Raw genomic sequence first — 102,180 nt, 5'->3', positions numbered from 1 at the left:
TGAAACTGGGGCATGTCCTGGATTCTGGAACGACTGATTGGAACTACCACTCACAAGGCTCACACAGCTTGGTGAGTTCAAGCAAATCAACCAGCTCAAGCAGTTCTAGCAGCTCAAGCAACTCAACCATCTCAAGCAGGAGCAGTCAGAGTTCCTTCAGGCACTTAGGCCCTTCCAGGATTCACAGAGATACGGTAGTTCTTCAGTGTATGACTATGAGCACCACTTCCAACTACATTAGGTAAAGGTAATGTAGATTTAGTTGACATTCTTCATTCCATATTTGCAATAAAAGGAGAAAACATCCAACGAATGAATATTGTGTTGCTCTTGAGGCATTTATTTAGCACAATATTAAAATAATAACTATATAAGAATTTTTAGACAAGGCAATTTTATTTATAGAGCACCTTTCATACAGTAGCAATTCAAAGTGATTTACAGAAAAAAGAAATAATTTTTTTTATTAAAAAGATTTTACAGAATAAAATCATAAAAGTCCAATAAAACAATTACATAAAAAGAGTAACATTTTTAAATAATTAAAAATTATTAAAACAATTTGAAAAGATACAATAAAAGAAAAGAAATAAATGCTGTTACACAAAAGTGCAGAATATTTTAAACTGAGCTGTAAGCCTGCTCAAACAGGAATGTTTTAAGCCTTGATTTAAAAGTGTCTAAAGTCAGGGATCTTCTAATATTCTCAGTCAGCTGGTTCCATTTATGAGCGGCATAGTAGCTAAACGCTGCCTCTCCATGTTTAGTTTTGACCTGAGGCAGGACTAACTGACTAGTTCCTAAAGATCAGAGAGCTCTTGCTCGGCTCATATCTCTGTAGCAGATCTGATAAATACGCTGGTCCTACCCTATTTAGACATTTATAGACCAGTAATAACACCTTAAAGTCTATTCTGTAACAGACTGGTATCCAGTGTATTGATTTGAGGATGGGGGTGCTTCTTTTGCTCCTAGTGAGAACTCTGGCAGCTGCATTTTGAATCAGCTGAAGCTGTTTAATGGTCTTTTTTGGAAGTCCAGCTAAGAGACCATCACAGTAATCAATCCTGCTAGAAATAAAGGCATGGATAAGTTTCTCCAGGTCTGGTTTAGTCAGAAAATCTCTAATCTTACTGATGTTCTTAAGATGGTAAAATGTTGATCTAGTAACCGCTTTAATATGACTACTAAAACTGAGATCTGAGCCCATTAATACACCAAGATTGCTAGCCAGTTCTTTAGATTTGAGGGCTCTCGAGTCCAGATACGTAGCCAATCTTTGTCTCTCACTGCTGTTCCCAAATAGTATAATCTCAGTTTTATCTTTATTCAGCTGCAGAAAGTTGTGTCCCATCCAGTTAGTGATGTGTTCAAGGCACTTGCTTAATAAGTCAAATGGACCAGAGTTGTTTGGGGACAGGGCCATGTAAATCTGTGTATCATCTGCATAGCTGTGATAGGACAGCACATAGTCTTGTAGAATCTGGCCAAGGAGAAGCATATCTAAATTAAATAAAAGTGGACCAAGAATAGAGCCCTGGGGACACCACAGGTCACTGGGATGTTCTCTGAAATATTATTTTGTATTTCTACAAAGTAGTTCCTGCCTTCCAGGTAAGAAACAAACCACTTCAGGACTGTTCCTGAGTGTCCAACCCAGTTTGTGAGTCTATCTATAAGAATCTTATGGTCAGTGGTATCAAAGGCAGCACTAAGATCAAGAAGTAATAGAAGAGATATCTTTCCAGCTGTCACGCCCTCGTCTCGTCATGTCTGCTTTCCCCGGCCTTGTGCTCTGTTAGCACATGGCTATGTTTGTTTATGTTCTTGTCCCGCCTCCTCGTCTGTGTCATTTGTTAACCTGCCCCCTCGTTAGCTGTCCAGGTGTATCGTGTCTGTGTTCAGTATTTAAGTCCCCTTCCTGCACTTCCTGTTTGTTGGTCATTTGTTCTTTTGTTCTTTGTACTTTGTCATGTCAAATTGGTTATAGTTTCAAGTCTGTCTGTCTCTGCAAGTCGTTCTTTGTATTGTATCAAGTCTGTCGTGTTCTCAAGTCTGTCGTGTTCTCGATTCTGTCGTGTTCTCGATTCTGTCTGTCTCTGCAAGTTTGTCCATTATTGTTTTCCACGTCATTGTTTCATTTCCTCTGTCGTTTGGTTCTTTAGTCTGTGTGTCCCGTTTACCCTGTTTAGCTTCCCGTGTCCCATTTAGCCTGCTTGTCTCCCTGTTTCTGTTCTTTCTGTTAAAATCTCTTTGTTTTGTTATTATTGTAAAATAAAGTTTATCGGTGCTTTAGCGTGTGCGTCTGCTCCGTCAGTCCGCCCCTCGCTCCTGACACCAGCCTCCATATTTAAGGGAATGGCATTAATTACCTTGATTAGAGCAGTCTCAGTGCTGTGATTAGACCGGAACCCGGACTGGAATTTGTCTAGCCTACTGTTTATGGACAAGAAACAAGTGATTTGCCTGAAAACTATTTTCTCAAACATTTTGCCACTGAACGATAAATTAGAAATTGGTCTGTAGTTTCTTATCTGAGATGATTCTAAATTTTTCTTTTTTAGAAGAGGCTTTACAACTGCAGTTTTTAGTGAGCTCGGAAAGTCCCCCGACATGAGTAAGGTGTTTACAATGTGGAATATGCCTCGTGCTAAAGTGTGAAACACACTCTTTAAAAATTTGGTTGGTAGTGTGTCAAGACTGCAAGTGGATGTTTTGAGATGATTAACTGTGTCAATTAAAATTTCATTACTAACAGTACTGAACATTTTAACTAAGGAGTTATTATGAGGTGATGGAGAGGATACATACTCAAATGTTGTGAAGTCACCAAATGATAACTGCTTGCACTGAAAAGAACCATGGAACAGAACAGCTAGACCTCCACCTTTTCTACTGGCACGAGTTACATTTAAAAAAATGAAAATCTGGAGGAGCCAACGCCAATAAAACAGTTGCAGCACTACATTCATTTAGCCAAGTCTCAGTTAAAAGTATAAAATCATGTGCATGTGCTGTAATGAAATTATTAATTAAGTGTGATTTGTTTGTGAGAGATCTGATATTTAGAAGAGCTAACTTAGTAACTTGTGCACTTTGCCACAGAATCAGTGTCTCACATTTTATATGTTGTAGATTGGCTTCATTCACAGAATCTGACCTGAACTCCCTGTTCTTTCACCCTCTGATAAGTACTGGAATGGGACAGATTACAGGCACCAAAGGTCCAAGCTTGTTTTGAAAACATGTACCGCTGACATCATCACTGCAGCAGCCAGAACCCAAAAAACATCACTTTTCCTCACCTTTATCAGCTGACCAAGTTGTGTGAAGCTCCTGCTGGTGATGGGGCCGTGAGTGAAGCTGCCTTTCCAGGGGTCGAGGAGCTTGTCTCTTCCGTTGAGGGGCTCTAGGTGGTGATGGAGCGTGATTTTTCATAGGGGACAGTCTGGGGGACTGCAGTGGGGAAGTGGCAGTAGATGAGGGTGCAGTACAAGCTGGGGTGGTTCTTCTTTGCACCTTTCATACAGAAGCAATTCAAAGTGCTTTACAGAAAAAAGAAACAGTTAAATTAAAAGCCAGAATAAAATCATAAAAGTCCAATAAAACAATTACATAAAAAAAGTAAAATGATTAAATGATTAAAACAATTTGAAAAGATACAATAAAAGAAAAGAAATAAATGCTGTTACAGAGAAGTGCAGAACATTTTAAACTGAGCTGTAAGCCTGCTCAAACAGGAATGTTTTAAGCCTTGATTTAAAAGTGTCTAAAGTCAGGGATCTTCTAATATTCTCAGTCAGCTGGTTCCATTTATGAGCGGCATAGTAGCTAAATGCTGCCTCTCCATGTTTAGTTTTGACCTGAGGCAGGACTAACTGACTAGTTCCTAAAGATCAGAGAGCTCTTGCTCGGCTCATATCTCTGTAGCAGATCTGATAAATACGCTGGTCCTACCCCATTTAGACATTTATAGACCAGTAATAACACCTTAAAGTCTATTCTGTAACAGACTGGTATCCAGTGTATTGATTTGAGGATGGGGGTGATATGATCTCTTCTTTTGCTCCTAGTGAGAACTCTGGCAGCTGCATTTTGAATCAGCTGAAGCTGTTTAATGGTCTTTTTTGGAAGTCCAGCTAAGAGACCATCACATTAATCAATCCTGCTAGAAATAAAGGCATGGATAAGTTTCTCCAGGTCTGGTTTAGTAAGAAAATCTCTAATCTTACTGATGTTCTTAAGATGGTAAAATGCTGATCTAGTAACCACTTTAATGTGACTAGTAAAACTACTGTTCCCAAATAGTATACACTCAGTTTTATCTTTATTCAGCTGCAGAAAGTTGTGTCCCATCCAGTTAGTGATGTGTTCAAGGCACTTGCTTAATAAGTCAAATGGACCAGTGTCGTTTGGGGACAGGGCCATGTAAATCTGAGCGTCATCTGCATAGCTGTGATAGGACAGCCCATAGTCTTGTAGAATCTGGCCAAGAATCTGGCTTGTCTCGCCGCGAGAGTGAATGCTGGCGCGTGTAGCTGCCGCTGCTCTCCGGTTATTTATTTATTTATTTATTTTCCTGCTGTCTCCTATCTCTACTTTTTCGCCATGTGGATTAATGTCTTGTCTGTAAGGTTTGTCTTCGCTTGGGCTGTATTGTCCACAGTAATTCATCCATCTGCAACCTTACACCAGTATTCAGCTGCTGAACTTCTCAAGCTGCGGTTCCACCTGCCCCTTGTGCCGCCAGTACTTCACATTCACCCGGACATCGCCCGGCCTCCTCGACGCAGATACATCCACCGCGGATCCCAACGGAACTTCCACATTGACGACTCCTTGGCCATAAGTACCATCTGGTCTAAATCTCGTCGCCCTTGGAGAAACCCTGACAGGAAAGTGGACCGTGCTGTCTTAGTCAGGATAGCTAGGTCGGCTAACACCATTGAATCCACGGACCATTGTGAAGCTAACATCGGGCTTCTCAACACTCGGTCCCTCACGGGTAAAAGCCTTCTCCTCCGGGACATCCTCCTCGACCGTAAGTTCGACATTCTCTGTCTTACTGAGACGTGGCAACAACCAGGGGACTTTTCCCAGCTGAATGAGCTAACGCCGGCTGGGTTTGTTTACATCTCTCAGCCGCGTGTTACTGGTCGAGGAGGAGGTATCGCGATACTTTACCGTGAGCAATTGAAAGCCACCACACTCATTTTACCTGTTTACATCACATTTGAAGTAGTAGCCATACAGCTGCATGGTCCAAAACCAACTGTTCTGGCTACTATCTATCGTCCTCCCAAGCCTAATAAGGATTTCATAAATGACTTTTCAGCATTTCTCACTTTCCTCTGTTCACATTTTTCCAATATTATTCTGCTTGGTGATTTCAACATACATATGGACAATGTAAACCACACCACTACTAAGGATTTTACATCTTGCCTGGACAGTTTCGGATTACAACAGCATGTCAACTTCCCAACTCACTCTAAAGGACATACCTTGGACCTGGTCTGCTGTTCTGGTGTAACTCCTCACAACTGTACTGCCAACGAACTCCCTGTCTCTGATCATTCTGTTATTTCTTTCAAAATCAATATGGCTTTATCTAAAAATAGACCACCACGTACCATTACATATCGTAATATCAAAAATGTTAATCTAACCTCACTTTTATCAGGTATTGACAGTCTTCCAAATCCGAGTAATTCAGCCACTACTGATGATTTGGTTCAACTCTATAACACTGGACTTCACTCTCTACTGGACTCACTCGCTCCTTTAAAAACCCGGACTGTCTTTTTCACCCATTCCGCTCCTTGGTTCACAACTTACCTACGTCAGCTCAAAGCTACTGGACGCAAGCTGGAGCGCCTCTTCAAGAAAACTGGACTCACAATCCATAAGGATCTGTATCATAACCATCTCCTTCTATACAAAGACAACCTTCGCACAGCAAAATCCCAGTACTTCTCCCAACTAATTAGAGCTGGTGATGGAAACACACGGGCCCTGTTTTCTTTGGTCACCTCCACTCTCCGCCCACCAGACTCTTTACCTTCTCATTTCTACTCTGCCGACCATTGCAACTTACTAATGTCATTCTTCAATACCAAAATAGATCTGATACACCAACAATTGCTTCCTGACACTTTCTGTACATTATTTTCTCCAGTTCCAGCCCCTTATATTCACCCATTTACTACATTTCAACTTCCAACTATCTCCAATATCTCTGATCTCATCCATAAATCTAAACCTTCCACTTCTCAACTTGACCCTCTCCCAACACCCCTGGTTAAAACATGTTTATCTTCACTATTGCCTCTGATAACTGCCATTATTCACTCCTCCCTCACTTCTGGATTTGTCCCTTCGTCTTTAAAGTCTGCTGCAGTCACCCCTATTCTTAAGAAACCCGGTCTAGATCCTAACAACTTCAATAACCTTCGTCCCATCTCTAACCTACCTTTTCTTTCAAAAATCCTAGAGAAGACAGTTGCCTCTCAGATTCATTCCCATCTCTCTAATAACCACCTCTATGAACAGTTTCAATCTGGGTTTCGTCCTCATCACAGTACAGAAACAGCTCTCCTCAAAATAACAAATGACCTTCTGACTGCAGCAGACTCGGGTGTTTTATCTATACTCATTCTCCTTGACCTGAGTGCAGCATTTGACACCATCTCCCATTCTATCCTCCTCCATAGACTATCAGCCATCGGTTTTTCCAACACACCACTGGACTGGTTCACCTCATATCTTTCTGACCGCACTCAGTTTATTCAGTTAAAGACATTCACATCCCAGCCATCTCCTCTCACTTCCGGTGTTCCTCAAGGCTCTGTCCTTGGTCCAATTCTCTTCATAATCTATCTTCTCCCCCTTGGTCATATCTTCCGTAAACACAACATCCAGTTTCATTGCTATGCTGACGACACCCAGCTCTACCTTTCTAGCAAACCCACTTCCTCTCTCCCTCCCACCTCCCTATGCAATTGCTTAAAGGAAGCCAAGTCTTGGTTCTCCTCCAATTTTCTCAAACTCAACAGTGATAAAACAGAGGTTCTCCTCATCGGTTCAAAATCCACTCTTGCAAAAGTAAACAGTTTCTCCATCCCCATTGACAATACTTTTGTTTCCCCCTCCCCTCAGGTAAGGAGTCTGGGTGTCGTCCTTGATAGCACTCTGTCTTTCCAAACCCATATAAATAACATCACTCCCTCTGCATACTTCCATCTTCGTCATATCAACCGCCTCCGTCCTTCCCTCACTCCTGACAATACTGCCATCCTGGTCCACTCCCTGGTCACATCCCGTTTGGACTATTGCAATTCTCTTTTATCTGGTCTCCCCTTCAAGACCCTTCATAAGTTGCAATTGGTTCAGAATGCTGCAGCCCGTATTATCTCTAGAACTCCATCCATTGATCACATCACCCCTGTTCTTCAACAGCTCCACTGGCTCCCTGTTAAATCTCGCATTGACTTTAAACTCATATTGCTTACTTTTAAGGCCATCCATCACCTTGCCCCACCATACCTCACAGAGCTCCTCCACATAAACAGACCCTGCCGGACTCTTAGATCCTCCTCATCCATCAGTCTCACTGTCCCTCCAGCCCGTCTGACCACCATGGGGTCTAGAGCTTTTAGCCGCACCGCCCCCCGTCTTTGGAATTCCTTCCCACCGGACATTTTCCCATATTGTGACAGGTAATCACAATATTGATTACCTGGACATTTTTAAATCACGCCTCAAGACCCACCTGTTCAGGACAGCATACAGTCTTTAGCCTAGTCCTTTGATTTTTGATTTTATGTACCTCTTTAATTAGCCAGTTTAGCTAACTAGCTTTGTTTATATACCTGTTGTTTTGCTTTGATTTTATTATGTACGGTGACCTTGAGAGTCTTGAAAGGCGCCAAAAATAAAATGTATTATTATTATTATTATTAAGAGGAAGGATATTTAAATTAAATAAAAGTGGACCAAGAATAGAGCCCTGGGGGACACCACAGGTCACTGGCATGTTCTCTGAAATATTATTTTGTATTTCTACAAAGTAGTTCCTGCCTTCCAGGTAAGAAACAAACCACTTCAGGATTGTTCCTGAGAGTCCAACCCAGTTTGTGAGTCTATCTATAAGAATCTTATGGTCAATGGTATCAAAGGCAGCACTAAGATCAAGAAGTAATAGAGGAGATATCTTTCCAGCCCCCGTATTTAAGCGAATGGCATGAATTACCCTGATTAGAGCAGTCTCAGTGCTGTGATTAGACTGGAACTGTCATATCTTGGCACTTTCTTGTTTGTTTTCCCCTTCCATGTGCCTATGTCTGTCTGTCATTGTTCATATCTCCGCCCTAGCTCCACCTTGTTTCCGCTTCCTTGTCATTTTCCCTCATTATCTGTGTCAGGTGTCTCTTGTTTGTTCACATATATAAGTTCCGGTGTTGTCACTTCCCGATATCGGTCATTTTTTTTATTGTGTTGTGTTATGTCATTTGTAGTTTTGCTCTGTTCAAATCAAGTCGTTTCGTTCTGTTTTCCCAGTTGTTATATTAGTGTTTGTTTCTCGTTTCTCGTTTCTCGTTTCGCCTTCGGTCTCTTGCTTGTCTCTTGCTTTATTCCTATGTTTCTAAGTAGTGTTATTTCGTGTTTCTCGCTTAGTTCGTTTGTTGTGTTATCTATCTATTAAAACTATCTGTGTTGTAGCGAGTGTGTCCGCCTCCGTAAATCCACTCATCACGCCCCGCGTGACAGAATGACCGATCCGCAGAAGGACGCAGCCAACACAGCTCTATCCCTGGGTAAAACCATAAAGACTGCGGAGGATTTGCTAGCCGTAAGGACTGATGATCAGCCTACCGTTTTACAATCGGTCATGGGAGTACCCAGCGAGTTTGAGAATGGACTCAACTGCAAGGGATTTTTATTACAGTGCTGACTGTACTTTCAATTTTTGACCTGTCCTGCTCCACCTGAAATTGTCCAGGTCCTCTTTGTTAAATCACTACTAAGAGGAGAGGCGTTGCAGTGGGCAGAACAGTTAATAAATGTGAAGGCCCTTGAACTCACTGTTGAGACATTTTTAAATCTGATAGAGGAGAGATACTCACAACCTGCTCCCGAGGACGTCTCTGCAGTTACCCCTGCTTCCGAGGATAACCCCCTCAGGTCCGGGGAGATTTTTTGGGGGGGGTTATGGGTAGGGGCTGTTAGCCTCAAATCACAGGACATGGGAGATGAGGCTAACAGGGGCGCATCTCCGGGGGAACTATGGTCAAAGAAGTCCCTCGAGAGTGCGCCCATCAGTGCCCCTAAACCCGCTAAATCCACAACTCGTGCTCGGCGAGCAGCACGAGCACCTGCCTTGCTGGAAGTCTCAGCTCCTGTCCTCGTGAGCGCGGCGCCAACGGCCGCTCCTATCTCCATGAGAGCGGCGTCTCCGGCCGCTTCTGTTCCCGTGAGAGCGGCGTCTCCGGCCGCTTCTGTTTCCGTGAGAGCGCCGTTTCCGGCCGCTTCTGTTCCCGTGAGAGCGGCGTCTCCGGCCGCTTCTGTTCCCATGAGAGCGGCGCTTCCGGCCGCTTCTGTTTCCGTGAGAGCGGTGTCTCCGGCCGCTTCTGTCTCCGAGAGCGCGGCGCCAACGGCCGCTCCTGTCTCCGTGAGCGCGGCACTTCCGGCCGCGCCTGTCTTTGTGAGCGCGGCGCCTCCGGCCGCGCCTGTCTTCATGAGCGCGGCGCCTCCGGCCGCGCCTGTCTTCGTGAGCGCGGCGCCTCCGGCCGCGCCTGTCTACGTGAACGCGGCGCCTCCAGCCACGCCTGTCTTCGTGAACGTGGCGCCTCCAGCCGCGCCTGTCCTCGTGAACGCGGCGCCTCCAGCCGTCGCAGATTCCTCTGCCTCCGTGGACGTCGTCGCAGTTTCTCCTGCCTCCGTGGACGACGTCGCAGATTCCTCTGCTTCCGTGGACGTCATCGCAGCTTCCTCTGCCTCCGTGGATGATGTCGCAGCTTCCTCTGCCTCCGTGGACGTCGTCGCAGATCCTTCTGCCTCCGTGGACGTCGTCGCAGGTTCCCCTGCCTCCGTGGACGTCGTTGCAGGTTCCCCTGCCTCCGTGGACATCGTCGCAGGTTCCCCTGTCTCCGTGGACGTCGTCGCAGGTTCCCCTGTCTCCGTGGACGTCCTCGCAGGTTCCCCTGTCTCCGTGGACGTCCTCGCAGGTTCCCCTGTCTCCATGGACGTCCTCGCAGGTTCCCCTGTCTCCGTGGACGTCCTCGCAGGTTCCCCTGTCTCCGTGGACGTCCTCGCAGGTTCCCCTGTCTCCGTGGACGTCGTCGCAGGTTCCCCTGTCTCCGTGAGTACGGCTGCTTCAGCCGCTCCTGTCTCCGTGAGCGCGGCTCCCTTAGCCGCTCCTATCTCCGTGACAGTGGCTTCGGCCGTTTCTGCGCCTGTGAAGGTGGCTTCGGCAGTTTCTACTCCCGTGACTTTGGCTTCGGCCGTTTCTGCCCCTGTGAAGGTGGCTTCGGCCGTTTCTACTCCCGTGACTTTGGCTTCGGCCGTTTCAGCCCCTGAGACTGTGGCTACGGCCATTTCTGCCCCTGAGACTGTGACTACGGGCGCTCTTGGATGTACCCGTAGGACGGCCCCAAGGACTTCGGGGTCGATTCCCAGAACTGTACCCAGGCTGGTTCATCAGACTTCTCCACAGACACATGCCAGTCCTGGGTACCACCCAGTTATTTTTGTTCCTGTATCTGTTCCTGTCCTGATTCCTGTTTCTGTTCTCATACCTGTACCTGTGTCTGCTTTTCTTTCAGTTCCGGTCCCTGTCACTGTGTTAATGTCTGTCCCAGTAAATGTCATGGTTCCTGTACCCCTGCCAAGCCCAGTCCAGTTCCCTGTTAGTCCTTTCCAGTTCCCAGTTAGACCCTCTGTCCAGTCACCAGTTAAACCCTCTGTCCAGTCCCATGTCCAGTTTCCTAACTATTCCCAGTATCGACCCTCAGCATCAGCACCTGTCCAGTCTATGTTCCAGTCCAGTGTCTGTCCCCCTATTTCCAGAATAGTCCCCTGTTAGTCCTGTCCGGTCTCAGGTTCAGTCACCATTTAAACCCTCTGTCCAGCCTAAGTTACAGCACCCTGTCTTGTCACGAGTCCCGTCTCCTGTTTCTAATTTTGTCCATTATCCGTTACATTCTAGTCCATTGTTCCCATCTCCATTTCCTGTCTTGTACTGAGTATTGTGGTTTCACTCTTTGTTTTGTTTCTTCTGGCCCCTCCTGCGCCAGCTCCTGGGGAGTCTAGTTTTTCGCGCTCCGGGAGTTGCGCGTCTTGGGGGGGGCATCTGTCATATCTTGGCACTTTCTTGTTTGTTTTCCCCTTCCATGTGGCTATGTCTGTCTGTCATTGTTCATATCTCCGCCCTAGCTCCACCTTGTTTCCGCTTCCTCGTCATTTTCCCTCATTATCTGTGTCAGGTGTCTCTTGTTTGTTCACATATATAAGTTCCGGTGTTGTCACTTCCCGTTATCGGTCATTTGTTTTGTTGTGTTGTGTTATGTCATTTGTAGTTTTGCTCTGTTCAAATCAAGTCGTTTCGTTCTGTTTTCCCAGTTGTTATATTAGTGTTTGTTTCTCGTTTCTCGTTTCTCGTTTCACCTTCGGTCTCTTGCTTGTCTCTTGCTTTATTCCTATGTTTCTAAGTAGTGTTATTTCGTGTTTCTTGCCTAGTTCGTTTGTTGTGTTATCTATCTATTAAAACTATCTGTGTTGTAGCGAGTGTGTCCGCCTCCGTAAATCCACTCTTCACGCCCCGCGTGACAGGAACCCAGACGGGAATTTGTCTAGCCTACTGTTTATGGACAAGAAACCAGTGATTTGCCTGAAAACTATTTTCTCAAACATTTTGCCACTGAACGATTATTAGTTTCTTATCTGAGATGATTCTAAATTTTTTTTAGAAGAGGCTTTACAACTGCAGTTTTTAGTGAGCTCGGAAAGACCCCCGACATGAGTGAGGTGTTTACAATGTGGAGTATGTCTGGTGCTAAAGTGTGAAACACACTCTTTAAAAATTTGGTTGGTAGTGTGTGTGCACAAAACTCTGTGTTCCCAGAGGGTTAATGGCCATGGAAACCTTCCCTGTGTTAATTTGTATGCCTTTCCTGTGTTATAAATGAGGCAAATGTTACAGTTAGCTAGGAAATCAGACACTAATGCTTGCATAAATGGATGCCTCCACTGTTTAAGATTTTCCATCATTTGTCTCCTTCCTACATGTGCCATGGTGTGTGCTTCTTCCAACACATTTCTAGCTAAGGACATGGGTAGTACGTACTGATTGTCCTTGTTCATCCATAGTCCTTCCACTCTACGTGCTCCCTGTTTTACCCACATTGATTTTTCTTCTGGACTAGCCTGATCCTGTATTTGCCTGATCCTGTATTCCCATGGGACGCTAGAGTCTAGTACCATCATAGTATTGGGTTCTGTATACCCTGCTGCTTTTTTCGCTGTCTTGTCTGCTGCTTCATTTCCCCTACTCACCAATGTGTCCCCCTTCAGGTGACCTCTGCACTTTACAATGGCAACTCGCTTTGGCTTATGTATGGCTGCTTCTAGCCGTCTCAGTTCCTCTAAGTGTCTTACTGGCTTTCCTCCACTTGTGAGAAATCCCGTCTGTCTCCATTGCGGGAGTTCTACGTGTGCTGCTCCCACTGCATATGCCGTGTCGCTAAAAACTTCCCTGACTTGTGCCAATTCTAAGGCTGCTATTAATGCCATCAATTCTGCCTTCTGTGCTGATGGGTGTTGTTTTATCTCTTTTGACACTACTGTCCAAAATTCATCCACCTCACCTCTACTCTCCTGCACTACTGCATATCCTGCCCTTACCTCTCCTGTGGGTGCTCTGTAGCCACATCCATCCGTCCACAGGTTCCATGAGCCTGGAATGGGTGTGGCTAATAGGTCTGGTCTTATCTTACTTTGCCTGACCACATTCTCTGCACATTCATGTGGTGTGCCTTCCAACATCCCATCTGCCATGTTTATGCCCTCATGTGTGTATAGGATATTAGGAGCTGTAAGAACCTTGTGTATGCGTCTCTGTCTCAGTGGGGTGAGTGTAAACATTTCTGAATTTATAAATGCTACCACTCCATGTGTTGTGAGTATGTGTAATGGATGTCCTGTGACTGTATGTGCTGTTTTCTGAACTAGCTTGGCCAATCCTGCTACGTGTCTAGAGCAGTGTGGTTGTCGTTTCTCAGTCAAATCTAAAGGAATACTTAGGTACATCAAAACTGCTCTGCCTCCATCCCCCTTTTTCTGAAACAGAACCCCATTAATAATTGTTTCTGTTTCAGAAACATCCAAGTAGAATTGTCTTGTATAATCTGGTCTAGCAAGGTCAGCCGCATGTGATAGGGCCTGTTTCAAGGAGATGAACGCCTGTTCGGTGTCAGTAGTCCATGTCAATTTCCCAGTCAAATTTCTCATACCTAATACTTTTACCATGTCTCTGAGAGGTTGTGTTTTTCCCGCGTAGTCAGGAATATATTGCCTACTATATCCCGCTAGCCCTAAGAAGGATAACATGTCTTTGACTGTCAGTGGTCGTGTATGTGACAAAATGGATGACCTATGTGTAGCTGATATACCTGTCGATCCTTGTGTGACAATCCGGCCTAGAAAAGTAACTCTGGATCTACAACACTGTAATTTTGACCTAGAGACCTTATACCCAGTGGCTGCCAAACATTCAAGGACCACACGGGTGGCTGTTAAACAGGTCTCTGTGGTGTCTGCGGCAAACAGTAAATCATCTACAAATTGGATAAGAATAGAACCCGTAGGTAACTGGCAATTCTCAAGACTTCTTCTTAAAGCCTGATTGAAAAGTCCCGGGGATAACGCAAACCCCTGTGGAAGTCTAGTATACCTGTACTGCTGGCCCCTGTGTGTGAAAGCACATATGTCTCTGCAGGCCGGGTCTAAAGGTACACAAAAGAATGCATTTGCCAGATCAATGCATGTAAACCATTTCATATCTGGGCTTAAATCCGAAAGTGCCATGTATGGATTGGGGACAGGAATAGTCTGTGTAGCTAATGCTGAATTTATTGCTCTGAGATCATGCGCCATGCTATACTGACCCGGTTCATTTTTAGGAACCGGTAATATGGGAGTGTTCCATTGGGAACAGCATGGTTCCAGCACACCTGCAGTCACCTGTGCTTTTACTGTCTTATCTAATGATGATATGGCTTCTGGCTTATGTCTTTACTGTGGAATCCATATGGGATCAGGTGTTGACATTTGAAACACAACTGGTGTCTGTTTAACATGTCCTACGTCATCTGATCCTGCTGACCACAGTGTGTTAGGTAGACTACTCAGAACCTTTCCCGTGTCGGGGTGATCAACATCTTCCTTCCCATGGTGTCTAGCTAAGATGTCATGAGTCAATGTTACGGTGTCAGAGCAGCAGCCCTTAATATGATAAATTTGAGTAGACGGCGAGTAGATCACGTTAGGCAGTTGAGTCTGAACCCAGTCCATAGTTTCCGCAGCTCTCTTAATCATGGGGCCCAATTGCTTAGCTGTATATCTGGGGTGTAATGCTAATGAGATGTGTGGTACAGATGTCTCAGACATTTTAAACCACTTATACTGATCAGGTGTGAGTGTAACCAGTGATCCCACCCCCTCAGGCCCCACATAAATACCATTGGACTCAATGGTCCATTCAGTATTCATTAGTTCTGATTCAAACAAGTCAAAGTATGCTAAATCCCCTCCTGTGTCATAGAACAAGGTGACATGGGGCGGATCAGGGGGTGGTGCATAGGGCTCCAGTACCATGATCCAGGGCTTCCAAAGGTTGAAAAGAGTCAATAACTGGCTACTGGATTCCTGAATTAGTCCCCAGTAGATGTCCACCGATTCAGGAGTAAAAGTTTTCATCAGATACATCCCCTCTCCATGACGTCCTATAGAACATTGGTTGGACCCGTCTGGCCATGTAATAGTTAATCCCTCTGGGGAGCACATAATACATGCCCCCATTTTCACTAATACTCTGCCACACAAGTTGAGTGGTGCTTGTGGTGCAATCAGGAAAGAGTGTAAAACAGTCTGTATACCATTGTTTACACTTAAGGGTTTTGTTTTTGGCAGTGAAATGATTGATCCCGAGAAACCCCTGACCGGCACTGAAATGTCACTCATCATACTCGATGGTAGACTGCTTGTCAATGCAGAGTGAGTGGCCCCTGTGTCAATCAAAAATGGAATCTTCAGGGTCCCGACGGTCAGTGACAGCATGGGTTCTACCAGTGCCATACTGTCTTGATGGTCCTCTGGGCATCGTCACTGTCCCCCCCAGGGACAGTAGGCTTGTGGCTGGTGTAACTGTGAAGGGTATTGTTGGGGATGTGACTCGTTCTGCCTGTAACAGTCCCTGGCCCAGTGATCAATCGCTCCACACTGGAAGCATCCTTGTGGCCTGGAAGGCCCACCGCGACCACACCCCCACCCTCGTCCACGCCCCCTGAATCTAAAAGGTTGGGGTGCATACTGCATTGGACCATAATTATACTGAGGTGTGGGCCATTGCTGGGGTGGCATGTACGGCATGGGTGTCTGTCCCGGAACCGCTGGAGCTGGAAGAGGTGGTGACGGATTTGGAACTAATACTGGGGCTGATGCTTGTGGCTGTGTAAGAGACATTATTGTTTCTGACTTAATTTTAGGCTCCTTAAACTCCTTCTTATTTATATTAGTGTTCTTACGGATCTTGTCCAGTTGGGCTTCTAACAGCTCCAATTCCATTTTATCCTTTTCTTTACCCTTGCTATCTACTCTATCTTTGTGCTTGTTCATATGAAACAAAATATGTCTCAACCAGTCCTCATGAGGCTTATCTGGTCCCATATCTGGATTGTCTTCTACCTTGTCCTTAATAGGAGTAGGTAGGCCCTTAAGAATTGCAGTCCTAAACCACACCTGTTGACCCCGAGCTGTGTGAGTGCCAGTAGTCATAGTCCAGTGCTCAACCGCCTGACTCAAATGTTCTGCCGGGTTAGTTTTCTCATCCCAGGGATAACTAGGGACAGTTGTTGACGCTCTGACTGACCACATACGCCTCATGATATCTGCTAGGTTCTGTGAGTATGCTGCAAATGGAGTATTATCTGCCTGCCTATATGTGTTATCTGCCAATTCAGCCACCTACATAGCAGTTGTGGATCTGTTGATAATGTTCCTGAAATCTCCCAGAGCTAAGGTAACTCCCCCCGTTAATTTATTTAATTTATTTAATTTATTTAAATAAGTCCAGCTCCCCCAGAGAGGGGAGGTAATTGATCAGCAATAATTTGAGCACCTGTTACAGTGAATGGAATATATTTTCTATCCCCTGAGGTGGTCTCTAAAAGTGGCATCACATGTGCAGGGCCCCTGTCAGTAGCCCCTGTACGTGACCTAGTGCTCATGTACGGCCCCTGTTGTGGACCCTGTTGTTCCATTATACTTAGCTGTTCTGTCAGGGGGTGTATCTCCTCATCTACCATTTGCATAAGCTCTCTCCTAGTTATACCACCTTCCCTTCATTCAGCCTCAATCAATCCACCCTCATTAACAGTATCTACCTCTTCCTTAATTACCTGCCCTGTAAATGCAGCCTTAATTCTAACACCTTGTCCCTCAGTCAAGTCAATCAAGTCCATGTCACACGGATTCCTTATTCTTTGATCAGCATATGAAGTGTTCTTAGTCAGGGGTGGGTGACGGTCACGTGTCCATGGCCCGAGAGCTGTGACTCATTTTCCCTCACCATTCTATCATGGAATGGATTATTCCCCGATGAGGGTGATTGATATTGATCCCCAGTAGGAACGCTTCGCCTTAGTGTTTCCAGGTCATCCTGTGGATATATAGAACGTGATGTGGAATGCTGATATGGTGTGTTCATGGATTCCAGATTAATTGTTCCTGTCTTAATACTGATCATGGGCATCATATTACCGACTGGTATGGGAGACATAGGTGGGGGCAATGTGTTCAAATAACTCACATTGTAGGGCGGAGGTATCTCTAGTTCTAGTGTAGGATCACATTTCCTGTCTGGAATGTGTGTGGGGGGACTCCCTACCTCCAAGCTGTTTTGAGTGCTCTGCCCCTTCTGGGTCTGGTCACATACATCAATGTCAGCAGCTGGTGAATCTGTATTAGGTGTGGTATGTGTAATCATAACAAACAAATTGCCATTATAAGCACATTTCAATCTTTTTAACTTAATCCACGCCACTTCTGCCTGATCACTTTTACATTTAGCCTTTTTACGTCTTAATAATCCTGAGTTTTCCAACTTCTCTTTGGCCTCCTGCACTGCCTTATTTCTGATTATGGTCATTTCATTTAGCATTCTTCCTAGGGATATCTTCTCCTCCCATTTACCCACAATAAATTATTTGACTGCCTCATTCAAATCCCTGTTCACCTCATTTTCTAAATCCTCCCTTTTCTTAATATTGGGTTCCAATTCTTTCACTAATTTAGCAAGTAGTTCACATTGTTCTTTTAGAGATTTCCATTGCCATTTCCCTTCCCCAAATCTGAAATTTAATTCCTTTTGTAAATACCTCTTATTTGAGTCTGCCATATTGATCAAAGACTGGACTTACCCTCAAATTCTTCCAGTGGGATCTTCACTCCTAGTCACTCAACTCCCGTGCTTTGTTGTAACCGTTAGGTCTCCACACGGGAGGAGTTATTTTCAGAGAACACGGTTTCCTTTACTGCAGTCCCTGACGTGCAGACCTCGGTCCCTGACTCGAGGCTTTTCCTTTCTCGGTCCCAGACACGAGCCCCACTCCCTGACTCGGGGTTTAGGGAAGGCCACTCCCAAGGAGATCCAGTCTCCTAGTCTTTAATCTGAGTGCTCGTCAGCGGCTCAGAGGGGTCCACCACCACCCAGCCAAAACACAATTAGTACACATAGATTCACTCGAAACTCACTTTTTCCTCTAACTCTGGGACTCTAACCCAAAGACCTTGGTCCCTGACCATCAGGCTTTCTAACTCTGGGTCTCTAACCCAAAGACCTTGGTCCCTGACCATCAGGCTTCCTAACTCTGTTTTATATTGTTCACACCTACTTCCCGCCTAAGAGGGATTACCTACCATACCCCAGCATTCATCCCTTTTTAACTATATTCAATTTGCAGATTTTATTTAAATAGGCTTCTGCTTACCTTTTGAGGAGGCGCCTGAATGAATGCTGAAGTATTTCAGTCCCTCTGATACCTCCTCAGCTCCTTTGCATCACGTCAGGGTCACCAAATTGTGGACAAAACTGTCCTGCGTGTTTGTTGATGCAAATAATTGGAACAGAAGAGGTTAACACAGAGTTTTAGTGAACAATCAAAACAGTTTATTATACAGAATTCTGGGAAGAACAGTAAAGCATGCTTCTTCTCCCTTAGCTGGTCTGTTCTCCGCTGGCATGGTGTGTGACCCCTGATAATATTCTTCCCCTAGCGTATATGCTTCACCCTGATTGGCTCCCAGATGAGTCAGTCATTGCTAGGGTGTTGCTAAGGCTTTCCAATGACCTAGTGACCTCTCTGCTAGAAGACCCTGTTGTTTACTGCTGAGTTCAAGCAGATAATCACACACCCCCTTCACACACACCTTCTCCTGTTGCCCTATTGCGCAGATCATAAAGTTAATACTGTTTCTTAAAAATAATGAAAGTATCAAGCTAGCTGAAAAATATAATGATTACTGAATCATTTTCCCACGTGTCAAGACTGCAAGTGGATGGTTTGACATGATTAACTGTGTCAATTAAAGTTTCATTATTAACAGTACTGAACTCTGACATTTTAACTAAGGACTGTTATTGTTGATGATGCTAGACAAATATAATTGTCGTGTTTTGCATATTATTGTGTTGTATTCACGTAGCCTATCTTTGTAGATTTCTTTGTGAATATGAAGACTTGTTTTACGCCATCTGTGTTCTGCCTTGCGACATTCCCTGACAGAGGCATTTCTCCATGGTGCTTTCTGTTTGCAAGACAAAGCCTTCACTTTAACTGGCGCAATCTCATTCATAACACTGACAATCTTTTAATTAAAACTATTCAGCAGATCATCCACAGAGTTGGATCGTTCACATGGTGTAGTGCACATTTTACTCAGGAAAAGTGTAGGTGTACAGTCCTTTATTATCTTTTTCTTGTAACAAAATGTTCTGTCCCTGATGACTGGTGAGGCCCACATATCAAAGAACACAGAGTAGTGATCTGACAACGCGATGTCCTTCACAGTCACTGATATGTTGAAACTCTTTGAGATAACAATATCCAGCGTTTGACCATGACAATGTGTACTCAATGTTCACAGAGGTATTAGAATGTTGTGAAGTCACCAAGTGATAACTGCTTGCACTGAAAAGAACCATGGGACAGAGCAGCTAGACCTCCACCTTTTCTACTGGCACGAGATACATTTAAAAAATGAAAATCTGGAGGAGTCGACTCCAATAAAACAGTTGCAGCACTACATTCATTTAGCCAAGTCTCAGTTAAAAGTTTAAAATCAAGTCCATGTGCTATAATAAAATCATTAATTAAGCGTGATTTTTTTTGAGAGATTTGATATTTAGAAGAGCTAACTTAGTAACTTGTGCACTTTGCCACAGAATCTGTGTGTCACATTTTGTATGTTGTAGATTGGCTTCATTCACAGAATCTGACCTGAACTCCCTGTTCTTTCTCTCTCTGATAAGTACTGGAATGTCAGAGATTACAGGCACCAAAGATCCAAGCTTGTTTTGAAAACATGTACTGCTGAAATCATCACTGCAGCAGCCAGGACCCAAAAAACATTACTTTTCCTCACCCTTATCAGCTGACGAAGCTGTGTGAAGCTCCTGCTGGCGATGGGGCCGTGAGTCAAGCTGCCTTTCTGGGAGTCAAGGAGCTTGTCTCTTCCTTTGAGGGGCTCTAGGTGGTGATGGAGCGTGATTTTTCATAGGGGACAGTCTGGGGGACTGCAGTGGGGAAGTGGCAGTAGATCAGGGTGGAGTAGAAGCTGGGGTGGTTCTTTTTTGCACCTGAGGGCTGGCTGGCAGGGAAAGAGACAGCCTTGTCCCAGCCGATTCCAGCTTCTGCAGGGAGGTTCAGGTGGGGTGATGTGGGGGGATATAGAGGACATGGAGGATTCCTCTTGGGGTTTTGTTGTCTCTGGCAGCTGATAGAATTGGTCATTGCCACTCATTTCCAGTGTCTGCTGCTCCCTCAGGTCGTCATGATTGAGGGGAGGATGTTCTGGCTCTGACATGGTGTCATCAGCTTGTACAGCAGAGTTCCTGGATGTTGGTGCTGATGTGCCACCACCAAGAGAAGTGGATAAATTACACACTGAGAAAATGAGGTTGTCTGTCAAAACTTGAACACCCCTCTTGTTCGTGTGCAGTCCATCTCTCTTAAAAAGTTCTCTGTTCCCAAAAAACAAGTTAAAGTTGTCAATGAAGTTCAGTCCATTTGACCTGCAGCTGTTCTGTAGCCAGGTTTTTAATCCCAGTAACCTTGAGAACATATTGGTGCCTCCTGCAGGTAGAGGTCCACTGATGGAAAATTGTATGTTGAACTTACTGAGAGTGTTAAGGAGATCATTAAAGTCTCTTTTTAAAACTTCAGACTCCTGCTTGACAGTGTCATTCTTTCCAACGTGTACAATAATCTGCTTCACAGTCGTGTACTCAGCCAGTACAGCTGGAAGCTTTCCATTAAGTTCAGGGACTGTGATGTTTGGCTCACATCGCACTATGAGTTTTGGGTTTGTTACCCCATTAACAGTGTTATCTCCAAATATCAGGGTGTCTGCTGTAGGTTTGTTTGGGTTTTGTGACAGGCTGACACCTCTGGCCCTTTCTGCGCTGTGTTCACTGCGGTTGTGTTTCTCACGAAGGGCATGCAGTGGTTTAAATCTGTTTTTCAGCTGAAGTGAGTAAGAGTAAGTAGTGTTAGGTTTAGCCGCTGAATTTCCTGGACCAGCTGTGGTACCAGGAGTAGAAGCCAATACTAAAGAGCTATACAAAGCACAGCGTTTGGGTCTAGCTTCAGTCTGCACCCATTGCCCATCTCTAGCTATACTCACGGCAGTGTTGCCATCCAAACAATCCTCTGGTCTGGATCTGTGTCCCTCCACTGTCCGCTGCTCTGTTAAGTCCTCAGCCCGCTGTCTGCTGCCCGTACTCTCGCTCACTGTTACTCCTCCTTAGTTTCACCCCTTTAATTTGGCTTCCACGGCTGGTGATGACATCACTTCCAGTCTTACTGCAGACAATAGCTGGGAAAATAAAACGTGGCAGACGTGCATCTCATGCTCTGAATGTGTTCCACTTGAAGGAAAGCATCATAGAGGCAATGCCGTAAGCTCATCTAGTAATAAATATGTTCATATGTTAAAAAGAACAGTAAGTTAAGAACAGTAAGTTAAAACGAATGGATAAAAGCAGATTAGCAGCCCTATTAAAAGCCCGATTAGCAGCTATTGTTGATGCAGGCAAATAATTATGTGGTTATGTTTGCAACTAGCGGCACGGTGGCGCAGCAGGTAGTGTTGCAGTCACACAGCTTCAGGGGCCTGGAGGTTGTGGGTTCGATTCCAACTCCGGGTCACTGTCTGTGAGGAGTTGGTGTGTTCTCCCCGTGTCCGCGTGGGTTTCCTCCGGGTGCTCCGGGTTTCCTCCCCCAGTCCAAAAACACACGTTGGTAGGTGGATTGTTGACTCAAAAAGTGTCCGTAGGTGTGAGTGAATGTGTGTGTGTGTCTGTGTTGCCCTGTGAAGGACTGGCGCCCCCTACAGGGTGTATTCCTGCCTTGTGCCCAATGATTCCAGGTAGGCTCTGGACCCACCGCGACCCTGAATTGGATAAGCGGTTACAGATAATGATTGAATGAATGTTTGCAACTATGTATAGTGTGGTGTATAATTAAGAGTGCAGATTCTCAATATTATTTATTGTTTATTTTTTACAGTTTTCAGTGTTAATGGTTAATCTTACTATGACTCAGTCTTCATTGACTCTGGTTTAACTTGTTTTTTAGTCAGAGTTTCGACACACTGCACGGGAACACTACAAATATTGTTTATAGCCAGATAAGGCAATAAAATGTTGGCATGTTACTGCAACTACAGGCAGAAAAATTTGCAGAATGTAGAATGTTCCTAATTTACCACAAAATGCTCTAATGAGACATGTTTGTTTTGTTCTAGGTTACTGATAAATATGGTAACTTGGACAATTCCATAAGGATCAGGTTACTCCTCAATTTTTTATTTATTTATTTTTTGATAATATATTAAAATATAAACCAAAACATGAATGAAATACAGATTCATTAATTTGATTAGATGGTTTATTTAGTTGCATTTTTTGCTTCAAGACAAATATGGAGGTTTATGTTTTTGTTTCAGTACATGACCTCACAGAGAACGTCAAAATCTGGCAGTTCATCCAGCATTGAGAATCTCATAAACAAAGTAAGAAAATCTGCTGAATCATGTACCAGAACCAGCCCAGTAACATTTCATAAATCAACGATCACTGTACCTGTTTCTCCTTTCAGGCTAAGTTCCTTGGAGATGCTATTCCACCTGCATTTGCCATCGTTGCTCGTGCTGTGAGAAGACACCGTAGTGTGGGATACCTGATTTCTGGGTACTTGGATAGATCCACTGCAAGATCACAGATTGTGATTTCCTCCATTGCTGATCAGGGCAATCAAAGTGAATCAGGGCACTAAAAGTAAATAAATAAACAAACCCTAAATATTCAAAAAATGAACTGTTTGTGTTTGATTTTATTAAGTTTCATATTACATTTAGATTTATCATATTGTTCAAAATACTAGGAAGTGCTTTGTTATGAAATGCCTATTTAATTTAATGAAAACAGAACAATAAAAATAAATAATATACTGAAATAATATATACTCAGAAGATACTTGGAAGCACACCGTGTATTAATGAAATATTATCAGCTATCAAGGACTGATAACATTTTCAAATAAGAAAATGTTATGATGATAAATGAGTATGAGATGGGAAAGCTATTGTTAATAAGAACATTTTGCTAAAAAAGCTACCAACACAACATATAATGTGCATCTAAAAAGGCAAATAAAATAATTTACACTGACACTTGGGCATCAGACAGCAGAACCTTTGAAAGATTAAAGGAATTAGGGCTATATATATGGATAATGTATTTGTTTGTTCACCCTGAGCCTGCTTGAGTGCAATGGGTGATATGAGCGTTAAACTGGAAATTCTTCACTGCAGTTATACATAGTAGGATGGTTCATAGCTGATTCAGCTGTTCAAAGACCTTCCACTGGGTATGACATCATTCCTAGGGTGGAGAAAGCTACTTTGAGCCTAGAAGTTGATTCTGTGTCACTTTAGAAGGCTCTGTTGTGTTGATTCAGAAATTCAGACATCCACTGTTATTTACCCATACAGACTGTGGGACCAGGAATATTTGTCAAAATGAAATAATCTTGTCAGTGCTAATACAGAAATAAAACCTGCTTCCGGGCCAGCAAGTAGGTGTTTCGATGCTAAATAAGTGGAGCTTGTTTAAGAACATTATCATGGCAACAAATTAAATAGAAAACACTCAAAGAACAAAATACAGATGCATTACAAATCTGAACAGGTTCTTATACTTTACACTTGGGCTGTGACCCTAACTTCTGTTAGTTTGGTTACTTGCATAACCCTGGTTCTCTGAAATGAGGGAGGTATCTGATTATGGGAAACACCAACCATGTCATTAAACATGTAAGCACCAATGGCACGGTGTTTGACCGTGCCAACTGACAGGCACCAGAGTTCATAAGTGGAGGCAAAGTCCGTCCATGGTCAAACACACTCTTCACTAGGTGAAAAGCAAGGAGTGAAGTCTGATTAGATACCTCACTTCTGTTTCAGAGAACAACTCCTGCACTGCATGCTTTCCAAACTGGCTGACAGTGTGGGTACTGAAACAAAACAATCCGGTCCAGCATGACCATCGCACCAATGACACAATGTCTGACAGTGCCAACTGAGTTCATAAGGAGAGGCGATGTCCGTCAATAGTCAAACATCCTCTTCACTAGGTGAAAAGCAAGGAGGGAAGTCTGATTAGATACCTCACTTCTGTTTCAGAAAACACTAAGGGAAGGCTATATGACTAACTCCTGCACTGCATGCTTTCCAAACTGGTCTCTTACTCCCTTATGAAATAGTGAGAGGATGTGTGTTGTTCTAGACAGACACACTGATGCAGGCAGTCAGAGCCACAGGAGAGGAACTCTTCATCAAGGAGTGCATAACAACTGTGATATAGTAAATATAATTACAGGTTATGCCTGTGTGGTGCCCACACTAAGGGCTAGTAATAGCACGATAATGTCTAGCAATAAAGCCCAGCTTGCTGTGGCACAAATGTCCCATGTAGAAATGCCCCTGACAAGAGCCTACAAATCAGCCATTCCATTGGGCTGAAGCTTCATAAGCTGAACTAAACACTTTTACTATACTGTGGGATAAGTGCTAAGATCAGACAGGTGACTGTCTGTGATGGGCAGCCCATGTTATGAAGAGCTGATTGGTTTTCCTAAAGCTCTTGGTTTGCGCTGTGTAGATGTGTAAAATACAGACCTGACAATTTACACATCTTCACACATTACTTTGCCAAATTGATCCAATGAGGATGGTGGAATGTGCAAGGCCCTCAGCTCCAAAGCAGTGCGAGTGAAAGAATACTACCTAACTTAGACCCGAGAGAAAGTGCTCATCTCTATGATCAAGAAGAAGACAGAATTCATCCTGAGCACCAGGTAAAATCACTTCTTTGTGGGGTACTAACCAGCTCTTAGCATGGTTTGTGAGATGAAAAATAAGAATTTCTGACTTCAGTTTACCTGCTGCAACATTTCTTTCACAACTTTCAACTCATTTCTGCTCAAGGTTCAATAAAACACTATAAAGTTGGGCCAAGCTTTGCTGATACCAGTGAATGCCATACATCATACGAAAGCGACTGAATCATAATGTGTCTTATTTTTATGGAAGCCCGTTAGACTCAAAACATGTTGACACATGCACGTTAACACGTAATTGAAATATTTCACGTTAACATGTAAAATTTAATTGTGATAATGTGACGAGACAAAATATGTTTACATGGTTTTTCGCCAGTGGGACGCCTCATATCCGGGCATACTTACACATTCATAATAAGACATCACATTTTAGCTGACAACGAAACATGAATCCTCGTTGAACGCAGCCCTTACGTTTCTTCTTAATTATTTATAGCATAGTAAGCTAACAATTACACATATTTGTGTACATGTTTGATGTATTTTTCATATCATTTGAAAACTCCTCAATGTTTGTTTTATTCGAAGATGCTACAGAAGACAATATATCATGACACTGGGCAAAGACCTGAATAAAGAAAAGAAAACGCTCTTTTCAAAGTCCAGAGAATAGTATTAAGCTTTAGGTCACATTACCCATGTAATTGTAAAAGCCAGGTCATATGTGCAATAATTTGTTTTGAAAATTCATGTTGATTTATAGATATACAAGTAGGCTGCCATATGCTATGTTTGCATTTAGAAGAACAATGACTAGAATAGAATGACTAGACTAATATATATATATATATATTATATATATATAATACTCGATACTGGTTAATCATTCATATGAGTACATATAAGATATAAGATTTCACACAATTATAAATGCTTAATTTTAACTAATCATTTAAGGATATTTGTCCACTAACACAAAGTAATAAAATGATTTTTCACAACAGTAGCTACTCTAAAGACATAAAAAAGTATTCAATTATCAAGAAAATATTCAATATATTTAGCATTTTTCATTCTAAAAAGCAGATATTTGCCTTTGTGTAATCTTTACTCACTCTTGTAATTATGTCAAGCATGCTCCATAATCATGCCCTCTCTCTTGCCCTGCCTCTTGCAATGTCTTAAAATATTAAAAACCTATGCTCAATTAGCATTATGACCAATAGATAACATGCTTGACATAAATGTAACACATTCTTGCATTTCATGCCATGCTGGAAATAATAGGCAGATTCCCTGCTGCAATAATACAATGATTGTGTTTCAGTACCTGTACTGGCCATATTCATTAGATCATATTACTATTACTATTTTTTCAGAATTCACAGTTAATGGTATGTGTGTGATTTTGTTTAGATATTATGAATAATGTTAATAATATATTTATATATTTGGACATGTTTCGTAACATTCCTATCATGTTATAACAAACTTTTGTAGAATAAAATGTATAAAAAAAAGTAAAAAAGTCAGTAGGAAATGTGGACATTGATTTTGTTATAACATGATAGACCAGGTTAAGCTGACCTAAAATCGATTGTTTTACCAGTTAGTTGGCCAACTGGATGTCTAATAAGGCCTAGTCTGACATATTACTTAATAATTAGAATTAAGGTGACAGTTGGTTTCAATAAAAAGGCGGATTCTATGAGAATTCATCACAAACCACAAGCCATGAGAGCTGTTGTGCTTGCCCTGACTGTGGCCCTAGTGGGTAAGTCCCGTTTGTGATAATAATTGGTTTCCTTTCTATAAAAAAATGTATTAATTAAATAAATGCTTTTTTGTTTTGTTTTGTTTTGTTTTGTGGGTTTTATTTTATTATTATTTGCAAAAATGAGGAACATAATAATTATTCTTATGTTTTTCCTTATTACTTATAGCAAGTCATCAGATCAACCTTGGTAAGAAATGCTTGATTATATTAGAAGACAATGTGATAACATATTTATTTCTTCAGAAAGATTTACTATATATTTTTTTCAGTTCCAGAGTTCACTGCTGGTAAAACCTTTGTATATAAGTATGAGGGTCTACTCTTGGGCGGCCTGCCTCAGGAGGGTCTGGGCAAGGCTGGCATAAAAGTCAGCAGCAAGGTTCTCATCAGGGCCGAGGCACAGAATACCATCCTTCTGAAGGTAAAGGGATTGTATGAAAGATAAAGAAAATATATGGGAAAATAAATTAGTGTGGTTTACACTAAAGGAGTCAAACCAGTGATGATTTTGTTTTTAGCTCATGGATCCTCAGATCGTTCAGTGCACCGGCATCTGGGCCCAGGATCCTTGTGTTCCTGCTTCTAAACTCACTGCAGCACTAAATGTTCAGCTTGCAATTCCCATCATATTTGAGTATTCTAATGGTGTGGTGGGGAAGGTATTTGCCCCTGCTGGAGTCTCTGCTACTGTTCTGAACCTGCACAGAGGCATCCTTAACATCTTTCAGCTGAACCTGAAGAACACCCAGAATGTCTATGAGCTGCATGAGGTAAGTGATTAAACAGAGCTGCTATCTGATATCTATACTGATTTATGTCATATTCAGTCAGTTTAGCTAATATATTTAATCTTCTAAGCCTGGACCTCATGGAGTCTGCAAGACCCACTACACGATCAGAGAGGATGAAAAGACCCGGCAGATTACTGTGACAAAATCCAAAGACTTGAACAACTGCCATGAGAAAGTGATCAAGGATATTGGTTTGTCTTACACTGAGACGTGTGATGAGTGTCAGGAGGTGAGATCAAGCGTTTTTCCTCAAATAAAGAAGCTAAATGTAAATGCACATGTAGTATATATATATATATATATATATATATATATATATATATATATATATATATATATATATATATGAAAAAACTTTCTGTAATTGATCATCCTCCCCATCACAGAGGCATCAGAGTTTGACTGGAACAGCAACCTACAGCTACATCATGAAGCCAACTGCTGCAGGAGCACTGATCTCTGAGGCTACAGTTGAAGAGCTCCATCAGTTCTCACTGTTCAACACTATCACTGGAGCTGCTCAAATGAAAGCCAAGTGAGTTGTACCCTCTGATATTTTAAATAATAAACTGTAATGTAAATGGCTTTCTCATTTCAGACAAACTTTGAACCTACTGGAGGTTCAGAACACCCCCCTCTCTCCCATCAGTGCCCAGTATATGGCCCGTGGATCAGTGAAGTACGAGTTTGCCACTGAGATTCTCCAAACTCCCATTCAGCTTGTGAAGATCAACAATGCTGAAGCCCAGGTACTATTTATTACTTTCCTCTGACAATGAAATCTTTCTACTTAAAATATTATAGTGAGATAAGCTATACTTTTTAAGTTCAAGTGTTTGCACTATCGAGTTAAACTGAAGTATTCTTTTTCCTCTTTCAGATTGTAGAGGTTCTGCAACATTTGGCCACAAACAACATGGCAATGGCCCATCAGGACGCTCCACTGAAATTTATCCAGCTTGTTCAGCTTATGCGTGTAGCTACTTTTGAGTGTATTCAGAACATTTGGAATCAGCACAAGACCAAACCTGTCTACAGGTAACATTCTTCTGAATATTTTTATGAAATGACAAAGCCCTGTGGTTCTATTTTCCTAAAAACTGTGATTCTCGCAGACGATGGATTCTGGACACAATCCCTTTTGTGGGAACAACAGCATCTATGCGGTTCCTTAAGGAAAAGTTCCAAGCTGATGAGTTTGCCATCCCTGAATTGACTCAGGCCCTTCTGGTTGGTTTGCACCTGGCCACCGCTAATCCAGATACTATTCATCAAACAGCTGTAAGTACTTAATTTTACATCTGAATTGTTGCAGTGCAGAAGCTTGCATATAGCTTTCTAAATATTTCTCCTCTATTAAAAAGAGTCTGGCAATGCACCCCAAAATCAAGACTATTCCAGTTCTTCGTGAGGTGATCATGCTTGCCTATGGTTCCATGATTGCCAGACACTGTGCTCAAGATCCTACCTGTTCTGCTGATCTGCTGAAGGTGAAATGTCTGCTCATATATTTACTTCAAGTCTGATCTACAGGTTTTGCCTGCAGAGGATTTCATAGGTTTGTTAATTTTGCTTTTCCACTTCTGTCATCAGCCTATCAATGATCTTGCTGCTGAGGCCATTTCCAGAGCTGAAAATCCTGATATCACCCTGGCTCTGAAAGTTCTGGGCAATGCGGGTCACCCTACTAGTCTTAAACCTATCATGAAGCTCCTGCCTGGATTTGGATCTACTGCTGCATCCATGCCTGTGAGAGTGCAAGTTGATGCCATCTTGGCCCTCAGGAACATTGCCAAGAGAGAGCCAAAATTAGTAAGTATGAGGTGATGATATTTTTCTGTTCTGATTCAATTTTGTTCAAGCAGGTAAAACACTGTATTTCCCTCTTTAGGTTCAACCAGTGGCACTACAGCTTTTCATGGATAAGACTCTTCATCCTGAAGTGCGTATGGTTGCATGCATTGCACTATTTGAGACCAAGCCTTCAGTGGCTCTCTGACCACTATTGCTAATGCTGTGGACAAAGAGGCAGACAAGCATGTTGCCAGGTTTACTTACACTTACATCAAGTCTCTGACCAAAAGCATGGCCCCTGATTTGAAGGATGTGTAAGAAAACTTTCCTTTTGTAAATAAAAACATGATGCTGTAATGCTGGAGCCACAAGTGACCCTGTTAATGTTACAGGGCTGCTGCAGCTAACGTTGCCATGAGAATCTTATGCCCCTAGATGGACAGACTGAACTATCGTTTCAGCACTGCTTACCAGCTGGACCTTTACTTGTGTAAGTTTTGACAAGATATTCAACTTCGTAAAACATGTGTAAAACTCTGAAATATAGTAATGCTAATTATGTTGTTTTTTATTCTCTATAAAGCTTCTCTCATGGCTGGTGCTGCTGGTACTGCTTTCATCATCAGTGATGCTGCCACCATCTTGCCCAGAGCTGTTCTTGCAAAAGCATGTGCTTATTTGGCTGGAGCTGCTGCTGATGTTCTTGAGGTATTCATTTCTGGGATCACCAATGATTTCATTTAGAACATATGAACTTGTGGTCTACTGAAAATGCCAATTATTTAATTTTGTCATCCAGGTTGGAATCAGAACTGACGGTCTTCAAGACGCTGTAAGAAAATCTCATCCAGCAGATCAGAATGCTGATCGCATTACCAGGATAAAGCGCACAATGCAAGCAGTAAGCAATAAAAACTGTGTCCAATTTTGTTTTAGTAGGGTAATTGTTTTATAACACATTTCAAATATCTGCATTCATTTTTATTTGTGTTTAAGATTAAGGACTGGAAATCAATGTCAGCCAAACAGCCACTGGGTTCTGTCTATGTCAAACTCCTTGGACAAGAAATTGCTTTTGCCAACATTGACAAATCCTTCATTGACTACATTATTCAGCAGACAGCACAGGTATTTCATTGATGTAATCCTGCATCAAAAAAATCCTATATTTGTTTAAATAACTGCATGTAAAATATGATCATATGTAATGTTCACCATCTAGGTCACAAGATCATATGCACATGAACTGAAAGAAATTGTTAAGTCCTTGCAGACGGGGATTGCCTTCCAATACGCCAAACCTATCCTGGCAGCTGAGCTGCGCCGTATCATTCCCACAACTGTCGGTGTGCCCATGGAGCTTGATTTCTACACTGCTGCTGTCGCTGCTGCATCTGTTAATGGTAAAGTTTTCACATGAGAACACCCTCCAAATATTCAATAGGATCATTTTAGACATGTATGTGAATGTTATATTTTTTTCACTTTATTAGTCAAGGCCACCATCACACCTTCTCTGCCTGAGCAACTAGAGACTGCGAGTCTCGATCAACTGATGAAGACTGATTTTCAGCTGCAAGCTGAGGCTAAACCAAGGTGTCCTTTCAAAGATGCTTTTAAATTATTAATGTGATCATTAAATGGATAAATTAATGTAAATGTATGGACCTGGTGTTGTTTCTAGTGTTTCCATGCAGTCCTTTGCTGTGATTGGAGTGAATACTGCTTTGATTCAGGCTGCTGTAATGACCAGAGGAAAGATCCGTGCTGTTGCACCAGCAAAACTTGCAGTTAGAGCTGATTTGCCCAAAGGTCACTTTAAGGTGGAGGCTCTGCCTACTTCAGCCCCTGATCATGTTGCTGATTTCAGGTAATGGAAGGAAATGCATTAATCACTCAGCATGTAAACCTGATTTAATAGAGTTAGTGCAATAGAAGACAAACTGTGTATGTTCAGTAATTAGTTAGACTTGTCCATATTTCTTCCAGCTTAGAGACCGTTGCTGTAGTCAGAAATATTGAGGATCTCCCCAATGAGAAAGTGGTTTCCCTGGTACCTGCACAACCCTCCCAATCTGAGTCTTGGCTACCTACTTCAGTTCAGAAGACCTTTTGTGGTAGAGTTCCTTACCTTTCCTTCAAGGGATGTGCTGACATCACCTCACGCAATGCTGGTTTCGTGGGATACAATCCTTTTACTATTTTATTGGACAGCACTCAGCTCGTATTTCAGTGCCAAGAGGTAAGTTCTGAGGTCACCAGGTTTAAAAGGAGGTTTGCACTGTTATCTGAAATGGGTTTGAGTAATTCACTGTAATGTATGTTTAAGGTGATGGTCCTACATTGGAAAGACTGGAGTTTGAGGTTGACATTGGTCCTAATGCAGCTCAGAAATTTGTTAAAGACGTTAGTGTTTTAAAATCTGAAAACCAAGAAGAAGACTTCATCTTGTTGAAACTGGGGCATGTCCTGGATTCTGGAATGACTGATAGGAACTACCACTCACGAGTCTCACGCAGCTTGGGCAGTTCAAGCAACTCAAGCAGCTCTAGCAGCTCAAGCAACTCAACCATCTCAAGCAGGAGCAGTGTGAGTTCTGTCAGGCCCTTAGGCCCTTCCAGGATTCGCAGAGATAACGTAGTTCTTCAGAGTATGACTATGTTGAAACTGGGGCATGTCCTGGATTCTGGAACGACTGATAGGAACTCCCACTCACGACTCTCACGCAGCTTGGGTAGTTCAAGCAACTCAAGCAGCTCTAGCAGCTCAAGCAACTCAACCAGCTCAAGCAGTTCTAGCAGCTCAAGCAACTCAACCATCTCAAGCAGGAGCAGTGTGAGTTCCGTCAGGCCCTTAGGCCCTTCCAGGATTCGCAGAGATAAGGTAGTTCTTCAGAGTATGACTATGTTGAAACTGGGGCATGTCCTGGATTCTGGAACGACTGATAGGAACTCCCAGTCACGACTCTCACGCAGCTTGGGGAGTTCAAGAAACTCAACCAGCTCAAGCAGCTCAATGTCAAAATCTGGCAGTTCATCCAGCATTGAGAATCTCAAAAACAAAGTAAGAAAATCTGCTGAATCATGTACCAGAACCAGCCCAGTAACATTTCATAAGTCAACAATCATGGTACCTGTTTCTCCTTTCAGGCTAAGTTCCTTGGAGATGCTATTCCACCTGAATTTGCCATCGTTGCTCGTGCTGTGAAGAGTGACCGTAGTGTGGGATACATGATTGCTGGGTACTTGGATAGATCCACTGCAAGATCACAGATTGTGATTTCCTCCAGGGCAAATGGAAGATGTGCACTGATGGTGTCCTGTCAAGCAAGCATAAATTGAGCGTAAGTCTGTTCTTCTACAGAAGTTTCTGAGAGAATGCCCTGCTTTTTCTTACTTTGATCATCATTCAGAACGATAGAAAGATTTGCAGTAAGTTCTCACTCTCTAACTGTGCTATTAGGCCGAGGTTTCTTGGGGTAAAGAGTGCCAGGAATATAACGTGACTTTTAAGGCTAAAGCTGGAGTCCATGATTCAAACCCTGCTCTCCGTGTTGAAGTGGAGTGGGACAGACTTCCTAAACTTCTTTACCTTGTAACCAGCTATGCGAAATGATATAGATGAAACATCAAAATTACAAATCACACAGAGAGTTTCTGATTTATACATAATGTTTATTTTTTATCATTCCTTGCATCTCCTTCTACCAACAGGGTATCTGAATACATCCCAACTTCATCTAAAAAAATGGATTTTCTGTTGAGAGAACTGATAACAACAAGAGGGAAGTTGCTGTAATTGTGGCCCTTCCAACTCAGAGGTCCATTAACATCATTGTGAGAGCGCCACAGGTAACGAGTAATTTATCTAAAAGCTGTGAAGAACTGAATATTTTTTATCACTCAACTAACAGCATTTATCATTTTTATTTTACCACTAGATGACCCTGACACAGATGGATGTGCAGCTACCTGTTGCTCTGCCCATTGAAAAAGACGGACGTATTCCTGCTCTCCAGAATGTGGATATTCAAAACACCATCAAGAAACTGGATTCAGACATTCGTGCTAGGAACAGGAATGCTGCCATGGAAACTCTGCAGAAATTAATGCAGCAGCTGCAGAAAGTAGGCGAGAACGTGCTGGACGAAATGGAGGCCGCATAACGTTCCTCTGGAACACTGTAAATTAGCAACATCAAGGAAGACAGCATTTATGCCACAACTGAGAATTCTGACATAAATGCCTTTGTGGAAATGGCTGAATGCTATACTGAATGTAAGCTAACTTGTTTAATTGCAGTGAAATACATAAATAAACAAACCCTAAGTATTCAAAAAACTAAAAACTGTGTTTGATTTTATTGAGTTTCATATTACATTTAGATTTATCATATTGTTCAAAATACTAGGCAGTGCTTTGTTATGAAATATCTATTTAATTTAATGAAAACAGAACAATGAAATAGTCTGAAAATAAAGAATATATTAAAATAATAAATACTCACAGGATACTTGAAAACACACAATATATTAATGAAATATTATCAGCAATCAAGAACTGATAACATTTTCAAATAATAAAATGTTATGATGATAAATGAGTATGAGATGGGAAGGCAATTTTTAATAAGGACATTTTGCTAAAAAAAACTACAAACACAACATATAATATGTAGAGGAAATAATTATGCACACGTTGCGACAGCATAAACACTACATAGCGGAGTCAATGATAATTATTAATTATTAAATTAATAATTAATTATGTAATTAATTTTGTTGAGTTCCATGTTTTGGAGCCATTAAATAATAGGTAGTGTCCAATTTTAGCTTGGACATGTAGGTCATCATGTTAGATGACTTTACATATTATATAGCAGAATTAGCTAGAATTAATTATTATTAATTACTTATGCTCATTGACCCGCCGTAGGTTCTTGCATCTGAACTAGAAGTAATAATTCTGTACAAGAAAAGTGCACACAGCAAGGATTTGTTTTATCACACAACTGGTTTATTAATTGTAATATCAAATAATGAATATTGATTATACATTCATACAATGAAATGGATTACAGCAATATATGAGGGAACAGGGAGATTAATATATGAGGGAATTTCTCTATGATAACTACCCTAAATTCTAGAAAGGCTATTGTTTATCCCAGCAAAGCATTCAGCATCAACCTCCTGAGCTATGAATAAATGAAACCATGTGACCTTACGTATCCTTGGAGATGGACTGGAGGTAGCTGGGAGCATGTCGATGATGCGTGGTGCTTTCCGGCACGGCTTCCTGGAGCACTCCAGCCGTGGGCCTTGTAGCACCGCAGCCGCTGGGTTCCTCTTTCTTCCTATGAACCAGAGACATGGTAACCCCTCTGTCGGCGTTCTGAAGGTCTCTGTGGGAATTCTCTATAATCACTGATCTGCCTCCTGGTGAGAGACACATCCTTGCAGGTCTCTCCTGGGCCTTTGCTCAGAAGGTCATTCTGAGGTTGCGTGTGGCGGCCTCCTCTGTCGTTGATCTTTAAGCTCTTGTCATCACTTTGAGGGTCAGAGTTCTGAGGTCTCCTTCAATGCTCTGGGTGTGGCATTGAATATTTGCAGGAATAAACCACAGTCCTTTTAACTATAGTTTTCTACAAGAGATAAAATTAAAATAAACTTGTGGTTGGAATATCTGGGTTTGTTCTATCTGGACCCTGCTTGAGGTGCCCAAGACTGTTTAAGAGATAGCCATAAGAGAGTCTGACACCTACAGAGGGCTGGAGAGCTCTAGAGAGAGCCAGCGCTCTCCCTTAATGACTACCCTATCTGAGAAGCATTGTCTGCTAGAAGCAGGAGAGAGACGTTCTTCAGAAAAACTTTTTCCTTTCTGAAAATTCTCAAATGATGTGCAAAAAGAGTCTGAAGTAAGCGTCATTTCACGCCACTGGGTTTTTAACCAGAGTTGAACCGCCTTGAATACCTGCCTTGAATACCTGATTGCTCCTCAGGGGCTGAGGATTGGAGCATCACTTGCTCCTGATTGGTTGTTTACTGTACCTTGGTAGTGACATCACATAAAATTTATGACACTTGACAAGACAAAGACTTGAAGACGATCCCTGTTGAATGACTACCACAAGATTTTGAATCATACTTTTTCAGTATGGGACACTAAACAAATTGTGAATAAAAACTGAATGCAATGATGAAGGTGCCAACATCTAATATTTTATTCAGAATAGAACACAAATCACAGATCAAAAGTTTAAACTGAGAGAATGTATCATTTTAAGGGAAAATATGTTGTTTCAAAATTTCATGGCGTCAACAAATCCCCAAAAAGTTGGGACAAGGCCATTTTTTTACCACTGTGTGGCATCCCCCCTTCTTCTTACAACACTCAACAGATGTCTGGGGACAGAGGAGACCAGTTTCTCAAGTTTAGAAATAGGAATGCTGTCCCATTCATGTCTAATACAGGCCTCCAACTGTTCAATCTTCTTGGGCCTTCTTTGTCGCACCTTCCTCTTTATGATGCGCCAAATGTTCTCTATAGGTGAAAGATCTGGACTGCAGGCTGGCCATTTCAGTACCCGGATCCTTTTCCTCCGTAGCCATGATGTTGTGATTGCTGCAGAACAGTGGCGGATGCTGGTCTTTCAAGGAGGGGAAGCTCAATTTCGGCCTACATCATAAGGGAACCCCCCGTTCCTTTTTAAGAAAATGATCTGTGACCCTGTCGTACCAACAAGCCGTCTTTTCCAAGGACTTGACTAGTGTCCTCTCAATGGCCAGCAGAGCTAGGCTGCTTAAACGGCATTGGCCCATGTGAAGTGTGTCCGCCTGTGAGTGCTTTGTGACAGTGGAGGGGCTCAGCACCACCCACTGGACAGAAACTGTGATAGAAGTCAGAAAGAGTGATAGAAGTCAGTCTCCAAACACAAGCAGCTACAAAAAAACCCACCAGAAATAGAAGCTCGATTTGTCACTAGTCGTTTTTAACAAAAGAAATGCCACTAAGAGGTTTAAGAAAGTCTCCGGTTCAACTCAGAATAGAATGAAATTCTCCCACGGATCTTTACACCAAAGGATCGCTGATTCGCTAATTTCGCTGTCAATTAAAAAGGGATTCAACCTAAGACAGATCATCCAACCGTCATGCAGAAGCTGAGCGTCCGGGCCAGCCGAGGCCAGCCCACTGCCCCATAGACCCCCAGAGACGCTGAGCGTCCGATGGGCGGGACAAAGCCCAGCATTTATCCAATGGCTCGTCTCATTTCCCTACACTTTGCTGCTTTGCTATTGAACTCTGTGGACACTGTTTAAATCACTGCGGGAATGATTGAGAGGAAAGTCGCGTCTTTACCAGTGATAAGAAGCTGATTCTGAACAAAAGTTGAGCGCGTTGTAGTGCATATTATTTCAATGACATGTACACACAACAGTATATATTTGATCACTTATTTTTTTACATTTTAGGGGAAGCTGTTCTTCCCTTGCAGTCTTAGAGCAATCGCTGCAGAATGTGGTCTGGCATTATCTTGTTGAAATATGTAGGGTCTTCCCTGAAAGAGATGACGTCTAGAAAAGAGCATATGTTGTTCTAGGACCTGAACATAGTTCTCTGCATTAATGGTGCCTTTCCAGACATGCAAGCTGCCCATGCCACAAGCACTCATGCAACCCCATACCATCAGTGATGCAGACTTCTGAACGGAGCATTGATAATAACTTGGGTTACCCTTATCTGACCACAAAACAGTCTTCCATTTTGCCACACTCCATTTTAAAAGACATTGTGTTCACTGACAATGCTTTCTGGAAGTATTCCAGACCCCATTCTGTTATTTCCTTGACAGTGGCATTCCTGTTTGAGGTGTAGTGATGTTTAAGGGCCCGGAGATCACGAGCATCCAGTAGAGTTTTACAGCCTTGACCTTTACGCACAGCAATTGTTCCAGATTTTCTGAATCTTTTGATGATGTTATGCAAGGTTGATGATGATAACTTAAAAGTCTTTGCTATTTTACGCTGGGTAACACCATTCTGGTATTGCTGCACTATCTTTCTGCGCAACAATGGTGGAATTGGTGATCCTCTTACAGTCTTGGCTTCAGAGAGACACTGACACTCTGAGAAGCTCTTTTTATACCCAATCATGTGTCAATTGATCTAATTAGTGTTAATTGGTCTTACAGCTGTTCATTATATGCTCAATATCCTTTTTCCAGCCACTTATTGCTACTTGTCCCAACTTTTTTGGGATTTGTTGACACTGTGAAATTTTGAATCAACATATTTTTCCTTTAAAATGTTACATTTACTCAGATTAAACTTTTGATCTGTCATCTTTGTTTTATTATGAATAAAATATTGACATTTGCCATCTCCACATCATTGCATTCAGTTTTTATTCACAATTTGTTTAGTGTCCCAACTTTTTTGGAATCCAGTTTGTACATAATTCTTAACCAAATAACACACAGAGCATGTGGCTACCTTTTCTACATAAGTTCATATAAAAAGTGATTTTAAACACATGTAAATTAATTTTGATTGTCCAAATCTAATTAAATTCACATAGTTGTACACATACCGGAGCTGGACAATGAAACTGAAACACATGGTTTTAGACCAAAATAATTTATTAGTATGGTGTAGGGCCTCCTTTTGTGGCCAATACAGCATCAATTCGTGGGAATGACATATACAAGTCCCGCACAGTGGTCAGAGGGATTTTAAGCCATTCTTCTTGCAGGATAGTGGCCAGGTCACTACGTGATGCTGGTGGAGGAAAACGTTTCCTGACCCGCTCCTCTAAAACACCCTCAATAATATTTAGATCTGGTGACTGTGCAGACCATGGGAGATGTTCAACTTCACTTTCATGTTCATCAAACCAATCTTTCACCAGTCTTGCTGTGTGTATTGGTGCATTGTCATCCTGATAGACTGTGAAAGAGTGTGAGCTGGCGGCGCGTGCAGCGGCCACTCCGGAAACGAGAGGGCTTTTGTTTGTTTTAAAAACTTTTTTTTTTTTTTTCATTTTATTTATAATATATGGACGCAGGAACACCTGCAGTACGTATATATCACCGCCAGACACTGCTTCAATATCGCAAACAGGAAATATACAATATCATCGATGACCTCCAGGAGACGCTGCGGAACCTTCGCTTGCTTTGGAGGCCTAGCCCTGAAGCCTCGAAGTTTCCTGATGCCAGGGAAGGAGACAATGCAAGCGGTGTGAGAGGAGACAGAAGCGTGGCAAGCGAGGGGGGATCCATGCTAGGCTAAGAGCTAACCGGAGCCGGCAGGCTATCCCTTCTCTCTTTCTCTCCAATGTCTTCTCGCTGGATAATAAACTGGACTATATCAAACTTCCGCGAACTACACGGCGAGAATACAGAGACTGCTGTGCTTTTGTTTTTACGGAGACATGGCTCAGCGACAGTATTCCCGACGCCGCCATTCAGCTAGATGGGCTAGCCGTATTTCGAGCCGACAGAGACCCAGCGCTATGCGGTAAGACTCGCGGTGGTGGATTATGTGTCTATATCAACACTGAATGGTGTAAGAATTCTGTGCTGGTCTCTGCTTATTGTTCACCGTTAGTGGAGTTTGTGGCTGTGAGATGTAGACCTTTTTATTTACCTCGAGAATTCTCCATTATTTACGCAATCTATATCCCTCCCGATGCAAACACAAAACAAGCACTGTGGGAATTATACAAAGCCATAAGTGACTTCCAAAACACACACCCGGATGGACTGTTTATTGTTGCTGGAGATTTTAATCATGCAAATCTCAAGAAAGTGTTCCCTAAATTCCACCAGTATGTGAACTTTGCTACGAGGGGAGCGAACACGCTGGATCTTGTTTACACAAACGTTCCAGACTCGTACAGGGCAGAGCCCCGCCCCTACCTCAGACACTCAGATCACATGTCTGATATGCTAATTCCTGCATACAGACCCATCATCAGGAGATCGAAACCTGTCCTGAAAGAGGTGAAAATCTGGCCAACAGAAGCAATCTCTACTCTTCAGGACTGTTTCGAGTGCACTGACTGGGACATGTTCAGGGAGGCTGCAACTTACAGCAACACAATCAACCTGGAGGAGTACGCATCATCAGTGTCCAGCTACATAGAGAAGTGCATCGATGATGTGACCATCTCCAAGACCATCACCATCCGCTCCAAGCAGAAGCCGTGGATGAATGCAGAGGTGCGTCCGCTGCTGAAGGCTAGAGACGTTGCTTTCAAATCAGGCGATAAGGCGGCCCTGAGAACAGCGAGGGCCAAACTCTCCAGAGCTATCAGAGAGGCAAAGCGTGCACACGGCCAGATCATTCACAGCCACTTCCAGAGCAGTAGAGACACTCGGTGCATGTGGCAGGGCATCCAGAGCATCACCAGCTACAAGACTACACCACCTGCTTGTGACGGAGATGCTTCCCTACCAGACGTTCTGAACCATTTCTATGCATGGTTTAAGGCACAGAATAATGTAGCAGCCAGAAAATCCACCCCTTCTCCCAGCGACCAGGTGCTGTCTTTTACTTCCTGACTGGGAGACCTCAGTCAGTCCGGATCAGTAGGAACACCTCCAGCACCATCACACTGAACACTGGAGCCACCCAGGGCTGCGTGCTCAGTCCACTGCTGTTCACACTGCTGACCCATGACTGTGCAGCGATGCACAGCTCAAATCATATCATCAAGTTCGCTGATGACATGACTGTGGTGGGTCTCATCAGTAAGAACGACGAGTCAGCATACAGAGAGGGGGTGCAGCGGCTAACTGACTGGTGTGAAGTCAACAACCTGTATCTGAACATGGACAAAGCCAAAGAGATGGTTGTAGACTTCAGAAAAACAAGGGGTGAGCACTCGCCTCTGAACATCGACAACTCTGCTGTGGAGATTGTCAGGAATACCAAATTCCATGGTGTTCACCTAGCGGATGATCTCACCTGGTCCACTAACACCAGTAACATCAAAAAGAAAGCCCAGCAACGCCTCTACTTTCTGTGAAGGCTGAAGAAGGCTCATCTCCCCCCTCCGATTCTCACCACTTTCTACAGAGGAGTCATCGAGAGCATCATGACCAGCTGCATCACTGTCTGGTTTGGGAACTGCACTGTGGCAGATCGCAAGTCCCTCCAGCGGATCGTGAGGACAGCTGAGAAGATTATCGGTGTGTCTCTTCCCTCCATTACAGACATCTACACCACTCGCTGCACCCGCAAAGCACTCAGCATTGTGGGAGATCACACACACCCTTCACACACACTCTTCAACCTACTGCCATCTGGAAAAAGGTATCGAAGCATTCGAGCCCTCACATCCAGACTCCGTAACAGTTTCTTCCCACATGCTATCAGACTCCTGAACACCTAGAGACTGAGACTGGACTGAAGAAGCACACACACACACACACACACACACACACTTCTTCACGCAAACACTGGTCTGTTGGACTGAAAATGAGTGTACTGTTTACACATATCCTGTTTACATCATGGTTACATCCAGTTACCGTTTACAGCACAAATACACTTTAAATTGCAGTGTCTCTCTCCCTCACCCCCTCAGTACTTATGGTTTTGCATTGTCTTGTATTGCATTGTATTGTATTGTACTGTATGGACATTTTTTTGTATTTTCTTAGCCATATCTTTTGCACTTTAATGTGTATGCACTGTTTTATGTTGCACTAGCTTTGTACTAGTTGCACTTTAATGTTGTGTATTGTTTTATGTTCTATGTCTTTTGCACTTTCATGTGTGTGCACTGTTTTATGTTTGCACTAGCTTTGCACTAGTTGCACTTTAATGTTGTGTATTGTCTTATGTAGCACCTTGGTCCTGGAGGAACGCTATTTCGTTTCACTGTGTACTGTAAACACTGTATACTGCTGAAATGACAATAAACTCCTTGAACTTGATACACGGCACCGCCTTCAGGATACAAGGCGGATACATTGGATGCACATTGTCCTCCAGAATGGTTCGGTAGTCCTTGGCAGTGACGCGACCATCTAGCACAAGTATTGGGCCAAGGGAATGCCATGATATGGCAGCCCAAACCATCACTGATCCACCCCCATGATTCACTCTGGGCATGCAACAATCTGGGTGGTACACTTCTTTGGGGCTTCTCCACAATGTAACTCTCCCGGATGTGGGGAAAACAGTAAAGGTGGACTCAGCAGAGAACAATACATGTTTCACATTGTCCACAGCCCAAGATTTGCGCTCCTTGCACCATTGAAGCCGACATTTGGTATTGGCATGAGTGACCAAAGGTTTGGCTATAGCAGCCCGGTCGTATATATTGACCCTGTAGAGCTCCCGACGGACAGTTCTGGTGGAAACAGGAGAGTTGAGGTGCACATTTAATTCTGCCGTGGTTTTATGTTTTTTGGATACAATCTGGGTTAGCACCCAAACATCCCTTTCAGACAGCTTCCTCTTGCATCCACATTTAATCCTGTTGTATGTGTTTCGTCCTTCTTAGTGGTATGCTGACATTACCCTGGATACCGTGGCTCTTGATACATCACAAAGACTTGCTGTCTTGGTCATAGATGCGCCAGCAAGACGTGCACCAACAATTTGTCCTCTTTTGAACTCTGGTATGTCACCCATAATTTTGTGTGCATTGCATTATTTTGAGCAAAACTGTGCTCTTACCCTCTGCTAATTGAACCTTCACACTCTGCTCTTACTGGTGCAATGTGCAATTAATAAAGATTGGCCACCAGGCTGGTCCAATTTAGCAATGAAACCCCCCACACTAAAATGACAGGTGTTTCAGTTTCATTGTCCAACATGTGAACATGTGACTCGTTTACATCAGAAAACTCATGAGAGAAACTGACATTTTTATAATGATGTGTTTAAGTTACTAAAAGCATGCACCACATTTAATAACCAGAAATATCTGATAAATGAACAGGACAACCACAGTTATGTAGAAATACTTACATTTCATATAAATGTCTTGCTGACAAAACTGTGCTGTATGTAATATAATCCACAACCTTCACCTGTTTTGTGTAGAGTTAGAGTGAATCCTAAGATGTGATTGTCATTTACTCATGATGCCTTTTAGTTTTGTTATATATAGAGGTGAACATGAAAGGCTGTTGGGTTACAGAAAAGCTTCCAAACATATTAATTAATTAAACATCTTAATTTTCTTTAACAACTTTCAACACATTTCTGCTCAAGGCTCAAGTAAAACACTATAAAGTTGGGCCAAGCTTGGCTGATACCAGTGAATGCTGTACATCATACGAAAGCGACTGAATAGCAATGTGTCTCATTTTTATGGAAGGCCGTTCGACATATTGATATGTGCACGTTAACACATAATTGAAATTTTACACCTTTAGTTGCAAATTTAGTTGTGATAATGTGACCAGAAAAGACAGGTTTACATTCTTTTCACCAGTGGAAGGCCTCAAATCCGGGCATACTTACATATTACAAAATAGGACATCACACATTTTACGTAGCTTTTACATTTCATCTTAATTATTTATAGCATAGTAAGCTAACAATTACACAATTAATATTTGTGTACATGTTTGATGTATTTTTCATGTCAACTCCTCAATGTATGTTTTATTCGAAGATGGTACAGAAGACAATATATCATGACACTGGGCAAAGACCTAAATTAAGCATACAAAAAGCTCTTTTCAAAGTCAGGAGAACAGTTTTGAGGTTTAGGTCACATTACCAAGTCATTGTAAAAGTTCAAATTCATGTTGATTTATAGATATACAAAGAGGCTGCCATATGCTATGTTTGTATTTAGAAGAACAATGACAAGAATAGAATGACTAGACTAAAATAAAATTTTTATTGCATGCAAGGTATCAGTGTTAGGTATTGTTGTAGAAAATAATTTTATTACTTGGTGTTAGTGGACAAATATCCTTAAATGATTAGTTAAAATTAAGCATTTATAATTGTGTGAAATCTTGTATTTTATATGTACTCATATGAATGACTAACCAGTATTTACACATGCATTTAAACAGTTTAGATCCTGCACACTAACTGGCATGTTCACTCAGTATTTACACCTTTCTAAATTCTTAGACTTCTAACATTGAACAGATGTGCACTTTTCAGGCTTTTAGAAGACACACATTAATTAAAAGTGTTAGCCAGGACAGCTGAACTTTAGGGCTATTTTGACCTGAAGTGCATTAGTGACTCCTCTAAATTTTGGTGACAGAAAAGGAGTGTGGGAAAGAAAGGTACTTGTCAGAAGGGCATGATGAGTGTTTTGGGGTTACAGGTGCATGGGAAACTTGCACGCGAGAAAGCTGAGTACTAACATGTCTTATTATGCATATTAATATATGTTAATCAGCCAGAAACGCCTCACCACCAGGCTATACGTCATATGGGGTATAACTGTTGGACTCAGATCTTGAGAGCTCAGAACTTTGCGTGGAAGGGCACTAGGCTGTGTTTTTTCATGTATTAATTTCTCCTGGATCCAGTATTGTAAATAAATACTTTGATTTGCTTTGAACTTCATTCGACTGGTTTCTGCAACACTTCCGGAACGACCACGCCTCCCTGAAGAGTGAGGGTATATTTTGGACCTAAATTTTAATTACTTTGGGAATGGTCCAAAAGAACATTTAAATCTTCAGTATATAATAATAATAAAAACATAGTAAACACTGTTCAAATCATAGTTTATGTATCTACTCTGAAGATAAGTATTCAAAGATCAAGAAAAAATGTAATATATTTAACATTTTTTTCATTCTAAAAAGCAGATTTTTGCCTTTGTGTAATCTTTACTTACTCTTGTCATTCTTTCAAACATGATCATTAATCATGCCCTCTCTCTTGCCCTGCCTCTCGCAATGTTTTAAAATATTAAAAACCTATGCTGAATCAGGTATGAATTGCATTATGACCAATAGATAATATTCTTGACATAAATACACAACATTCTTTCATTTCATGCCATGCTGGAAATAATAGGCAGATTCCCTGCTGCAATAATACAATGATTGTATCTTTACACTTATATAGCGCCTTTCTAGACACCCAAGGACGCTTTACAACCCACACTGCTCAGAACACTCAATCCACACACACACTGGTGAGAAGCGGCAGCCAAACCAGGAACTCTCGACCAGGAACGACCGTCCACCTGGAGGACTGCATCGGGCACTAGGGTTTCACCCAGGACAGAGTGCCAATCCATATCTGGGCTCACACTCATTCACTCACACACCAGGACAGTTATTAGACAGAAGCCAATTCACCTACACTCATATTACACATAATATTCTTGACATAAATACACAACATTCTTTCATTTCATGCCATGCTGGAAATAATAGGCAGATTCCCTGCTGCAATAATACAATGATTGTGCTTCAGTACCTGTATTAGCCATTTACTGTATTACTATTATTTCACACCACGACCCTGAAATGGAGAAGCGGAGAAGAAGATGATGATGATTAATTCACAGTTACTGGTATGTGTGTGATTTTGTTTAGATATTATGAATAATGTTAATATTACATATATATTTGGACATGTTTTGTAACATTCTTATCATGTCACAACAAACTTTTGTACAATAAAATGTACAAAAGTTTGTTGTAACATGATAGTAGACCAGGTTAATCTGACCTAAAATCGATTGTTTTGCCAGTTAGTTGATAATGTATGGTTTTCACTAAGGGAATCTAACCTGTGATGATTTTGCCTTTAGCTCATGGATCCTCAGCTCTTTCAGTGCACTGGCATCTGGTCCCAGGATCCTTATGTTCCTGCTTCTAAACTCACTGCAGCACTAAACGCTCAGCTTGCAATTCCCATCATATTTGAGTATTCTAATGGTGTGTTGGGGAAGGTATTTGCCCCTGCTGGAGTCTCTGCTACTGTTCTGAACCTGCACAGAGGCATCCTCAACATCTTTCAGCTGAACCTGAAGAACACTCAGAATGTCTATGAGCTGCATGAGGTAAGTGATTAAACAGAGCTGCTATCTGATATCTATACTGATTTATGTCATATTCTGTCAGTTTAGCTAATATCTTTAATCTTCTAAGGCTGGACCTCATGGAGTCTGCAAGACCCACTACAAGATCAGAGAGGACGAAAAGACCCAGCAGATAGCAGTGACAAAGTCCAAAGACTTGAACAACTGCCACGAGAGCGTGATCAAGGATATTGGTTTGGCTTATGCTGAGACGTGTGCAGAGTGTCAGGAGGTGAGATCAAATGTTCTCAACAAGTAGAGAAGCTACATCTATATATATATATATATATATATATATATAAAACCATATGTGTGTGTTACGCCTGATGAAACCTGTTGTGTTCTGGCGTGCAATTATGGGAAATGAGACAGAACTGGATCTCTGTTTCCTTTAATGACAGCACACTCCATACCTGAAGTACAGGAAAACAACCATGAGTCGTTTGTCATGTATCTGCCAGGCTGGCTTTACTGATGAGAGAAAACGCGTGCCATTGAAACACAGGGCAAATCTCATTTAGCGCGCTAGCATTAGCCATATATTCTCAAGATAAAACTTGCTAAAATAACAAACTCAAACCTCTGCGAACTCACACAGGACAAGTTAAACAACAAATCGGACAAAATACAGCAGTTTGATCATATGCAAATTACAATTAATAGCTTTAGCAAGCTTTGATCTGTCAGAGAGCAACGTGGCAGCAACTTACCTCCGGCCATGCGAGAAAGCTCTGTGACTGGGCACACACACGCACCTACGTCATGGTGCAGCGCACGCACACACACAGACTCAAGATGCACAGGCAGGAGGTTTTAACCCAAAATGGACATGACAAAAAAAAGAAAAGGTGTTTTGGTGAAATTCACAAGTACATAATGCATTTTGTTACATTCACCCCCCCCCCCTGAATTTCACCAAAATCTCAACACATGTGATTGTCACCACAATGCCAAGAGGCACAACGATGCAAAATTGACAGTTCCTCTGACCTGGAAAGATCTCATCCTATAGTTCAGGTGTAAAACAGATTAGAAAAAAAATCTGTCCCTGCCCTAGTGACTACTCTGCCTCAGACTGGAACATTGCCAGAGTCAGGTCTTGGCAAGTCTGATGGCATTGTATTTCTGGCTGACCGAAGGTCTGAGTCATGTCAGAGTCAGGGACAGGAACAGTTTGCGTCACTATACTGTCCTCATGGCAGGTAGCCAGATTGGGAACACTGCCAAGCTGTGTTACGTCAGAGACGACAGAACAATCAACTGGAGTGGGAACTGCACAAATCGGAGTCTGGTCAGGAGAACTGGCTGGGATGGGAACTGTGCAAGTCTCTAAGTCAGGCAAATCAGCAGCATGAGCATTGTCCATCTCATCCACACCATCACAGGTGACACTATGACCATCTGTGGACTGTGAAGCATACTCCCCTTCCACTGAATCCACACCGGGGTTGATATCGGATAGGACCCACAAAGAAGTCCTTGTTGCGGAGGACTCAGCATCCAAACTAGAAACCAGAATCCAACAAGAGTTTCCTGTGTACAACCTTACACTGGCCCGAGGCATCACTCATCCGGTAGATGTGGGTCTTGGGGTTCCTCTCCACAACAGTGTAAACCATGAGTTCTCACCTGTCTGCTAGTTTTTTCTTGCCTCGCTCACCCTTATTGGCGAGCAGAACATGATCCTCGACATTGAGACAAACACCTTTGATTTTCTTGTTGTATCGACAGGCCTGATGTACCTGTTCATTGCTGGTGTGGAGCTGAGCAATTCTGGCAGCCTCAGACAGGTACGACAGCAAAAGCTCAAAGTATTTGTTGAAGTCTGACGCGATGGGATCACACAGGACCGACTTGAACACAACGTCCACCGGAAGCCTTGGGATGCGGCCAAACATCAAATAGAACGGGGCATAACCAGTAGTCTCACGAACAGTAGCATTATATGCAAAGTTTAGTGTCTGGATCTGTTGGGGCCATTCCTGTTTGGCTCTAAGAAGGAGTGCCCGCAACATCTTGCCAAGTGTGCGGTTAAACCACTCTGTGCCCCCGTTGCCCATAGGATGATAGGCAGTGGTATGGAACTTTGCAATGCCAGAAAGCTGAAGAAGCTCGGACACTAACTCACTCTTAAAGCTGGGTCCCTGGTCCGAATGTATGCGCTCGGGGAAACCATATACACAGAAAACAAAGTCCCACAACTTTTTAGCAACCTGCTTTGCAGTCTGTTTCCTGCATGGAAAGGCAAAAGCCATCTTTGTGAAATGGTCAGTCGCCACAAGGACATCAATGGAGCGTTTCTTCCGATCTTCTGACGACCAGAAGATTTCCAATGGGGCTCGTGCAGCAGGCTCTGGGGTCTTAGCGAGTACACATCTTCCACAACATCGAACATACTCCTTGACATCCCTCTCCATATTGGGCCAGAAGAAACGCTGCATTGCTAGGTGAATGGTCTTAACTTGACCTTGGTGTCCTGCCAAATCATGTACTCCCTCCAAAGCCATGGCCTGTAAACTCACTGGTAAAACCAACTGAAGCCTTTTTCTTGTTCTCACTGGGTCTCGTGTTTCCCTGTAGAGGATGCCATCCTGTACTCTGAGTTTCTCCCAGTGCTTAAGCATGGCCAGTGCCCTCACATCCATACCTTGTCTTTCACATCTTGAAGGACGCCTCCTGCGAATTATGAATAGCAGTATAGCAAAGACGGTTGGATCCTGAAGTAGGTGGTCCTCCAACTCATGCAAGGTAAATGATGGCAAAGTATCATGACCAGCTGGTTGCAATTGCTGAACAAAATGGAAAAGAGAAGCAGCCCTAGTCTCAGCACTAGTCTCCCAGTCACTGTGATGGAGGAAGGCAGCTTTGACCTCAGGTGAGCTGCAGGAACCTGGTAAGGCCAGGGCAGGTCCAAGTTGCTGGGCCACCTGAAGATTCTGGATCCCCACTCTGAAAGTGTCCTGCAACTTGTGAGCTGCTGCAACTTCTGCATCCTGCACTAGCGGGTCATAGGGCTCTTGGAGAAAGCGTCTGCTAATAGAAGAGGTGAAGGGACCCGGGATGTACTTCAAGTCAAGCTTGGCCACCCATTGTTGATTATAAGCATCCAGCTTCGGCTTATTCAAGATATGAGTGAGTGGATTGTCCACACTTTGAAGTCATGTCCTTGCATCCAGTGGCTGAACTTCTCAGAGATGCTCCACTTCAGGGCCAAGAACTCGAGACGGCGAGCTGGGTATCTCTGCTGTGACCTGCTGAGGGCTTTACTAGCAAAGGCAATGGGGCATGCCTTATCCCCATCAGCAGGCAACTGCGACAACACTGCTCAAAAGCCATCCAGAGAAGCATCCACAGATAGGATGAAAAGTCTTGATGGGCCAACACAGCACAGTTAAGCAGATCATCCTTGAGTCTACAAAAGGCCTCATCACACTCAGGACTCCAATCCATAGCAGTTAATTTCCTAAACATGCCAGAATCTCATCCAGCCCGACCAGTACGCCCTTTCCTCTTCTGACCTGCTGTCAGTGCAAACAAAGGCTTGGCGATGGCTGAGCAGCCAGGGATGAAGCTCTGATACAAAAAGACCATTCCCAAGAAAGACTTTTTCACAGAGGGAGTGCAACCATCCTCCTCCATTAGGGCTTCCCTAGGCATGTTAGAAATCACATCCACCTTAGCCGGGTCCACAGAGACACCACTCTGGTCGATGACATGACCGAGGAACCAGACTGACCTCTGAAGAAGATGACACTTCTTTGGGCTCAGTTTGAGATTGTTATCTCTCAACCTTTGGAAGACCACCCTGAGTCAGCTTAGAGCTTCCTCTTGAGTGGGAGCAAACACAAGAATATCATCCAAGTAGCAAAGCAGACTGGTGAAGTTGAGGTCAACAAAGTTGTTCAACATCATGCACATAAACAAAGCTGGACTATTGCAAAGTCCCTGCAGCATTCTGTTGTACTCATACAGTCTAACCGGTGTTGTAAAGGCAGTGTACTTTTTATCCTCCTCGCACATTGGGATGTTGTAAAACCCAGAAGTTAGGTCTATTGTGCTGAAGAAAGCATTGCCTCCAAGTGCAGCAAGGCAGTCTGCTAGGTGAGGGAGTGGATAGGCATCCTTCAGGGTCTGCACATTCAACCACCGAAAGTCAGTGCAAATCCTTACTCCACCATCCTTCTTCCAGATCATGACAAGACGAGAGGCATACTCACTTATGGATTTACGGATTATCCCTTTCTCCTCCGTGTCTGTGAGAACTTGCCTTAGCTGCTGGTAGTGAGCAGGGGGTATCCTCCGGTAGGGCACGCGGAATGGATGTTGGTCTATCAGGTGGATGTGGTGCACAATCCCTTTGGCTTCGCCACAGTCAAGTGAGTGCCTAGAGAAAATGTCCTCATATTCCTCAACAAGCTCAGCCATCTCTCTCTTGGAATGCAAACTGGCGTGGCAAGATTCAATGTCAAGGTCAGCCAAACCAATGGAGCGGTGCCTGTCTTTCAAGTCAGCCTCAGTGGCAACTTGCCTCCATCAGTGGCACCTCAGTGGCACATTCTCCATCTCACAGGAGCTCTGCTGGATGTCAAAGTCCTCCACCACAAGTCAAGCTATGTGCGATCTTAGAGTTGTGCCTCAGAGTGATTGGTTTTGAGGAGAGGTTGGTTATCTTCATCGGCACCCACCGATCTCCCCACATACATGTGATGACCTGACCAATGAGAATGTCTCTTAGACAAGATTTAGCTGTGGAAGGCTCAACGATGATCATGCTGCCTGGGTCCAGCTTCACAGTGCCGATCTTATCAGGTACCACATCACCCCTCCATCTTGTGGTGAATGACATACTATCCAAGAAATGGAAGTGCCTTTCATGACACGCATCAGGTGCTTGAGCACATTCAAGCCAATGATGAATTCATCACGCTGGCCTGTCACCACTAAAACAGGCACAGTGCACATAACACCATAGACAGTGAGTGTCAGGTCGTGAATGTATTTTGGACGAGTCTGTTTTCCACCACAGCCAACCAGAACAATCTGTTCTGTAGACCGAGGTCCTCCCACAAGAATTCCAACTTCCCTAAGGTTTCATTCAGCCTCCTCACTCATTGTACAAGTCATGGATCCTGAATCCACCATGCCCTTCAGACCAACTTTATCATCCACCATAACCTGGGTGTAGAACAATTTGCTGAAGGCAGGCACCTCTGCTGATCCTTGAACCACAACACAATAACTGTCTGGCATGGCTGAACATGTGTTAACATAAAGAAGCTCAAAATCCAACTCATCTGCACTGAGGGTTTTTGATACACTCCATAGGCTGATTCTGCCTGGTGTCAGCTCTGGCCCCTTGTCTTTGTCCGCGACTAGTACAGTCTCTTCTCCGGTGACCAGGAGCGAAGCGTGAAAGAGATTCTCTCTTCTGCAGTGCATGAGAGTAGAATGACTGGCATCACCGCAGGATGTCAAAAATCAGTCCAGGAGTCTGTATGGGGTCAAGTGAACTGTTGTGATGCAGTGTAACCCAGCTGACGGCAAGGACCCTGGTACACGCCTATGTGAGATTCAGCAAGGTAAACGTATCGTAGCCGCACATGCAAGGGAATTCCGCACCATCGAGGCCGGGAGTGGGTGGAGTAACCCAGCCTTGAAAACAATGTTCCACCAAGGGCTTTCTAGGAAGCTACAACTTGAACTCGCTTGCCATGGGGATACTCGCTCCCTCTCCGAATTCATCCAGATCACGATCAACGTAGACAACCTGAAACGCACGCATCAACCAAGCACATGCCTGTATTGTGGGAGAAAGGATCACTTTCGGGATCAATGTCCTCAACGTCCCAACCGATTAAGAAACCACCCTCATCGCGTTACTCAAGTAAGGTCATCCTCCCTATTAAATCTCATAAATCAACAGCTTAATTTACCTGTACTTCTCTCGTGGGCCAGTGAAATAGTGTCTCTGTCTGCTCTTATAGATTCAGGAGCAGCAGGTAATTTCTTAGACATCAATTTAGCCCGTCAATTAGAGCTCCCTACCATTCCTGTGCACCCCCCCATACGAGTAAACTCTATTAATGGTCAACCCATAAGGGAGGGATGGGTGAGACATCAAACTATTCAGATCTAATTGAAGGTAGGTTTAGTTCATCAGGAAAAAATACAGTTCCTCTTACTACCTATCCCTCGTGATCCTATCATATTAGGCTTCCCCTGGCTCTCAAAACATAACCCCCACATCTGCTGGGCTACCCGGGAACTCACCTCATGGAGTTCTTTCTGTTTTCAACACTGCATCCAGTTACCCCTCCGGTCTACTTCCATTGAAAGTGATGTGTTTAGCAAATCCAAGGCAACTCATCTACCACCCCATCAGTCATGGGATTATGCTATTAACCTTCTACCAGGGGCGCCTTTACCCCAACATGCTAAAGCCTACCCCTTATCCCATCCTGAGGAAAGTGCTATGGAGAAATACATGGAAGAAGTATTACACCATGGTTTCATATGGCCTTCTATTTCTTCTGTAGCAGCATGTTGTTGTTTTTTTTTTGTTGAAAAAAAAAGGTGGCGGTCTCAGACCATGTATTGACTACAGGGCCTTAAATGACATCACAGTGAAGTTCGCCTACCCACTTCCTCTCAAGGCTGTCTCTCATGAATAGTTAAAAGGAGCAACTATTTTTACTTAACTTGATTTAAGGAGTGTGCATACAATCTTATTCGGATTCGAGCTAGAGATGAATGGAAAACTGCCTTTATCACCTCCAGGGGGCACTATGAGTACTTGGTTATGCCCTATGGTTTAACTAATAGTCCTTCTGTTTTTCAGGCCTTCATGGATGAGATCTTTCATGACATGATTGGGAGGAGCGTCCTGACTTACATTGATGATATTTTAATCTATTCTCATTCCGTCCCAGAACATATCAAACGTGTGAAAGCAGTTCTTTCCCAGTTATGCGAACACCACCTGTATGTTAAGGCAGAAAAATGTGAGTTTCACAAAAATTTCATAACCTTCCTGGGATACACCATAACTCCAGGTTATATAGCTATGAACACTGGCAAGGTATCCACTATTACCTCCTGGCCTATACCTACCACTAAGAAGGAGTTACAACGAATTTTGGGCTTTGCTAATTTCTATAGGCAGTTTATTCGTAACTTTGGATCCTTAGCTGCTCCCCTCTCAGACCTACTCAAGCAACATTTCAAACAGAAACTTACCTGGACATCTAGCGCTGACATGGCATTCGAACATCTGAAGAAGGCATTCTCCTCTGCCCCTATTCTCCTCCAACCCGATCCTGACCTACCATTTGTGCTGGAAGTGAATGATTCTGAGATGGGCACAGGAGCCATCCTCTCACAATGGTCAGGTAAACCACCCTAAGTTACATCCCTGTGCTTACTTTTCTAAGAAACTACTGCCTGCGGAGAGAAACTATGATGTTGGTGACCGAGAACTCCTAGCTATAAAATTGGCTTTGGAACAATGGAGACATTCGCTAGAGGGAGCCCAACATACATTTGTTGTTTACACAGACCATAAGAATCTGGAGTATCTGAAAGCGGCAAAGAGGATGAAACCCCAACAAGCCAGGTGGGCCCTATTTCTTGCACGCTTTAATTTCTCAGTATTTTCTTTTCCAGGCTCTAAGAATCTGAAGGCTGATGCACCTTCCTGCATTTATGACAAGGGAGTTCCTAACCCTGAACCAGCTCCCATCCTACCAGCCAGGTGTTTCTTAGCCCCTATTAGATGGGGTTTTCAAGAGGAGATCAAGGAGGCTCTAGAAGAAAACCCCAGCCCTCCAGACTTTCCTCAAGGTAAACAATATCTTCCTGCCACGCTACGCAATGTGATGCAATGGGCACATACAGTTTTGGGCACAGGTCACCCAGGGGTTACTCGGACCACACAACTTATCACTAGAAAGTTTTGGTGGAAGTTCATGAGAGATGATATTCGGGACTATGTTTTAGCTTGCCCTGTTTGCGCCCAATCTCGCACCCCCCGATCCCTACCGGTAGAAGAGCTTCACACGTTACCAATTCCTGGTCGACCCTGGACACATCTCGCTATGGACTTCATCACAGATCTTCCTGAGTCTGAAGGTAATACCATTATCATGGTAGTCACTGACAGTTTCTCAAAAATGTGCCATCTAATCCCTTTCCCTCATCTACTCACAGCTACAGAAACAGCTGAGGCCATATTTTCCTTAGTTTTCAGAATCTTTGGTCTGCCTGAGGAAATACTATCAGACTGGGGCTCACAGTTTACATCTCGAGTCTGGCAACAGTTTTGTAAGAAATTAGGGATAACAATCTGTTTGTCCTCAGGACATCACCCACAATCTAATGGAGAAGTTGAGCGCGTGAACCAAGAAGTAAGCCGCTTTCTCTGCCAATATTGCACTTCCCAGAGTGACTGGAGTAAATACCTCCCATGGGCAGAATATGCTAGAAACTCACTCACTCACACAGCAACTAACCTTACTCATTTCCAGTGTGTATATGGTTACCAACCAGCCTTGTTCCCATGGGATAATACACCCACAGACATCCCAGCACTGGACGAGTGGTTTCGCAATAGTGGCAGGACATGGAAGAAGGCCCATGTCCACCTAAGACGAGCATTCCGAACTCGGCAGGACTATGCCAACCGTCACCGTAATCCCACCCTGGTATTCCACCCCGGTCAGCGGGTCTGCTTATCCACACACCACTTGAATCTCAGAACTACCTTGTAAGAAACTCAGTCTCCGGTACATTGGCCCTTTCAAGGTACTTTGACGGGTCAACCCTGTGTCCTACTGGCTACAACTACCACCCTGATATAAAAAATCCTACCTTCCATGTCTCCTTATTGAAACCTGTTTTCTACCGTCCTGTTTCTGCAGCTGGAAGCAGTCTCCACCCTCCTCCACCCCTGGAGGTCGGAGGTCAACCCGCATACATAGTGTGGACATTACTGGACTCCCGCAGACGAAGTGGCCACCTCCAATACCTCGTGGACTGGGAGGGTTATGGCCCAGAGAAGCAATGCTGGGTACTTGCTGGGGATATCCTGGACCCTGCACTCATCGACAACTTTCATGCAGATCACCCAGACCGTCCAGCTCCTAGAAGGCGAGGTAGACCAAGGGGAGGGCATTCCAGGGCATCTGGAGCCGCCCGTCAGGAGGAGGGTACTGTTATGAACCACTTGCGCTCCAACTCTCCTGAGTATGAATTAATTACACCTGAATCTCATCAGCCACACCCCGTTTGCCTTTAAGTTTCCTCTCTCTTCCTTGTGAAGTATTGCCCCTTTCATGAGACTCACTAATCTGTCAATTTGTCTTCTCTGCCTTCTGGTGTTTCGACCTCTGTTTTTCCCCTCAGGACCGGTCTATCGCCTAGCCCCTCGGATAATCTCTGGACCCCGGTGTGACCCATGTATTCCCTGACTACGCTTACTGGAATAAACCCATCTAGACCGTTCACATCGCTACGATTCACTTAATTCTGGCCTTAAATAAAACTCCTGCAATTGGATCCTTGAGTTTCTCTGTGTTTTTGGGACGATATAGTCCTGGGGCTGGGGTTATGGGTTGAGCCCTGCTCCAGGTGACTGTCTGTGAGGAGTTTGATGTGAGCCCCACGTGTGTATGTGGGCTTCCTCTGGGTGCTCCAGTTTCCTCCCACAAACAAAAAAACATGTTGGTAGGTGGATTGGCGACTCAAATGTGTCAGTCGGTGTGTGTGAGTGAATATGTGAGTGTGTGTCACGCTGTGAAGGACTGGTGCCCCCTACAGAATGTGTTCCCAATTTGTAGCCAGTGATTCCGGGTAGGCTCTGTACCCACCACAACCCTAAATTGGATAATTAGTTACAGACAATTAATGAATTTTATGTGTTTTATGTGTCTCAATAAATGATGAAAATGCTTTCATGAGACATGTTTTTGTTTGGTTCTAGGGTACAGGTATTTCTGACTCTTTCGAAAAATTCCATAAGAATCAGGTGAGTCCCCTTTTATATCTAATGGTATGGTAAACTTTTCTCTACCACTGAAATATAGGCCATGACAAAGTTTTCACTTGATCTTTTTTTGTTTTTTCATTCATTCATTATCTGTAACCACTTATCCAGTTCAGGGTTGCAGCAGGTCCAGAGCCTATCTGGAATCATTGGGCGCAAGGCGGGAATACACCTTGGAGGGGGCGCCAGTCCTTCACAGGGCAACACAGACACTTTCACTCACACCTACGGACACTTTTGAGTCGCCAATCCACCTACCAACATGTGTTTTTGGACTGTGGGAGGAAACCAGAGCACCCGGAGGGAACCCACACAGACACGGGGAGAACACACCAACTCCTCACAGACAGTCACCCGGAATGGGAATCGAACCCACAACCTCCAGATCCCTGGAGCTGTGTGACTGCGACACTACCTGCTGCACCACCATGCTGCCCTTTTTTGTTTTTGTTTGTTTATATGTATACTAACTTCAAGAGCAATATTTTAAATAAATTACATTTTTTGCTTTTGTTTCAGTATTTGACCTTAAAGAGAGAGTCTATGTCCGGTAACATTGAGAACCTCAAAAACAAAGTAAGAAATAATCTTCATTGTGGTCATAAAAAATTTAAATGAATCAGCTCAGTTAAAGTTCATAATAAAATGACCAAGGTGCATGATTCTCCTTTCAGGCTAAGTTCCTTGGAGATGCTATTCCACCTGAATTTGCCATCGTTGCTTGTGCTGTGAGGAGTAATCGTACTGTGGGATACCTGATTGCTGGGTACTTGGATAGATCCACTGCAAGATCACAGATTGTGATTTCCTCCATTGCTGATAAGGTCAAATGGAAGATGTGTGCTGATGGTGTCCTGGCAAGCAAGCATAAATTGAGCGTAAGTCTGGTCTTCTGCAGACGTTTCTGAGAGAATGCCCTGCTTTCATTTATGTTGATTATCATTCAGAATGATAGAAAGATTTGCACTAAGCTCTCATTCTCTAACTCGGCTATTAGGCCGAGGTTTCTTGGGGTAAAGAGTGCCAGGAATATAACGTGACTTTTAAGGCTAAAGCTGGAGTCCATGATTCAAACCCTGCTCTCCGTGTTGAAGTGGAGTGGGACAGACTTCCTAGACTTCTTTACCTTGTGACCAGCTATGTTAAATGGTATAGATGAAACATCAAAATAACAAATCACACAGAGTGTTTCTGATTTATACATAATGTTTATTTTTTATCATTCCTTGCATGTCCTTCTACCAACAGGGTATCTGAATACATCCCAACTTACAGAGCATCTCAAAAAACTGGATTGTCTATTGAGAGAACTGATAACAAGAGGGAAGTTGCTGTAATTGTGGCCCTTCCAACTCAGAGGTCCTTTAATATGATTGTGAGAGCGCCACAGGTAACGAGTAATTTATCTAAAACCTGTGAATAATTGAATATTTTTTAACACTCATCTAACAGCATTTAACGTTTTTATTTAACCACTAGATGACCCTGGCACAGATGGATGTGCATCTACCTGTTGCTCTGCCCATTGAAAAAGATGGACGTATTCCTGCTCTCCAGAATGTGCATATTCAAAGCAGCATCGAGAAACTGGATTCAGACATTTGTGCTAGGAACAGGAATGCTGCCATGGAAACTCTGCAGAAATTAATGCAGCAGCTGCAGAAAGTAGGCGAGAACGTGTTGGACGAAATGGAGGCTGCAGAACGATGTTCTTCCAACTCTGGAAATGAGCAAAATCCTTTGGGGAATACATTTGTTGTTTAGACATTCCATGAATTTATGTAAAAAAATCATTTAATTACAAAAGGACTAAAAGTAAATAAAAATGACACGCATTCAAAAAGTAAACTCTGTTATGTCTTTTTTTTTTTTGTGCATGTGTTTCATGGCTACAGTATAGACATATTTTCAGAAATAAGTCATTTTAATTTAAGACTTCCAAACCTTTAAAGTTAGAAATTTTAAATTAAAGTCTTAAAACCTGACTTTTTATGGTTTATTTCTGGCATGGATATCAGGTATCTGAATGTAGATCTTGAAAAAGTCAAACAACAAAGAAAAACTCAAAATGGAGTTCAGTGAGAAGTGGGCTAAGGTTAATTGCCTATTATTCATGGAAACATACTGTAACATTTCAATAAACAAACTATTACACTGCTTTATATATATATATATACTAGCTAAAGTATTCAGCACATTTTAAAGTAGTTAATTCAAGTGTAACTTGCAATAGCAGTTAAGCAAATCTTAGGCACAAGAAAAGCATAACTGCAGAAAGCCTAAGGCCAGTAGATCTCATAATAAACTGAAACGTCACAGAAAAAAGATAAGATGTTACAACAACACAAAGATCACAAATTATTCCCTCTACCAATTACTAATTATAAAATGGCAAATGATGCATAACCTATGACTAGTACAACAAAACATATAAGAAAATGTTTAAGAAATTAAACATTAAAATTGGATAGTAAAGAGAAATAAGAAAATGCAAGTTAATGCTAAAGCATGCAATGCCCACATCACAATTAGAATTATGTTCAGAATGTGGATAGCATTTTAACATTCAATTTGTTTTACCCTTTGAATAAATAAATGAATAGAACAAAAATGATAAAGTAAATCATTTTTACATATCTAATGATCACACATCAAGACCCAAAAAATGTAAACAATATCAAGACAAACTACATCTGTAAATGGCCTCCTTCACAGGACTATCATGTTTGTACTCATCCTTTAGAAAGAAATTTATTGTCTTGGTAGTTGTACAGCTCTTAGATTGGCTCCGATGTTCTTTGTAATTACAAGGCTTTCAGCAGTAACGCCATCTCTCTGGACCCTTTCGCTGGCAGTGTTAGATACAATGATGCTAGAGTGGTGTTTTAGGACCTGATGGATGTTTGTGTTCTTGTCCAGAATCTATATCAAAATTTGAATGCAATGATTACTGTTTCTTATTGTGGTTTTATAATAAAAAGGCAAATGAAAAGTTTAAACATATAATGGCTTACATTCAGATAATCCAGTTTGAGTCTTTATGTTCAAGTGTTCTGTAAACGTCATGTTCAAAAACTGGTGCTTTAGCCATGTGGCACGATCTTCCTCAAACATCTTTCTCTGTAAAAGAAAGTAGAGAGCACTTTGTTTACTATATACAGAGTTAAGTCAAATGATTCATATTACTGCTTAATAACAATAATACAGTTAAAAACTGACAGAGCTGATTAATTAACCTCCCCCTGCCCTAAAATGGTCAAAAATGTGTGATAATTAAACTTGATGAATAACCTCATGACCCAATCTGATGGCTGCTTCTGTGAAACTCCTCCTCTCCATTTCAAAGTTTTTCCTCTGTTCTTCAAAAGTTCTCCACTCTTCCTTTAAGCGCTCCTTCTCTTCTAACATATAGCAGTCGTTTAGCACAGCTGCAGTCTCTTCATCACATGGTGTGTTGAGTTGTTGCTATTGGTGACACAGATATACCCAAGCATAACATTCAGAATATCCAAAAGTATCAAATAACTGGAGCTTTCAGACAAACACAGAGATCAGGTGTTTACCTGTAATAGTTGCTGCTGAGTCTGAATAAAGTCCTTGCACTGCTGGATCTCCATCTTGAGTCTCTCCATTTCTTCTTGATGGATTTCTTTTGTAATCATCTCTCCAACCACTTTTTCCTTGTGTACCATAGATGCTGGAACATGAACAATTGAATTCAGAAAGTCTTGTTTTATCTCTCAGCTCCTTTAGAAGCCAAGAATCATTATTTCCTTTCTATTAAACTATTCACAATGATACAAGTCGCGATGTCCTGAGTAAGCCCAGTGTTTTGGGTTTTTTTTTTTTTGTTTTTTGTTTTGTTTTTTTACAAAAGTCTTAAGAGCCAGTAGTACCTTTGTTGTCTAGGTTCTCTACATGGTTTTTGAGCTTCCTCCACTGCTGGCGGATGCTGTTGGTGAGCTTTTCTCGAGCATATTCACATGACATCTCTGAAGTCTCCTCTTCGTCAGAAGCTATTTGCTATTTATGTAACGCAAACCAGACCACATATGAGAAAGTCACTCATGAAAATGGTATCAATACTGGACTAAGTTTAGTAATCTCCATCATAGAAGACTGACCTGATCTATGTTTTCAGGGCATTTCTCTTCCTTTTGGCTGTGTTTCTTAGGACTTAAAATGCCCACCATTTCTCGTTTCATTTGCTGCAGCACTTTCTTCAGCTCTGCATTCTCCAGCATCAGCTCCTTCTGGTGTTTGTCAAACTCATTCAGTAGTGTCTTGTACATTTCACTTTCATGTCTGTTGGATAGAGTGCATTACATATTACACTAGTTATACTTCATACTCCTAATTTGTGAAAACCTGCTCATCCAACATAATTAATATTCTGTTCTGCACTGCAGCCGTAGCCTCTACTGTTGTTACATGTTGTAACATTTCTGTGAAGATTTATATCAAGAGGAGTGTGTACAGTCAAATATTACAAACATGGCTACAGCCGAATATAAACATACCTTGCATCAGTTTTCCCAGTTTTCCACTGACTTCTCCTCCCATCAGACCTCCCAACATAGTTCAACACTTCCATCCCTGATAGAAAGTAAACACAGCCTACTAATCAAGATTCTTATTAAAGAGTCTTTTCTCCTGTGGTGAATGTGTGTCATTACAACAGCATTTATAAAATCAGCAACCTGTTATTACAACAAAGCTTCTTGTTTTATATTCTGAAGCCTCCAAACTCGACAAAGGAAGATCAGGAGCTGGAACACAAGCTGAAGTGAGGGGAATGTGAGGCTACAAAATCAACAAAAGTTTTGCCCACTCACTTTTGCAAAGGCCTGCCTGTCTGTGAACTTCTGGCTACACCCGTGTGGTACAGTCAAAGGTTTAGGGGTTTTATAAGACTTGTGTTTTGTGTATTAATACAAATGTTAAATATCAAAATGTATTTATTCCAATTAACGCATAAATATGCAATAAAACTTTTAAGTACAGTTCCAAATGCTGAGGCTAATATTTCTCATATTTGGTGAATGTCATTGAAATAAAATAAAAATGGTCACATTTACTTAGTAAAGCTTCTTCTTTTAGTAAAGGTTTTTTTGCTATAGCTTTCCCCTTGTGGTGTATGTATTGTTAATAGTAAGTTCAATTAGTAGATGCAATAAAAACCTCTGTGTATTGTTAGTGATTTATTGGCTGAGGGCCCTTTATTGTGTTGACAATGTGTTGTTGCAATCAGATCAATTCATAACACTCATTAAGTTAATAACACACTGTTTTCCTCTTGTGGTTAATGTGTTATTTCAGTATGTCAATGTGAATGAAATGAAGCTTATCTTTGTAAAGTTAAATACTAAGGAGTTTATTTACTCAGTGTCAGTCACTGTGAGTGTGTTTCTGTACTGAACGTTTGATTTAAATATGCCTTCCTTAAAATAAAATTTGGTTAAATTAGTGAGCGTTTTAAAATATATTAAATGGATAATGGTTCAATATCTGTCATTACAATAGCGTCTAGACCTCTTGTGGCGACATTGTGTTATTGCAATCAGATGAATTCATAACACTCAAAAGCCAGTATTCTTTACTGTATTATATGGGAGGCCGTCTAGGGCAAATACACTGAAACACTTGCGCACACTACATTGAAACACTTGCACACTACACACTGAAACACTTGCGCACACTACATTGAAACACTTGCACATGACACACTGAAACACTCGCGCACACTACATTGAAACACTTGCGCACACTACATTGAAACACTTGCGCACACTACACTGAAACACTTGCACACACTACATTGAAACACTTGCGCACACTATACTGAAACACTTGCACATGACACACTGAAACACTTGCGCATACTACACTGAGACAATTGCACACTACACACTAAATCACTTGCGCACGCTACACGGAAACACTTGCACACTACACACTGAAACACTTGCACACTTGTCGATCAATTCCAAAAATGGAAGCGATTCTTTGCCAATTAAATCCCAGATTTAGGCAGTGGATAATCTGGTCTGCTGTTAAATCATACCGTGGGCGACCGGACGTGCCACTGGAAGTTGTTGGAGGAATTATGAGAATATTGTTGCCTTGATGTCTTTGGCCCGAAGATTGTTGTAAAATGAGAATTAGACACTGATATAAAGACTCCAAAAGAGTCGTGCATTCTCTCACCACAGTTACCAGTCACTGTTACCAGAAATACGCAATGGCTGATCAAATATGAAAAGACTAATAAAAAATAATAAGAACAAATGTTAGTTCATCTCTGAAAAGACACAGAGCACAGGAATTAGTCATAAAATATGGGAGGCCGTCTAGGGCAAATACACTGAAACACTTGCGCACACTACATTGAAACACTTGCACACTACACACTGAAACACTTGCGCACACTACATTGAAACACTTGCGCACACTACATTGAAACACTTGCGCACACTACATTGAAACACTTGTGCACACTACATTGAAACACTTGCGCACACTACATTGAAACACTTGCGCACACTACACTGAAACACTTGCGCACACTACATTGAAACACTTGCGCACACTACACTGAAACACTTGCGCACACTACACTGAAACACTTGCGCACACTACATTGAAACACTTGCGCACACTACACTGAAACACTTGCACATGACACACTGAAACACTTGCACATGACACACTGAAACACTTGCGCACACTACACTGAAACACTTGCTCACTTGTCGATCAATTCCAAAAATGGAAGCGATTCTTTGCCAATTAAATCCCAGATTTAGGCAGTGGATAATCTGGTCTGCTGTTAAATCATACTGTGGGCGACCGGACGTGCCACTGGAAGTTGTTGGAGGAATTATGAGAATATTGTTGCCTTGATGTCTTTGGCCCGGAGATTGTTGTATGGATCTTGTATGGATTCCACACAACGCAGGACATCACGCAAAAAATTACGGATATCCTCACTGTTACCAGAAATACGCAATGGCTGATCAAATATGAAAAGACTAATAAAAAATAATAAGAACAAATGTTTGTTCATCTCTGAAAAGACACAGAGCACAGGAATTAGTCATAAAAGATTGTACCCTGTGCCCCACAGCTGAGTACATCTTCTCTCTCTCTCTCTCTCACACACACACACACACACACGTCATGTTTAATATATATACGAGTGTATGTGAAGTGTAGTGCAAATGTTTCAGTGTGTAGTGCGCAAGTGTTTCGGTGTGTTGTGCAAGTGTTTCAGTGTAGTGTGCAAATGTTTCAATGTAGTGCGCAAGTGTTTCAGAGTATTTGCTCTAGACGGCCTCCCATAGTATTAAATAACTTTTAACACTATGTTGCTCTGGTGGTAAATGGGCGTTACTTCGAAAATGCAATTGTGGAGGGAATCAAGCTTATGTGTGTCAATTTAAAATAAAAAAAATGTTTAAGGGGGTTATTTGCTGAATCCCAGTTACTGATATTGTGTTTCCATACAAAAATTCAAATTGGCGTCAAAATTAAATTGGCTAAATGAGTGAGAGTAAAACAGCGTTTAGGGGATAATGCTTCCCTCTTGTGGTGCAAGTCTGTCATTACAACGTCATCTAGGTCTCACACTGGTGGTGACAGCGTGTTGTTAAAGGGCTTTAAAATTCACGGTCACTGTGATTAGGTTCCTGTGCTGAAATGATTATTTCTAGGCCTATACCTTTCTTCAAAATGAATGTGTGTTAAATGAGTGAGAGTTAAGATTTATGGGATAATGCCTCTTTTTAAAATATATTAATATGTATTAATCAAACCATCTTGTAATAAAGAAGGTTAAACTGATAGGCCAAACACTACAGTGAGACACAAATTAGCCAATTTTGTGACTTTGACCAAAATTGGTGTTTGTATGTAGGTAATCCTTCTTCACAGAGCAAATCCCAAATGCCATGAGGTCAGCAAGTGCAGACTGCTTTATACAGTCAATGAATTGATCGTCTCAGGAGCTTTCACTATCAGTAAGAACTACAGTCCTGTTATTTGGTTTTATTCTAATGTTGGGCATTATTTGTTGTTTGTTTGTTTGTTCAGCAAATAAAAACCTACTGCTCAGATAAATAGCTTTTTAAATCTCATAATCTCTGGTGCCTAAAACATTTACACATTACTATATATATATATATACAAAACTGTGTAATAACAAACAGTTTTTAAGTTAGAAGGTCAATTATATATGTGTGATATACACAGCAAATTCACCAGTGTTATATCAACACTGTTAGTGTTAACTTAATACTGAGACAGTTAAATTATTACACTCACAGTGTTAATTTAACACTGGTGAATTTGCTGTGTAAATACTGTGTAGGTACGGTCTATTATAAATTAAAGACCGTTTATATTTATTTATTTTGTTCTTGCTTTAGATTACACTATGTGTGTGAAGCTCCTAAAATATTCAGTGAAAAATATACAAATATAAACTAAATAAGATAAAACCAGAAGCAAAGCAGAATGACATTTTTAGTGTAAAAAGAAAATAACAGTGTCTTCATACCATGCTTCTTTTCTTTCTTGTCTTTCAGTAACTGACTGAGGCGCTCTTTAAGTTTGCTGAACTCTCTCTCTTTCCTCTTCATCTCATGGTTGTACTGTGTGGCACGGCTTGCAATGACACTCTGAAGCTTTTGAACCTATAAAGCAATTTAAAATTGAGTTACAGTTATTTACCTGAATTAAAGCATACGTAGAATGACCTAGAATTAACAGCCAGTCATATCTTTCTTTGGCCATTCTAAAATTAGAAGGGAAGTTACCTGCAATCTTGCTTACCTCTTCTTTTTCATTTTTCAAACAGCTTTGCAATGTCTTTATATTTGCTTCCAGCTGCCGCTCTCGTTCACGCAATCTGACATTTTCCTTTTTGGAGAGTTCAAGTTGGTCCTTCACAGGGGAAATATAAGAATTATTTGCTTGCATGTAACCTTGAAAAACCATTAAACTATTTTTTGCTACAAAAATAAGGCTGACCTTGAGTTTGGAGTTGGTGAGCTGTTGGCAGTGCAGGTCACTGCTGACCTTGAGTTGTTCCACTTCGAGGTCCTCCACTGCTCCCACAGCTCTCTGGTGTAACTGCAGCAGACTGTACATGCTGTTTAACGTAGACAAAACATCCAGCTCTCTGATTCCATTTAAGTCATAGAAAACTGAGGGCAAACCCAGAGATGAAAGTTCCTGTAAAAGCAAAACAGGAGTTACAGATCATTTGTTTCTATAGTCCGAGTTTAAAACCTCTTTACAATACAATCAATATACTCGTTAAATTATTATATTTTTTATTACTACAGCGATGTTTAAGCCTGCACAATTCTCTCCATTTTATTGTGATAGGAGCGTTTGTGATGAACACAAGCGCTAAGATGAACAATGGCACAAATTACATACTTCATCACAGCACCATTTAGAGTGGTGGAGATGCAATGATGGAAATATGCACATCCCTGAAACAGGCTCAAGCTGCCATAGAGCCCGTTACAAATAAACACACAGCACAGATCAAACTAGTGTATCCCAAAGGATCAGCATGTAAAATGGCAATAAAATACTTCAAATGCAAGACTATTCTTACTCATAGAATTTTGTGTAAAAGTACAATCACAACAAACCTGCCCTGTGTCCGAAATAGCTCCCTATTCACCATTCGCTATATTATTCACTATATAGTGCACTACTATAGGGAACTGTATTCAGGGAGATAGTGAATGATTTTGAACACTACCTCATATGGGTTTTTACCAAACAACGCAGTGGATTATGGGTGATCTGATATTTGTAAGTGTACATGGGATGTACACTACCATTTGCAGTGCAGTTTGCAATTGTTTGATTGCACTGAAAATTGTCCACTATCTTCGGACACTACTATAAAATGGCAGAACCCGAAAATAGTACACTATATAGTATTCATACCAGTGCAACACACATTAACACAGTTCTACCACAATCATATCTGGGAAGGATGTTTCCACAATACTTTCATTCATTATCTGTAACCCTTATCCAGTCCAGGGTCGTGGTGGGTCCAGAGCCTACCTGGAATCATTGGGCGCAAAGCGGCAATACACCCTGGAGGGGGCGCCAGTCCTTCACAGGGCAACACACACACACACACATTCACTCACACACTCACACTTACGGACACTTTTGAGTGGCCAATCCACCTACCGATGTGTGTTTTTGGACTGTGGGAGGAAAGCGTAGCACCCGGAGGAAACCCATGCGAACACAGGGAGAACACACCAAACTCCTCACAGACAGTCACTCAGAGCGGGAATCAAACCCACAACCTCCAGGTCGCTGGAGCTGTGTGACTGCGACACTACCTGCTGCACCACTGTGCTGCCCTACAATACTTTTTCTACTTCTATTTTACATGTATTTCATAAATATACTTACCTGACTGATGTATAGCATGCACTCGGATATATTCGCTTCCGTACAGAAGTCTTTTGGACCACTATAAGGGCTAACAGGCAAAAGAGACATTGTGGATTGGCTGTACTGCCGGGAGGGAGGCATTGCAGGGTAAGAGCAAATGTTGTTTTTGCCGTCTGTAGAAGGAATAATAATAATAAAAAAACTTTGAATGAACTCTCAGGAGGCTGTAAAATTGACAAACGTGTAACACTGCTACAAGAGGCATTAAGATTGATAAATACTGTAACCATTTTGAGACTCATAATGAACTGAAAAATTTGGTGCACATTTGATTCCACACTATACATGGTAGGTTTTATTTAGGTTAGAAGAGTTATCAACACTTAAAATAGCTCATCACTCTTATTTCTTGTCCCATCATTTTGTTCCTTTACACATGAGACCAACTATGTAGAGCAAAGGAGTCAAGTTATTATAGGAACTGTATAAAATGGCACATTCAAAAGGTCTAATAAATGTATAGAAGTGGAATGTATAGAAGGTCCACACTTACATACTTCACTTTAATTAATGCACAATTACAAAACATATTTAGTGTTATATTAGATACTAAATATTAGGTCTTAATAGGATATTCTGATCCAGCTCTAAGAAATTAACCATAGCTGCATCTGTTGTAAACATGTCTAATTGCATCATGCAGATGCACTGCAGGAGTCTATAGCTGAATTGATCTGATTCATTCATTCATTCATTCATTATCTGTAAGCGCTTATCCAGTTCAGGGTCACGGTGGGTCCAGAGCCTACCTGGAATCATTGGGCGCAAGGTGGGAACACACCCTGGAGGGGGCGCCAGTCCTTCACAGGGCAACACAGACACACACACACATTCACTTACACATTCACTCACACCTACGGACACTTTGAGTCGCCAAAACCACCTACCAACGTGTGTTTTTTTGGACTGTGGGAAGAAACTGGAGCACCCGGAGGAAACCCACGCGGACACGGGGACAACACACCAACTCCTCACAGTCAGTCACCCGGAGCGGGAATTGGACCCACAACCTCCAGGCCCCTGGAGCTGTGTTATAGCTGAAAATGTACGCTGTAAAAAATAATTCAAAGAATATTTCCCTTTTAATAATTCTGAATATATCTTGGTATATGTTGGAGACAGATCATGGTGAATTATTGTTGTTTCCTAGTTCATTTTGTTGGAGAATGCAAAGCACAGACAGGATTGGCTGAACAGAACAGTGATTCCTAATTTGCATAATATATGCAGCATACTATAATGACAAAAATCTTATTTTTAATGAAAAAATTCATTCATTTATTGTCTGTAACCGCTTATCCAGTTCAGGGTCATGGTGGGTCTGGAGCCTACCCAGGATCACTAGGCGTAAGGTGGGAACACACACTGGAGGAGTCTTTAATGAAAACATGGAAATAATAAATAGTTTTCTGATCAATTACAGTGGCTAAACCATAGTGTAAGGTACAGCAATCATGTTAAATTCCAGTTTAGCTAGAAGGCCCCTTTTAGGTAAGTAACTGAACAATAACCCTGGGGTGCAATATAAGTATTGTGTTATAATATATAATCTGAATTATGAAAAACTAACTTTGGTTAGCACATGAAGATATAAGTTTTGACAATATTCAGAAGCCTATTAGCATGAAACATGGTAGAATATTATGGCATTACCATATGATGACTCTGGCATTCTATCAGTCTTCCATATATCCAAGGGAAATCTACACTCTGTGTAGATCTCTGAATTTTCCAGACGAAAGTAATACACAATTATCCTAACAGAATAGAAAAATGAGAAAACAATATAATTAAACATAGCAGAAGCTTACATGAATGCAGCCATTCGCTTTTCCTGTTTTAATCCCTAAAATGAAATAGTTTATTAAAGGGCCACTATGTAAAATTCAAGATATGTAACACCTAGTGGATAATTATGTGAAGCAACAATGGAAAAAATTAGTCACCTCCCAATCCCATCCAATAGAAGCATCAGGCATGTTTCAAAGAAGGTTTCAGGCTATTAAACAGATATGCTGAGGAAAATTGTATTACTGAGGTTTGCTCTTTTGTGACTCAATTTTTTTGTGCCTTACATTTATGACTTAATAGTGATTCTCCTGTACACCTTAGAAGAAATAGCTTTAGGTAAAATGGAGGCCGAGTAATTGTTCAGACTGATTAAGTTGAGGTTATTGTCTTTAGCAGATAAGCACGAGTGTCTGTATATGTGCACAAGCTAATTCAAAAATGTAAAAACATAATAATAAAAATAAAGGGATTTCATTGTCCTTTGGATGAAGCTGCAGAGATATATCTAAACATGATCACTTATTCTGTTTGACTAAAATGAAAATTATTTGAATAAGTGTGGGCATGCCTGCTGTAGGACAAACATTTGTGGACACCTGCTAATTCAGCAAGAAATTAAGAGCATTTATATGCATTTACAGTTTCAACTGTACTTTAAAGGACGGTTGCAGTGTATAATTCACGTTAACAGCACTGTCCTTTAATCAAGAATGTGAATGGGTGGTTTCCTACTCTACTCCAAAAGTCACAGAGTTTAATGACAGAGGATATTTTCTCCCTGTTACAGATCGGTGAGGCATCACAATGATTTTGAAGCTGTAACTTTAAGGTAAAAGTACTAGCAGTGTTCCTTTAACATCTAGCTTTGTATTTCATAATATTCATCCAAACGCCAGGTTCTAATGTTGGATAATTTAATCAGAAGTTCATATAATGACAACCTGAATAAAAATGCAAACATAACCAGTTAACTAGCATAACTCGCAGCAGATATATTAGTAGGCGTGTACCTATACTGGGCTGGAAATCATCTGGACCATGATTTGCTAAAATCGGGTCAAGGGGACAACGCAAGCCATGGTAGTGAGCAATACATTCAATAGAATAGCCTGCGTGAGCATGTTTAACTATACAAGTTGACATGTTCATTGTCGTATGCGCAGACATGGAGATGAGCTATCGCTACATTGTTTTCTTTGGGAAACGGCTTCACTTACTTGCCTTTTTAGAGCTGAAAATCATCAACAGCACACTGGTGCACCCACGTCCAGAGAGATATTTCGATACACGCCTCAAAAACAAAAAGACTAGAGCATGAAAACATTGCCTGCTGGTGCTGTAGACGACTGTAATCAGAAAACGGTGTTGTAGTGTTCTGGTTCTTCTTTGCAAAGCCAGGTCGAACAGAGAAACGGGGGCACGCAACGACAAGCATTCGCGTTGTCAGGCAACGAACAGCAAGCTCCTGATTGGTCGAACAAACCGGTTCAACTCAGCTGTCAACCAATTAAATCGACCGTAGACAGTGCAGCTCACAAACGATTTTGTACACGCAGGGGCACTTGTGCCCACAGACGTATTTGAACAAGTGAACAATGAATGTTACTATATAGTGAGAGCTTGGAGCAACATATTAAGAAATGTTTTATGACATGGATAGGAATCGACATATGAGGGTTTTTTGGTCCTGAGTGAGGAGATAAATTAATAATAATAATAATGATAATAATAATAATAAACAACCTAATAAAGGTTCCTAAATTGTCCTCAAAGAGAAAAATTTGTTATAATTCTTGTGAATGTTGTCATTCATTTTCTGTAACCACTTTATCCTGTTTAGGGTCTTGAGCCAACCCAGGATCACTGGGCACTAGGCAGGAACACACCCTGGATGGGGTCATCAGTTCTGCACTACAAAACAATAGGGGCAGCCTTCAAATGGGCGCCTCATAAGAGGCCTAAAAGTGGGCGAACCCTCAAAACAGGTGCATCCCCAAAGTGCGTGGAGCCTTAAAACAAAAAATGGTGGAGCCCCAACACGGGTGAAGCCTTAAAAATGGGTGGGGCCTAAATGGGTGGAGCCTAAAAACGTGTGTGTCACCAAAACAGGGGCAACAGGGGGTGAAAGAAAACAGGTGTGGTTCCAAAATGGTCCGTACCCAGACAGCGAGCATATATCGGTCCACTGGCATGAAAAAGTTATCACACCGCTGACTGTAGACCAATGCTGGTCCACCATCGGACCACTCAGATTACTGTCCTGTACAGGATATAACTCATTTTTAATTTTTTCAAACAGATTTTAAATTGACAGAGACTTTTATTTTGGAAAACAAACTAATACAATTATTACCAACAACTATGACAGATATGAGTATGCCTGATATAAAATGATTAAATGCTACAAATGTTGACACTGTGCTGGATTAAAATGATTTACTAATCTTATTTACAAAGAATAACAAAAAACCTAATGAAGGAAAAAAATGTAAATTGCACTGTGATTGGAAAAGAGCTAAAATGTGGCATTTTGTCGAAAATTCTGTTTAATCACCATCAGTCCGCCCAGAAAATGCTGTCAAAACACTGTGGAGCTCCAACTTTGCCCTCAGTGGGCCAACAGTGATCCGATATCTCCTTGCTATCAGGGTAGCCTTACAAAAGCTGAGGTGCCAAAAAAGTTGAAACCTTAAAAAGGGTGCCTCATAACAGGGGATGCTTAAAAAGCAATTAAATCGACTATAGACAGTGCAGATCACAAACGACTTTGTAAACGCAGGGACAATAACAGTTGTGCCCTCAGATGTATTTGGACAGGTGAAAAATAAATGCTACAATGTAGTGAGAGTTTGGAGCAACATGTTAAGAAAGCCTTGCATAACATGCTTTGTGACATGGTTAGGAATCAACATGTGAGAGGATGCTTATAAACTGCTGTGGCAGGGTTTAATACCAAAATTGGGTGGTACAATAATGGTGGCTGCCTAAATACAGAAGGTGCTTAAAAGTGGGTGTGTTACCAAAATGAGGGGGGAGGGGGACCATTAAAACTGGGTCACTATAACATGGGGTGCCTGAAAATGGGTTTGGTCCCAAAATAGCAGGAAGCCTTAAAATGGGTGCCTTATACCAAGTGTGCAACCAAATTGGCATGGAGCCTTCAAACAGGTACCTCATAAAAATGGTTGCCTAAAACTGGGTGTGGTACCAAAACATTGGACTAAAAACAGGATACCTGAAGAGTGTGGTATGGAAAAAGGAAAAGCCTTAAAACAGGGGACTCATAATAGGGGCTTGAAAATTGAGTGTGTCACCAAAATAAGGTTCATTATAACAGGGGTGCCTTAAAACAGGTGTGGTACGAAAACTGGGGAAACTTTGAAAATGGTGCCTCATACCTCACAGCTGTTTGTAGGTAAGCCCTGGTATGATGCACCCATTTTACAGCTCCACCCATTTTAAGCCTCCCATCCATTTTGGTACTACACCCTCTTTTAAGCAACTCCAGCTATGAGGGATACCCATTTTGGAACCACACCTGTTATAAGACTGCCCCCAGTTATTGTACTACAGCTGTTTATTGGTACACCCTGTTTTGGTACCACACCCGTTTTTAGGCACTTCTTGTTATGATGCAGCCATTGTAAGGCCTGTGTTATGAGTCATCTGTTATGAGTCAACCCCATCCCCACTTTCCTGAATTTGGTACCACCGCTATATGAAGGCTCCACTCTGTTTATGTGTCACATACATTGCACTCTTTTTAACGTTTCCCCAGTTTTGGTTTCTCACCCGTTGTAAGGCTGTGCCCTGTTTTAGTACCACACCTGTTTTCAGGCACCCCTGTTATAATGGTCCCCATTTTGGTGACACACCTGTTTTTAGGCACCCTCTGTTAAGAATCCACTCTTTTAATGCTCCCTCCCTTTTAGTACTACACCTGCTTATAGGTACCTTCTGTTATTCATCATCTATTGTAAAGCTCCACCTATTTTCAGCCTCCCACCCTTTTTGGTACCATACCAAAGCATACGTTTTTATCCACCCCCTGTCTTGAAGCACTCATTTTCACAGCCACTTTGTTACTACACCTGTTTTCGGGCACTCCCTGTTATAATGGACACCACTTTAGTGACACACCCATTTTAGGCACCCCCTGTTATGAGTCCCCTGTTTTAATGCTCCTCCCCTTTTGGTACCACAGCTGTTTGTAGGTAAACCCCTGGTGTGATGCACCCATTTTACATTTTTGTATTTTCTATTGGTATTATTTGGTACTACACCCTCTTTTAAGCAACTCCAGCTATGAGGGATACAGGCAACGGCTCCCACCCATTTTGGAACCACACCTGTTTTAAGACTGCACCCCAGTTATTGTACTATAGCTGTTTTTAGGTGCACACTGTTTTGGTGCCACACCCGTTTTTAGGCACTTCTTGTTATGATGCACCCATTGTAAGGCCTGTGTTATGAGGCATCTGTTATGAGTCAACCCCATCCCCACTTTCCTGAATTTGGTACAACTCCTATATTAAAGCTCCACTCTGTTTATTTGCCACATACATTGCACCCTTTTTAAAGTTTCCCCAGTTTTGGTTTCTCACCCGTTGTAAGGCTGTGCCCTGTTTTAGTACCATCCCTGTTATAATGGACCCCATTTGGCATCTCACCCATTATAAGGACACCCCCAGTTATTGTACTACAACAAGGTTCCCCTGTTTTGGTACCACATCCCTTCTAGGCATCCTCTGTTATCAATCCCCCTTTTAAGGTGTTCTCACTCTTGGTACCTCACTTCTTTGTAGGTACACCCTATTATGAGGCACCTATTTTATAGTTCCACCCATTTTGGTACCATACAAGATTTGGTACCACACAAGCTGCCCCCCAATTTTTGTACCACAACATTATGGGACTACGCCTGTTTTCAGGCGCCCCCTGTTTTAATAGACCTGTTATAAGGCCCTCACATTTTGATACTACACCCTCTTTTAAGCACCTCCAGCTTAAGGATACATTTAATGGCTCCCACCTGCTTTTGAACCACACCCATTTTAGGCACTCCTTGTTATGATGCACCCATTGTAAGGCCTGTGTTATGAGACATCTGTTAAGTCAACCCCACCCCACTTTCCTGGATTTGGTACCACTCCTCTATTAAGACTCCACTCTGTTTTTGTGCCATACCTGTTTTCAGGTACCAAAATGTTCAGACTTCAAACAGATGCATCATGACAAGGTTACCTTAAAACAGGTGAAACTTCAAAATGGGTGGCGCCCCAAAATGGCCGGAGCCTGAAAACGAGTGGAGCCTCAAAACAGGTGGTGCCTCTAAACGGTTAGAGTACGAAAACGGGTGGAGCCTCAATACGGGTAGAGCATGAAAACAGGTGGAGCCTTAAAACAGGTGGTGCCTCAAAACGGTTGGAGGCCAAAAAATAACAGGTGAGTCCCAAAATTGGACCACCGGTTGGAGCCCCAACATGGGTAAGCCTAAATACAGGTCTCTATAAACAGGTGTGGAACCAAAATGGGGGCCTTAAAATGGGTGGCTCATAACAGAGGGTGCCTAAAGACTGATGTGTCCTAAAAACAGGGGAAATATTAAAACAAATCCCTCAAATATGAAGGTATCTAAATTCAAGTTTGGTACCATACATGGATGGTAGGACATACATGTGCCTTATAACATGGGGTGCCTATAAAGCTGTTGTGGTACCAAAATGAGTGGGAGCCTTAAAATTGATTGCTCATAACTGGAAGGGGCTAACATTGGGTGTGATACCAAAATGGGGAGCCTTAAAATGAGTGCTTCAAGACAGGGGGTGGATAAAAACGTATGCTTTGGTATGGTACCAAAAAGGGTGGGAGGCTGAAAATAGGTGGAGCTTTACAATAGATGATGAATAACAGAAGGTACCTATAAGCAGGTGTAGTACCAAAAGGGAGGGAGCATTAAAAGAGTGGATTCTTAACAGAGGGTGCCTAAAAACAGGTGTGTCACCAAAATGGGGTCCATTATAACAGGGGTGCCTGAAAACTGGTGTAGTACTAAAACAGGGCACAGCCTTACAACAGGTGAGAAACCAAAACTGGGGAAACTTTAAAAAAGAGTACAATGTGTGTGGCAAAAAAACTGAGTGGAGCCTTAACAGAGGAGTGGTACCAAATCTAGGAAAGTGGGGATGGGGTTGATATAACGGTCTTATAACAGGTGTGGTTGCAAAACGGGTGGGAGCCGTTAAATTAATCCCTCATAGCTGGAGTTTCTTAAAAAAGTGTGTAATACCAAAATGTGGGGTAATGGGCAGCCTTAAAACAGGAACTTCATAATGGGGTACCTGAAAATGGGTGTGGTTCCAAAGCAGGAGGAAGACTTAACATGGATCCCTCATAACAGGAGGAGTCTAAAAATGAGTGTGGTATCAAAATGGGTGTGGCTGCTTAACAGGTCCATTAAAACAGAGGGCGCCTGAAAACAGGTGTTCCCAAAATGGTCTGGTACAAAAATTGGGGGGGCAGCTTGTATGGTACCAAAATGGGTGGGAGGCTTAAAATGGGTGGAGCTATAAAATGGGTGCCTCATAAAAGGGGACTTTTAATATAGAGAGCTTATAACATGGAAAACATCAAAGCTGGTGTCTCATAACAGGGGGTGCCTAAAAACAGGTTTGGCACAAGAAGAGTTTGGAGGCTATAAACAGGTGTGGTACCAAACCCCGGGTAGATGTGGTTTGATTTAAATAGGTGCCTCATAACGGGGTGTCTAAAAAAAGTGTGATAACAAAAGGGTAGGAGCCTTTAAACAGGTGATTCATAACAGGCGGTGCCTAAAAATGGGTGTGTCACTAAAGTGGTGTCTTTTATAACAAGGAGTGCCTGAAAACAGGTGTAGTAACAACACTGAGCACATCCTAAGAACAGGTGAGGTGCCAAAACAAGGGATACTTCAAAGAGGGTGCCTCATAACAGATGTGGCACAAGAAGTGTTTGAAGGCTTTAAACAGGTGTGGTACCAAAATGGGTGGAATCTCAAAATGGGTGAAGTACCAAAATGAAAGAGCATAAATAAGGGTCTCTATAAACAGGTGTGAAAACAAAATGGGGGAGCCTTAAAATGGGTGGTTCCTAACAGACGGTGCCTAAATATGTGTGCCTCAAAAAAGGGTGGAACCTTGAAACAAATCACTCAGAACAGTCAAGTTCAACTTTTACAAGTCAGTAAAATCAAGTTTGGTACCAAACATGGAGGGGAGGATGTGTACATGCCTTATAACATGGGGTTATAGGAAAAAACATCTGGAAAAACTGTTCAGATTTTACAGGAAATACTAAATTCAGTGACATAATGACTCTGTATGGTTGTTTCAAGTATATCAGGTCAAATGTCCAAATACATTTTGAGGTCACTGTAATAAGGCTTATAATCAGCGCTTAATTTAGAAATTAGTTAATTTAGATACTTGATATTTATTTATTACTGGTTTCATATACTTGGATGCTTGGATATTTGATATTTATTTATTATCAGTTTTTCATAGTTTTACTAAGACAAATACATCATATTGTGTTAAAGTATTACTATATTCACAGGCTTTTAATTTTGAAGACTGAATTAAGTATTAAGTATTACTTATCAACATCAAAAAGCCATATAATATTAACAGGCTATTCCTAAAGAATCTGGGTCATAACAAAGAATGGAAAATAGTAATTAATTGCATAAAGTTATGCATCTTTTTATAAAAACCTTCATGTACACAATAATTTGTGTCACAGTTTGTCATAGATTAATAGCACAGCCAAGCAGCCTATGTCTACTCTATATCTGGCAGATGATATTCCCACTGTACATTTACTAATACAGAACTATGAGCAAGGCAGACGGTAGTGTATCAGGAAAGTGAGGTTAGTAGTTAACTGGGACAGGCCTTTGTCCCTATTCATCTGAAAGGAGAGGATCCACAGGGCCTTCTTTTCTCTCCAGCCACCAAGTCTTCATCTCACCTTTGCCCTGTAAACAAAGAGTTACAGACAAGCAGTAAATCCCCAGCATTTAGCAATAGCCTATGGCCTACAGAAGGACATTGTTCTTAAAATACTGAGGGGGGTTCTGCTTGCTTGTGAATAATGAATGAGGATGGAGAAGCAGAAAGTCAGGAGCCAGCTGATGCCCAGCTCTAATTAATGTCCAATTTGAGCTAGAGCCTTCAGACACTCAGTTTTCTTAAATTCTTAATAGGATGATGTATTCATCTTTGCCAAGTATCTAAAGTAAGTATCTGAAAAGTAAATAGGAATGTGTAATATATACACAGGGTGTGTTCCTGCCTTGCCCCCAATAATTCCGGGTAGGCTCCAGACACACCGCGACCCTGAACCGGATAAGTGGTTACAGACAATGAATGAATGAATGAATGTTTAATGATAAAAACAGTATGGATAACACAAAATAGATTACCTTCACATTTAGAGTGCCACGGCATACTAAAACATATCCTCCAAGAGTTTGAAGCAGATCAGCTGTAGATTCACTACACTGAATTTTTAAAGCTGTCAAATGAGAGATATGAATGAAATAATTATTATTTTTCTTAGTTTTACTTAAAGAGTTAAACAGGTGCATTGTGTATTATTAATGTAGTAGATAACTAAAAAATGATCTGTGAAAAATGACAAAGTATAGTATAACTGTAACATTAATTTACAAAATGGTATCATTCAGCGTAATACAAGAACCTATCATATCTCTAGTAATTGGTAAACATACCCACACCTTAATGAAAGCACAGACCCGGTCAGGTAAGAATTACACAAGTTTCTGAGATAGTCCAATGTAGCCCCCTCAGTCTAAATTGAGTGTTTCTTGGTGACTGATTAAAAAAACTTGAAGAACCAAACCTCACCAGTTTCTTTGGAGAGAGGGCTCGACAGGTCATTTAACAGGATTGATGCTGTCATTAACATAATGGGACACATAACCAGGAACTACAGAAAGACAGATGCATGACATTTTTCATGAAATTAACTGTTAATAATTGTTCTTTGTAAGATATTTGTATATGTTTGTAAGTCAATACATTCTAAAAGTCTAAATAACTTTGCACCCCATTAAAACCTGGCAAAAGATCACTGACAACATTTGATATAAGCAAAAAAAAAAGTAAACTTTATATTGTAATTCCATCCCATCCCAGAAATCTTTCTTTATCAAAAGCAAACACACACAGTCCACACAGCACCACCTCTGCGGCTGTCATAATCATTAACCTTGTGTCTACAGGTCTTCCTTTGCTCTGGTACCTTCACTAGTGGACTCCATGCGGGAAGCTGTGTTCACAGTGTCCCCAAATAAACAGTACCGTGGCATTTTAGTGCCAACCACTCCTGCCACCACAGGACCTATAACAGCCAAACACAAACATGGCTTTACACACCATAAACATCCAACTTCCTGGCTTCTCTAATCATCTCAAACCAGTCTCAGAGGTGTTAGGGCAGCTAATGCCCTAGTTGCTGCCTAGGATGGGCAAACATACATTGAGACAAGGTAAATACATCTTTGCATTGTGTCAAACCACTCTGGCATTTTTGGAAAAAATGTAAACATGCAATTATGTTCATATCCTGTGGTACTACAGGTTTATATATATATATATATATATATATATATATATATATATATATGTGTGTGTGTGTGTATATATATGTATATATATATATATATATATATATATATATATATATATATATATATATATATATATATATATATATATATACACAGACAGATATACCTGTAGTACATAGCTGCATAAAAGCAACTGCATAAATAAAGGGGACAGTAAGTGTATATTGAATGTATCCATGTCCATTACAGAGACTATGCTGACCTGAATGGATGCCGGCCCGTATTTTCAGCTGCTTAGCAGGCTTATGTGGGATTTTAAATGCATGACAAATGCTGATCAAATCCAGGGCCATGCTGGCAATTTCACCTGCATGACGAATGCCATTCTCATTTGGAACACCAGACACTACCATATCTGCAAGAAAGTAAATATAAAGCCATTGTGTAGTATAATCATTTTTTATGTTCAAAAATAGTGAGACCTAATCATCCTATCTACCATTATATGATGACATTAATGCTACAACATTGGGAAAACCTCCCAGTGTGTGTTATGGAAACCAAAATAGCATCCTTGTATTCACACTCACAAGAATCTCCAATAGTTTCCACTTTGTAGATGTCATAGTTGTCAATGATGTCATCAAAAGTGGAGTAGAGCTTATTGAGGAAATCCACAACTTGGTGGGGGGTGCTGGAGCTCGAGAGCTGGGTAAATCCTACTATGTCACTGCCCAGGAATATCAAACACAGTTTAATCTTAATGAAATCAACATGTCTTATAGGTATACAATGATGTTTATTGTCTACTGTTTTCTTTCTCATTTAACTTACATGTGTGGGAACACTATGTATTGTAATAAATAATTGTACTAAATTTATCTATAAATGTATGTGAAGAGGATGTAAAAAATGCTTTGCAGTCATTCCCACACTGTTGATAGATTTGACACCTGCCTGAAATAAACTGTGGCATTGGAGTAGCTTTGGGCCTTCGCTGTACATCCTTGTCTAAGATCATCAGCCACAGGTTTAGGTAGCATACCTGCACACACAATTTAAAACATAAACATTTCAGAATAAAATGTTTATTTTAACGCAAAAAGACACTTCTGTATAAAACACAGGATTTGACCTGAGTGAGAAATCGCAAATAAACAAAAGAATATAATTATATTTCTTATGCTTTCTGTAAGGCCATAGCACAATGACGTCATCCTTACACTAGATAGCACTTTAAGACAATGGTCTATTTCTCTAGCCATTTTAAGAATTAAGTCCTATTCTGTGAACTGAAAATGAGAGCTGAGGACAAATGATCTTATAAGTACTGTAAAGTAAGTTGTCTGTCTTCTGCTTTTCCTGAAGAAGATCTTGTGTTCTCTCCGCCACTACAGCCTCCAGATGCTTGCTATATTTTTCCATCTAGAAGAGAAAAATATGTCATGCTCCGAATATTGTTACTTACTTCAAATAGAAAAAAAAATATGTAGATATTAATACATAAATGAGAGGAAATTTTGGGGAAATGCACGCTTGTGCTGACTCTTACCAGGTTCATCATCATGTCAACAGGGCTGTCTTTGTGCGGGTTCATTTTTTCAAGCATTTTTTTCACCTGCTCAAATGTTGGCCTGGTGGTGGCACTGTGGGACCAGCACTTCTTGATAAGCTACTCAGGATTGTATTGTACATAAGAAGGTAAAAGAGCTTTTATCAAATCACTTGACTATATTCGATGATATCAGAGAGACATTCAAAACATCAGAGGTTAATTTGCCTCATGGGAAACATGATTGAAATCAGACTTGTACAAGCCATTTATTTAGATATTCCAGATGCTAAGCAACATTCTTAACTATATAATCTAATACACAACGGCTTTGCTACAACTTCTTTAACAATGTTGTTTGCTATTCTCTTATTTGTTGTGTCACAAGTATTATCTTTAATGTACAATATATTGTTTCAGTGGCCACAGGATCTAGGTCTGGACTTGCTAGAGACTCCGGGATAACTCCCAGCATGCTTTGTGGCTCCCCTTGGTCTGTTTTGAAGTAATTTTTTATTTTATTGGGAGAATATTTGAGGTATGTTTCAATAGAGGTGGTGGGGTTTATTTGTGTTGTATTTTTTATATGTATTTTGGAAGACATAACAAAGGGCACACTTGAGTAGAAATAGTTATACAATTAGTTACCATAGGGAATGTTCTGACTTGCATAATACCTCTGCTTCAAAAGTCTGTTACAAACCTCACAATACGCTCCTTGGTGGGGGCAGTCACTGTCTGATTTCCCAGCTTGAAGTTCAGGAAGTGGAGGTCGCCACATAATATCCAGCTTTATAGCATCAGTCTGCTCCTGTTTCATTAATGATGCAGACTTACTATTAGATTTACCTACACAAACGTTTCAAGCACTATTTCTAGTATCCCAAGGTACTTACAGGAAAAAGGTCATTACGTGTGGCTATCTCCACTAAGATAATGGAATAGCTAAAGAGAAGAGAAAACAAGATCATTTTCAAGCCACTGACAACATGACATCCTTTATTTGAGGAGACTCCAGGATGTACATAAAAAATAACAAAAGGTCCCTTTACACAATGTTTGTTTTGGAGATAAGCCTTTTCTGTCACACTTTAACACTCAAGGTTCAGTTTACTGAACTGATTTATGAGATGAAAACATCACAATTTTGAAAGAATATTTGCAGCACAAATTTGCATCTAGGCCAAGTGCCTGTTTGAAATAGTTTATACATAGTACTTTCCCAAAACTTTCCCTAAGAGCTGTGCAAATGTGTTAACAGAATACCTGGATGACAGACAACTATAAGGATCTGACAGACCGAAGTTGTGTTTATCCAGTTGTATACTGAGCAGTATATAAGTAACTGGATAATGGATTTCACTATATATATATATATATATATATATATATATATATATATATATATATATATATATATATATATATATATATATATATATATACCATTAAGTGAACAATTATTTGCTCAGTTGATTTGTTAATAACTAACCGGAGCAAACCAGCAACAAAATCTCTTACTGTTTAATTACTTGTGTATTTGGTAATAAGTAACAAATCAGTCTCACCTGTATACGTCAGCTGCAGCTGTTGTGGCACTTGTGCTGCCAAGCCAAACTTCTGGGGCTAAGTAAATGCGGTAAAGATTTTCACAGTGGAAAGTGTGTCTCAGTGCTTCAGAGTCCTCTTTTCTATAGGCCATAAGACCATAGTCTGTATAATCACGAATCACGGATCACAACATCGTACATTATGAGAACAATCCACAAAAATTAAATGAAAACAATTCTGAAATGATGAATGTACACTTTTTACCTGATATTTTGCAGACCCAACGATCATCAACAACACAGTTGTGAGAGTGAAGCCGCCCATGGAACATCTTGTGCTGGTGCAAGTAAGCCATCCCATGAGCAACATCAGTAGCAAAGGATAAACTGAGAGAACAAGACAGACAGAAGGAGAGTGCATATTTAATTTTTTTTTTTTTGTCAGAAAAACTCATTTTTTGCTTTTCTTCTAACCACTGATTGATATATTATGCTTAAATTAACGTTTTTTAAATTTATCTTTATTCAGATTGTTATGCGGATATTTGAGTGGAATAAGTTTTTTTTTTCCTCAAACATTTCTGAAGATTTCGGAATGACATATATTTATGAACATGTTTATTCAGTATCGGCTCTGGCTGAATGACCTTTGCCACATAAAAACATAAAAACATTACAAATAGGGAAAATTAAAAGTAAAAATAAAGAATACAGCCTTTATGAAGAAAATCTAAGAATTATTTACCGAAAGCCCCAGTTGATAGGAATATCTTCATTCAAAAGAACATCTGCAAGGCTTCCTTTTGGACAGTACTCTGTGATGATGCTAACGAAGGGTATCTCAACTGAGCCTCCAATGAACTTGGTCAGGTTTGGATGGTCTAGTTCCCTAGTTTAGAAAAAACTTTTTGTGAAAACAGTTCAGAAAATGAATGTAAATGTGTAATTCAAGGAATGTATAAGGCAGGTATAAGTGCTACATCTTGCAGACGTTTTGAAGTTATTAGTGTTTAGGTATGAGCTGACTCTCTTATCGCTAATTTTTTAACAGCAGATTTCCCAATAGACTTATATCAATATTTTTCTTTTGTTATTTATTCATCTTAAATTACAGTGATGTTTTTTCAGGCACAGGTATGTCACAATATGAAATATGATTCAGGAAATCTAATATTGTGGGTATTATGTTTTACAAACAATCTATCTAAGGCGTAAATTAAGACACTTTCATACCTGACCTCCTTCACCTCTTTCCGAATAGTTTTGGAAAGAGTGAAGTGTTTCTTCTTGATGTGCTTCACAGCTACTGTCTGTCCATTACTAACAAGAAAGATAAGAAAATAAGATTCTGGGCAGATTTGAATGCCTAAGGACACAACAAACTTCTGGTACTCACACGATGGCTGGCTGAATGAAGCTGGATTGCAAGGTGGTGTTTTCCACTGTGCACACTGTGCCATCTGTGGCTCGGCTGATGCTAGAAATGCTCTGCACTGGTTGTAGACTTGTGGTGCTACAGAAGCCCATGTAACATGCCTTGCCTTTGAAGGCACAAACAGCTGTTACCATATTTTGAAAAACTGGGTTTCAGGATTTTCTGTAAATATTAATATTTCTATTTTTCCATGAAATGATCACCCCCCCCAAAATCTAACCAGATAGTAGATTATTGAGGAAACATCTCTTGTTCAAATAAGAAGGGAGCAGGAGGTTGAGGGGCTTATGCATACTCCCACATACAAAGTACTGGACTTTCTGTTTATAAATTTAGAATGTCTTGTGAATTTTAGGGTTATATTTTAGAGCTGACAGAGCATTGAAAAAATTCCACAAGAAAATCTACACCAATTGGCCATAACATTAAAATGACTTCCTTGATTCTACACTGACACTCACTGTCATTTTTTTCCGATCCACTGACCATAGAGGTGCATTGTGCAGTTTTAACTCTTACAGAGTGTAGTCCCCTGTTTTCCTTCAAAAACATAATATCACCACATGAGCAGAGTCATTTTAATATTTTGGCTAATGGGTTTATATAACTTATCATTTGGTCCCTTACCAAATAAAATGTTACTGTAATTGATGACCCAGCTCTCATCCCAAAACATCTTTTGCTTTTGGTATTGCAGCCACTAGGGAGAAGTTGAATGATAACATAATAACAGTAAAAATGTACTTTACTACTACTATCAAAACCACTACAAATACTGTGTGTTTTCCTTGGTGTATAAGCTTCTTCTCTGTATTTTATGTGCTTTCTCACCACCACAGTTGAGATAAAGCAGCTACAGAACAAGGTCAGTGGGAGCCAAATAGCCACCTTGATGGACATGGCCATAGGACATACATCACAGTCTGCAGGACAAGTCAGACAGCTCTCCTCTAGCTCACAGATATCATTTCCACACACTAAGCCACACAGAGAGAAAGGCAGTGAGAATGAGTACAATTTTCTAATCCACAGTACTGACAAACAAATGTAATTTAAGGACAATGATAAGAAGCTTACACCAACCTTGAGCACTAATAACGAGCACTTTGGACTCCAGGGCAGCATGCATCTGCCCCACTTTGATATGAGCGATCACAGACGTCAGTCCCAAATGGACAAGCACCACCTGTATATAGGGAATCAGGAATAGTCTATATAATTGTTGTGGTTTGATTAATAAACTGCTCTTAACTATCTCACCTATTTTTCTAATTACATATTACTACACCTAAAATGCCTGTAAATCTTGTAAAGATTTACAAGATACAATAATATTATAATAGCTTTATTACCTTTAATAATCACACATAAAAAATATACATTGGATTAATTTGTTTCAGTTTGATTTGAAAAAAAAAATAAAACAGCATTCGTGTGTTCATTAGACATGCAAATATCATCTGATAACATATATTTGAAAAACCTTTAGTATATCAGAATTACTATAATTTATTACCAAATACATCACCTGTTATCTTCTCATGGTATACAAAGAAATATGTTTAAAGTAGCATCACCTTGGAGGTCCAGAGCAGCTGACTCATTCTGCCTGCTTTAGACACTGTATGGGTCACAATCTCCCCATCGTCTGGGATCCAAGGGCCACAGATCCCCATGGCTCTCTGTAAACCAACTGAATGTGTTACCTTTCAATTACTTTAACATAAAGTGAAGTCGTTAAAATTAATTCAGTCAAAAAAGAGAATGGAAGGGGATATGGTGCAAGTGAAGTTGGGTTGAATGTTTAAGTGTGCTGGAGTTAAAAGTCAGCTCCAACACCAGTTCACCGTCAGTCGCAAAAGAGTTTCCGAGCCTGGTGGTGTTTGTGTGGTGAGCGAACAAACTTTGTAGTTAACAGGCCAAGTCACTAAATGTTCACAATGCTGCAAGAGTGTTTTAACATAGCTACACTGTTTGTACCTGTCAATCATGTTATGTCATTTCTGGCAGTTAAATAATTGTACAGTACAACCAAGATGTGAAATCTTTCATATAAAAAAACATGTAATGAAAAACAACAAAAAAAATATACAAAATCTTCAAAACAAACAAATAAACAACAGAATGTAATGGTGTGCAAATAAATTACACACAACTGATAAATGAACAAAGAAAACATTTCAAATGTTGAAAAAATGATATGCCCATTTGTATTTGTTGCCTTAACACATTTAAAAAATGTTGGGACAGGGCAAAAAAACAGACTGGTAAAGTTGTGTAATACTACAAATAAAGTCAAAATAAACAAATAAATACAAACTAGATTAAATGGCAACTGGTCTGTGATTTGACTGGGTTTAGAAAACCATCTCACAGTGGCCAAGTCTGTCAGAAGGGGAGGGATTCACCATTTTATGAAAGATTGCCAATTCAAATAATGAATTCAATAATGAATCACATTTCTCAATATAAAATAGAAAAAAGAATAGGATTCCTTCTACACTGCATAATGTTGTTAAAAATGTAAAAGATTCTGGAGAAATTTCTTCATGCAAGAGACAAGGCACACTTCCGAAAACTGGTCTGTGAGAAAATGTATTCGCTGCATCCACATATGCAAATTAAAAGAATATCAGGTAAACATGAAACCATACTGCAGGGACCCATGGGGAATAGGGTTTGCACCTTAAAAGTTTGCACCCTTATCAGTAAAAAGGGTATTACTGAAATGACAGAAATTACATGTCACATGATAAGGAAACCAAAAAGAAAGCTGAAGCTAATATTTTGTGATAAGACAAAACATAACATATTAATGTTCAGACTGGAACACCGCTTTAAATTAGTAAGGTTTTCTTTTAAGGCACATGAAGAAATTAAAACAGGCTAAAACATCACACATTTATGTGTGCCATTTCTGGCTAGAAAGGGGCAGTTCTTTTTAATCGTATGGGTATTTTCTGCTGATATTGGCCCTGTATGAATACTCATGAATACTGACAATAAAGCCATATCTTCTGAAGAGTACATCATACTGTAACAAAACAATACACTGACCATAAAAGCAAGTGGGCAGGAGTGGACGTTGGCATGGTACACGCAGCAGTTGTGCTCATTCGCACTGTTCCAGTTGTTGGGACACTCGTGTTCATAGCAAAATCTTTTAGCCTCTGAAGCATTACTGTTGGAAACAGAACTGAGGCATTAGAGAGACAATATGTGTTTGCAAATCAACTTTGAGATTTGACTCAAGTGCACAATATTTTCTTAATTATCAAGCATGTGTGGGATAAAAAAAAATTGGACCAAAACTGTATTCTTAAATATTTTTAAAACAAAATATATTTCTACAATATAGTAGGTATAGGTTTATTCTTATGTATTCACTGTAATTGTCTTATGTAGGTAAAACACAATTGCTGCAGAAATTAGTTTTCTTGACTGCCTTACATTTTGCACAGTATTGTATTCCTTGTCATTAATAACATCAGGGTTTGCTGAGTAACAGTATCTGCAGCCTTGCAAATTCAATGAAATCACTGTATTTTGTGTCATCTAAGATTACTGACATCAAAGTGATTTTCAAATGCAAAGTATATTAGTCTGACATGTTTTGTCCTGGCTGGACAAAGATTATTCACCCAAACTGGAAGATCCTGTTTTTGACTGCATATTCATAAAAGGAGTCTGAGGCAGTGACTGAATAGGTAACATTAAACTCCTCTCCATCTGTGACTTTCTCTGGAGGGCGCTGCACCCAGGCCATTTCTAAGCCTGTGAAAACAGAATTTGATTCATTTTGTGTGAGTGTGTGCAAATGTGCATGTGTGTGTATGTGTAGAGGAAGATATTTAACAGTTCCATTTAATAAGGTACATAAACAGTACAGTGCAAATTCAATGCATGTTTTCATGTATTTAATTTCCTGACAAATTGCCATAAAATTATTACTTTTTCTGGAGATATGTTTTAGCGTTAATGTGATAGTCTAGTTGAATTTCAGGGAAAAGTCAAAAGAAAATCATTGAAAAACACAAAAGTTTCCTGGTGTTCAAAACTGATTCAATTATACAGAGAAAATGGGACACCTAACAAACTCAATTCAACACATTTTAGTTACCACCACAGCTGATCATGTTGTAGTCATTTGGTTCCATTATTGGCCAACAGTCATATTCACTATTATCCAAGTCATGCCAACCTTCAGTTTTTGATACCTGGATGGAAACCTAAAAAAATCATGACACATACTTTTTTTTTTCACAAGCCCACCTTAAAACATTCCCTGCACTCCATTTAATCGCTTTAACAATCTATAGTGGAACATACATAGATTTGCATACATACATTTACATTGTTTCAAGGTGAAAACCCCATACACCATCGCAGTTAAAAATCTACCTCAAACATCCTGGTAGACAAAACCACAGGGTTCAGTTCCTGGGTAAATTAGATGAAGTCATATTTAGCAAATAAGACAAAAGTCCATTGGCTTTGAATATAAATTATTTCTCAAATATGCCGTTTAAAATTCATTTACATCCACAGGGAAATTAAGTTGTCTGTAGTAACTGACAATGTGGTGCAGATGTAGTAGATTCCGATTAGGAGTATTGGAGGAGTATTCCTTGAAATACATGTTACATAATTTCAAACACACACACACAAAAAGTATGAGGAAGACTTACCTGAATGAATGAGAAAGCTAGTCTGTACCACAGAGCCATAATAAATAACTGGTCAGAATGGGAGCATGGCAGAGACTGACCTAGCCAACAGGGGCTGACTGCTGTCCACTTTCCTTGTGCCTTGATAGCCCCCTAATTATTCAATCAGCCCAGCAGCGCTCTAAAATCACCACTACTCCTGCTACTTTAAGGAGAACCAAACTCACCTTCAGCTTCAGTGAAGCTCAGCAAGTCTCAAGCGTTATTTCTAAACAATACAACACTTCTCAGTATGATCAGTATTAGAGTAATAAACCTGAAAGCATTTGTTTATATCTTTAAAATTTTAAGGTGACTATACGCACAGATCAAACCGGTGTGTTAAAAACATTTGATTCAAGTGTGTACATAATTTCCACACAAGCAAAATAAATATTATGCCAGCGTAGTAGACATGCAAATTAGCAATATTTTATTGGTATAACATATCCTTGTGAAATGGGTCTGTGTTTGATCCTGCTTGGCATATTATATTGCACTGAACAATGCACATCCACCCAACTCAGTTTTTGGGGAGATGCTAGAGGATGTGAACCTAGTCTCGCAACGTGAAACACTCTAGGGCAGGGGTGTCAAACCAGATCCACGGAGGGCCGTGTGGGTGCAGGTTTTCTTTCCAACCACGCAGAAGCCACACCTCATTCCACCTGTTTTTAATCATTGGATCTAATCAATAGATCTTGACTTTCAGTAGTGTAGGGCTTTTGCGTGGTTGGAAAGAACACCTGCACCCACACGGCCCTCCGTGGATTTGGTTTGACACCCCTGCTCTAGGGAGTCAACTTGTGGGTGCAGTGTCTGTGGTTGAGACTATATATATATATATATATAGAATAGCTAATTGGCAGTTATATTGCAATGATATCAATTTGTCAGAATCTGCATTACATTTAAGTGTTCATCTAGTCAGAATAGGGGAAAAAAAATCACTGCCCTTCTGTGTGGAGTAAGAATGGATAAAGGTGCACTATAGTGTAGCTCACCCACTTGTCTGCAGACTTCCTGAACATATCAAACCATTAATGCATTACTGAAGTTAACCTCAGAACCAAGAGCAGGCAAACCACAACAACAGACAGCCTCTCCGTCACAAAGTGTGTTTTTTCAAGCTGTCTTTCTTTGGCACTTGTGCTGATGTCACTGCTAAATTAAAAATGTGTAAACATTCTTTGCATTTTAAAATTGACTTGTAGAAAGAAAATCAGCTAGGACACAGGATAAATTATTTTTTTATCCTGGGCAGTAATATATAAGCAGCAATTGTTTTGTTGATGGACAATTTCAGTATCAGACAGCAGCAGTAACAGTTACTCAGGTATAAATTAGCTTATGTGAACAGATGGTTTTAAACTTTCCTGGGTATTTTCAAACGGGCTTTGCCAAATTTGGATCTTAAATATTATGCATAATTTTTTATGTACTTTTGCACCTTTATTTACTTCAATAAGAATATGAGTAACCATTATTTGGTGAACAGGAATACAACTACTATCTTTGCTAATGCTAATCTGATTTAGTTACCATCTGTAGCCAGCGAATGCAGCATGATTTCATAGGATGACCACATGTCCTCTTTTTTAGACTTAAAAAATGTCGGGGCGGAATTTCACAAACGCCCGGGATTTTGATTTCTAGAGCTTACATAGAATTTAGAGAAGCGTTTCGTTCACAAACTAGTCCCCTCCCCACTCCGTTTGGTTCGCTTGAGTGAGAAGGGGGCGTGGTAAAGTAGCCTAAAATCGGATTGGACGGTCTGACTGTAGAGCTACCGTTATTGGTCGATAACCTTCTCTGTAAACATTTAATTGGTCTTCACGTCAGTACTACCCCCCCCCCACCCCCCTTCGGAGACGCGTCCTCTTTTTCACCATCTAAGATCTGGTCACCCTAGTTTTCAGCTAACATTAGTTTGTTTAGCCCCCTATATCCTCAGCAGATTTCCAGCAATTTTTCCACACATAGTGAAATAATGTATTCCATTATAGTGTCATACTCAATTAATCTGTATTTTATTCTAAGACAGCTTAATAAAAAGCTTCACACAATTACACAGCGCCAACTGCCCATAAACCACCGGAACTACATTTGCTCCCATCTGTGATGTTTTACTGGAATTGAAATACACTTTATTTACAGCATGACTACAGAGTAACATAACTGCTGGGTTTACAGGACACAAATGAGAACTGAGCAGTTGTTGATGTTGGGTGGCTGCTGAGAAAATATTGCCTGTTTGCTAGAGTTCAGGGAAAGTCAAATTGCCAAGTTAAAACTGTTTACATCAAGCTGGCAACCCCTTCCCATTAGAACTCCTTCTTGAAGCCAATTAAAATACAGCATTGCTTTTTGTTGTAAGGCAGATGTTAGAGATATATTCTGAGAGCTTAGAAAAATGTGATACTTTTGTCACTGTTTCTTGAATTTCTTATTTCAAGAATAATACAAACATTTTTCAGCAAAAATGCGATATTTTTTATTAGGATCTGAGAAGTTTGGTCACAATACTATAATTTTGCATGCTCTCCTAACTACGGATACACCTGGAATCAAGCAAAATGGTATTCACTTACCCACATATCAGGAGTACAGTCCGAATTTATTTACAGTAAACATATAATTAAAACAACAAAAATCAATTAATTTAAAAGATTAGATTACAAAATGTCAGAAACATTTAAACACCAATGACTAAATAGTTGGGTGTTATAAAGTGAGAGACATGAGGAAGGCTCCAGCTGGTAACTATTCAAATAAAATATTTTCCCCCAGACCCAAAATAGACCTAATAGTGCTAAATGTTCTTATGGTTTAACAGCATTAGCAATATAAATTCTAATTCTAATTACAAAGTCTAGCACTACAGCAGAAAAGTGGGGTTTTCAGCAGGATAAACACAGACTTCTATTTACATTTCACTTCCTTTAGCATGTAAATGTTTAGGACCCTTAAAACAAAACCAGTGGCTTGTCATTATAGTCTGTATACATAATATAACCAGTGTGTCCTTAATGTAACATATTTACTTTAATCATTGAACATCCTTGATGAATCAAAATAGGAGGAAGACAGTATTTGTTTTTTACAAAAATTAAACATTCATATTCTGGGAACACTTCCTTTTTTAACTCTGTGTTATGTTTCCAGTACTTTCTTCAAGGTTGTGGGACATTCAGTATTAAGACTACTGTTTATTTGTGTTGAAACACCTGATGTTGAGGTTGCTGATATTTTCAAGAATATGCACTTTTTGTGCTTGCACTCATTTTTTGCCCAGTGCAACGTATCCCATAGTAATCAGAAACAGCCCAATTTTCTCTCAATTATTCCCTCATTGCGGTCAATCAACAACGTCTTGAGTGCAGGAAATCCTGAGTCGACTAGATGTGAAAAGGACCAGTTCACCTTGAAATCCCAAGATGCAATCAAACCATCAGATGACCCACATCCACTTTAACAAGGCACTTGTCTGTGGTTTGGATACATTTCCTGTTTATAACAGTGACGTGACAAAGCTGTAGACCAGAGGCCTTTACTCTGCACTAAGGGGTAATCTGTCTGGAATTGCTGTCCTCAACGGAAGTGTGAATCATCCTGTTTATGGAGGTGTATGTGACAATCCAAAGTGTCTCACATGCAGAGTTGCTCAAGGCCATGTGCAAGACTCACGTCAGCCCTTTTTGAACATGGCTGGACAAGTAAAGGTGGACTTTAAGTGAAAGTTCTCACTGTATCTCTTCAGATCGTGAAGGCATGCATAGAATGTTCCGCAGTCACAATAAATGTTGAAAAAATATCAGGTGTGCCACTGCTGCGTCACTGTATGTTGCATCAGAGTGGGGTAATAAGTAACATGCTTTAGATCATTCCAACAATGAGGAAGACGAAACAGGTTTAAAGCCATGTCTACAAACCAATCAGCAGGCCTACTTAATTTGCTGTTGACATTGCAATTTATCCATAAATAGGTATTCTATTTTGATTGCTGTTGCTTTTGTTTGCAGTGCTGTTCTCGTATTTACGAAGATAACTACAGATATAAACTTGACAGATTACACTGGAAATCCTTTGGTCGTTTTTTTTAAAGACTAATAGTAGACGTGTTATCCCAGGAACAATTGTTTTATGTTTTCAGACACCCTTATGTCATCCTGTGGGGAAAACATGAATCCAGATACCACAGCATGACTCACTTTGGCTGAGACTTGACAGGACTAGCTGAAATAAGCAATACTAGCACCTACAAATCTAACGTTAGCCTAATTCTGGGATCAGTTTCATTTACATGAACTACGTCTAGCCTTGTACTTAATTACTGTGCCTATTTCCAGTCCCCACTGGACTTTTTAGATTGGGAAACTGGCACTAAAATTATTTACTCTATAGCTTCTGCTTAAATTTTGTAAAATATATAATAATATATATATATATTCTTTCAGAATAACCTAAGATAAAGCTATATGAGATACCTAAGTTTTTTCACATTTTCTCAATACCATATACTCTATAATAATATTAATAATAATAAAGTGATACTTTTTTTATGCACAAGTACAAGTTAAGTTCTTAGCTATGTTTCTCTTGTAGTAGCTTATCATGTCATTGTCTAAATGCTGCTCTTAGCTAACACATTGTGCATTGTCAGAGGATGTTTTGTGTTTTGTTCATGTTTTGTAATGGCTGTATTTAAAATTTAATTTGAAACAGTTACCAAATTCAGGCAAAATTCAGTCAAAAGAAGTGCTGATGTCCTCACCACAGCAGCACTTTCATCTATAGGCCTGACTGACACACAAAATTTAAAAATTACACAAAAAACAATGAATTTGAATCTAAATGATTAAATTTCAGTTGCTGAACAATATATACAGTGCTACAAAAAACTGACTAAAACTGAGCCTAAAGTAAAAAGCATTTACAAAGGTAATTCACCATTGGCATTGCAATTTAGTCCAAGGCTAGTCTTAATTCTACTCTTGGAAGGAAGCCCTTCCTGATCAAAAGCACCATCTCTTAAAAAAACAAACAAACAAAAAAAAAACTCTGTCATTCAGTTAAAATTTACAACTCATTACAACAGTTTTGTACAAATCAAAATGCAATTAACAGATCCGCACAAGTTATTAGCTAGTAGAACATACACTGAAATCTGTCAAACATTATATAAAAATCATCTGATACATATAATAATGGAAAAAAAAAGAAATGTTTGAGGTATAAAAAAAAATAAAAATGAAAAGAAAGAAATGTATTTGTCTCTATGTTCAGACTCTTCAGGGTGCAACTGTAAAAGTCCCATGCTACTACGAAACATGTTTAAACATCCAGTGGGATTTCTGGACTACACTGACCACACAGGCAAAGTTGTATATAATGAATATTTCATGCTCATATATGCAACTGCAGAGCAAATCAAAGTCATCAGGCTTTTAGCATGTCCTGAGTGGATGTCTTTTTCTCTTCTGAGAGTCGTAGACTGTTACTGTTTTCGGGGCTCGAACGAATGTTGGCCTTAGAGGACCTCTGTCGTCGGGTACCATTACAGACACAGCGCATCAGGTTCTTTAAGGTGGTCCACATCTCTTCATCCTTGTAGGAGTAGATGATAGGATTCATGACTGAGTTGAGGACGGCCAAAAGAAGAAGCCAGCGCTTTAACTTCAGGACATTGCATTTTCTACAGTCTAAGCCATCCATTAGCAGTACGACCAGGCCAGGAGTCCAGCAGATCACAAAAGCCCCTGCAAGAAGCAAAAGCAAAGCCATTTTAGAGCTAGACATTCCATTCTACAACTTGGCCAATGATTATTTTCCACATTTAAGAAGAGACAAAAATAATTTTTTACTATTAAAGAATCATATATTTATCTCCATTAGTTGGGCTTCAGTTGAACGATTTTAAGCTAAATAAGACGTACTGGTTCTCGACAAGGCCAAATTCTTGGAAAGAATTTTAAATATACAAGATGTCTGCTGGTATCTGAAGTATTTCAAATTCTGATGCAAAGTTGGATGTGTCTGAAAATGATATATTTTCCCCAACTAAAAGCTTAGAATGTAATTATCACTTTGTTCATCAGTTGATGAATAGTAAAACAGGACATGGTCTTTGCTAATATTTCTTTTACTAAGACATCTAAATTTAGAGAAACTTTAATAGGCATTCTTCACTTGTATCCCCAAGATAAATTTTATTAAGTCTTGAGGCTTAATGGTGAGATAACTATTCCTCTAAAAGTAATAAATATATTTATGCGTCCCCATGTTATTTCTGCTGTTTTTCCTTTTCTTCTTTATCATAGATTTGGGCACGAGATTGTATTTTTAAGAAAGAACACATGGAATCTTGCTTGATGCACCATTTGCTAGCATTGCAAACATTTGAGTAATCAGACACCTTTTTTCCAAGGCTGAAATATTCAGACTGAGAATGCAACTGAAAGTGTAATACGCTCTGAATAAAAACTATATCTAAATTTAGTCTTTCACAATTACTTGATAGATATCAATTATTTGATTTAAAAATAAAGCTATTAAAATGTAAATTACCATCTTCTGATACCTAATTTAGTTTGCGATTATAAACAAGTTAGAGGCAATTTTTATTATTTGGTCTTTGAAAAAATTAAAAAAAATAAAAGAGGAAAAAACTGAGATACTTTTGCTGGATTAATTGGTTACTCAAACTTCGGCAGTTCTAATCTAAGCTGTTCCATTCAAAGTCAATTCATGTACATATTTTCATTAATCCAAAACCACTATCCAAATCAACTGGAGCCATTGTCTTGTAAATCCTTTAGGTATCTGTTATACCCCAGTGATGGGTCATGTTACTGAATTTCATAAGAATGCCAGCAAATCTGCTCCTACATGTTCAGTGAGCTTGAAATTGTTGGGAAAGTGCGGGTAGTAAGAACAAATAGTGGCACAAAGAGCATTCAGTGAAGCTGTTCTTATTCAACCAAAGAAAGCTAGGGATGACATGAAACCCTGTCTATAGCCAGCCACTGAACAAGCTGAGGCAAAGATAAAGGAACAGATGCTGATGGCGTGTATGGGCTTGTCGTTCTAAACAGTGTTGTATAGTATACTGCTATATAAGAGAACAATTGTGATTAAAGCAAGCTAGCAACAGATAAAGAACGTTAGTAAGAATCTGAAAGACAATATGTTTCTACTAAGCCACCCATTTGATAAACAAAGCCAGAAAAATAATTATAACAAAACCTCATCAAGTGGGAATACTTCTGTAGCAGGCATGATACCATATAAAGCATGCAGCCATCCCCTTTAATCACATTAAAAATAAAAAAAATAAAAAACATCTGGAAGAAAGGGCAGGGCTTATTTGCTGCACATGTGGCCATTCAGAATCCAGACTTGTTGAATTTCTATGCATTTGCCTCAGTGTATTCTGTGTAAACAGGGGCTTAACATTTTATTAATTATAAACTAACACCAATAAGAAACATTTGTCATTTTTCAAGTTCTCCCTTTAAAAAACTGTATAATGACTCAAATAGCCTTCAGTAGTTATCAGAAAAGGAACCTCCCTGGACCTTGCTTTATCATTGCCCGTGAATAGTTTATCATCGGAGCATTTCAGGTGTTTTCACAGATGTAGAATATTCAAAAGAATTTACTTTCAGCTGCTTCTCGCCTCTGGCTTTGTAGGTGTGCTATTCAGCTGCAACATATTCTAAGGAAATTTATGTCTTTTCCAGTAGAGGAATTGCATATCAGATTAATGTAACCTTTGTCTCTGTTGGTGCCACAAGAAAACAAAAGTGGAATGCAGTACCGTACCCATAATCAGAAATCTTCTATCTTTGCTGACGTCCAACACATAACTCAGTAGCTTTTTCATGCTTTAAACTCCAAAGTAGCTTCACCACATAACAATGTATCATCATTATCCAGTGCCTTGCTGGGACAAACTCCTCAAAAATATAAAAAGGAGACAATAACATGGGCCAAAGTAGGCTATTCACATGTGTGAGCAATTGGCCCAAAAGAAGCACACTGCCTCAAAGCACATCAGATTTGAGGGTTTTTAAAGCTTCATTCTGTGGAAGCCACAAGTCATTCAGACTGGTGGTTCCACTCAGATGCCAGGCAATGCAAAGGCTTTCCCTGTGAGAGATAATTATACAGCCTCTAAAAAGCCTTGTGGAGGAAGACGCCTCCACCAGTTTCGGTTTAGAGTAGGTACCTTCTGACCTGAAGCTTTCATCTATTTAATCAGTGGCAACCTAATGTCAGTGCTTTATTCCAAATCCAAAACCACGACACCTTTTACAGACTATACTGGGAGGTTCAACCCAGTGAAAGACAAAGCACACAAGAGACATGCAACTCAAGCTTAAATCTATGCTGATAGCAATGAAGTGGTTGAAATTCAGCACTGAGCTACCATGAATCCTACTGCACAAACCAAGTGGAGACCATGTTGTTTATCTTTGATCTGATCAGTAAAACATGAGGAAATGCTGTCACTTCTCAACTCAAGAGATTCACACCATGTGCAGCAGGAAGGTAAACGTCAGTGTATTTATTTATCCAGACACAATAGCAGTACCGACTTCAGCCAATTTAACTGTCCTCAATAATTAAAGACAATAAACTTTGAGGGTTAACATGCTCTACGTTAAATCCCGCCCACTAACAGGACCTAGTAATTATCATTCAAACTCAATATTTGTTAACGTTGAATAAATATACATTAAAAAAGACGTTGAATATGAATCTACTGAATGCTGTCCTTTTGAGCTTGAGGGCAAGCAAATAAATCGTTAAACTATTACTGGTAGTATTCAAAGATAAAAATGTTGTGCTCAGCACTTATGAAGGGACTTGCTTGGGGAAGATGTGAATATTGGGAAAAGTTGATAAGTATTTCTCAGTAAGATTTTTTTATATTAATTCTAGAAAACGTGGGCAATCAACAAATCCTGTTATTGCCATCAACGTTTGTCTAATTGGAATGTCTCTCCGAGTAAATACAGCGTGTGGCTTCTCCGGATAAAAAAGTTTTGCATAATGTAACTACCTCATGTAGGTCAATGGGAAGTCAGAAAGGAACATAACAAGAACTTACCCAACACAGTCATCACAGTTTTAATGAGCTTAATTGGTGTCCTCTTGCGATTCATAGATCCACTTGTATGAGCTTTTAGGACTAAGGTTTTCCTCCTTACGTAGATATATATCCTCAAGTATATGGACACCATTATTAGGAAAATAACCAGGTTGGACACTGACCAGAAGATTAGGTAGCTCCTACTGAAAATGGGTGCTAGTGTGGAGCACTGGGATAAATTACACATGCAGTTCCAGCCAAGGCTAGGGACAGTCCCCATAAATATGGAGATAGCCCACACCAGCACAATAAGGAGGGTCACCCGGCGCTTAGTTAGGTTACTGTGGACTTTCCAGTTCATGACTGAGATGTAACGCTCCAGGGCAATCACCAGGAGATTTGTGAGGGAAGCAGAGAGGCTAGTGTCCAGTAAGCCCTGGCGAATAAAATAATTTTGCACAGTCAAAGTTCGGGATACCTCACCCGTGTTGAACATCAGATATACATATGCGATTCCAGCTAGAAAGTCTGAGGCTGCGAGGTTGGCCAGGAGGTAATAGAAGGGGTAGTGAAACCTCCTGTTTGTGATCACAGCTGCGATGACCATGGCATTGGACAACAGAATGAAACAGCAGAAGAATGACCCAAAACACTGCACCGCAATGAGCTGTGTGGACTCCCAGCCATCATTGGTTTGGTTGCTGTTGTTGTAGAAAAAGCCCATAGACTCATTATGATGACAGCTGCTCTGATTGGCCATCTTGTGCAGACTACACCGCTATGAAAGAAAAACGAAAGTCATACATAAGGACAGTGAAAACAAATTATCTCTAGAAACAATGTCTGTTAAAGTAATCTTCATCTTCAGACCATTCCCACAATGTGCAATGATAAATCCCATGCTAATATTAAATGCCCATTTAAAATTCTAGGTTTCACTCACCCCAAAGTGCAATTAACTATTGGTATATCCAGGAGACAATATAAGCTAACAATATGAATGACAAAAATTTTTAAAGAGACACTTTGGCCAAAATTAAATAACCAATACATATACGATCTATGGTAATCATATCTGCTAACCTCCTACAGTAGTGTCTGAATATTGAGAGAGTGAGCTTCTTTTTCCTAGTTAAATCATATTGGGGGAAAAAATTGATAATGTATAGAAGGAACTTAAGTAGGTTAAATCAGATACTCGGAGGCAAGTTATTAGGATTGTGTTTTTCCTCATAAGCTAGTTAATGCTGAAAGAAAAAAAGTAGAACCAGAACAATTTAAGAATAAACAACCATTTAAAAATGTAAAAAGCATAAAACAAAAGTGAATTGTTTCTATTCGCAGGGGTTGAGGAACAAATCTGCTTCTCAGAAAAGTACATAAATAACATTAAATACTGGTTAAAACTGGAAAATCGATTAAATTGGAATTAGTTTTCTAGCAGACCCTATAGACCACAACAGAAACAACGTTGTTTAAAAATAAATATCTTTCACTGAAAGAATTTCTCAGTCCCTTCCTGTTTTTCCTGTATTGTGTCTTTTACCTGTTTCAACATAAGCATATGACTGGAATTAGGACTCGAGTCTACAGTCAATTCCAAGACTAGTAAAAGGGTAGAAGCACTAAAAGGCATGAGGCTGTTGGTCACTTGAGCTCACTTACCAAGAAAAAAGGAAACGGTGAAGACGAACCGATTTGCTCATCAAAATCCACACTGAGTCCCCCGCACAGTTCCCATCGCTGAACTCCACCGGCTTTCCACAATCAACTGAGAGAAAGAGTTTTCGACATAAGGAAGGCTGAGACGGTGAGGAGGAGTCTGGGAGGTTTGGGCGGTAACGTGTGTATAGGCTTTTGTGCGGTCAAAGCAAAATGGGTGTGGATTGTCTATACTGACTCGAGAGCAGTGTTCTCTGTACACACATTCGCATGGAAAGATCTTGAAATACCCTTCTCACACTTTTCTAGCTTAGTTTCGTTAACTATGGGGTATGTTCCCCATGTAACATTTTAAAATCTATCAACAAATGTATTTGAATATTGCAGATAATATTAAACCAAAGAACATTATGTGAAAATGCAGTCACAGCTTCAGGGACCTCTCCGGGTGACTGTGAGGAGTTTGGTGTGTTCTCCCCGTGTCCGCATGGGTTTCCTATGTTTCCTAGTTTCGCGACTCTGAATTGAATAAGTGGTTACAGACAAAGAATGAATGAACATCCTTAAAATATTCTGTGAACATTAGAACTTTTAGAAAATTTTTGGTAAGACAAACATTTGCACTTAATAGCTTACTTTATTAGAGCTAATCAAACAACAACAGTCTTTAAAAACCCACAGAATGCTGGGTGCACATACATAGGGCCATACTAGTGTCTACAGCTATTAGTTGTATTTTTTAATGTATTTAGGAAACAAGCCCTTTTACCATAAACATCCTACACACTGGGTTCCAAAGTGTCCCAAAATGAGTACACAAAGCCTTTTATTTTTTCGTAGTTCAGTTTAAGGGAATATGAATCACACTTGACATTTTTAATTGCACAACACATGAGCTTTGTGATTACGGTAAACTGTCATAATTTAAGGAGTAATCCACTATACATAGCCATAGTGAGCAATATAAAAAGGGGCTTTTTGGGACTAAACTTTTTGTTGTCTTTCATATTTAGGCAGTGTTTGAAAATACCAGCTGAACCTTACTTTTGTGTGGAGGAGAATATGCAGACTATCCAATAAAGTTATCAGTTGGGAGATAGAATATTTTGACAGTGGAGATTTGCTTTATTGGGTGTCTTTTTTGGGCCTTTGGGACTCTAGAGTTTCACTTCCATGCACAGTTTTCTGATGGAAGTGAAACATACCCAAGAAAGCACCTGGCTTTTGATGGCCACTGGCCTTCCACACATCAGACTTGAGCATGTCAGGAACAAAGCTACACCAATAAAAGTCCTTGGATAATGCTACATGAGCCTGCCTCTGTAACATGATTGAGATAAAAAAAAAGTGTCTGCCAAATGTGAATTTAGGTATATTAAACATCATATGTAGAAATGTAAAATACAACAAAATCATAAGGATCAGAGAAGGTTCTGTGGCATTTGACCTTATCATATATATTGCTTATTAATTGTTGAGCATTAGGTTTTCAAATATAATACATCCCAAAACCCAAAAAAATGAAAAACAGATCACAAATCTGTTTCTGTATTGAAATACAACCTGTCCCATATCATTTGTTCCACTCTGGAATTCTGCACTCTAAAACCAAGTCACATGTTCTAGTTTATCACCTTCTATCTTGCTAGATGTCTCTCATCAACATAAAAAACATAATGTTATGACTCACTCCACTTTCCTAGTCATTGTTTACATAGCAGGATTTTAAATATTTATAACATAATTGTATGACTCCAAAAAAAATGATCCACTGAAAAAATACATAAGATGTGTATTAAAGCCCATTTGCACAAGTCAAAAGGGAAATAAGAAGGTTTTGTATATTTCCTTCTTTGTATGTGGGAATTCTTGTAAAAAGAATTGTTAAAAAAGACATTACGTATTTTAAATACTGAAACAGGACACAAAAGACCATAGGCAATGTTTGTCCTACTCTACAGACAAAAGTATGTAATGGATAAGCAATTAAAAATTCATATCTGTACAGACCACTATTATATGTGCATTAAAGCCATTATACATGCATTTTCCAAGGTAGGAAAATTGCCCATATTAATAATTAATTGCACAAAACACATTCCCTTTCCAAAGTGTAATATTACCCATGCAAGGGGATAATTATGCACTTCTTATTAAGATGCAACAGGTATTTTCTGATTGGCATCTGATACTGTAAACATTTCCCTCCTGAGTCTTAATTACATTTTAGTCCTCTTCAGCGGATGTTACTTATGGTTAATCTTCTTTCCTTTGGTTAATGTGAGCAGCCATTTCCCCATCACTGAATTAGACAATACCACTTTCCTCTGTTGTAATAGATGGATGGTGTAATGTACACAGTGTGATGGATGTATTTTGTAACACAATACAGTTTACAGTTATGACCATTGTACAAGGCCATGCCAAGACTGATGTCTGTATTTGAAAATGGTCTCTGTTAGCTGATGAGAATAATGGTGTCCTCTTTGGGAACTCTGAAATGAAGAAAACATGAAAAAATAAGAATTATACTGGATATCATGGAAATCATCACTTTTTTAACTCTGTAAATGGTTTAATCGTCAAATGCTGGTGATTTCTGTGAAATATAATAACATCTGGTATTGAAATCAAAAACATTCATAAAAGGATATTTATATTCAATATTTGTGTTGCTGGTTATCAACATTTCACCTAGGATTCATGAATAAGAAACATTTTCTTAAACAGATATGGAACAATATATTTACAAATGTTATTATTTTTTAGTTAAACCTATTCAACTCAATTCAGAAAAGACAGAAAGCTTAACATCGTTCTGCAGTTGCTGGTAGATCACCAGTACAATAGCATACTGTTGGCAATAGAGAAAATGGGTCTTTATTTTCGCATTAATCAAAAAAATGTTTCACCGGATCAGTCTTGCTAAAAGTATTAACGGGATTCCTGCATCACTTTAGCTGAAGAGCTGCAAATGATCTAATGAGAGATGATAAATATCTGTTCAAAGTGTAGGAGTAAAAGACCACTTTGCTGTCTCTACTTGAATTAATTGATTTTCTCATTATCTTGTGTCTGGGTGGGTAAGTGGCTTTTATCTGGGATTAATACACAGCATCAGACTACCATAGGGATCTTTTTACACTCCTTTCAGATAAAAGCTGCCAAATGGACACTGACAAAGCACTTCAACAGTGGGCACAGCTCCTTATGGAACATTGGCCCACTGGGAGGAACAAAACTTCAAAGGAACAATCCAGTGTGTTTCAGCCTAACATTTATCATTCATATACATCACACATTTGAAACCCACAGACTAACTCAGATCATATTAATGATAGAATCCTTTGGGCAGCTGCTGAATTCCATCAATATACATTTATAACTAATGCAAATATTTCAGTGAGGGGACAAGAATTAACAACTCACAGTATGTTATTTCCAGCATGCATTGGTTTGTGTGGATTTTTCAGCCTGTCTGGTTGAACATGGACATCCGAAAACCACTTTCACACTTTTTAAAAGCTGGATAAAACTGTGGGTTTTATACAACAATCTTTCATGTCTGTCCCTTGCATTGTTGTTGCAGTCATATGCATATTTAATCATGGAATTATTCTGTGTCCTTTAAAGAAACTTTATGTAAGATTTGTGTTTTTTTGCTTCTGGGCCTCCCCCTAGTGTAATTCATCGTTGCAGCACTGTACTAAAATCAGTGTGTTTCCTACCCTCCTCTACAAGTCACATGGTGCAGTTGCTGCAGTGGCTGAGCCCAAAACGGAGGCCCTAATCTCCCCATTACCAGTCAGTCAGGTGTCACTGAATTTGAAGCAGTAATTTTAAGATAAAAACATCACAGTGTGTTTCTTTACGTACGGGGACGCATCAGACAATGGCAGAAACCTTTTTGTTTTTATGACAGATATGTTAGGAAGTTTCTCCAAAGTTTTTGCCCAACTGAAGAGCTCTTAAGAAGAAAAGAGATAATGTGATTTAAGGAGCAGAATGTTTATGCGTTCTATGAATTTTACTTTGTAAAATATGTTTTGCAACAAAACCTTGCCAACCTTTTAGAAATGAACAAGTGAAAGAAAAGGTCAAACAAAAACCAGCTGATGTTTTCAAGCAGTGAGATAAAAATTCATTTTCAAGGTTTGGGAGACAAAACATCATCTCGTTGCAGAGAGCTGGACAAACTGCTCAAGGAGAAAGCTTTTTGTCTCAGCCTATGCTTGGTTATCATAAGTGTTGTTCATAGCAAGGGAAAGCTTTCTTGAGTTTTTCTCTCTTTTTTTTCAAGACAAGCCCTACATTTCTCTGTAATCAGCACATAGCTGGGTGTGTCCACCTCTCTCTCCCACCGCTAATTTCATTTTGTATGCCACAGTGGCCTAACCTCAGAGCTTGGGAAAAGACTGGAGCCTGCTGGCTGATGCCTGAGATTGTGTACCTTGTGCAGCAACACAGCGTGACCGAGGGGCCATCGGTTTCTTGTCTCCCACCATTTTCCTCTCCCTCTGGCGGGGGAAAATCTTTCTCTGCCCTCAAGAACAGCTGCAGCTCAGTCATAGGGAAGCCTGTCTTCTGATAGCGCTGGTTCACATAGAGAAGGAGATGAACATTTGATAAATGTAGTAAACACACCCAAAATGTTTGGAATACACAGGGCACTTCTTTAGTTTCTACTAGAGCTATGAGGGTATTGGCCTTATACTCTACTATTAAACATTATATCATCACACATGCCTCAATCTGGGTTAATTGTGGAATAATGATGTGCTTAATATGGTCATTTTTGTTTTTATCTATGTAATGTATGTTTTATAGATAATATTATGAAACTATCTATGAATTAGTATAAATATGTCTATTTGAGATGACTGAACAAATGACTGAAGATGCTGAAGCAGTTTGCCAACTACCAGGCTTCA

General features: G+C 40.6%; 4 protein-coding genes and 1 pseudogene across 10 annotated transcripts in view; 1 reads left to right on the top strand and 4 right to left on the bottom strand.

The window, feature by feature from the left end:
- The first annotated feature begins 26,615 nt into the window (after positions 1–26,615).
- LOC136671382 (vitellogenin-like) lies at positions 26,616–57,149 on the top strand (annotated as a pseudogene).
- On the bottom strand, positions 57,004–69,009 carry LOC136671711 (afadin- and alpha-actinin-binding protein-like). 3 transcript variants are annotated; one of them, XM_066647513.1, is made up of 13 exons: positions 68,834–69,009; positions 67,479–67,582; positions 65,784–65,938; positions 64,359–64,562; positions 64,161–64,271; positions 63,886–64,021; positions 59,849–59,924; positions 59,453–59,633; positions 59,225–59,351; positions 58,892–59,025; positions 58,620–58,793; positions 58,343–58,448; positions 57,004–58,250 (listed from the first exon to the last, which is right to left on the bottom strand). In XM_066647513.1, exons 2-13 carry the CDS (start codon positions 67,495–67,497, stop codon positions 58,201–58,203), a joined length of 1,473 nt encoding a protein of 490 aa, XP_066503610.1. In that variant the 5' UTR covers positions 67,498–67,582; positions 68,834–69,009; the 3' UTR covers positions 57,004–58,200. The 3 variants fall into 3 exon arrangements, with proteins under 3 accessions (XP_066503610.1, XP_066503609.1, XP_066503611.1); XM_066647512.1 differs by having other exon boundaries at positions 68,838–69,009; XM_066647514.1 differs by lacking the exon at positions 68,834–69,009 and adding an exon at positions 66,713–66,875.
- Positions 69,010–75,270: 6,261 nt separating this feature from the next.
- LOC136672097 (atrial natriuretic peptide receptor 2-like) lies at positions 75,271–88,196 on the bottom strand. Of its 4 annotated transcripts, none has more exons than XR_010795767.1 (25): positions 88,033–88,184; positions 86,132–86,224; positions 85,905–86,013; positions 85,426–85,558; positions 84,842–84,965; positions 83,362–83,466; positions 82,868–82,970; positions 82,616–82,761; positions 82,412–82,484; positions 81,746–81,890; positions 81,583–81,669; positions 81,095–81,238; positions 80,615–80,736; positions 80,368–80,512; positions 79,696–79,744; positions 79,503–79,610; positions 78,800–78,919; positions 78,579–78,672; positions 78,205–78,292; positions 77,838–77,977; positions 77,510–77,662; positions 76,887–77,018; positions 76,523–76,604; positions 76,078–76,169; positions 75,587–75,630 (listed from the first exon to the last, which is right to left on the bottom strand). XR_010795767.1 is itself a non-coding variant. In XM_066648044.1 (24 exons), exons 3-24 carry the CDS (start codon positions 85,939–85,941, stop codon positions 75,556–75,558), a joined length of 2,382 nt encoding a protein of 793 aa, XP_066504141.1. In that variant the 5' UTR covers positions 85,942–86,013; positions 86,132–86,224; positions 88,154–88,196; the 3' UTR covers positions 75,271–75,555. The 4 variants fall into 4 exon arrangements, 2 of the variants coding, with proteins under 2 accessions (XP_066504141.1, XP_066504140.1); XR_010795766.1 differs by having other exon boundaries at positions 76,920–77,018; XM_066648044.1 differs by lacking the exon at positions 76,523–76,604 and having other exon boundaries at positions 75,271–75,630; positions 76,920–77,018; positions 88,154–88,196.
- A 775-nt stretch (positions 88,197–88,971) lies between these two features.
- On the bottom strand, positions 88,972–97,429 carry lpar3 (lysophosphatidic acid receptor 3). The gene is made up of 3 exons (XM_066647308.1): positions 97,253–97,429; positions 95,606–96,365; positions 88,972–92,249 (listed from the first exon to the last, which is right to left on the bottom strand). The coding sequence occupies exons 2-3, from the start codon at positions 96,345–96,347 to the stop codon at positions 91,930–91,932; spliced, it is 1,062 nt and encodes a 353-aa protein (XP_066503405.1). The 5' UTR covers positions 96,348–96,365; positions 97,253–97,429; the 3' UTR covers positions 88,972–91,929.
- Positions 97,430–98,664: 1,235 nt separating this feature from the next.
- mcoln2 (mucolipin TRP cation channel 2) overlaps positions 98,665–102,180 on the bottom strand; it is a 14,680-nt gene continuing 11,164 nt past the window's right edge. For both annotated transcript variants that reach the window (XM_066647306.1, XM_066647307.1), the window contains 2 exons: positions 101,700–101,842; positions 98,665–99,744 (listed from right to left, as the gene is read on the bottom strand). In XM_066647306.1, the coding sequence (XP_066503403.1) occupies positions 99,708–99,744; positions 101,700–101,842 (180 nt within the window). In that variant the 3' untranslated portion in view covers positions 98,665–99,707. The remainder of the gene's footprint in view (positions 99,745–101,699; positions 101,843–102,180) is intronic.

Source organism: Hoplias malabaricus, chromosome 16 (assembly GCF_029633855.1).
Source record: "Hoplias malabaricus isolate fHopMal1 chromosome 16, fHopMal1.hap1, whole genome shotgun sequence".
In the NCBI taxonomy this organism is placed as follows: Eukaryota; Metazoa; Chordata; class Actinopteri; order Characiformes; family Erythrinidae; genus Hoplias; species Hoplias malabaricus.
Note: the sequence above shows the minus strand (reverse complement) of the source record. Positions and strands in the feature narration are given on the sequence as shown.

Bases quoted from the DNA above. Each gene is read 5' to 3' on its own strand.
- lpar3 (XM_066647308.1), bottom strand. From the start codon at position 96,347: ATGGCCAATCAGAGCAGCTGTCATCATAATGAGTCTATGGGCTTTTTC. The intron at 92,250-95,605 runs GTAAGTTCTTGT...TGCTTCTTGCAG, and splicing joins AACTGTGATGACTGTGTTGG to GGGCTTTTGTGATCTGCTGG.
- LOC136671711 (XM_066647513.1), bottom strand. The intron at 64,272-64,358 runs GTCAGCCTTATT...TCCCCTGTGAAG, and splicing joins TCACCAACTCCAAACTCAAG to GACCAACTTGAACTCTCCAA. The intron at 59,634-59,848 runs GTATGTTTATAT...TCTATCCAACAG, and splicing joins ACTGGGAAAACTGATGCAAG to ACATGAAAGTGAAATGTACA.
- LOC136672097 (XM_066648044.1), bottom strand. From the start codon at position 85,941: ATGGAACCAAATGACTACAACATGATCAGCTGTGGTG. The intron at 85,559-85,904 runs GTAACTAAAATG...CTGTTTTCACAG, and splicing joins CAACATGATCAGCTGTGGTG to GCTTAGAAATGGCCTGGGTG. The intron at 82,971-83,361 runs GTGATGCTACTT...CCCTATATACAG, and splicing joins AGCTGCTCTGGACCTCCAAG to GTGGTGCTTGTCCATTTGGG.